At 36.9% G+C, this 144,179-nt stretch overlaps 1 protein-coding gene across 2 annotated transcripts; it reads left to right on the top strand.

Annotated features, from left to right (window-relative positions):
- The first annotated feature begins 25,452 nt into the window (after nucleotides 1–25,452).
- Nucleotides 25,453–121,222, top strand: SNX7 (sorting nexin 7). 2 transcript variants are annotated; one of them, XM_059136192.1, is made up of 9 exons: nucleotides 25,453–25,682; nucleotides 49,941–50,123; nucleotides 55,738–55,848; nucleotides 56,173–56,337; nucleotides 58,372–58,570; nucleotides 62,334–62,533; nucleotides 65,323–65,409; nucleotides 97,019–97,171; nucleotides 120,742–121,222. In XM_059136192.1, exons 1-9 carry the CDS (start codon nucleotides 25,503–25,505, stop codon nucleotides 120,826–120,828), a joined length of 1,365 nt encoding a protein of 454 aa, XP_058992175.1. In that variant the 5' UTR covers nucleotides 25,453–25,502; the 3' UTR covers nucleotides 120,829–121,222. The 2 variants fall into 2 exon arrangements, with proteins under 2 accessions (XP_058992175.1, XP_058992176.1); XM_059136193.1 differs by lacking the exon at nucleotides 25,453–25,682 and adding an exon at nucleotides 25,697–25,807.
- Nucleotides 121,223–144,179: the final 22,957 nt, after the last annotated feature.

Consider the following 144,179-nt stretch of genomic DNA (forward strand, 5'->3'; position numbering starts at 1 on the left):
AGTATAATAATTGACAAAGAAAAATAGCTACTAATTAAACATACTATTTAAGGGAAAAGTATTAAATGATTATCATTGTCACTGTCCAGAATGTTTTGGGCTATGTGGTTTTGTGAACATGAGTTTTTAATATTTTGAAGAATAAAAATTTCTGATTCTAGTATAATTTATTCCAAGCTAAGGAAAATGATAAAGAGCTGTCCAGTTAGTTTGACAGATGTAGGATAATTCTAAACCCAAATCAATAAAAGATTGCAGAAAAGAATCATACACACAACCTCATTTACATAAAGATTTACACATTTTAAATTGTTTAAAAAATATATTTAGCAGTTTGTTATAAAAATTTTCTATAATCAATTGATTGTGCTTAAACAAATACTCAATACCACTCAGCAGCCGTTGCTTATTTTTAAAATGCTTTTGAGGGAAGCCTGGGTAGCTCAGTCAGTTAAGCAACCAGCTTTGGTTTGGGCTCAGGTCATGATCTCTGGGTCAAGAGTTGAGCCTACATGGGGCTCTGTGCTCACTGGGGAGTCTGCTTGAGATTCTATCTCTCCCTCTTCCTCTATCCCTCATCCACCCCCTCAAATAAATAAATAAATCTTTTTTAAAAATGCTTTTGAGAAGTATGTACTAAAGCATATACCGTTAACATAAGGAAACTCTTCCCAATGTTGAAATCATATTTAAGAGTATTTTAATAGTTTCTTCCATTTATTGGGATTTATTTCAATTAATCATTTCAACACTAGAAAGTAAGTTATTGCCCTGCTTTTAAAGAGATTTACTTTATACAGAAAGTAAGTGGAAGAACTAAGCTAGGAAGTGTCTTAACCATTATAGTGAAACAATAGAGAAACTATAATCTATTTTGAGTAAAACAGATATTTGCTTTATAAACAATGAAGATCTTATACCAGAGACCACCAAAAGCAAAAGTGAAAAGTGACCTGAATTCTGGAAAAATACTTCAACTCATCTGATAGAAAAATGGGTTAATGCCATTAATATAAAATCAGAAAATGTGTTTTCTTAACTTAATTTTTTTTTCAGAAAACCCAACAACTCAAATCTTCTTTATATTTAGGATGTTATAACTGTTTCTTTCCTGATAACAATTAAAGATTTCTCTCCTTCTTACCTAAGCTTATTGTCTTTTCTGGAAATGGAAACAGAATAAGCATTAGAGAAATTCTTCATAAAAATTACTCTGTATTTAACGTCTATTAAAATGCACGATCTTTGATGATTCAATCCACTTTGACTTTAAAAATATTCCTGGGCTTCATAGTAAGATACTATCATCTTTGTGTTTTTTTTTCTTTTGACTCTTCAAAACATGCAATTAAATTTTCTCACTTTCATATATTGATTTTATTCTTAGCCTGAATATGTCCTAACTATGTATTTCAGGAAATTTCTCTCTTTAGTCGTCGGAGAAATTTAATTCCATTTGATCAGCTAACCAGGTTAAGCAACTTGATCAGGAGATAAAATTTTAATTAACAAGGAAATACACTGGAACCAAAAGAAAAAGTTACTAAAACAAGTTGAATACAAAATATTAGCCATTTTTATTCATTCATGATAAAAATATTAGGGGAGCTTTTATGAGATGTGAGGTATTTACTACATTCTCATTTTTTTCCAGTCTTTGTCCACATCTTTTTTTTTTTTTTAAGATTTATTTCTTTATTTTAGAGAAAGAGAGAGAGCATGGGGAGGAGCAGCGGGAAAGAGAAACTTTAGCAAATTCCTCCCTGAGCTCAGAGCCTGATGTGGGGCTTGATCTTAGCACCCTGAGAGAATGACCTGAGTTGAAAATTGGATGCTTACCCAATGGCGCCACCCAGGGGCCCCTTTGTCTATGTCTTTTATTTAAATGTTACAAATGGTTTGCCAGAGAATTGTACTTAAGTGACCATCTCTTGACTTTGGCTCAAGTCATGATCTCTGCGTAATTATCAAGCAATTTTCAAAATGTGTGTAATTTTTAAAGAAGCATTCCTAAAATAATTTTTGTTCTCATTTTCATCGGAATTACATGTGAAATAGCCAAATACAAGCCAATGTATCTATCAAGGTTTCATGGGGCAGCACGTCAGTTTAACTTCTCTATTCTCCCATCTTCTTCTTCTTCTTCTTTTTTTTTTAATATTTAATTTATTTGATAGAGAGAGAGAGATCACAAGTAGGCAGAGAGGCAGGCAAGGGGCGGGGCAGTAGGGGGGAAGCAGGCTCCCCACTGAGCAGAGAGAGCCTGATGTGGGGCTCCATCCCGGGACCCTGAGATCATGACCTGAGCTGAAGGCAGAGGCTTAACCCACTGAGCCACCCAGGCGCCCCTCTCCCATCTTCTTTAGTGGGCATCAGTCTAAGGTATTGTCCCAGGCTTTACTTGCAGCCTCAACCAAGCTTGGAGTCAATGTCAAAGAGCATTTCCTCATATTCTTTTCCGGTTTGTTCTCTCATTTATTCTTTCTATTCTGAACACATAGGTTTAATGTTAAATCACCATCCAGATGTTAGTTGACTTCTCTGGAAATTAGTCATAGCTATCTCTTATGCAATTTCATTATAAGAAGAATATCTGAAGTTTATGTTTGAGTTCCACTATACTTTTTTAGTTGTCTGCTTCCCTAAATATTTAATGGTGAGCAATAATCATATAAACCATCCTTTTTTAATTCTATTGTCCATCAAGTGTTTATTGAGTGTTCACTGTGTGCCTGATGTTACAGTAATTACTGGGGTTACATGTGGAAATAAGGCATAATCCTTTGCCTATCTCTTCAGTCTTTCTTAGGTCATGTCTTTTACTCTATGAAAATCGCATTGCTCAGGCTATTCACAGTTACATCTCTCTTCATCTTTCAAGATTAAGCTCCTCTTTGGGGTTTCCTGGCGTCTAAGTACCCATTTGGTTTGCTTCATTGTATTGAAAATATCAGGTTACAAACCAAGATTATAAGAACAGAATTGTATCATATTCATCTTTCTATCTCTCTCATTTGTCTGTGTATAACATAATAGCCACTCTACAAGTGTTGATTGAACTCTATATAAGCTATACAGAACTGAGTCTAGTAGGTGAGTAACATATCCAGAGATACAATATGGCAAAATAGAAATATTAACAAGACAGGAACAAGGTGTTGCAGTACTAGCACATAAAGAAGGAAAAAAGAACTAATTCTGTGCGCAAGTTTTTTTAGCTACTGTCTCTCAGATCCAGATTCAATCTTTTATATCTTTTTCTGTGACTCCGGAACTGGGAGTATATTTTGCCAAAAGAAATAAAAGATTGGAAAGCAAGAGGAGGGTAGATGAGGGGCTTCCTCCTTTGTGTTCTGCTTGCTGATCTTGACAGTGTTTCTTAGCCATGGAGTAATACCACAGCCAGGAGTTATTGGTTTCCTTCTACCAGCTTCTTTCAAGACTCCTAGAACCATCCTTATCTTAGTCCTTCATAGGAGCCATTACTAGCAGCCATGACTTCCTTCCTTAGAAGGACTCAAGCTCAGCTTCTGAGCTTCTAGATCTGATAACCCTAAACTCTTCCTGTTGTTCCCCAGCCTTTGTGTGGTAACTGCTTCCCACAGTTGTTATTTCTTCCTTACCCATGGCCTGTGCTTTGATTTGCCAGCCCTGTAACATCAATGGAACTAGTTCTTTTGGCTAAGTCTTCTTTATGAGATACCTTCGTTGGGTGATTTAGTAGGATTTATTTTTATTGGTTGGCCCTGTGACTAACATGTACTGCCTGGAGATGGTATAGAAAAGACCTTACAGAAGAAGTGGTGTTGGAGCTAATTTTTATTTATTTATTTATTTATTTGTTTATTTATTTATTAGAAGATTATATTCATCCATTTGACAGAAAGAGAGATCACAAGTAGGCAGAGAGGCAAGCAGAGAGAGAAGAGGAAGCAGGCTCCTGCTGAGCAGGGAGCCCGATGAGGGACTTGATCCCAGGACCTGAGATCATGACCTGAGCCAAAGACAGAGGCTTTTATGAGCGCCTCACAGGCGCCCATTATTTTTAAAGGATATGTAGGAAAGCTAGAGAAAACTTTATGGACCTTAAAAAGCAAAAATGAACTAAACCAGCGAATCAAGTGGCTAATGACTTACAGTGATCTGCTTCTAACCGCCGCTCTGTAGGACTTCATTGGAACTAGGAATTCCTCATCCTAAAAAAATAAAGTTCGAGAAGTAATATCCCTAATCTGAAGATCTGAATGAACCTGATTGGAAATATGTCTGTGACCATTATATTCAGTCCTATTAATAATAAAATCCATTGTGATTTTCATATATGATCCTCTTTAATATTTTTAATAACATTGTAAATTTACCTGTGTAGATATTTTAAATAGGTTTCCTGAAGTCATATAGCTTATAAGAGACAGATTCCATTAGGATCTGAATTCTAATGTAAAATCCAATGTATTCTTCATGCACCATGTGGCCTTTAATTGCAGACAAAAGCTGTTGGGGGGCAAAAAGAGTTTATAGCCCTGTCAGATCATAGCATGCTCCCAAGGGCCCTCTAAACATGGGCATGGCATAAGAAATAATACTTCTTTGGCACTTAAAATTTGCAAGGCATTTTACAAAGTTTTTCTTTCTTTTTTTTTTTTTTTAAGATTTTATTTATTTATTTGACAGAGAGAGATCACAAGCAGGCAGAGAGGCAGGCAGAGAGAGAGGAGGAAGCAGGCTCCCTGCTGAGCAGAGAGCCCAATGCAGGGCTCGATCCCAGGACCCTGAGATCATGACCTGAGCCAAAGGCAGAGGCTTAACCCACTGAGCCACCCAGGCGCCCCTTACAAAGTTTTTCTTACGGGTAGTGCCATTCAGTTGTCACAACTATCCCTCCACTTTAGAGATGAGAAAACTAGGGCTTGAAGGTGTTAAATAATTATCGCATAGTTGGTACAGGACAAAGTCAGAATTTCATAGCAGGCATTCTGAATCCAGAGCCCACGTGCTTAATCACTATACTCTGGTGTCTCCTGTAAAAAACTATTCTTGTTTCTTAAATTGAGTGAACATAGGGGAACGTATGAGTGAATGCAGGGGAAAGAAGAGAAAAGAAAAAGAGAGAGCAAGGCAAGCCGTAAAACAGACTCGTAACTATGGAAAACAAACTGAGCATTGCTGGAGGAGAGATGGGTTGGTGGATAGGCTGAATGGGTGATGGGTATGAAGGAGAGCGCTTGTTCTGATGAGCGCTGGGTGTTATAAGTACAATCACTGAATTCTACTCTTGAAACTGATCTAACACTATACGTTAACTAACTAGAATTTAAATAAAAATTTGAAACATTAAAAAAGAAAACAAAAGGTATTCTTAAACTATCTTGTGGGGAAGGATATTTTCATCCTAAATGTCTGAATGAATAAATAATATTTTTACATTACAAGTTAAAATGGAGAGAATGAAGTAATTTACATGTCACTGTAAGTTTGAAGCAAAGTGAATTTGTTAGAGCATTATACATTTGGAGGTAACAATTGGATTCTAACACTAGACTGAAACTACTTTTATTGAAGTATTATCAAACTTACACTGGAAAATTGAAATTGCCTACATATTAATAACTGATAGATTCATAAACTTTCATAATTTTCTAAATAACTTCTTTCTTTTGTGAATTTAAAATATGATACCATAGTTAAAAGTAAACTTGTTTAAAAGACTGCTACTATTTTTCAGGCATCTATATTGTTATATATTTATAATTTAGTTTATACCACTCTCATATTCTGCTTTTCCCCCCATTTATAGATACTATTGAAAGGAAAAAGCCACCCCACTTTCTTTCACGTGATCTGTCCACAATATTTCAATTCCTAAAGAACTAACATTAACTACTTTTTAAAAGCTATTCAGTTGTCAACTGAACTGGCATATAAAATCAAGATAAAATATGTCACTGCTTTTGTAGTCTAAATTGATTTTTTTAAAAAACTAATAAAACATTTATACAAAATTTCTTTTTGAAATCTAAGCAAATGACTAATAATTGCATTAAATAACAATGTAAGGCATTAAAATGTTTTTGATAATGATTTTTTAATAGTCATAATGTAAACTGTCATATTTAGAATGTGTTGATATGAAAAACTTTAAAATTGGTTTTAAAGGTCATGAGAATAAAATTAGCTCACTTTATCTGTCCAGGATGTTGACCTTTAAATCAAACCATATCAAGCGACTTTCAGCTACCTTTTCTTCTTCTAAGGACAGTGACAATGTAGCTGTTCAGCTTAATAATAGCAAAGTTTGGAAATTGTCATCACTCTTTCTGCTCTAAAGTCTAAAGCTTAAGCACTAAGTCAGGCAGTTTCCTACCAAAACTCCTGCAGGGAGTCTCCAGCTGGGCTGTCTCGCTGGATTTTTTTTGTTGGGGTCCCTGAGATGTCTCATTTTGCCAACTCTCCCAGGACTGTAGGAGCTCCCTCAGCCTCCAGCTATCCACTTCATTTCCTGCATACTAAGTCTTGCTTTTTTTTTTCCTTCGTATTCTATCTTGACAGAATATTTGGAATGACACTCTAAGCCCTGTAACTAACACACTTAAAATCTCTATTCATATCTGCAAAGCTGTTTCCACCAACTCCCAATCACTTCTCTGCAGACCACTTTGTTCCTTTAGTTCCCTAAATTCAGTTTCAAACATTTGAAGATTACATGATCATATCCAAACATTAATATTAAATATAAATACATATTATGTACAAATATAGATTTAAAAAATCATTATTTTATAAAATAAAGTATAATTTTGTCTGTAGTCATATTTTTAAATATAGGCACAACAATACTTTGGAAAACCCTGCCAAGTCAACATATGTGGCTGGAATTCATTTCTTATACTGGCTGCATAATATTCCAGAATACCTTTCACAACTTATTTATCTAATCATTTATAGATAGGTATTCAAATCCTTTCTAGTTTCAGCCACTATATAAACTGCTAAAATTAAAAGTTATTGCAGACTGGTTCCCTTGCTTTTGAGGACCTGAAGTCAGTTTTTAAATTTTAATACACATGTCAATAGATATGTTTTATATTTTTAGGATATAACATGAGATTGCTTTCACAAAATGGTGCAATAATTTACCTATCCATTGGTATTTAAAAGAGTAGTTTCTACCTGTGCCTGCAGCAGCACTAGGTCTGATTAATTTCCAGTCTTCTTTTGTGGTCACTTGGCTCCAGGGCAGAGGAAAGGGATCTGCATATCTGACTGTTCCTCAGCTCACACATTTTCTGTCACAGATCCTTGGGTCCTTTAATTCCCAAATGTTTATGAAGTGGAAATTAGGTTACTTTTCCCCAAGTCCTGAAAACTTGATTTCTTTGGTATGTTAAGTCAGGTACAGCACACCCATCTCCCTTTCAGTGTCACCTGGGATCCTGTCTAATCTTCTGTTATCTATTATTTGTTTACAATTATTCACAAATATGATAAATTTAAAAAATAGGTACATATGAAGAATGTATTATGGTTTTAAGTCAAACCTGGTGGATCTAGGTTTTATATATGACAAATGGCTACCAACAAACTCTTTAAAAAAAAAAATATATATATATATATAAAGTTTTACTTATTTATTTGACAGATAGAGATCACAAGTAGGCAGAGAGGCAGGCAGAGGGGGGGTGGGAAATAGGCTCCCCCCTAAGCAGAGAGCCCGATGCAGAGCTCGATCCCAGGACCCTGGGATCATGACCTGAGCTGAAGGCAGAGACTTAACCCACTGAGACATCCAGGCACCCCGACCAACAAACTCTTTTAATAGATGGAAATAGTCTGTATCATGATTATGGTTGTGGTTACACTGTTATTATATATAATTGTCAAATTTTATCAAGTTGTACATTTAAATTTGGTGAAATTAGCTGACTATAAATTATACCTCAGTAAAACTGATCCAAAATTTAAAAGCTGCGGTAGCATGTATATCCAGTAATACTAGATTAGGTATTTCAGGTTCTCTACCAGAAAAAAATACTGAAGTAAATATTCGAAACGTGAAATGTGCTTTTTTGTCTTGAAGACATTTGGCAATCCAGAAGTATGGAATTTTAGTCTTTCTAGTCTCATAGGAGTAGATAAGAAATGTCACATCTTATATAATATGGCAGGTTTAACAAGAGCCCCCATCTCACTCCTCTCACATTTTGTAATAATTGTGTGGGTAAGCGTAGACCCGAAGTGGGATCCCCACATAGCCATTTTCAAGTCAACTCGAAATACAGTTGGTATTTTTTCAGAATGTAGAGAAAAAGAATGACTCTAATAACTTCAACAATTAAGACATCTATCACTTCAATCTGCATGCATAACCATGGAATCTTTGATAAGGACACTGCTGGATTTGCTTGATAAATACTTGATATTGTCTTTACGGATCCAAATATTTTCTCCTTTCTGCCTGTTAACTGTTTAGTGTTGGTTTTGTTTTCAGGATAAATAAATCCTCCTGTAGTCCCCAAATGGGCTCAGCATTTCCAGATGTCAAATCCAGAATCAACAACTTCCAGGTCTTCAGAAGTGGAGCAAGTGTTCCAGCGGAGAGGGCAGGAGGATTGCATGTAGGCAGAAGTGAGTGAGTCTGTATGTTTCACACTTCTATTTTCTTTCTAAAGCAGGAGATAACATCACCTGCTGAGAGTAAGGAGGAAGGTTATGCAAGCAAGGTTCAGAGTCTTCTCTGAACTTTTGAATTTTATCCAAATTTTGAAATAGTCATCACGGGGAGTAAGAATAGGAGTTGAACAAAGAAACAGTAAAATAATTGGGTATCAGTGAGGACCTAGTTGAGGTAGGTGATTATGAAGTTGCACTGAGAACAATCTGTCACCTTCAGTAATTCTCACTCAACTATTCATGTGTGAATATTGAGAAAATGACTAGTTGTAATTATCCAGATTGAGGGTATTAGAGGCAAGTGCAAAGGAGGAAAAGGGTGAGGAGACTAAGTACTAGAATGAGTGAAATGAAGGAGCAGGAAATCTGAGCTGAACAGTGATGTCTTAGATAGAAGAAGCGAGAGCAATGACCTGAGGGCCCACTGAGACACAAGAATGATCACAGAGGGAGCAGTGGAAAGAATAAGCTAGAATAATAAAATATTGTGCTCGGGAAACACAATGCTTGAATTAGTGTTTTGGTGGCAGAGGGGCTTTTTAAAAATTAATTCTTTATAAAGCATGAAGACATGAATGCATTCCCCTTTAAATGTTAGAGAAAAACCAAAGTTCTTTGATGCATTTGAGTAAAACCTAAAGCATTTTGGCTACCCACATCCTCTCTCCCTTTCTGCAAAGGTAAACTGCAATGACATTTTGATGTCTATTTTATGTACAAACATACCTAGCCACAAAGAATGTATGTTTTTCGTTTGCGTGTATGTATAGAGCTGTATGGCTATGTATTTGTTGTATATACACATCATTCTGCTGCTTCCCTTATTTTCAGGTAATGATGTTTTATTTAACAACCACATTTGGCTTATTGATACATGGAGCTGCTGTTCATTCCTCTAACTAACATAGATCATTTCATTGTATGCATATATCATTTCATTATATGCATGTCATATATATGCATATCTTAGACTTAATTTTGTCATTTCCTTATTGGAGGTACATGGGTCAGGGTTCAGTTTGGGGAAAAAATAGCTGTATGTAAATTAAGCAGGTAGAGATGACATATAGGGAATTGGGGCTTACAAAAATCATTAGAAAGACTAAAATGAAAAGGTTCTCAGTGGATGCTTCAGGAATACCTTCCAAAATAGTACAGAATTGACCGACTAGGGATTTCTGGGTGGCTTAGTCATTTAAGCATCTTCCTTCAGCTCAGGTCATGATCCCAGGGACCGAGGAACGAGTTCTGCATCAGGCTCCCTGCTCAGCGTGGAGCCTGCTTCTCCCTCTCTCTCTGCATCTCCTTCCACTTGTGCTTCCTTGTGCTCTCTCTCTCTCAAATAAATAAATAAAATCTTAAAAGAAGAAATTGACCAACTAATGTAGCTATTACCTCTGAGACCTCCTCTGAAGTTATACCAAAATCAGGATGCCAACCCTGCTTCTGCTGCTTCTGCCACAACCTCCTGTTGATGCCCAGGAAACTGCGGAATGGATCCTGGAATGCTGCTGCTCTGTGAAAGGTCAACCAACCAACCAGAGCAAGAGCAACAAGACTGCATTTCTGCCATCTTACCAACCTTTGGAAATTACCAAGTAAAAGCGAGAAGGTGGCGTCCACCTCACATGCAAATGCCACACAAGTGAATCTAAGTGGCTGACTCAATTTGTACCCAGAGCCCTAGCTGCAAGAGAGTCTGGAAAAGAAAGTTCTTAGTGTTCCAAACTTGAAGAAGAGGAGGTAAAATGAAACCAGAATGAGCAAATTCAGTTTCTAACACAGAAGAAGGGCACTGGGATTATTTCCAATTCTTTGCAATTGCAAAAATGCTATAATGAGCATCCCTGATTGTGTCCCCATGTCTCTATCTAAAGAAAAGACTTATAACTGGAATTTCTGAGTCAAAGAGTCAAATGTATCATGTTTGTTAGCTCAGGCTGCCAAAATGATACTGCAGACTGAGTGACCTAACAGAAGTGTATTTTCTCACAGTTCTGAGGCCAAGAGTCCAAGATTAAGGTACTGTCAGGGTTTTGGTTTCTTGTGAGACTTTTCATCTTGGCTTGTAAAGTGCATCTTTCTCATTTCTAAGTGGCTTTTTCTCTGTACCCATGTGGAGACAGAGGATGCTCTGGGATGTTTTCCTCCTGTTATAAGGACAACAGTCTTATCAGATTAGGGCCCCACACTTGTCACCTCATTTAACCTGTATTACATCTTGATAGACCCTGTCTTCAAATATAGTCATGTGGTGAGAGGATGGTGGTGGGGACACACTTTAGCCATAACGTCTATGTACAATTGTTATTTGAGAAATATCACCAAATTTCTCTCCAAAGAAGTTTTACGAAATTTATCAAATTTTCCAAGCAATAAAGTTTGAAAAAGTAAACTTTGAGATCCTGCACAATCATATAAATAAAAAACTGGAACTTACTGTAAATTTTATCTATATCTTTTATCTTTGCATTTGAGCATCTTTTTATAGGCTTGAAATCAAGTTTTGTATATATTATATATATATAAATCAAGTTATATATATGTGTATATGTGTGTGTAAATATATATATATGTATACATATATATATATATATATTTGTGTGTGTGTGACACTAGAAACGACTAAGTCAAAATGGCCAAGAAAACCTTTAAAGTTGAAGAAGAAAAAGAACTTATAGGTCATCATGTGGAATAGATTTACTCAGGATGAGTGTAGGATTCTGAGTATAAAGAAAGGCAGGGGACCTGATGCCAAAAATGTTATATATTAAAAGGAGCAATAGAGAAGTAAGTAGATGGTGTTACCAAGAATGGGGGAGAGTATGCTGTATCCAAATGGCAAACACCTCAATGGAGTTTGATATGCAAGATCACATAGTGAACAAATACTCTTTAGATTCTTAGGAAAGATGGTATGCCAGGGTTTCTACCTTCAAAGGCTGCATGGTCAGGTGGTTCACCGATATTGTCATTCTTTGGATGTAGCCGTTTGAAAGAGAGAGAAGCATTTTCACTTTAGATTTCTTTTTTTTTTTTTTTTTTTTTTTTTTTTTTTTTTTTTTAAAGATTTTATTTATTTATTTGACAGAGAGAAATTACAAGTAAGCAGAGAGGCAGGCAGAGAGAGGAGGAAGCAGGCTCCCCGCTGAGCAGAGAGCCCGATGCGGGACTCGATCCCAGGACCCTGAGATCATGACCTGAGCCGAAGGCAGCGGCTTAACCCACTGAGCCACCCAGGCGCCCCTCACTTTAGATTTCTACATATAAAATTCTCATTATCTTTTTAAAACAAAATAAAACGAGACAGTTTTACTCTGTAAGCTCAAACTTCTATAAAACATTTTGGAAGCAATATTCTGTCTTGTAATGACAAGTGCAGTGTTTTCAAGAGGAGATGGCTGAGGTTTTAACAGGCTTAAACTCAGGTTTAAGAACCTTGAAAACTGTTGCCTCTGTTCTCAAAGTATATTAAATACTAACTGCACATTTTCTTTTTCCTGAAGATATTAAATGTGGGAGTTTCAATGTACTTCTTTTCTTTTATATATTTATTTTGCATCATCATTATTTACAACCCAGTAGGAATTTTAAAGAGTTGATTATTTTAAATAAGAACACTTTAAAATTTTTAAAGTATCTAATGTAGATATTTTAAAATATTTCTCCAGGCCAAAGTGTTGATCCTAAGTTCCGATACACAGGAAATTGCTTGACAAGTTCCTTTTTGAAATAAAAACACAATTTTAATTAAGAAAAATCAAAGAAATAGAAGCTTACCCTGGGATCATGCCACATTACAAAACTCATATCTTCCAAAGTCTGCATCATAATGAAAAGGGGTGAAAACTACTCTTGCTCTGAGCAGTTTTTTGATTTTTTTTTTTTTTTTTACTTTTTGTTATTCACAGAAAGTGAGCATTTGAGACAACTTCCAGAATAACTGCATGAGCTCTGCAGACCTGCTTCCCCACTCCTGAGAGACAACTTTAAATGGTAACTCACCTAAGGGCATGTAGGAAATGCAGAAACATTTATTCAAGAAAATCTAAAATCTGTCAGAACAGTGAGAGTCTGTTGCACTTGGGACACAACCTCCTCTCTCTCTCTTTTCTCCCTCCCACCTCATGGTGTTGGAAGCTCTATTCTGTATGAGTGTGTACCTCAGAAGACAAGAATCCCTCTTCCCCCACTACAGTTAAGATCTTGAGTATCTCCCTGTGAAGGACAGGCCACCAGTATTTCCATTCCTCCCCTCCCCTTGCTCATGTTCCAGAGGTTAAATCTGAGATACAGTCATTGTATGGGGGTCCTTCCCTCCACCCAGCTCCCACACATAGGATGGAGGCTCTGCTGGTCAGTAATATTGGACTGTGATAATCCTCCTGTGGCTTAGACATAGAACAGAAGTTTCACCCCCAGAAGACAAAGACCGCATTATTCTTTCAATCCATAAGAAACAGCATTTGAGAAAATCCAAAACACATTCATGATTTAAAAAAAAAAAAAAATTCAACCAACTAGAAACAGAAGGGTATTACCTTAGCCTGATAAAGGACATGTATTAAGACCACACAGCTAACATCACACTTATTGGTAAATTTTGAATTCCTTCTCTCTAAAATCAGAAACACAACAAGGATGTCTGCCGTCTTGCGTCTAGACAACACACTACAGTTTCTAGCCAAGTCAGTTAGGTGTGATGGATGATTTTATGTGTCAGCTTGCTGGGCCATGAAGTGTCCAGTTATTTGGTCAAAAATTATTCTGTGTGTGTCTGTGAAGTTGTTTATGGATGAGATTCACATTCATATTGGTAGACTGAGTAAAGTAGATTGCCCTCTGTAATGTGGATGGGCCTCATCTGATCAGTTGAAGGCTTGAATAGAACAAAGGACTAAGTAAGAGGGAGATCCTCCCAGTGGGCAGAACTTCAAGCAGTGCAGCTGGTCATTCATTTTGCCTGAAAGGAGCAATGGCCAGGGATGTGATTATATTCCAATTTGTTGTCTCTGGCTAGTGGTTTAAATGGTCAGAGGCTTAGAATGAAGTTGATTAGAATATTGATGACAAAGAAATTTGGAGAGAAGATATGTTGCCAGACCTCTCTGAATGGGCAAACTAGGTAAAGATATTTGTGTCCCATCTAAATGCTCACCAAATGGTGACTTAGCAGAGGACGTTTTAACAATCAAATGAACAAGAATGACCATTCTGTAGTTACCAGTCAGCCTCTTTCTTTAGTCACCCTTGTCACCAAGGGGAAATTGGACTGACAGTGGAGGTAAGGAAGAATGTAAGTGGAATACAAGAGATCCCTTAGGACTTCTCAGCATTGCCATGCTCTGTGGTTAAGACCAGTGGCCAACTACAGCAACCTAAATGAGGCAGGACTAGTAATGGCCCAAACTCTTCAGAAATGAAGATTTGGGTCACTCCATCATGTAAAGAACTATGATCAGCTGGGGTGCTTGTTGAAGGCAAAAGGAATACCGAATGAGTTACAGAAGATAGTAGTTATAAGTATCAGCTATGCTCACACGATCTGTTACAGAAATGAAGATTCTAATTGACATGAGTATTTCACCCTTATTCCTTGTTCTGTTTTGGATATATATGTATGTGTGTGTGTATGTGTGTGCATGTATATACATATATAAAAGAATAAAGATGTTTGCCATTTCTTTCCTCTCTTATTTCCTTATTATATAACACAAGATGTATTGACTTTATATCATAGTAGTTAAGCATTATTAATTTTACATCATATTATTTACGTCATGGAATATCACAGAAAAGAGTAAACATCACCCAAAGACTTTACCTCTTTTTCTGGGAGAGGGACATTTTTGGTTGTATGTAAGACAGTTGTAAAATGGTGGGTGGAATTATGACCTTGTTATTTCTTGATTTGGATATGAAGTATGCCTTAAAGAGATGTGAATGGGGCCGTGTCTGGGTGGCTCAGTCAGTGAAGCATCTGCCTTTGGCTTGGTCATGATCCCAGGGTTCTGGGATTGAGCCCATATTGAGCTCCCTGCTGAGTGGGCCTGCTTCTCCCTCTCCCTTTCTCCCTCTCCCCCAACTTGTGCATGCTTTCTCCCTCTCTCAAATAAACAAATAAATAAAATCTTAAAAAAAGAGAGACAGATATGAATGGGTGTTAAATAGGCAAGGAATGAACGTGTGATGGTTAATTTTATGTGTCCTATTGACTGGGCTATGGAGTATTCAGATATGAACTTTAACATTATTCTAGATGTTTCTGTGAGGGTGTTTCTGGATGAGATTACATTTGAATTTATATACTGAGTAAAGCAGATTGCTCTCCCTAATGTGAGTGGGTCTTACCCAATCAGTTGAGGGACTTAAAGAAAAAAAAGTTGAGTAAGCTGGAACTCCTGCCTGACCACCTTCAAGCTGGGACACTGGCTTTTTCCTGCTTTTGAACTTGAACTGGAACACTGGTTCTTTCTGTGTCATGAAGCTGCTGATCCTCAGGCTGGAACTATACCATGGGCTCTTCTGAAACTCCACCATGCTGATAACAGATCTCAAGACTTGTCAGCTTCCATAACTGTGTGAGGCAATTATTCATTATATCATTGGTTCTGTTTCTCTGGAGAACCCTGACTAATATAGTAAGCAAATGAAATAAAAGGAACTATATTGGAAACAAAGGTAAAACTCTCTCAATTTGAAGACAACTTGATTGTGCATATTGGAGATCTTGAAGAATTCACTAAAAAATATTAAACTGAATAATCAAGTCAATCAAGTTTACAAGGCACAAGATTAAAAAAAAAAAAAACTCAGGATGCCTGGGTAGTTCAGTTAAGCATCTGACTCTTGATTTTGGCTCAGGTCATGATCTCAAAGTTGTGAGATCAAGCCCTGCATCAGGTTCTGTTCTGAGCATGGAGCCTGCTTAAGATTTTCTCTCTTCCTCCCAAAATAAGTAAGTAAATAAATGAAAATTAAAATAAATAAATTTAAAAAGTCAATCATTATTCTATACAATAGCAATGAAAAATATGCAAATCAAATTAAGAACACAATTCCATTTATAGTATAATAAAGAATAAAATGTCTACAAGTAAATTTAATAAGAGAAATGCAAAACTTATTGCTAAAAACTATTAATTATTTTCATGGGACGCCTGAGTGGCTCAGTTGGTTGGACGACTGCCTTCGGCTCAGGTCATGATCCTGGAGTTCCGGGATCGAGTCCCACATCAGGCTCCCAGCTCCATGGAGAGTCTGCTTCACTCTCTGACCTTCTCCTCGCTCATGCTCTCTCTCACTCTCTCTCTCTTAAATAAATAAATAAAATCTTTAAAAAAAAAATCTATTAATTATTTTCAAAGAAATTAAAGAAGGCTTAAATAAATGGAAAGAGGGGCACCTCGGTGGCTCAGTGGGTTAAAGCCTCTGCCTTCAGCTCAGGTCATGATCCCATGGTCCTGAGATTGACCCCCACATCGGGCTCTCTGCTCAGCGGGGAGCCTACTTCCCCCCTTCTCTCTGTCTGCTTCTCTGCCTACTTGTGATCTCTGTCAAATAAATAAATTAAAACTAACTAACTAAATAAATAAATGGAAGGATACTCCATGTTCATGAATAGATTTAATACTATTTAATACTATTATATGATTCCACTTACATAAAATGCACAGAACTAGGCAAATTTATAGAGACAAAAAAATACATTAATTGTCATGGGCTGGGGGCTGAAGATAAATGGAAGTGCTTGCTAATGGGTGTACGGATATCTTTTTGGGGGTGATGGAAATGGTCAAAATGTGAATATATAAAAGCCATTGATTTTTATAATTTAGATGGGTATGTTATATGGTATATGAATCATATCCCAATAAATCTATTAATTTTTTAAAAAGAAAAAATATCTGTGTCTCACTTGTATGATATGGCATCTCTGTGTTCCATAACGCCTTCATTTAAGAGTTACCAAGCACATGGAGCACCTGGGTGGCTCAGTCAGTTAAGCATCTTACTCTTGATTTTGACTGAGGTCATGATCTCAGGGCCCTGAGATTAAGCCCTGCCTGGGGCTGTGCACACAGTGGGAAGTCTGCTTGAGATTCTCCCTCTGCCTCTCCCCCAATCTAACCTTCCTCTTTTTTTCTCTCCCTTCCTATCTTCTTATCAGCAAGATCTCTTTCTCTCTCTTTTTAGAATGAATAAATAAATCTTTAAAAAAAAGTATTACTGCCTGATGATTCCCAGACCTGTACCCCTGGGGCAAATAATACATTATGTGTTAACAAAGAAAAAATTTTTAAAAAAAATTAAAAAATTAAAAAAATATATTACCAAGGACATATGACCTATTGGAAAATTTTTTCTAAAGTTCCCTTAAAGAAAATCTTCAAGTGAACTTTTCTTCTAGAATTGAAATGAACTGAAGATAAATTCCCATTATGCTAGGTACCCCTTAAATGAAATTCCAAGATAGTAATGATCTGTCTAATGGGTCTGTCCATAGAAAAGGAGTATGGTAGATCTGAGAACTGAACATTTGTTAAAACATCTACATTTTATTTATTCATTTATTTTTAAGATTTTATATAATTATTTGAGAGAGAGAGAGAGATGAGCAGGAGTGGTGACAGGGATGGGGTGCAGATGGAGATGGTGAGACAGATGGAGCAGGGAGCCCCACATGGGGCTCAATCCTAGATCTTGAGATCATGACCTGAGCCAAAGTCAGACACTTAACCAACTGAGTCCCCCAGCCTCCTCAAAACACCAAAATTAAAAAAAAAAAAAAAAAAAAAAAAAGTTTGGCAATAGTTTACTTTCTAAATCAGTTCATTCATCCAATTAATTAGGTAATAATTACTGAACAATTATCTCACAATGCCTGACTTCTTATGCCTCTTAACTTTGTATTCTAGTTATGTTAGTTAATAAGTTTGCTTCTTGTTTTCAATGTAAATAATTCCTACCTTTCCTGATAGGAAGATCATTGCTTTACATTCAACAGAAAAGCAGGCCATTATCAGTCATGGAATTATATGCATATTCCATGTCCTTTAGGTTTTGATGAGTTAAAGATGATTGGGAGGGAGACAAACCATAAGTGACTCTTTTTTTTTTTTTTTGAAATATTTTTTATTTATTTATTTGAGAGACAGAGAGAGCATGAGAGGCGAGAAGGTCAGAGGGAGAAGCAGACTCCCCATGGAGCTGGGAGCCTGATGCGGGACTCAATCCCGGGACTCTGGGACCATGACCTGAGCCAAAGGCGGTTGCTTAACCAACTGAGCCACCCAGGTGCCCCCATAAGTGACTCTTCATCTCACAAAACAAACTGAGGGTTGCTGGGGGGAGGGGGCTTGGATGAAGGCGGGTGGGGTTATGGACACTGGGGAGGGTATGTGCTTTGGTGAGTGCTGTGAAGTGTGTAAACCTGGCGATTCACAGACTTGTACCCCTGGGGATAAAAATATACGTTTATAAAAAATAAAAAATTAAAAATAAAGATGTTTAATATCATGATGCCTTACTATTCTAACATATTTATTTGTTTCTTTGCCACAATAAATGACAGAGGACTTGAAATTGCCAGTGTTCCTTAAAAGTAAGGGAAACCTTAAAATCAAAAACCAAACCCATATATTCTAATCAAACCGCAAAGCATTATGTTACATTATGGGAACTAATTCACACATTACTACTTGGATGCCTAAGTGAAATTATGAAGAATATACGGCAATCATATGCTACTGCTTAAATTAATAACATTAATAGTAATGAAACAATTAAGATTTGTATATGTCTTTATTTCACAAATTATTTCACATATATTAGTTTCTTTGATCCTCGTAGCCTTTGAAGTATATACTAATTATCCCCACTTTGTAGATGAGAAAATTGAAGCTAATAATTTAAAATACTTGCTTGAATTTTTTAAGCCAGTAAAGAATTCTCTTTAAAGAACTGTACACTTGCAGAATAAATGGGTATTAATCACAGACTTAGGTTATTGCTTTCCATCACCTTGTCCTTGCCTCATGTTAATTACCCAGAATTAACCACATATAGGTTGTAACTGTCATTTGTGCTATTCATCAAGTATTTCTGACCCTCTGCCTCTTGAACACATGATTGTACTTCATGACCCCCTTGGGGTTAGATGAAACCATGTGACCAGTTCTGGCCAATTTGTTGTGAATGAAAGAAATACAAGTCACTTTTGCACCAGAAGAGATGGGATGGAAAGCCTACAGGTACATGGTAAGAATAGTTGATTCCATGTGCATGAGGTTATAATTTCCTTTGTTGTGAAAATAAGTTTTTTCATTTTGATCAGATGAAATGCTATGTGGAATGCCATGATGGTGAATAAGATACTTTGTGAAGTCCTCAATGATGGTATTGGCAAAAACAATGGCGGAAAGGAAAACTCATCCAGAATTTCTGTTTCAATGAGAATGAATCTCCACCTACTCCGTAAAGTCATATAGCCAGTGTAATCAGCTTACCACCAGATGACTGGCTTGCCATTGCATATCACCAAAATGGTACCATATTGAGGATTGGATGTTGGTTTGTGCTTTTGGCAGATTAGACACTAGTCAGATCAGCAACACTAGTCAGGTCAGCTTTGGTAAAGTTATATCCATGTTATCAAACTATGCATAGAATCCATTCCTGCCACCATTGCCACTTAAGTTCAGAGGCCCATTAAGAAAGATGGCTAGGGAGAAAGGATGACTGACATTCCTAAGGGCTATAGTTTTTCTACCTGATCATTAAGAACCTCCTCTGCAATAGAGGTCCTTTGGTACACATTTCACATTCACCAATATTGTCATAGTCTGTGCCCCTTTGGAAAGTCCATGGACTTTCCTAAGCTCCCTTTACATCAGTTTTCTAATATTCTTTCCAAGTCCTTGACCATCTGACAAAATCATTTACAGCTACCCATGAATTAATACAGACTTGTATTTCTGGACATTTCTCATTCCAGATGTAGTAGATGACAGATGACCACATTTCATACCTGAAGTTCTGATCCCTAGGAGGATTTTCCTCTACCAGTGCTCTTTGAGTCACCCTTGAGTGGGGCTATAGTGTTGTAGCTGCTACTTTGAGGTACTACTAGATACTAGCACATCACAAAGATTCATCTGTAGACCAGACTCAGGATTGTTTTTTCCTCAGTCAACTGGTTGTAAGGAGATTCCCAGAATGCCATTTTTGTAGGTCTATCTCCTAGAACCATTCCAAGTTCAAATTCTGTATTGTTCAAGGTCTAGTCAGGAGACAGGACCCCATGATCATTTAAAAAGGGAAAGTTTAATATAAAGCTTTATTAGAAAGAGATTGGTGTAAGGAGTGTTTCAAAGAATTCTAAAGTAAGAATAGCAGATAAAGATGTGACGGCTACCCTTAGGGTTGAGGTAAGTACCCAAGAAATTGTCCTCCACTATTAGGGCTAAGATTCAGATATCAGTGGAAAGAATACCACAGCGGCTTCCTAAATAGTGAAGTCAGCAAAGTGCTTCATCAATGGAACCTGCTGGAAATCCATGCTCTGGGAAGTACTAAGACTCAGAACTTGTTAGGCACCAAGAAAGGCTGCTGGATATTGTTGGAGTCAGGGACTTGAGAGATTCCCCTCTTTAGGAGGCTAGTGCATTTCCATATTTAGTTCAGACTGGGTCAGCTCTGGACTGGGTACAAGACAAAGGTCAGGGGACGGCAGACCTCTAGTGCCCCTGGTGTATGTCCATGCCTGGGACTGAGGAGAGGCAACTTAGCCTGGGGCCAGGCTCACAATGTCTGGGTTTCTAGACCAAGCCACCACAGCTGTATGAGTTTGATAGTGAGAAAAACACCATCAAAGCTCTGCCCTGCAGGAACCTTACACTAGAGAAACTGTGTAGGGTCTGAGTGAAGGAGGAAAATCAGCTCTCCACAGGACATTGGTAAGACAGCATACCAGAAGCAGGAAGAGGAGAAGCCTTTCTCCTCCAGTGCCCCTCCAGGCCCTCTACTGACGAGGCTTGACATCATGCTAGGTGGCAAAACAGAAATACTGAGAAGGCCTAATACCGTCATTCTAGAGCAGGCAACAAGAGTTGATCTGGAGCAAAGAGGCAAAATATTAACCATCAGCACAATAACTTTATTTTTATTTCTCAATTTTTAGTTATTTTTATAGCATCTTGTAGTTATTTTCACCCTTTATTTATTAAATAATTCATATTTTTGCATACTGCTTAAAGTTCTTTAGGCTGTAATCCTCTTAATAGTTTTATATAGTGATTCTGGCACATGATAGGTGGCTTTCTTGAACGTTTTTAACTTGCATTGTGATCTCCTCTGCAGTAGAGTTTTATCTGTAGAAACTCTGTCAGAAGTGTTTTGAAGAGAGAGTTTGTGTTCAGTTGTGCCAGAATTTTCAGAGATATATCATTAATTCAGAGACACTAGGAATTTTCTGAAGTGTGACTTCCTGGACCTTGGTTAGAATTTTGGGGGAGGGGGAGATAGCTTTCCCACAGGAGGCCCAAGTTTTGTTATTGAGTGCATATTTTACAAAGTTTCACTTCCTTTATTCTTTCATGATAATGCAAACTTTCAGATTACAGAGGCCAGTCCTCCCGGGGACAGTCAGAGCATCAGCTAATTTCAGTCTCATTCTCTCAAGAACCAAGAATCCCCAAATGTCCTTATTATTCCTCTTTTCTGTTTTTTTTTTTTTTTTAAGATTTTTAAAATTTATTTGACAGAGAGAGACACAGCGAGAGAGGGAACACAAGCAGGGGTAGTGGGAGAGGGAGAAGTTGGCTTCCTGCTAGAACAGAGAGCTGGATGCGGGGCTCAATCCCAGGACTCTGGGATCATGACCTGAGCCAAAGGCAGATGCTCAACTGACTGAGCCACCCAGGTGCCCCCTCTTTTCTATTTTTTTTTTAAGGCAACATACACAACACCGTCTTTCAGTGAACTACAAATTATACCACTTACTGCTTACCTTGGATAAGTCACTAAAGCTCTCTATTTACAGAGAGGTAATGTTACAGAGGTAACATTGTCTGACTCAAAGGAAGTAAGAATTAGCTACTATTGATACTATTATCAATGAACTTGTGGAAACGGGATGCTCTGGAACCTGTGACAAGCTTTGAAAGAGAATCAAAACCATCAAGTTTTAAGGCAAAACATGTTGTCCTTTTTTTCACTTAGGAAACAAGCCCTTGGCTTGCTATGGGGTTTTAACAAATACTAAATACCTAAGCATGGGACATCATGTGAGTATGTGACCTGAGCAGCTCATCATGAAATAAGCACTATAAAATATTAACAAAAAATCATAAAATTAGATAAGCCTTCAGCAAACCATACTCATGTAGAAATGGTACATATAAAAATTAGTCCCAAAAGTATACATTGCATGAGCATTTGGCTCTTGCTACCAACCACAGGCATACTGTTGGGATCACACAGGGAGTTCTATTTGAGCAGTTAACTAGGGGTAAAAATTTCAAATCTGGGTTACAGATGGTCCTTTATCATATTCTGGAATCAGTGTACTTCTGTGAAAAAGGGCAATGGAATGGAGACATCCTCCCCCATGGTATATAACAATGCCCACTGTGCTACAAAGGAGGGAGGCTGGGATTAAGATTCTCTATTGCTCCAAGGACAGAGACTAAGGGTTGTTGGATGGGACTTAGAGGGTAACAGGTAGACTCTAGAAGTCAAGGTGTATGTGGCTTCTTGGAATGGTCCCAGAATAAAAGCATATTTGTAGCCCTGGCAGTGTTTTCCCAAAACTCCATTTGATGTATTTATCTGATCAGATAGTATGTTTGATAAGAATTCTTGCTCTGTCAATGCTAATACTATTTTGTTCCCAGGCACTCCTAAGCTTCTTCCACAGCCAGTATGGTGGGGATGATGTATGCTATGCACCAGCTTAACAACATGGTTTTCCCACACACTAAAGGACAACTGGCTACTTCCATGGCTAAGTGTTCATCTCACCACAGCTGCAAATACTTCTGGTCCACCTGCCGCCCATCTGGAGGATGCCATGATTTGTCCTTAATGACAAAGATACATTGGGTTTGCTTTTCCTGCTCAGTTTTTCCCAACAAGATCATCCATGAACTCACTAACTGGTTGCTTTCCCCTCAGATTTTACACATAACATTTTTTTCTAATCAATTAAATTACTGTCCAGCAAAAAAAGCAAAGCCGTTGGGTAATATCCAAGGGGTGACCTGTCGTATCATGAATCCCATTACCAGAAACAGCTAACTTTATGGATGGCTGAATGTAATATTAAAGACTTGATTATGGCCTCAGGAGATCCCAACTGGAAAGGATGAGAGAGAGGAAGGTTTTTGACAAGATGTATGTTCTAAGAAACAAAATTTAATATATGATACTATTTATCCTATAATCAGAAAAAGAGTCTAGGAACCAAGGGGCAGGACTGGGTAGGCTTCCTCTATTACACCTGTACTTAAAATTTTGAAGCATGCTGGTTGATAGGCTTTGGTACCCAAATAAGAATTCTCCCACTAAAGAACCCAGTGATGATCCCATTTAATGGGAAGTGTAGACTGTTGTGTGGCAGTTTGGGATTTTTCACGCCATTGAATAAGCAGGCATGACATGCTGGTAATTAAATTCAAAACTTTAGTCCGTAAGTTGCAAAATATCAACAGGATTGTAGAACTGGAGGAGGAATAGACATATTAGACTTGGAGCTGTACCAGTCATGGATAGGTTTGGTTTTTCTTCCTTTGGGGAGTTAAGGACTATTCTCCCAAGTGCTTGAGGCATAACTGAACTATATTCTGCGGGAATGGACATGGGTGGGGGGAGAAAGTACATGAAGAAATATGATATTAATGTTAGGCAGTCAAAGGAGTGAATTCTGGTGGTAGGGATTTTTTTTTTTTTTGTTCTTTTTTTCCTTCTGACCAGCATCAATATGGCCTTTCTATGTTTAGAAAATTCTTTGCCTTAGAAATCTCTGTGGGATTTGGCCAGGTGCACCAAGCAGATCTTTCCTTCGGGCTTTTGATACTAGAACTATTAACACTGGAGAGAGGACTGTGGGGCATTTTTGTGGAAGTAATAGCAGAGGTGCTTCTCTGTGGCATCCAGGGATCAGCAACGGTGGCAGCAGGGTCTGCACATGAGTTCTGCGGCATAGTTTTTTTCTGAGCCCATCTTTATGCTTTCTGGCAATTGTGTGAGTCATGGTATCCTTAAGCATTTCCTGGTTCAGACTGCAGTTAAAAAACCTTGAATCTCTCACTGGCCAGAATGAGCTTAGAGAGGAAATAAATAGTCTTTTAATAACTTGTATTCCTTTTAGACATTAGCACAGAGCCTTTTTAAGCAAGTATATCTGATACTGTGGCTTATTAATAAATAATGTGATCCTCAACCTTAAAATATGAGAGTTTGCTAAGAAATATAAGGCATTTACATGCAATAAATACAATCTATAAAACGACATAAAATTAAATGCTAAATTGGGAACAGGCAGTGTTAACTTGGAAAGTCTTCTAGAAAGAGATGGGACTCTTGTAAATTCCTGAAGGATGAGTAGGAGATGGTATTCTGGGAACCAAAAAGTATAGGAAGACTATATTCACTGGGCAGCTGACCAGCCTGACTTATGAAGTGCATATGTGAACTGAAAGCAATGGGAGGTACATCTGAATGGTTAAGAGGTAACATAATATTAAGGCCATATCCTCTAATCAGAAGTAGAGAAAAGCTCTATTTCCGCAAATATTAAATCTATCTTTCAATTTTATTAGAACTCTAAACATTGGGTTAAATATTTTGCCAGGAGTCAAGTCTGACTTAGCCTCTGCCTATGGGCAAACTTACTAGACATTCTTTCCAGGACCGATGAAGAAATGAGCTGGCTGGGACTTAGAGGAGTTAAATAATAAAACATGAAGATAGTCTCCAAATATATCAATTTGGGGTCAATTTTCCTTTTTTTTTAAACTTATTTTTTGAAAAAAAAAAAATAAGCAGTGAAAAACTAATTATAGCTTGGCATTGGCCATGCAAAGTTTGAAGATTATTTCTTGGTGGCCAGGTCCCCTCGCTGTCCTCGACTCTTAGACACATTTCTGCTCATTAACTTGAGGAAGACGTCCAGAAGTAAAGGCACATTTGAAAGTGGCTGAAAATAGTTTTTAAATACAACTTCCTTGGCTTGACAGTGAGATGACCACACAGTCCGGTTACTGGGTCAAAAATCAATTACAAAAACAGAAGGGAGCTTTTCAAGTCTTTTATTTTTGCATTAGCCTTGGTAAAAGACGGACTCCAAAACCACAACCAAGAAGAAAAACAACCATTTAAAATACGGGAAATACAGTACTGGCTTTTTCTCTCGGCGGGATGGGTCGGCTGCCTTCCAGCCTGCTCGTGGATCCCCCCGAAGTTGACGGTTCGCTCTGTCGCTTCTGCCCAGACCCCCCGCCCCCGCGGAAACCCACGCTCGGCCGTCCCCGAGCCAGGGCAGGTGAGGACGCCCTCCTCCAACCTTCGCGCGCTCGGCTTTCCTCCCCCGGACAGCGGCCCTTTCCCCACCCTCGCCAGGGCCCACGAGCCCCACTCCCCGCGTCTCCAGCAGGCCGCGAGCCAGGTGGGGACGAGGCGGCCCCGCGCTGGCCCCGCCAGTTCCGCGTCTGCGCAGCGGGCGAGGGGCTGGAGCGGGGCTGGCCGGGGAGGTGCAGGATGCGCGGGAGCCAATGGGCACGCTCGGGGGAGCCGGGCTGGCAGCCGCGGCGGGCCGGGCGCGCACTGTCGGGATGGAGGGCGACCGCCTGGCATCTCAGGCGCGCTCCTCCGGCCTCCCGGCTGGGGGCGCCACGGGGGAGAGCCCGGGGGTCGACGCCCCCCTCCTGGGCGGCAGCGGCTCTTCCGCCCTGCTGCAGGCCGAAGTGCTGGATCTGGACGAGGACGAGGACGACCTGGAGGTGTTCAGTAAGGTGAGGGCGGCGGCGGAGGCGGCGCGTCCCGGGAAAGTTCCAAGTCAACTCCGGGAGTTGGCACCGTGGTGCGGCGGCCGCCCCCAGCGCGCCCGGCCGGCCCCGGCGGAGGCTCCGAGCTGGAGGTGGGTGGGGTCTCCGCGGCCACCCAACCCGGGCAGGCAGCTCGCCGCACTCCGGGCTGCGTCCCGACCGGGCCGGGAACCGCGGGCGCGCCCTCCTCTGCACTTTGACCTTCCATTCCGCACGGCCGTGGCTTTGTGGAGTCGGCAAAGTTGTGATTTTGTCCGCTTTTTTCTCTTTCTCCTTTCCTGTCTGACGCGGACACCTCATCCGGACAGTTTCCAAGCGCGGGAGGCGGTGGCCCGAGAGTGCCCCTCCCTAGCCGCTTCTTTTCGAACGCAGCCAGCCCAGAATTCGGGGAGAGAGATCACCCTAGTCTAGAGAAATTATTCCTGATTTAGTGGTACTGATTGTGGGTTTGAGACTGAACTGATTGACACCGGAGGTGTGAGCCTTGCGCCCAGTGAGACCAGGTGGCAAGGAAGTCCCCTCTTCAAGAGCAAACGGGTTCTGTGTCCGGCAGGAAGCTCCTCGGCCGCGGAGTTGAGGATTTTTTCAGTGATCTATTGGTCCCCAACCCACCGCCAGCCGCTTTCGTTTTCCTTCCCCGGGAAAATCCGGGACCAAAGGGCCCTCCTAACTTGCAGTAGAGTTGGAGAGAAATTCACTCGGGTTTAGTGGTAGACTTGTGGTGCCTGTAGACTGGTGGTTGTGATTTCTTTTTGGAAAAGGAAAATACCTTTCTTAGAGGGCTGTTAAAATGTCAACCCAGTTTTTTATCATTGCGGCTGGTAGAACACTCCAGATGAGAACAATGTATTAATTACTAAGAAGCCTGTGCAGTGGTTAAATGTTACCTTGAGGTGTTAGGGAAAGCGATCTTCCTAACTAGTGCTAATTTTCTGGGAGAGTAAACTGGAGTTACAAAGTGAACAAGCATACTGTGACCCCGAAGAGGAGTGTGTAAAACTCCTTTCTCCCTTTAGGGTTAAATGAAATGGTAGGCGCAATCAGATTCTCGATGTTCAGACAGAGTTAACAGTTTTGTGCTCCTGAGAAAGTTATTTGACCTTTCAATGTGTTTAAATTGTTAAACAATGGAATTATTTTATGTTCACTTGTAAAAAAATTAACACTGCCGTTTTATATTCCACACATACTTTATGTTCAGATCCGGGACAATTGGCCTATCCTTCACGTTGCCTTCTAAGATACCATTAGTCTTTGCATATTAGTGTAGGGTTCTGTGTTGTGAAACTTCCAGCATGGGGGAGGGAGATGGTTGGCTGGGAGTGGCAGCTGTGTATCAGAATCATCTAGGATTGTTTCAACCCAGTCCTGCTCTTTGTCCTTCCCCAGATTCTAAGAGTCCCAGTTCCCTCTTAAGAATCATGGTCTTAATGAGCTCCTGCCCAGAGGCAGATCTAAGATGAAGCTCGTGGAATGGGAGCTTCAGATGTTTATGGGCTTAGGCCTCTGGAAATGTTGAGAGTTACTGGGAATTGTGGATGTTCTAGGTGGGCAGGGAATGGCAGATCGCAACCAGAAGCATTTCTAAGTTAGCATTTCTGGTTAATTGCCTAAAGCTATGTCAGAAGAAAGGCATCTAGATCTCCAAGGCTTAGAAGAGTTGTTGAGATTTCTTTTCTCATTCTAAATTGGCATTTGTTTTTCTATTTGATTTTGTTTTGTAAGTTTGGATTCTTTTTAAAAGTATGTCAACTTCAGCTCCATACACCATACACCTGGATCTACCCCACCTGTTCGTGCTTTATACCTACCTGTGTTAGACACTTGGAAAAAAGTTAAGAACCACGTTTATAGAGACTGGCCATGTAGATTAAGGTATATATGTAATGTTGATTAAGTCTGAAAAGGGTACTTGGAAAAATTTTAAGTTAGCTGCCTGCTTATAAGTTGAGTTTTACAACTATTAACCACAGTTAATTAGACAAGCAGATTTAAGAAAGTCCTCTCCATTTGGCCTGCTCTCTCTACCATGCCCTTTCTAGCCTGCTGCTCTGTAGAACTTTCCCACTGACCCACAGTTTACCCAGGAGTACCTGAAACAATTACTTCTAAAGGATACTATTGCTACCCTCTAATACTTTCAGATCAACTACTTTAATATTCAGGCTAACATTTGTCTTATTCCCTTAGATTATTTCTGAATGTCTATCATCATAATCCCCTCCAGAAGCTTTTTAAAGAGTAGAATCTTTGGCTTATTATTAATTCTTTTCTTCCTACAGTATCTTATAAGTGCATGGCAAATACATGTGAAATACTTTTATGTAAGATATTGCACTGAGTGTCTGGAAAAAAAAAAAGACATGATTCAGTTCTTGCTGTCAATCTTGGAGTCCAGGTGGAAGATGTGACAGAAACTCTAAATGGCAATATAAATCAGGAGAGATGCAAAACAAAACAAAGTATTGTTTGGAGTTTTCAGGTAATCCAGTAGGAGGAAAATGATACCAAATCTCAGGAGACTGTAGGGAATGCAAAGGATATTGATTAAAAGAGTAAATATAGATGTTGGAAGGTAGGAGAACATGACCAATGATTCAAAAACAGAAAAAAGAAAAAGGAAAAAAAATTATAACAGTAGTGTAAGAATAGTGTTAGGACCGGGCCAAAATGTGGCTTGCAAAAAATTTAGAGAAGAGAGTCTGGTTTCTATTTAAAAAAAAAAAAAAAAAAAAGGAAAAAAGTTCTTTTTTGAAAATAATATGTTAAAATAAAATAAATAGTCTTTATTTATTTTTTTAAAAGATTTTATTTATTTATTTGACAGACAGAGATCACAAGTAGGCAGAGAGACAGGCAGAGAGAGAGGGGGAAGCAGTCTCCCCGCTGAGCAGAGAGCCCAATGTGGGGGTCGATCCCAGGACTCTGAGATCATGACCTGAGCCGAAGGCAGAGGCTTAACCCACTGAGCCACCCAGGCACCCTTGTCTTTATTTTTATTAAATACTGTAATGTGTAGAAGGAGTAGCAACTGAAATGTAGCAAAGGTAACTAGGTCACAGTCAAGCAGTACAGTACCTATCTGGTACTGGGTAAATGACAGATCCTGTTATTGGTCTTTTTAAAAGGTATTCGAGACCATAAAATGAGATCTGTATCATCTAGTATAAACAAGTGATTTACAGATATAATTAACCTCCTCACCACTAGTCATGTTTGAAGGGATAGGGATTGTAGGCATGGTGCAACAAAACTAAGAAAAATAATTCTTTTTTTAATATAATGGACAAAAAAGTTCTGGAAGGTATAGGCAGGCTTAATTTCAATCTTCAGCAAAACTATCAAACCTATAAACTATTTAGTATTTTGTTTATAAACACTATGAAAAGAAAGAGGTAATCTGGTTTTGTAACAATGATAGAAAATAGTATGGTGATCAGTCAGAAATATAACAACAAGTATGTTTATTTGAACAATGCTTTTGAATCATTTTTGTGAAAAAGGTTATTTTCAAAAGAATAATAGAATTTAGTTGTTGAGATAGCCAGCTTTTATATATATTGATCTCTGTCAGTCTTGACATTATGATAGAGGGACATAATTGTACTATTCAACAATTATGTCAGATACTTAGTAGAAATATTGGAAGTTTAGTTATTAATTTTTCATATTTGTTCCCTTCACGGTCTCTGTTGGGTTCCTATTGTGTGTCTGTATCAGTCATGGCCCTGTTAAGAATCAGAATTCTCTATGATGACTTAAATGAAGAGTATTTAATGAAGAACTTCTTAACAGGATTTGGGACAGGGTTCAGGAACAAACAAGGTAATACTGAACTATTGAGAAACTTGCAGAGGCAAAAAAGCCATTGGCACCCAGAGTTTAGTGGGAAGAGAGTGTAACTGTATTACAGTGTTGCTGGAATCCAGGGAGAACTGGACCTGTAGATAAGGGGCCAGCACTTCCACGGGAGCTGTACATACAGAGAGGTGTCTGTAGAGGAGTACCCCTGCCAGAAACGTGGTGCCAGAGTAAGAAAGAAATCGTATATTCCCTGAGCTCCTCTTCTGCTGCTCTTGGGTCTCCTGCTTGTTACCCCCTCCCACCCACCCACCCAAAGCGGCTCAGGTGATGTCATCCACAGTGAGAGGAGATGGTGGGAGCTGGGAGATTGGGGATAAAAAGACTAACTAGCACAATACATAGTACAAAAGTGTGGCAAGTAGCTTTGGATAAAGATAGACACATCTCTATCTCCTGTCGCATATGCTCTTCTATACAGTGACCTGCCGCCTTCCTAACTAGAGGTGGGATCTCTTCCCCCTCCTTGAATCTGGCTGGGGTTGTGACTGCCTAACCAGTAAGTCTGGTGGAAGTGCAGCTTCCAGGGCCGGATGATCAAAGGCCGCCGTGCAGGCTGTGCTTTGCCCAGTGGGACACTGTACTGTTCGGAGCTGATAGGTAAGAAATGTCTGTTTGAAATCCTGGCTCCGCTGCTTCGTGGCTTGTTTCCTTGGGCAAATTACTTAACCTCTCAATGCCTCAGATTCTTCATCTGTAAAATGAGGGCAGATAATAAATATGAGAATTAAATGAGTTACTGTATGTAAAGAGCTTGTGAATAGTTGGTGGCCTTTAGCAAACACTCTTGACTCTTGATAGCTGTACACAGGTGCCTACTGCAGCAGCCACTAGCCACATGAAACTTTTGAGTGTGACATAGGCACACACATGTGTATACATACGTGTCTAATGTGTGCATGTATGAATATGTATGTATGTATATGTTGTGTGTGAGTATATAGTATGCAAGCATCTATGAATGTATGTGAATATTTGTGTGTATATGCCCAACTGTCCAACTCACTTAAAATCTAGAATGTGGGATTCCAGCAGTCAGGTCATGTGTTCTTTCCCCATCCATATCCTGATTCTGCCTCAGTGGGTTTTATTTTGACAGTTAAAAAAAGTGGAACCCATAAAGCAAAGTAAAGTAGGCCTGATCTAGGACGTTTATATTCTTTCCACTAGAGGTTCCACCATCTACCATCATAGCCCTCTTATATGTTAAGTACTCTTACATTCCTTCCAGAGGAGGAGGTGGAGTGAAGTAGAAAGAAAATAAAAAATCCTCAAGTTCTCCTTATGAGAGAGCATAGATGGTTGACAATAGAATTTAAATAAATAATGAAATTTCAAAGTAAGTTTAGGGAGACCTTGTATGGGACCATTATATGCATAAACATTCCTAACGGTTTTCAGGGACTGAAAGATCAGTGTACACAAATGACGTGATACTGAATCTAAATTAGCATCATATTTTCAAGGTCATGTGAAATATTAATTGTACTGTACTCTGAATTGTCCATGCCACTCCCAAAGTTTCATCCCTGTATGAAACTCTCTGTATTTTATTTTATTTTAAAAATGTGTTTATTTATTTTAGAGAGAGAGAAAGAGTGAGCATATATGCACAAGCAGGAGGGGCAGAGGGAGAGGGGAACAAAGAGCCAGATATGGGGCTCAATCCCATGAGCCCCTAGACCATGACCTGAGCCAAAACCAAGAGTTAGAACCCAACCCACTGTGCCACCCAGGCACCCTGCGTCCTCTGTATTTTAAAGGGGAATCAATTATATCAGAAAATGTCAAAGGGATGTCTCAGCTGCCAGTGCTAGTCCCTTGTTATTAATTCTTTGGAATGCTGTGTTGAGATTGAGCCTGAGATCTTGTCTGAGCTCAGCAGAAAGAGGGCTTGGATCCATCTACACTGCCCTGGAAACAGTCTTGCCACACATTTGCCCTTGTGAGGGAGAATAAACAAAGGGGTTTCACTGATGATATGTTTTGGCAACCATGACATATGAAGAAAGGCTGGGGAAACACAAAAAGTAGTTTGGCTCAGAAAAGACTTGGGTTAATTCTTTATGAAGAGCTGTTATGATCTAGGTTGATTAGATGGTTGTAGTTTTGAAGGATGGAACTAGAATTGCTAGGTCAAAAAAATGAGGAGACAAGTTTTGGGTCAGTTTATGGAAGAATTTTCTAAGTGAAGGTTCCAAAAGGGAAAGGATTACTCAGCATGGTCATGAATTCTGTCACTAAAAATGTTTGAGCATGAGCCGGATGACTGACTGTCCCAGAGGAGAGAAGGGTGTGGCGATCGGACTGTCCCTTTGCACTATTAAGAGGCTGTTACAAGCAGAATTTTAACTTATGCTAACTTTAACTACAATAGTAGTGGGAAGTCTTAATTAGATGGTCCTACTTGTCTCTTCACCTTAATTCCCAAATCACATTATCTTCTGCCATTCCCTAGTTTTTATACTTCTCTTCCCACATTGGTTATGGTTTCCGTTTACATCTCTGCTGATGATGTGACAACTCCTTAGAAAGCCAGGATAAAATGCTTAGTGTTACTTTCTGTTTATTCCTTCCACTCACTCTCCATGTGTCCGACATACCTAAGAAGTCCCCATCAGTTTACCTTCTTGGTATCTTCACTATCCATGCCTTCTTTCTGTTCCCAGAACAGAAAGTTGTTACACAGTTACTAATGAGAACCATTAAAATAGTCTCATAATAGTCTCATAAAGTCTCAGTCTTCTTATCTTCTGCCTCTAGTCTATCCCATATGTTCACAACCACACTGACGTTTCCAGAGCACACAGTTCTAATCATACGGTCGCATTTTGCATTCAAGACACATGATCAGGCTACCTGCAGCTCTCCTGCCTCACCACTCTGTCGTCCGCAACCTTGGTCGACTGAGTCTGAGTCTTTGAGTCTGTTGTATCACCAGGGAGCTCACTAGCAACCCAGTCTCAGAACCCACTTCCCAGATATAATGAATCAATCTGTATTGTATGTTACCAGGAGTCTGCATTGATTTGTTTGCACCTTACAGTTTGGAAGTACCATTCTAGAAGTACTGATCTAGGTTGGTTCACTTGTCACTACATGAGCTTGCTTCGAATTTTTCTACCTCTGTGTAGTTATTGTTGGGTTGACAAAGCAAATTCCTTTCTATTCCTTATGGCCTAATGTAAAACTGCCTCTTACCTAAGAGCGTCTTCATTCTTCAGCTAGAATTAATTTCTCCACTCTGTGCTCCCCATAATGCTGTTCTGAATCTTGTAATACTTACTACATTACCTTATGAATAGGTGTTTATTTCTCATCTTGATTGCTTGTCTATCTCCAATAGAGGAAACTTCTTGATGGTAGGAGAGTAGGAACTTTAAATATTTATAGGATAAATGTGTTATTGAGTGATATGGCCTATGATTTTTTTCTTGTGTATAGACCCAATTATTACGGTAATTTGCTAATGATCTGTTTTCAGTAAATTCAATTTGTATTGTGTTGGTCCTTCCTATCAGGATACTAAACCAAATAGAATTAAAACAAATTGGTTTAATAAATGGTGAGTAAATGTTATTGCTAGATGACACAGGGCTATGTTGAATGTCAACCCTGGACAAAATCTCCTTTTTGAATTTTATTAGAAGAAATAAATGCAAAGCAAACCAAAACAAAGCAAGAACAAAACAACAACAAAACCCCCTCGAAGCCCCAAGGGAATCACTTAAGAACCTATTTTACTAGGAAAAAATAACTTTTAGAGCTAATAGCACCTATCTCAATCAAAAAGCTTGGTTGCAAGCAATGGAAACTAATTACAGCAGGAAAGGAATGAAATGGTGCATATTAGGTACTCGCAGAGTAGATGTGCAGGCTGGACATGGCAGGGGAAGAAAGGGATAAACATTAGCAGAAACTATAGCCAATGTTATATTTGGAAAGGGGATTGGATGTTATATAGTGAAAAGAAAAATAAAATCCATGAGAACCTTTACGAAAGTTTTTTATGCAGGCAACAGTATTTATTTACTGATCTGTGACAATGGGGAATATTATTAAAATGTTTTGGGAAAATGATGTCAAAGGGCACCAGATTTGAACATAATATACTCTAAAAATGTTTTATTGAGTTTTAAAGGTGCAATTTTATTTCTGCATCCTTGAGGTTCTGATAGAATGCTCTAGTATTAACTCTTAACTGGTAACCTCCTACATTTTTACAAATGGCCAGTGTGATAAAAAAGAAACACAGATTCAATAGCCGTGTGGTTGTAGTGTTCAAAATTTATTTTATTTTAATATTTATTTGTATCCCACACTTTCCAAATAGGATATAAGACTAAAAGTTAAAGTAAACTTTCATAGTTACTCATTTTAGGAATGTATATTAAAGTTTTCTCAGTAAACAAGTAAAAATTTATATACTTGAAGGATTTTCTGTTTTAAATGGAATATTTTATTAACTGACACTGTATATACCAATCATGCTAGATAACACAGTGTTGTTACCTATAACATTAATAAAAAAGGATAGTCAGGAAATCAAATTTAGTAACAAATACTGACATAAAAATCAGTAAAATGCACAGAACAGAGGGTTCTGTGCCAGTTAAAACCAACAGTTTTTAAAATTAAAACTGAAATAATTATATGTATGCTTATATATGTGTTTTTTATTTTGAAAATGCTATGGTATGGAATACTCTTTTTTACTTTTTAAAGTAACTTCACTGAGGTATAATTTATATACTATAAACTTCACCCAGAAGTGATTTTTTTAATTAAATTTACTGAGTGGCATAACCATCCCTGTAAACAAGTTTGGGAACATTTTTATATCCCCCCCCAAAATCCATCATGTCATTTATAATTAGTCTCTGTTTTCACTCTCAGCCATGGACAACCTCTAATCTGTTATTTCTGTCTCTACAAATTTGCCTTTTCAGGAAATTTCATATAAATGGAATCAGACAATATATGGTCTTTTGTGTCTGGTTTCTTTCATTTAATTAACATAATATTTTTAGGTTCATTTTTCCTGTAATTTTATTATTTTTTAGTCATGGCTCTAATTTTTTGGTATAAGAAATAGTTTTTATTTTGAAATGAAAAACAGAGCTTAATCATTGAAATGTTAGGAATAGAAATCCTGTTTAATATTGAAATGAAAACCTTATTACATGTGATCAAAAACAAATGGTAAACTCTTTGGATAAGAATCTTCAAAATTGGGGAAAAAAATCCCTAATTTGTTCTTCTGCACTAACTTTGAGAAAGTTGTGTGTGTGTGTGTGTGTGTGTGTGTGTTCGTACACATATATATAAATATATATTTAATCTAATTGAACATCGAATAATATTTTCATCAGCTTTCACTATTTATGCTGTGATATAAGCAAGATCTCAGTGACTTACCTACAATAAAGGCTTATTTCTTTTTCATGAATCTGTCAACTGTAACTGAGCTATGAGTGTGTTCCATGTTTTGAGTCTCTTTCACATGTCTTCTTCATTCTGGGATCAAGACAGAAGGAAAGACCCCTAACTGGGACATGTGATTCCTCTGGCAGAGGGAAAAAAAATAGGAGCACTGGTGAAAACAGGTAATGGCTCCCAAATCTGCCCAGACACATGCCATTATCCAAACTAAGTCACTGAGCAAATCTATTGCGGTGGGAAGCTATTTTCCTTCCAGAAGGAGGCACTGAAAGTTACCTGGCATTTAACCAGGAGATATAATCCTCTCCTAGGGAGACAGAGGGCCACTGGGAATCATCATACCATCTCCTACAGTGGTCTTGTGGCAAAGCTAGAGGCAAATGACAGGGTAGACCTCTCTGAATAAGGAAAAACACGTTTTTTCTTCCCTATAGGGCATTGAATACAAAAAAGAAAAGTTTTCACTAGGTAAGGAGCATAACTAAGAGAAATTCTGACACAGTAAATGGTAAAGTGAGTATTTTGTTGTTTATACCTTCACCAAAGCCTGTGTTTGTTCCCACCACTTACCACCTTTCTGGTCACTCCAACTTTCTGAGTCCTTTCCTGTCATAGGCCTCATTGATTCTCCAGACTGGATTCCTTTTCTCTCAGTGTCTTTTCATCACTGGCTCCTCTTTTTTTTTTTTTTTTTTTTGTAAGATTTTTAAAAATTTATTTAACAGAGAGAGGCACAACAAGAAAGGGAACACAAGCAGGGGGAGTGGGAGATGGAGAAGCAGGCTTCCTGTTAAGCAGAGAGCCCAATGTGAGGCTCGATCCTAGGACCCTAACATCATGACCTGAGCCGAAGGCAGAGGCTTAACCACTGAGCCACTCAGGTGCTTCTGCCTCATTTTCAATATTACCTCCTGAAAGACACGTTCCCTGACAGCTTTATCAATTCTTTCTCCCTTCCTTAACCTTTAATTCCAGGAATCCCCCCCACAACACACACACTTTTATTTTGGAATTTATAAACTTGTTTATTAATACTTACTCAAATGTGGGATTTTCCTGCTTCATTCTCTATGTTTACTTGTATTTTATCTCCAACCCTCCCACTTAACTAAAGTATAAGCTTCATAAGAGCCAGGAAGCATGCCATCTTGGCTGCTGTTTAGCCCCAACCAGTGCCTGACACATGGTTGACATTCAGTGAACATTTGGAAAATGAAGTAAATCTTCTACACTGGGTTCTTTTTGTGTGTGCATTGGCTGGTGGTGATGGTAGTGGTGATTGGGTCTTGGCTCTACCAGTTGAGATAAGTGATTTGCGGAGAATTATTATGATCCCCATGCTACAAGTTTATCTATAAGATACAGATGATGATGATTGCACTTATTTCCCATCATGTTGTTGGCAGGATTAAATGAAGTAATGTAAGTGGATGGTGCTAAGGCACAGTCCCTGTCCCTTAGAAAATTTCAGTATTTGCCATTATTAAGATTAATGTTTTTAAGTTGTAGGCTCATCCATTTTGCAATTTGTAATGAGATGGTCAGAGACTCACAAATATATTTGTTACTATATGGTTTTTACTTATTATAGAGAGTGCTACCAGAATTGGGGTATTGTCTCTTAAATGCTATATTATAGGCTTGATCATTTTATTATTCTTTCCTCTATTGCAGGCTTTGCCAATACTGTATTTTTTACCAATTGAAAATTTGTAATAGCCCTGTGTCAAGCAGCTCTCTTGGCACCATTTTCCTAACAGTGTTTGCTTACTTTGTGCCTCTGTGTCACATTTTGAAAATCCTTGCAATATTTCAAACTTTTTAAGCATTATTATATTTGTTACTAACCTGTCATCAGTGATTTTTGATGTCATTATTGTAATTTGTTTTGGGGTTCCAGGAACAACACTCGTATGAGATGGGGAACTTAATACATAAACGTTGTGCGTGTTCTGGCTGCTCCACTGACTGGTCGTTCCCCTATCACTCTCCCTTTCCTTGAGCCCCCCTATTTCCTGAGATGCATCAATATCGAAATTAGGCCAGTGAATAACCCTACAGTAGCCTCTAAGTGTTAAAGGGAAAGGAAGAGGCATATGTCTCTCACTTTAAATGAAAAGCTAGAAATGATTAAGCTTAACAAAGAAGCATGTCAAAAGTCAAGATATTCCAAGACCTATGCCTCTTGCACCAAACAGCCAACCTCTGAATGCAAAGGAGAAGTTCTTAAAGGAAATTTAAAGTCCTACTCCAGTAAACATATGAATGATAAAAAATGAAACAGTCTTATTACTGATATGAAGAGAATTTTAGTGGTCTAAAGAGGAGATTAAACCAGCCACAATATTCCCTTAACCCCAAGCCTAAGCCAGAGCCAGGCCCTCACTCTTCAGTTCTCTGAAGGCTGAGAGATGTGAGGAAGAGGAAGCTGCAGGAGAAAAGCTAGAACCTAGCAGAGGTTGGTTAGTGAGGTTTAAAGAAAGAAACCATCTCCGTCATATAAACGTGCAAGGTGAAGCCACAGGTGCTAATGGAGATGCCGCAACAAGGTATCTGCAGGGTCTAGCTCAGCTCATTAATAAAGGTGGCTACACTGAACAACTATTTTCAATGTAGAAGACACAGGTTGTTATTGTTTTTTTTTTAAAGATTTTATTTATTTATTTGAGAGAGAGCATGAGAGAGGAGAAGGTCAGAGGGAGAAGCGGACTCCCCATGGAGCTGGGAGCCCAATGTGGGACTCAATCCCGGGACTCCAGGATCATGACCTGAGCTGAAGGCAGTCGCTTAACCAACTGAGCCACCCAGGCACCCCAGAAGAAACAGTTTTCTATTGGAAGAAGATCCTACTACGACTTTCATAGCTAGACCGAAGTCAACACCTGGCTTCAAAGATCCAAAGAACGGGCTGACTCTGCTGTTAGGGGCTCGTGCAGCTGGTGACTTTATAAGTCGAAGCCAATGCTCATTTACCACTCTGAAAATCCTAGAACCCGTAAGAATTACAAATCTGTACAAATCTGCCTGTGCCCCAAAAGTGGAACAACAGAGCCCGGATGACGAGACATCCGTTTACAACATGGTTTACCCAATATTTTAAGCCCACTATTGAGACCTCCTTCTCAGAAAAAATATTCTTTTCAAAATATGACTGCTCACTGACAATGTGCCTTGTCACCCAGGAGCTCTGATGGAGATGGATAATGGGATTACTGTTGTTCTCACGCCTGCTAACACAACATCCATCTTGCAGCCTGTGGATCAACGAGTGATTTCTACTCCTTAAGCCTTATTATTTAGGAAATACATTTCATAAGGCTGTAGCTGCCATGGTGATGTATCTGATGGATCTGGGGGCCAAGTAAGTCAAAAACCTTCTGGGACGGAATCCATTAAGAACATTCATGATCCAGGGGAAGAGGTCACAATGTCAACATGAACAGGAGTCTGGAAGAAGTTGATCCTAGCCCTCATGGGTGACTTGGCAGTCTCAGGACTCCAGTGGAGGCAGAACAGCAGATGTGGTGGAAACAGCAAGAAGACTAGAAGCAGCAGGGGGGCCTGAACATGTGACTGGATGGCTGTGATCTCCTGATCGAATGTTCATAGCTGAGGGGCTGCTTCTTACGGATGAGCAAACAGTGGTTTCCTGAGCTGGACTCTACTCCTGGTGAAGATGCTGTGAATACAGTTGAAATGACAACAAAGGATTTAGAATATGACACACACTTAGTTGATAAAAGCAGCAGCGGGCTTGAGAGGACTGACTCCCATTGTGAAAGAAGTTCTGCTGTGGGTAAAATGCTTCAAACAGCATCATACTCCGCAGAAAAATTGTTTGTTAAAGGAAGAGTCAATATTTTCAGTAAATTTCAGTGTTGTCTTATTTTAAGAAATTGTCACAGCCATTCCAGCCTCTAGCTGCCACCACCCTGGTCAGTCAGCAGCATCAACATTGAGGCAAAACCCTCTGCCAGCAAAAACATTACAACTCACTAAAAGCTCTGGTGATGGTCAGCATTTTTTAGCAAAGAAGTGTTTGGTAATTAAACTATATGGACTGTACATTTTCTAGACATAATGCTATTGCACACTCAGTAGACTACTGTTTAGTGTAAACATGACTTTTCTATGTATTGGGAAACCAAAAAATTCATTTGAGTCACTTTATTGCAATATTCCCTTTATTTGGGTTGTCTGGAACCAAACCCTCAATATCTCTAAAGCGTTCCTTGTGTGTGGATATAGCTCCCCAGTTGAATGACTCATGATATGTAGTATTTGTCATGTTATTTGAAAGTGCTAGAGGAAAAGAATATTCCTGGTACAGCTGTTTTAACTATCTACTAGTTTTCTTGATATATTAGAAGTATATATTAAGGCTCTTAGGAATGCTTTTAATGTTGTTGGTGTGGCTGATATCAGGACAACTCAACCTTTTCCCTAGAAACCATCTACAAAGATGAAACTTTGATTAAGGAGGGTAGTTAAAATTTATTGTGTGTCAGAATCCATTTTAGTCATGCCTGTTAAAGTGTACAGTCAGTTTGCTGTGCTCCTGAGGGACCATTTTTATTTATTTATTTATTTATTTTTAATTTTATTACATTCCTAAGTTGGGTCTGCAGTGTTGTCTGCCCCTAGAACTTATTTTCAACTTCTTCAATTCTGGTCAGAGTAATTCTTTTTCCTGGTTTGCCCCTCTCCTACTTAGTCATCACTAAATCTAGAATAGGTAGTTATTCTACCTATTCTGGTTGATGTTCTACCTATTCTGGTCTGGTTCGAACTGGCTGATACTGTGTTTAATATGTGTATCCAGTACCCCAAACTCATTTTGAGGCAAGTTTAGTAGACTTGTCATTTGTGGATTTAACATTGAGGGCTTTAAATATCTTTGGCATGCAGTAACATGACATATTCGTGAAGCATACATAGAACTGTACCAGTGGTTTGGATGACACACCATGTGGGAGCGTTACCTGTCTTTTAGCCTTAACATTTTACTTTTTATTTACCTGTCATAGCTTACATATGCAGTGATATTTACTAAGGTGAATAAAAATATTAATGTGTGTGTGTGTGTGTGTGTGTGTGTGTGTCTGAGTATTAGAAAGCCCTTAAAAGAATACAAATGCTAAAAATCTAGAACTTACTTACTTTTGCCTACCTACAAACTGTCAATGGAACTTTATTTTTATTTCTAAGTTTTATGAGAAGACTTTAAAAGAAAATTACTGGATAGTTTTCAGTAATCCAAAAATATAACCTTATCCTCTATGAGCACACCTTTTATAACTTTTTTTGTTAAGATTTTATTTATTTATTTGAGAGAGTGAGCGAGGAAGCTAGCACAAGAGAAGGGGGGAGGCATGCATGAGCGGGAGAAGCATACTTCTTGCTGAGCAGGGAGCCCGACACAAGGCTCCATTCCAGGACCTTGGGATCATGACCAGAGCTGAGGAGAAACACTTAACAGACTGAGCCACCCAGGTGCTCCCCCTCCAAAGTTTTTAAGTGATTTTTTACTCTAGAGTATTTTCATACGTACAAAAAAAATATACAGATCTTCCTTCACTTATGATGAGGTTACATCATATGATGGGGTAAATTGAAAATATTGTGAGTTGAAATACATTGAATACAACTAACCTACCAAACATCATAACTAGCCTAGCCTACCTTAAACATGATCAGAATATTTACATTAGCCTACAGGTGGGCAAAAATCATCTAACACAAAGCCTATTTTATAATAAAGTGGTGAATATCTCATTCACCTGAGATACTGAATTTGCTGAATATTGTCCTGAAAGTGAAAAACAGATTGATTTTATGTGTAGAGCATGTGTTAAGTGTTAAGTGTCTTGGCTGTTTACCCTCATGATCTCATGGCTAACTGGAACACTACTGTCCAGCAGTATGAAAGAATATTATGTAGCGTGTGTATCGCTGACCCAAGAAAAGATCAAAATTCAAAATCAAAGTATGGTTTCTACTGAAAGTGTGTCACTTTCTCACTATTGTGAAGTCAAAAATCATGAGTATTGCTATCTGGTTTAAAAAAAAATGTGGAGGGGGGATTAGAAAATACTCAACAGGGTTGTGGTAAGGTTTACCTAAGATATGCATACAAAGTCTTCAAGCAGATGATGTATGTATCACATTTATTCCTCTTTTTTTTTAATCCTCTCCTTAATCCTCTGTGATCCAAGGTAAGATCTGACCTTTCTGCCAGACTACAGAGACTTTTTCTTTTAATATACCATGTTTTGGGGGGAGGTGGACAGAGGGAAATTTTCTGTCAGATAGAATGATGTGAAAAATTACATGATTAGTATATAGCTTTATAGTTCACAAAACCTGAGGTAGTCTAAGTACATTCAAGGCAACAAAGTTAGAAAATAGAAATGCTAGAAACAGAAAAGTGGATGAATCAATTATCATATATGCATACAAGGGGATATATCCTACATAGCCCTGGAAATTATGTCAAATAAGATTAGAGTGTTGTATGCCCCTTTATAGAACATGACATGGGCTGGCTTTTCCCCCAATCACATTTTCAACAGTGTTCCGCAAGAAGGCCTTTCTGATTTTTTATTATTATTATAAGCAGGCAGATTGGAAGGAGCTGTAAACCAAAACACAGCTGGTATGTCTAAATTTAGGCCCATCAGGATGAGTATCCCTCATAACACAGTTTCTCAAACTCCTTCCACTTTAAGTTGCTTTTTTACCAGATGTCTCTTGGTGTGTGTGTTTCTTGCGCATCAGCAAATTTTATTTGCGTGGCCTTTTCATGCCACTCTTCTGATTTATCACACTTCTCACATTGATTTTTTTCCCCTCTACTTGTAAAAAGAAAATAGCTGTTTGTGCACAGATGGTGGGTATGATTTAGTATTATAAGAGTAATTCATGTTATATTTATGAGATGTTTCCAAGTAGCCTTTTAGTGGGAAGTATTCAGGAAGGACACCTTTTAGAAAGGTCGTCTCTCACCTTTTAACCTGTTTCTTTTGATGTTTATCTCCTGAGTACTCAAATATTGGCAGGCCGTTGTTTGTTTTAAAATTCAGGGATGTTTTTTATTTATATCCATCGTAGAGCCTCGGAACCATCCAAGATCATTAAAGGAGGGAGGCAAAAGCATTTCTCAGAAATTACTGGAGCTGATTGTTAACCTGTAAGAAAATGAAGGAATGGAGGAACAAGGATGCAATGCAGTAATCATATCATTCCCCCTTCCTACCATTCCACCCTTGCTTCCTTCCTTAAATTTTTATTGTGTGCAACTCTGTGTATAGAAATGCTGTCAGTGGGCGCCTGGGTGGTTCAGTGGGTGCCTGGGTGGGCGCTTGGGTGGCTCAGTGGGTTAAAGCCTCTGCCTTCAGCTCAGTTCCTGATGCCCGAGTCTTGGGATCGAGTCCCTGCATTGGGCTCTGCTCAGCGGGGGGCTTGCTTCCTCTTCTCTCCTGTCTCTCTGCTTACTTGTGATTTCTGTCAAATAAATTAAAAAAAAAAAAAAAAGAAAGAAATGCTGTCAGTTTGCCAGGGCTACTGTAACAAAGGACCGTAGATAAGCGGTCTGAAACCAGAGACATTAATTTATCTTTTTCACAGCTCTGGAAGCTAGAAGTCTGAAGTGCATGTGTCAGTGGGGTTGGTTCTTTCTGAGAGCAGTGAGGAAGGAATCTGTTCCAGGCCCCTCCACCTGGCTTGTAGATGGCTGTCTTCTCCTCATGTTTCTCAACATTGTCTTTCCTCTATACATGTCTCTGTGTCTAACTTTGTTCTTTTTATAAAGACACCGGTGGGTCATGTTGCATAAGAGCCCACCCCAGTGGCCACATTTTGGCTTAATAAACCTCTGTAAAGACCCTATCTCCAAATAAGGTCACACTCTGAGGTATGCGGTGTTAGGTCTCTTCAACATATGAATTTTGGAAGGACAGAATTTAATCCATAACAAATGCTTATTCTAAACCAAATGTAGCAACAAGGAAAACTTACACTTAATTTGTAATTGGTTGTGTCAATAAATTTCAGTGTCATGCTAACACAATTCTAATGTCCATTTAACTAAGTAAAGTCATTTAAGAGGTTTCTCTCATGATGGATGTGTTGGTTTGGAATAAGGGTACAGGACAAAGACTTCTTACAGTAATCTGGCTTCACTGTTACACATTATATATTATGTTCACATCTGGGCTTGAAACCATCCCAGGATTTTGGTGTGTGTGCCTGTGTGTCTTCACTATGCTAGCTATAAGGAGGGTATTCAATGTTATTTAAGAAGTAGAGATCTACCACACAGATCATTTCCCTTCTGCTTTAATCTCTTGAAGAAAGAAAATGAAATGGTGTCCTTTCATTGTCTAGAAGACCAGTAGATAATGGACATCTATCCAAATGCTAAGAATGAATGGACATATAAATAAAGTTCAGGGAGGCAGGCAGGGAGAGAAAAGAGAGAGAGAGAACTAATGAGAGAAAGAAGCACACATTATTGTGGAGGTGAGACCTTTGTTTGGAAAGAACAAATTTTAATGATCCATTTCTCCTGAAAAGCATCCACCACAAAAGGTTAAATGGAGGGCTTTTTTGGTTAATTGCTTCTTTGGATCTTCTCAAACACTTATTTTCTTCTCTTATTCATGTCCAAATGTAAATCTTTTAAACATTGTCATTATATTTTCTTTCCCCTTTTTTGAAGTGAATATAAAAGTCTTTGGATAGTCAGTTTTATTGAGGTTTTAAGAATGTTTTTGAGTGATTCATAGTAATTTAAATCCTTCTACTGAATCTTGGATGTTGCTAAATTTCAGCCTGTAATTTTCTTCCTTTGCTCGATATCGAAGCATATTTTTGACACCACACTATGCTCATTGGAATTGTGAGCTTTTGTAAATTCATGCAGATCTTTCCCGCTCTACAAAAGGATGCATTTTAAGCAGAAGAAATAGAATGCTAAATTATGTAGTAGGTATAAGAAGTGGGCTGTGGTGAGTTAAGAGGGTGACTACAAAGAATACCAAAGCACATGGTTGTGTGCAGTGTCAGGGAAATTTAAAGTACCCGTGCCTGTCAAATTAAAATTTGTCAGCTTAAAAAGCTACTACAGGACCCCTCCCCCATCTGAAAGTAGAGCATTCCTACGAAATCTTTTGTAAGCTGAGATGGATTAAAGCGAAGAAGCAGTTACCATTAATCTATATGGAAAAAATTTTTAAGCTTTCCCAGACCCAAAACACAACCTCTCTTAGGCTTTTTCTGGCACCTTAAGATGCATTTTGCTAATGGATGCACAAAATAAATGGAGATAAAGCACTGATGTTCACAGACACAGTTCAAGCGGTGGAGTTTGAGGCCCTGATGCTGAGTGTAGTTCCTGGGGAAGGAGCTTGGTGGCGCCACTCTTACTGCGTGGGGTGCACCCTGCCTTTCTCAGGGTTGGCTGCAGAGCCTTCGCTGAGCACTGTTTTTGCTTTTCACCATTTTCCAGAAAAATGAAAATCTTTGGATTGCAAAAACAGATACTTAATGTAGTGAAGTGGCTGTACTATATACAATATATACTATACAGAGATATTTTTATACCTGCTGACTGCATATTTATTTGGAACCTCTAAATTACATTTTTAATGACTCCTTAGTGTTCCATTGTGTTAGCATTCCATAATTTATCTTGACAATCCAATTTCCATGTGATCCCAGGCATTTTAAAATTTCCTATTTAATTAAGCATCTTTGATCAATTAACAAAAAAAATCAAATGTTATCCAGGGTCATTTGCCCAAATGGCCCTAGACAATTATTTTAACTTATTACAGTAATTCTTGCTGCCTTTGAACATATGCACAGTGTTGACATTAACAATTTTAATATTTTTCTCAGTAAATGTTTATTTTAGAATCTGGAAATGCAGAAACTCATAGAAAAATACTAAACTCAACAACCATCCCAACACCTGAAATAACTTCTGTTAACTTTTTTGGTATAGCTTATAAGGTTGTATCCTCTGTCTCTCACGCTTTTTTTCTCTTACCCTCTCCGTCTTAAACGCACATAAACACACATACACACCCAAGAATCTAATTGTACACAAATTTTATATCCTGTTATTTTCTTTTAATAATATACTGTGACCCTTTTTCCAACATACTGTATTCTGTTACTTCTAGAATAATAATTTTAATCACTTTATTGTGTTCTATCACATGGATAGACTTTATTCTAGCCTATTAATAGGGAAATACCATAATTTATTTTGCTAAACTTTATGGCAAGATATTTATTGTCTCTTATTTTGTGTCTCATTAGTACAACTGTTATGTGTCTATTCCTTGGTTTAAATCATGCCTAAGTGTTTTTCTTTTCATAAATCATTTTGTAATCACAGCAACCTGAACCTTCTAAATTTAAACAAACCTATTGTTCTTACCTCTCACTTGGTGTGTCTTACCATAATATCTCTTGTATTATTGCATTGAGGGGTTATCCAAATGCTGCATTATAGTTCACAGAACTAACTTTTTGTGTGGGAAGAGCCTTAAGAATAGTGCTGTGGATATTACTGATGCTTCAAAAGGATTTAAGTTGATTTGTTTTCAGGGGTAAAATAAGTCAGTATTACGATTTCAGTCTTTTTTTCATTCCTAGTACTACAAAAGCATTCCTTCTCTTAAAATATTGGGGTTTTGCTACATTTTTATATACTAATAAATTTAGAAGTTGTACTGTTTTAGCCTTTGAGGTGGGAGAGATTTTGCAAATTTTCAACTCCAGGTCCTCAATTTAACCTTGAAAGGTTGAATTAATTGTTCGAAGTTATTTGCTTAGTCAGTGGTAGAGAAAGGACTAGAACCCACGTTTGAGCCTCCTTTGTAATGATTTTTTTTTTTTTTTCCATTTAGGACTGGCTAACTCTGTTGCTAAGTTATGATAGACTTTGTTGCTGAATTCATCTTTAAGTGTGTTGGTTAAATTTAATCTGTTCATAACAACAGACAAAATTTTTTATTCTAACATTTATACATATTCTTAATTTTGGAGGAAAAAAGTAGTATGTAAAAGAGAAAGCAGAGAGTTGGAAACATGTCATTTTTACTACTGAAGAAATATCTCAAATGTCATATTGATACTGTTAGTTTTATGTTTGCATATGAATAAAACATTACTGGTAGAATTTACTGCATGTTATCCTTTTGTTTCATTTAAAATTTTTTATTAAAAAATAACATGCAGCCCTTTCTTTAAAAACAAACTATTGATAGTGCCTGAGGAGGCAGTATGTCCAAAGAAGTAGCCAGTGGCTTTGAGTCTGAGGAGGGAACCAGTGTGGTTGTGAATGAGAACAAGACTGCTTTGGTTCATGGGGTCAGGGCTGAGAAGACAGTTGGCCTGGATGGAAGATTGGTTACATGGAGGGGGATTGAGCATTAATAAATATCTTCCAGTTACTGGGAGCCAGGCTTCTCTCTGCTGGAGAAAAGAGTTACAAATATGGAAAGAGGTAAAGCTGGAACAGTCAAATGGTGTCAAATTTTAACTGGAGGTATTGGTGTGAACTCATAGTATTTACTTTCTATCTGTATATCTCTAGATCCAGATGTGTATTGCATGTGTGTGTATGTGTATGTGTATTGTACATATATTTCCTATCATTCACATCTTGGTTTCCAAATTCCAGTTTCCTCTAGAAGGAACCAGAGTTTCTTAGAGAAATATCTGATTCTATAGCTGGGTCAGGGAAAATAGAAGATAAACCCGAAACATCTTGTTCTGCGAAGTTATGTTATGTACAGTGCTCAAGGAATAATGAAGACAAATCAAAAACACACAGATGCCCCTAAGGGGTTCCACTAGGCAGGTCATGGACACTTAACATCAAAATAAATTATGACATTAATGGATTATAACCTATTGAATAATATAGGAATCTGTGAGTCTATACTTATATAGTTAATTGTGTAAATAAATAAATACTCCTCATTCTCCTTAGGAGGAAACCTAGTGATAATGTCAAAATTGAAAAAAAAAAAAAGGAATACATGTGTTATTTTGAAATAAGGAATGTAACAAGGAACAAAAACAGCTAATAGAGTTCTGAATTTGCTTCTGAAGAGTGTGAACTGGGAATAGCAATTCTGGAGCATGGGAAGCTGCTTTTAAATTTTAATTTGCTTTGTCTTATTTTAAGCTTTGTAGAATTATTTGACTTTTTAAAACTATACATATACTTTTTATTTTGAAATAATTTCAAACTGGGAGAAAAGTTGCAAGAATACCACAAAGAACCTAGATTTCCCAATGACTGCCACTGCACAATTTTCCTTTCTCTCTTTCTCTGAGTTAGTTGAATACATTGAAGACATGATATTTTATTACTCCTGAATTGGCCTGCATATTTTTTGAAAACAGGGACACTCTCCTACCAAAGTACGGTATACATACACAAATCAGGAAACTGATAATGACACAATACTACATTCTAATCCACAGATCCTTTCATATTTCTCCATTTGTCCCAATAACATGATCAGAGAGAAAAAGCAAAGGTTCTCCTTCTTTAGTATGGAACCCAATTCAAGATCACATGTTGTAGTTAGCTATTATGTATCTTTGGTCTTCTTCAGTCTGGAACAGTTGCTCATCTTCCTTTTTTCCATCAGAGGAGTTGAATTTTTGAAGCTATTTTATAAGCAATGTCTCTCCCTCTCAAACATACACAGTACCTGTATTTTTCTTCTGATCAGTATAATTATATCACCATTTTTAGTTAAATTCAGGATTAAGAACAATTAGTGGGTGTTCACAGTCAAGCCATATAGTGAACCAGGATTACGTTTTCATTCTTGTACATCTTTTGCTTTCTTGAGAGTTTATCATTCATTTATTCCTTCATTCATTCACTTCCTCTCCTTCCTTATCCCACACTCTTGCTTTTTGCCCATCCTGGCTTCTCTGCACCCATCTCAGTTCATCTCTAGAATCTAACATGACATGCTTCTTCTCATTATGTTTAAACATATCACATATTCTGTCACCTCCCTCTCTTCTTCCTCCTCCCTCCCTCTCTTTCTCTTTTTTTTTTTCCCTCCCTCCCCCCTCCCTTCCTTTTTCTTCCTTCCATCTTTTTTTTTCCTTCCTTCCTTTGCTCACTCCTCTGGTCTTTCCTTCTGTCCCTCCTTCCTTCTTCCCTCTCTTGCTTCATTCTTTTTCCATTCTTCTTCTCCTTGCCTCCCTGGTGACTGTCTTTCTGACCAGGTCTGTATACGATTTCTCTAGTTCTGCTGCAAAGCTATCAATCTGGAACACTCCTTCACACTCATTTGAAGAATTTCTTCTGGTTCTCTTTTCTGTTGAGTCTGCTGTTTTTAGATTGTTTCTTCTTCTTCTTCTTCTTCTTCTTCTTCTTCTTCTTCTTCTTTTAAAGATTTATTTATTTATTTGAAGGATAGGGGAGGAGCAAAGGGAGAGGGAGAGAGAGAATCTCAAGCACACTCTCTGCTGAGCACAGAGCCCTATTCTGGGCTTGATCCCACAACCCTGACATCATGACCTGAGCCAAAACCAAGAGTCGGATGCTCAACTGACTGAGCCACCCAGGCACCCCCTAGATCCTATTTCTTATTGCTCTGTGCCCTTATTTTAGAAAGTTAAAGAAGCTTCCAAAGAATGGGTGCACGGGAAGTCAGTTTTGGGTATCCTTTATATCTGAGATGGTTTTAATCTATGTATACTTGAATGACAATTTGCCTGGCTATATAGAGTTCTAGGTAGAAGATATTCTCTCAAAATTAGGAAGACGTTTTATTGTCATTTAGTTTCCTGTGTACCATTGAGAAATCTGGAGCCATTCTCAATCCTGACAGTCCTGTTGTATTTTACCTATTTATATTCCCTCTGGAAGCTAAGATCTACTATGAAATGTCACAGTAGTAGATGGTTGCACAACACATCCTACCCCACCAAGACCCCATTCATTTTGAGGAGGTATGAGAGGCCCTGTCAGCCTGGAAACACTTCAGTTCAAAGCCCATTTTTCCTTCTTCATTTTATGAAGTTAGTTTTATTAAAGCACTGCCTGCCTGGATCCTTTAATTTTTAAAAACACTTCCTTCTCCTTTTCCATCTCTTGTTCTTGTAATTCAGCTTAGTTCTTGACTTCTAGCTTTCAAACTTCCTGTTGAGTTGTTATCTTATTATATTTCAATTTTCATGAGCTTCCTTTTTAATTGTCTTGCTGCTGTTCTCTGAATTTTTTAAGAATATAGCTCCTGTTTTTATTCATGAATTAGATATCATTCTTATCTCTGATGATTTCATCTATTTTTTGTAAGCATTTTTTTGTTTTGTTTTGTTTGTTTGTGAGTCTTCCACATCAGAGGCTTTCTGCGTACTTAAATATTTTGTAGTCTCTACATCAGGTAATAAAAAGTGGAGGAGATACTCAGCATGTACGGTAGGGGCTTCACTGCAGGGTGATTAGGCAGAGACCTGGCTAATGCATCAGGGATTGCAACAGTTGGTCTTCTCTCGGAATGGTGAAGGGAGAGGAACCCTCCAATCGCTGTGTGGAATTTTGCACATTGCTGCCAGCATCCTTGCGGCCAGCTGAGGGAAGAGGGCTGGCCATCTTCCCGTCTAGTCTACAGGACTTTCCATGGCTATCTCTTCCTCGATTCTGCTTGGCAACCTTGAGTTCAGAGACAACCCAGGAAGTAAACTTGAAGTGGGATTTTAATAGGAAACAAGAGATAAAAATACATGTTCAATATAGCAGATCTAACCAGGAGTCCAGTCATCCTTTTTGTTCTTGATATATTTCATTAGTATTCATGGTTTCTAAGAAAAAGAGGATTTTAATCTATTTCTTCTATAGATGTTAATTTTTGAATGTGTTTTATTCCTCAGGATGCCTCACTGATGGACATGAATTCCTTCAGCCCTATGATGCCAACATCCCCTCTGTCGATGATAAACCAAGTCAAGTTTGAAGATGAGCCAGATTTGAAAGATCTCTTCATAACAGTTGATGAACCTGAAAGCCATGTTACTACGATTGAAACTTTCATTACTTACAGGATTATTACTAAGGTAAACTTTTAATGAACACTTTTTTGAATACAGTTGCTCTCTGAACTTTGGAAGTGCTTTTTGTTCACTATGACTCTCAACAGTACAGAATCTTAGCTGAATTGACTTATTTTTTTTCAACCATTTTAGGTAAGATATTGCATCTAATCTATCCTTCACTTGTTCTGTATGAAATTGGTGGAATTCAAATTACAGCAGTCACTCATCTTTTTAGCAGTTGAGCATCTTGAAATAAGAACATTTAGTTTTTAGTTTCAAAAATAATAAAGAAATATCTTTGTAAAGAAATATCTTTGGAAAAGAAGAGTCTCAGTTTGCTAATAAACAACATTTTGAAAACATGATACAGTATTTTGTTGTAGCATTTCTTTTGAGGATTACAAAATACAGCTTCATTTGTTTTCCAAATAAGAGCAAGTGGCTGCTTTATAAGATACTGTTAGTTGTCCAGTAATTAAAAGGCAGAGTAAATCTAGAACCCAAATCTCCTTAATCCTAAGAGAAGGCTGTGGAAAAGACACTTTACTTCTGACAGAATTAAACAACCAAACAGTTTAATTAAAAAAATTTTTTTATGTAATAGCAGCCTTTGAGAATTATATTCATAGGTTGTAACATTTTCTTTTTTTTTTTTAAGATTTTGTTTATTTTCGAGAGAGAGAGAGAGTGGGAGGTGGGGGACAGAGAAAGAGTCAGAAGCAGACTTCCTGCCAAGTAGGGATCCTGATGCAGGGCTCAATCCCAGCACCCTGGGATCATGATCTGAGCCCAACGTAGACACTCACCAACTGAGCCACCCAGGTGCCTCTATAATATTTTCTTTATGAAACCTCACCCTAATCTCTTTTGTAGCTGAAAAGGGTTTGGACCATCTTCCTGTAATCACTTCTTCCAATGCAAACTCCACCTTGCTGCCAGTTAGTATTTCGTAAAAGTGTATATATTTTATCTCTTCACTCAGATTCTTAAAATCCTTCCTTGGTTCCTCATCTCCTTTACAACAAAGTGCAAATTCCCTTGAATGACATATAAAGAGCTTTTTAGTCTGATGCCAGCTTACTATATAAAGACTCATCTCCTAACTCCCCATGTTTAATACTCCTGGTCTCTACTCATCTAGAGCTGTTTTTGTTATCCGAATACTATAGGGTATTTTCTTTTTTAAGATTTTATTTATTTCTTTGAGAGAGAGAGCAGGAGTGGAGTGGAGGAGCAGAGGCAGAAGATGACTCCACACTAAACAGGAAGCCCTACTGGGGACTCAATCCAAGGATCCTGGGATTATGACCTAAGGCAGATGCTTAACTGACTGAGCCGCCCAGGCACCCTTCTAGGGTATTTCTTACTCTCATGACTTTGTATATGCTTTTCCTTGTTTGCTATGTCCTTTCTCTTCTAGAGGAAGAATGAACAACTGTTTATTTTTCAGCAACTCAAAATGATGCCTGCTCCACTCCCCAACCCCCTGCACCTGCAGGCAAGAAGTCCTCTTTCTTTGTCCTGTTTTCCCATGTTGTTCTAATTGAATTCTTAAAGAATGTAAAACATTGGAGTCATTATAGCAAAGAAATTAAAGGTCTATATTTAATCCTGCTAAGCCTCAGGTTTTTGTTAAGTCTATAAAACAGAAATGATAATCGAACTTGGTTCTGTAGAGTTGCTGTAAGAATTGATTTAGGATTGGTAATCAATGTAAAACACTTAGCAAAATGCCTGACACATAATAAATGTTCATTACTCTCCTATCTGTATGTGGGTAGATCACTATGTGTTACTTGCATTTATTCCAGGCAAGTCTGTGAGCTTCTAAAGAAGGTAATTGTATCTTAAGTTCTCCATATTTCCAAACACAGTCCTTTGGATATAGTAACTAAGCAATTTAACTTTTTGGTGCATGGATGAGTGAAGAAATTTATGGTATCATACTTGTATCAAGAGGCTACAGAGCAAGACAGCACGGAATTGAATCTTGATGACTCCCCTTTCTTGCTAGGTGTCTTGGGCTATTTAATTAACCTCTCTATGCTTAGTGTCCTCAGTTGTAAATAAGATCATGGTACTAACCCTGTAGGGTCTTTGTGAATATTTAATGTGTTTATACAGACATACTGCTAAGTATAGAACCAGATTTCTACTGGTATTACTATTTTAATTAGAAGCACCCATTGTTATCTTCTTTCCTAGCAAAGAATTTGTGCAGCTGAATTATTTTCCCATCATTATTGGTTTCTCTTAGACACTTTTTTTATAAGCCACCCTGTGAATTTTACTCTAATCAGAGACATATAATTCTGATGAGTTATCCAAAATTACATCGTACTTTAAATGTACTGCTCTTATAGTAGTAGTAATACTGATAATATCACAGTGCGTTTAACTAACACTTATTGTGTGATTACTTTGTGCTGGGCAATGTTTTAACCACTTTATACATATTAACTTATTTAAAGCTTAACAATGATCCTAGGACCTAGATGTGAGCTACCCCCATTTTGTGCATGAGGACACAAACCTTGCCAAAGGTTACATACCATAATGATTACCTGAGCTGGGATTTTAATTCCAGACCATTTACTTTCACGCTATATGGGTTTTCTGTTCTGTTTTTGTGCATCTCTGCACTGTTATGGCAAACTATCTTTCATTTCACTTTTATGAAATACACATTTATACAATACGTCCCTTTGTTCTACTTCTGATTGTTTTTACTATATCCTAGTATTTAGACTGAATCTATATATGCTAAAATATGCCTTATAGATACAAATACCTAAACATTTAGTAGATGAATATCATGTTATCAAATATAGTCTTTTCTATGTTATTCACTTATTATCATTTATTCACTTTCTCACATATTCAGTGAAGTTTTATGGAGTGCCAGTTATGTCCCAGGTACTGTGCTTGTGTATTGAGACAACACCAGCAATCAAGACAGACATACCCCTTGGCTTCATGGAGCTTTCAGCCTAGGGGGGTGATGGATATTCAACAATTACATGCTTAATTAATATAGTCATAAATGCTGTGAGAGAAAAATACAGGATTTTTTGAGCACAGGGACCCTGTCTAGTTTGGAGGTTCAGAGGTGGCTTCCCTGAGAAAGTTTTAGTTTTATGAAAATTTATATTTATGACATTAAGATTATAAGGGTGAAACACATATACATGGGAACCTGTGTACACTGACAGTATCCACTTAGGAGTACTTAAGAATGATCTGGCTATAAATAATGATGAGTTTTAGGAAGCCCACGTTCCTGGCATCTGTTCTCCTTGTGGGAAATTACCCTTTATTCTCCAGATTAGACTATCTAAAGTGACTGCTGTAACGTACTTTTTCTTTTGGAGATCAAGAGACATGCCTTCCTTTAATACATATAGAACAAGAGCAAAGATATTTAACAAGGGTCTTCTCCCTCACATCCTCATCATGAAGACAGACTCCTAAATGTCTCACCAGTGTGGAGTAGGTGTTGAAGGATATCCCTGATCCTAAGACTCATTTTCTCACAAAAACAATTTTCTGTATCCTCAGAGCCTAGAGTAACTGCTCTTGACCAAAGGTCAGTGTTTGTTGAATGAGTGCGTTTGGGGGTATACATCACATGAGTCCATTAGTCCTAATCTTCAAGTACTTAAGCTTTTAAGGTCAGATATAAAAAATTAAACACCATTTACGATATAGCTTCCGTGGAAAACTGTATCCTATATTAGAAACATTATTTGTACTTCAGATTAACTTTTTGGAACACATGTTCTTTCTGAATTGGAGATCTGTCATCAAACCCTGTTATTCCTACAGTTGGGAAGCTACTTTCTATCTTCTAGTGGCCAAAATTGACCACTTTAGATAGAACAACGATTTTGTCCCTGCTGTTGGGAAATAAACCATGATCTGAGCCCAGCTGAGAATACTTGTTTTCCCTTCCATATCTTATTCTTATAACTCTTTGGGAATAGAATAAATTCTTAAAGTAGCATGAAAGAACACACTGTACTTATCTTCTGTTTTCTTCTTCTGCTTTTGCAGTATGTTAGAAAACTCTTCTAAGTCAATGACTGAGTGATGGGGACAGAATCAACCAATTATTTGACTTGATTTTGCATCTTCCTCTTGCCAGAATTTATGTCAGATTGTTCTATGTTTACTTAAAGTGTTGAAAATTCTTGAGGACATATAAAGCTCTTAACTGCCCAATTTTTGAGTATTTTAGTGTTGGTTATGCCAATTTATATTTTTGGAAATTGGTAGTGAACCTATACATATGTGCCACGCACAAGAAGGTGTTCAATAAGTATTTTTTAATGAGTGACTATAAACCATGTTTTGTGTGTGTATATATGTATGCATATGTGTGTATTTGCATATATATGTACACATACCAACTCGTATATATGTTGTTAAACTGTGTTTCTACTAGATTTAGTTTTCCTATTTTTACCATTTCCATAACTTGTACCCATAGTTAAGATTTCATAGTGCTTTGTGAACATTTAGTTCCTTAGACTTCTGCTTCTCATTTACCTCCACTTTTTCCCAAGGAAATGTTTTGATAAAATATATTGTATGATATTCTAAACATTCATTTTAAAGGAGTAAACTTTGGAAAGTTTAACTTTTGTGAACCTTATTTCATGACAATTAAGACCGCATCTATGACTTGAACTACTTAATCCTACCATCGCATTCTTCTATATGGGTGACTGATATTTCTGGTGAGTGCGAAGTATGCATGCAGTGTGTTATTCCATCACCACTCCTCCAGGAAAATTTCAACCTTAATAATAATATATATAATTTTTAATATGCAAAAAGTTTAGTTAATACAATATTGTATGAGTGAGTGTGCATTAGATAATCATTTTTTATTTGGCTTGGGATTCATGCAGTGGAAATGAGGTTGATATTGTACCCACGTTCTTCTTGTCATATATGTTGGCATAGTTTTTTGGTTTGTTGAGAACAGATATTTTATTTTCTTAATTTTCAGGATTTTAGGCAAATAACTCAAAATCCCTTGAGAAATGACAGGAAGATTTTCTTTTCACATCAAATCCTCATTAATAACATTTTTTAAACAGTGGTAAAATCACTCTGTAAAATGTTAGAATTTTCATATACTAAAAGCAAATTTTACCAAAGCAATTCATTTGAGAAAATTCCAGGAAAACATTTTTTTCTCAGTTATTATTTTCCAAATTACAAAAATAGAACTTTCCTCAAATTCTGAATTCTAATCATCTTGAGAAAAATATATTTGAAACCTAAATTCAGAACACACTTTCTTGTTAGCAAGAAAGTCATGCCAAATATAATCATAGTTAAAATCTTGTGGAAGGCAGATGGCTGCTGTAAGACAGATTTTTCAGTTTGGATTTTAAATTTGAGCATGATGTTTGCTTTCTTTCTGGAAATACTGGAAAGTTTGCTTTGTTTCATCTGCTACATGAATTGATGATTACAAAAAAAGTACAGGCTGACAAACACTGAATAATTAGAATTTGTTAATTTTTCTTAGAGACCCATTTATTTCAGAATGTCTAAAATAACATTGGGCAAATGTCTCCCGTCTTATATTGCGTGTGCTGTTATTTTCTCCTTCTTTGTTCAGACTTCTCGTGGGGAATTTGACTCCAGTGAATTTGAAGTTAGGAGACGTTATCAAGATTTCCTTTGGTTGAAAGGAAAACTTGAAGAAGCACACCCCACTCTGATTATTCCTGTAAGTCTGCATTTTTTTTCCCATATGGTGGCTACCATTTTGTCTTGTGAATCATTAGAATGCCGAAAGGCTAATGTCAGACCTCTGAGTTCACTGAAAATCATTGATCTTAGAAACGTTTGCTCTTAAACATTCAATCTATGTACAGATTTGTTTTTCTAAACTGTTCTAAATATGTTAAGATTTTGCAGGTTTGGGTTCTGGCATTGTGAATCTTGGAATCATCACATGCTCGAATAGTCTTCCAGAAAGGAAGAGTATAGAATTCCTTATAATCTCAGGCCACATAATGCTTAGATACATCTTAAAAATTTTTTGCCTCAGCCATTGCCTGAGAAGTTTATCGTGAAAGGAATGGTGGAACGCTTTAATGATGACTTCATCGAGACACGCAGGAAGGCACTGCAGAAATTCCTGAACCGAATTGCTGATCATCCAACTTTAACATTTAATGAAGACTTCAAAGTGTTTCTTACTGCACAAGCTTGGGTAAAGAATTTTGATTTATACTCATATAATCCTTTTGTGTCTTTGTGTATAGCAGGTTGTACGCTTCCTCTTGTTTACTTTTATAAATCAGGCAGCAGCATCCTTGAATTGAGATAGACTATCAGACATTAGAGAGATATCCTTCAGATCTAACCCTGTGTCAAATTTACATGTAAACATCACAGACATCTTCTATCTTCCTCACATATACATATTCATATTTCTCTTGGTAGCTGGTTTTTTTAATGTCAGGGTATTCCTTGCATATATAGCTAATACTGAACACATACAAATATGTTTCCTTTGTAACTGGTTAGGACTTTTCAACTTAGGCTAAAAGTCTTTATTAAGTGGATAGATGGTTGGATGGATAGCCATATAGAAAATATGATTTTCTTATTTTTCTTTCAATTACCTAATGAAGGGGACTGTATCTATTTCTAATGCAGAAATTTATATATTCATCCTCTTTTTTCTTTTCACCTATGGAAATATAACTCACAAATAAGAATAATGGCTAGGGATATTGGTCAGTATTAAATGATTGCTGACCAATATTGAGTCTTATATCTCTCAGTTGTTGCCAAAGTGATAGAGGCTAGAAGGTGGTTCGTCTCAGTCTTGACAGATAGTACTTATTTGGAAGCCCTTTGAGACTTCTGTGAAATGAATTTGTGGCCTGACTCCAGAACCTTAGAAACTGCTAGAAACAGTCTCTGTAGTCACCATTCACAGTAATAGTTTGCCAGTTGTGACTTGCGCCATCTCTGATAATGTTGACTCTATCGAGTGACGCTGTAGCACTATCTGGTCAAGGGTGGCATCTATCGTCGTATGCATGGAAAATCATATTGACTTGGAAGCAAACAGTTTTACTTTTTATGTATTCTTCTGTGTAAGACCTTCAGGAAGGAAGATCTGGATAAAGATAATATATTATTCAACATTTGGATAAATAGCCGTATTTTTATCTGTGGATTTGCTGGTCAGCATTATTATTTATAGATTTTTTTTTTCTTGTGGGTAACCTTTTATTTGATCCCAAATCTGCATTTACAAGTGGTATAACCATCACAAAAATCCCTTCGTCTTCTTCCTGGTGTTCTTTTTTAATATGCTGTACTTCTAAAGGGTTACTTTTGTGTGGTGTCTCCTTTTATTGCATTTCTTCTTTTCGCAAGTCTGTAGCCCTCTCTCCCAGATTAACTGAGAAGCAGCTAGCTACATATATTCTTAAAAACTTTCTCTACAGCCTGCCAGATCTGAGAGATAGTGTCACAGTTTACCCAACTTCAGTTGATTGAAGAGCTATGGTCAGAGAGTATCTATTTACAAACTACTGTTTGTAACATTACATTACAAAGACAAAGCTAGTCAGTGCTTAGCAGTGAAGACTCTGGAATCAGACTGAGCCTTGTCCAGCACTTAGCTTGGACTTAAAGCAAGCCCCTTAACCTTCCTGTGCTTGTATATTCTTCTGTAAAATGAGGATAATAATAGAACCTACCTCATCGTATTATTGTGAATTATAGATTTAAAAATGTGAATATAGTGCCGGGAACATCCTAAGCTCTCAATACATGTTAGCTATGATTATAACCAAAGAATTAATGAAATTTCCATTTTTTTTTTCAGGGAGTAGTTGAGATCCTAAGAAATCTTCTCTCAATCATTTTTCCATTAAATTCCTGTTATAAAATATAGATTGCATCTCCTGTTGTCCCCTTATCTTCTCCAGTATCTCTTTAAGCACAGTTCCCTCTGTTAAACCTTGTTCTTTTAAAGATCCATGCTGAGAGGAAGCATGTACACATGTTTTACTTGCATACTTTGAAAAGGAATATTATCAAGAAGAATAGACTTAGAGGAAGAAGTGTACCCCAATAAAACTCAGCTGCTTCAAACTACATTAAAAAAAGTATATGAAACATTTTTATTCTCTATTCTTCTAATGAGATTTCCTTTGTTTGGTAATATTGGAATATTCGCCTCACCACGGATATTTCATTTGTTTGTCTGTCTGTCTGTTTCTAGGAACTCTCTTCTCATAAGAAGCAAGGGCCTGGATTACTCAGCAGAATGGGGCAGACGGTCAGAGCCGTTGCGCTGTCGATGAGGGGAGTGAAAAGCCGCCCAGAGGAATTCATGGAAATGAATAACTTTATTGAAATATTTAGCCAGAAAATAAATTTGATAGATAAAATATCTCAGAGAATTTACAAGGAAGAAAGGGGTATGTAGCATCCCTGGGGATGTGATCACAAAGTTGTTTAATTTCCAGTGGATCTTCCCATTTGCTGGTGTAGTAAAGCTACATGATGTTAGCATTTCTTTTGGGTTCTCTCTTGAGATTTCCATCTCTCTGCTTACAGCCCTCATCTCTTCTTGCATGCCCTTTGTTTTCTCCATTAGGGTCTTTCACATACTAATCATTGTTCATTAAATTCCTGGTCTGATCTCTTCAAGGTCCCTGCCATGTCTGATTCTGATGCTTGTTCTTTCTCTTTAAATTATCTTTTTCACCTTTTATTATGCCTTGCCATTTTTTTCTTTTTCTTTTTCTTTTCAATTTTATTTATTTGACAGAGAGAGAAGTCACAAGCAGGCAGAGAGGCAGGCAGAGAGAGAAAGGGAAGCAGGCTCCCTGCTGAGCAGAAAGCCTGATGGGGGACTCGACCCCAGGATGCCAAGACCACAACCCAAGCCGAAGGCAGAGGCCCAACCCACTGAGCCACACAGGCGCCCCATTTTTTTTTTTTTTCTTAATAGCCAGATATGACACTGGCTAAAAAGAATTACAATAAATAGGCCATTAATATTGCACTAAGGCATGGGGAGGAGATAGTTCCTGTAGTTTTAAATACAGAAGAGTTCTGTAGTTCTCACTATAGAAAAAGATGTTATACTTGAATGGTTCTATAGTTTTGTGATCAGGTCTCAGTCTTTTACCGAGCCTATGCCTCTGAACTGTGAATTTCACAAGAGTTTTTCAGTTTTTCCCTCCCTGCTTAGCTGGGACAGAACGGTCAGAGTGGGCTGGAGTTGAGTATTTCCCTTTTTCTGGTTAACACATTTCCTCTGAGGGCAGGCCTTTGTTGAGAAGAATGGAGTGCTCTGGCTATTTCAAAAGGGGTTCATTTTCCTCTACAAGGAGCAGGAGTAGTTTTTACTCAGTATCTGCCGTGGGGACCTAGTCAGTTGGTTTGAGAATCTCTGGATTGATGGCTTATGTTTTTTTATTTTCTGGGTCCCCCATTAAATAGTAGATTCCATCAGGACCAAAAAGGGAAAAGATTTATTTTATTTCTAGTATCTAGACAGTACTTAACACATAGTAGGTGCTCAACTAAAACCTGTTCAATGATTGAAAAAATAAATGAATTAATGTATCATTTGGTGGTAGGAGAATTTGCTTCATCAATAATCGATTGGTTATTAAAAGAAATATAGAAAAAATTGTTACAGCTGAATGTACATTTCACTTTATCATTTTTTTTTCTGTATGCATTGGTACTTGATGATGTCATTATGGTAACTAACTGTAGTTTAATAATTTGAGACTTTTTGCTCTGCCCTTGTTATTTACCATTTGTCTTTTTCTTTTTCTTTTCTGAGATGCTCAGAAGGAAAGCTGGATTTTATGGTGAACTTCATAAATATCAGTTCTCATTTTCAGGGAGTAATTGCCACTGGCCCAAACTTGAGGGATTTCTTAGTCTTTCCAATTTGAAGCCCACTTGTCAGATTTTATTCAAAGTGATGGATTGTTTTCATTTGTAGCCTTGGAAGCCTAAACTATGTAGGACATTTCATTCATATTCAGATCATAAAAATTTGTGATCATAACTAGTGGTTTCTCTTAAAAAATTTTTTTTTTTTTAATTCAAGTTTTGGGATGCCTGGATGGTTCAGTCTGTTTAGTGTCTACCTTTGGCTAAGGGTCCTGGGATAGAGCCTGGTCAGTCTCCCTACTCAGTGAGGAGTTTGCTTCTCCTTCGCCCTTTGCCCCACCCCTGCTCATGCACTCTCTCGAAGAAATAAATAAAATCTTAAAAAAAAAATTTTATTCACAAGTTTTTTCTTTGTTCTTATTTTCTTTTGTGTTCCCCAGTTTATTTGCCATTTTGTATTGACCACATGCCATGCTGTTTCTCTGTGCTGGAGGCTGAAGGTGGAATAGGATGGTACCTGTCCTTGAGCTTAGAGTCTAGTTGGAGAAGCAGATATATTAATAGATATTGCAGTGCAACTCATTAAGTGTTTGCTTACAAATGTGATCTGAGTGCTGTGTAAGCACAGTGTAGAATTTTAGGAAAGCTCTCTATATAAACATAAATATTGCAAGGTTTAATGATACACACTGATATATACAAAAATTGAGAAAAAGAGATAAAGGAGAACATTTTTCTTTGCTAGAAATATTAGATTAGTATGACCATTACTTAAAGCGTAGGCCTAGATCAGGAGGGTGCAATTTGCAAAGTCTTAGTGGTCATGAAACTAATACCTTTATTCAGTGACAACTAACATTTCCACTGTTTTTAAATTTTTTTAAAAATATTTTTCAGTTTACTCGATCATAAAAACTTTTGATATTTTATTAAAACTTTTGATATTTTAATAGTTTAATTTAGTTTAATTTAATGTAATAACATATTTCAACTAACCCTAATGAGTAGTAAGATGATAAAATATAGAGAATTTCATCGTATGTAATAGATATTAGACAAAAAATTGCTCACTGCTTATACATTCTCTACCATAAAAAGCTATCATTGAAAGATGATAGTATAAAAGCAAAAATGTAAAAATATTCAGAATTTAAAATGAACTCCAAATTTTTGAGTTAATGGCTTGTCAAGTACCAAATAATCTTTTGTTGTTCATTCGTTCTCTCACTAATATGAAAATATTTATTGGATATATTGTGTTTCAGGCTTTGAGATAAAAGAAAATAATGAGACTCAGCCCCTGTTTTAAGGAGCATATGGCCTAGGACCATATGATTTATGCAAGCAATTACAATAGAATGGGATTATACAAGCATAAAATTATGATAGACATTAATAGAAGTATAAAATTATGATCGGCTCATTGAGGACAAAACGTCTACAAATCTTTTGGAACAGAATCAGAAGGAATTTATTTGTGCTAGGATTTAAAGGATTAGAAGTAGTTTTCCAGAAGGTAGGAATGCCAAAGGGCAAGGCAAGGGGATATGCGTAATGATTGAATGAGGAGAAATCATGAGCTATTCAAGAATGAGCAGTCATTTTGGCCTGAATCATAATAGCTGGATGTGGGGAGGCCACGCAGGGACTGATCATAAAGGACTTTCCAATTCAGTCAAGAGGCCTCAGTGTTTATATGTGATGACAAAAATTAAAAGAGGGAGAATATTTAGAAGTCCCTTTGCAGTTGTGTAGTTACAGATGCTGAGGAGCTGATGACAGTGGAAGCAAGAATAGATAGGTAGATAGATGGCTGGGTGGATGGGTGAATGGATGGATGGATAGATATTAAGAAATATTGGAATTGGTGATTGAGTAGCTCTGTGCAGGTATATGTACAGGATGATACCTGGATTTTTTGTTTAGCTCACTGGAAACAGTAACTTTACGTAGGACATGTATTCAGGAGAAGGGTAGAAAAGACAAGTTCATTTAGGTAATGTTGCCTATGAGACACTGAGGTGTAGTTGTTTTGGTGGACAGAGGTCCATGATAGGGAATGGTGATCATGTAATTTAAATTCCAAGCCAGGATACTTTGGGGAATGAAGAAGGATGCTGTTACTGATTACTCTTGGACAGTAGTCATTCAAGAACTGGCCTGAGTAGATGGGAATGACCTCTCCACTCAGTGAAAGATGATATCCATCTTTTTCTCTTCATTTAGAAGAACATAGGCACAAGGAGAAAAAGGACTTGCTTACTGTTTTTAATATAGGGGTTTTTAAAACTTCTATCCATTGAAGAACTTACTTTTTGTTTTTAGAATATTCTGATGAAATGAGAGAATATGGCCCAATTCATCTTCTGTGGTCAGCATCAGAAGAAGATCTGGCTGATACTCTGAAAGGGGTTGCCAGCTGCATTGATAAATGCTGTAAGGCCACTGAGAAACGGATGTCTGGACTCTCAGAGGCCCTGCTTCCTGTCGTACATGAGTATGTGCTTTATAGTGAAATGTTAATGGTAAGAAGGCCTCGTTGTAATTTTACCTTGGTCGCTGACCGGATTATAAGCGTTACAAAGGCAGTTTCTCTTTCTGTTGTTTCACCACTATCCTTCTGTCTTAGCAGAATGCTTTGCATATACAGATACCCCATAAATATTTGTTTACTATGTGAGTGAATGGATGAGTAGAGTATGTTAATAAAAGGCAGAATACTCCAAAGCAACAATGATGTGTAAGATTACGCATAGATTTGAAACATCCTCAGTCAAGATTTACATAGAGAATATGATTGGCTTTTCCAAGCTTTTAAATTTTTACCTTGATATTTTTAGTGTTTTAGAAATATCTTTTCATGACAGAGTTGCTTACCCCTTACAGGTACATTTGATTTAGCAATTTATTTATCATTATGTACAAAGTACTTGAGTGGATCTTGATGTTTGTTCTGTTTTCTGGATGCTTCTAAAAAGAAATCGTTCAAGTTAAAATGATTTTCTTTTACCAGTTGCAAAGGCTTTTCTTCCTCTTATATCAGAATTTTACATTTAACCTCCTCAATTCCAGCTAAGGTCTCCAGATATCTGGGATTTAGCAATTCTATCTGCAGAGCTAATGGTTTTCATCCTGTATTATCCTCTGCTCCCAGTACCTTGCACAAACTGGTGACCTCAGGGTTCTGGTGTTTCAGTGTGGCCATGGGGGAAGGGAGTCTGCTTACATTCAGATATATTGCATTTCTTCTGCCATTTCTGATTGGAGCCATGTTTTCATGTACTCTTGGTTTAGTGGTGGTGGTGGTGGTTGTTTTTAATTTCACCTCTGTCTTAGTAAGAAAAGGTCTCTTAGCCTTTCAGCATAAGGTCTGCCCCGTTCGTGTTTATCACGTTTAGGTTTTTCTTTCAGAGTATTAAATATTCTGTAGATATTTCAAGTTGCTGCTGTTACTTGCCTTTTTAGGGGTCTTCTATCAACAAACCCTTCTTGCTTCCCAGAAGCCTCTAATGTTTCACTGTGAAGGAGTTTCCTCCTTGTCTCCATCAATTTCCTTGGCTACATTTCATTGTTTTGCTTCATTATTGATATCCCCCTTGTGGGGCTCTTCAAAGAGATCTGATTTGTATAATTAAAATTAGTATATTCTTCTCCCTTAATTAGATGTGGTTTTCTCTTTATCATGTCAAGATGAAAATTATGTAATTTAAGTCATGTATCATTGTAGGTGTGGAAAAATTATAATAGTAACCAGAAAGAATTATTTTATGGGTTCTCATTTGATTATATTATTTTGCAGACTCCAAGGGTATAATCAGTAGCACTTATGTTACAGTACTGGTCTGTTTTATACTGGAAGTTTTTCTTCAGTGTCAGCTAAAATAATGAAGTGCATGCCTTGACAAAAGGATTAAATTTGTGTAAATTTACTATTTATCTTCTGAAGCAAACTCTTACTTCAACTATTTCTACCTATGTGAAGCCCAGTACTTCACATTTATAGAAACAGACCTTACCTAAATAAGACTAAATTGCAGTACATGTCATTTGGGTTAAAGAAAGGAAAGGGTTCCTGATAGTAATAGCAATGAAACATTGAAATAAATACAAAAGATATGTGATAATTAGCTGAATTTTCTATTGATTTCTTTGAAAATAGGAGAAACGTTCATCTCTTTTGAGTGTTTTAAGTAGTGTGTGATTCCACCAGGCACAAAATTAGACTGAGTAATTTTCAGGATGCTTTTTATCCTTAATGCCTCTCAGTTCCCAAATACAATAGTCATCTTGTCTGGCCTCCATTTAACTGCGTTGTAGGTAGGCTCTTCCCTTCTTCTGAAAACCCCTGAAAGACCTGTGCCTCATTAAAACTCTTTTCTTGTATGTCCTGTGTTTCTACTCTTTCTGTTTGAGTTATTTCCTTACCTGGAGCTTGTTTTTATTTTTTCCTTAATCTGTTTAGGCCAGTTGTGTTTATTATCACAATTTTATTATTTAAACTAATACTGTGAAAACCAGTGAAAGATGAACACAAATAAAATGTGTCCTTGGGTCCATAATGCCTAAGTAGCATCTCTTGAAAGAAAAGTGTCATTCAGGGAAAGACATTGTAAAAGACTGGCAAGCATTAAAGGTGAATTCTGCACTCAGATTCCTTCACAAAGGTGTTTTAAAGTTTAAGGACACAGAAACATGACATCATGGTTATTCAAGAAAACAAGATGGAACTCTTCTCAGTCAGAGAAGAGACTATGATTTCTCATCAAAAGCTTGGCTCATTGATATATTTTATGCTAAAGCAAAGTCTCAAAATGTGAGTGTACACTTCAGTTTTCTGATTCCCCACTTTAATTACCTATTTGATTTAACCATGCCTTTGGAATTGGTTAAGTGGGCTGCCAATTATTATAGACATTTTAGGTGACTGTCCCAGCCACTTCACACCATAGCATATACTCTCAGTGCTCTCACAGATTTTTTAGTTTGATTATTTGTTTTGGTTTTTTGTTTGTTTGTTTGTTTTTGCTTTTTGAAGAACTGGGTATGTCTAGAGTGTTCCTAAAATACCTAACCCAGTAAGATTTGCATTGGGAAAGACGAATAAAAGATTTATGGGAAAAAGACCCTCTTAAATGCTTGTTTTCAGTTTAGCTTTTAGAGATTAAAAAAACTTTCTTTAAGTCATTGTATCCCCAAATGACTGATGATTTGGGGAATAGATGCTATTTATATTCTAAAGTGTATATTTTTTTTATCATACAAGTATTATTAAACCTAAGTCCAACCTGTTCCATCCTTGTGTTTTAATATGAAGGGTGTTATGAAAAGGAGAGACCAAATCCAAGCAGAACTGGATTCCAAAGTGGAAGCTTTGACGTATAAAAAGGCAGATGCTGATCTGGTAAGTTTCGAAGTTTCTTCTTATTAGTCGTATAGAATTCATTGGCTGAAATTTTTATTAGCAGTGTGGAATTCCATTGCATGCATGTTTTTAAGGATTCAGCAAATGATACTAAACTTTCTTCTAAAAATCGATTCTACATTGAGTACCCATTGAGTTGGCAAGCTAAACAGTGATGCTTTTCTGCTTTTCTATCTTAAATATTGTCTCTTATGATGAGTAAAGTACGAAGTTAATTTTTTTAAATTAGAGTGTTAGAGGAAGGTATGGAAAGTACTTAGCATTGTTCCAGAAGGTTGGTTGACAAATCCATTTTTTGCGCGTTTTATAAGGTGTTAGTACAAAATAAGTCAGTGTTCCTATATACTTTTCCCTAGTTCTTGTAAAAAACTTTAGAGAGGAAGTGTCTTTGGTTTCATATTTCATCATTTCCTTGCAGAAGATTTTTATGGAAAATTTCAAACATAAAAAGTGATATAACAGGGGCGCCTGGGTGGCTCAGAGGGTTAAAGCCTCTGCCTTCGGCTCAGGTCATGATCCCAGGGTCCTGGGATCGAGTCCCGCATCCGGCTCTCTGCTCAGCAGGGAGCCTGCTTCCTCCTCTCTCTCTGCCTGCTTCTCTGCCTGTGATCTCCATCTGTCCAATAAATAAGTAAAATCTTAAAAAAACAAAAAGTGATATAACAAACTCGTATACCCATCACTGGGCTTCATTAATTTCCAACATTTTGGCTGCCTTTCTTCATCTGTCTCTTTCCTCGCCTCCTTTTTTCTGAAGTGCTCTCATGCTGATTTGACATTATAGTATCACCCCCAGTATTTTACTACTTATAGTTTATTGTCTTTGCATATCTTCAGAGTATCATTTTGAGCCTGGAATTATTATTCTCATTTTAAAATTGAAGAAGAGGCTTTGAAGGTGGAGTGACTCTCCCAAGTTCATATAGTTCTCCAAGCAGAAGTAGGCTCAGAGGTGTTGGTATCACTTGTCTTCCTCAGACTGTGCTGCCTCCCAGAGAGCAAGTATAAAAGTGGGAAAAATTGTGAATTGCTTTGGTTAGCTTCTACTGAATTCTCTATGATCCTTTTTTAATGTAAGGATTTTGTTTAGTATTGAGTACAATATTGAGTATGCTTATGGCAGATGTGTGGGGAGCTCTTGAAACCCCCCATTAATACTAGTATCGTAGCCCCCATCCCATCCTGGTTTGGGGTCAGCCTCTCTCTTCTCAGCTTTAATGTCCTCCCTGACTTTAATCATCTAACAAGAGATATGATTTCATACTTACTGGTTTTCTTTGTAATCCTTCTCTCCCTCCCCACCTGTCATCTAAGCACCTGAAAGGCAGGAATTTTTTTATTTGATTCCTGAAGTGTTCTCAGCCCCTAAAACAGTGCTGGAAATGTGGTAGCCACTCAATAAATATTTAGTGAGTAAATGAATGAATGAAAATTGCAGTGATAGCTCTGATTCACAAAAACATACTGAAGATTTAAAGCAAGAAGTCTCGATAAATTCAGACTTTGTGTAGAACATTGAGACTTCACCAAGAAGTGACTATGAATTATCCTCATCTCCCTTAAACTGTTTTTGTTTTTCAAACTCGAGTTCTTTCTCCTGGATGGAGAGCGAATGGGCAGTGGTGGACTGCAGTGGACAGAATAGGAGAATGGCATCTGAGAGAGAAAGTAATGGGAAATGTAAAGCCAGTGGAACTAATGCTCAATGGGGAATCATTTTGCCATTACCTCAAGATGAGAAAAAAGAGGAAACCCAAGGTTAACCTTTTCTTCACAGCAAGGAATGTGTGTGTGTTTGTGTGTGTGTATGTGCGTGTGTGTGCGTGTGTGTGTGTGTAGATTTAAAGAGTCACTTGGAAAGAACAAAAGAGGGAGCACATGTACAGAAATGATAATTGTATCTTTTGAACTGTGGATTCTTTTTATTTGTTAAGTAATTTTTAAAGATACTGAAATTAGCAATTAGATAAAATTTGCCCTTGACTAAATACTAGATAAAGTACAGTATTTTAAAGTTTCAGGAGAATAGTTAAATGGCTTAAAAACCAAGCATCTGTTCAGAATGGTTTATATTCATATTTTAAAGTGAAAGGAAGAGTAATTGAGATTGTTCCAACCACAAAGATATAGGAAAAAATAGTTTGGGCCCAAATATGGCTAGGCTTTCCCAACTCAACTAAAAAAACACATTTTTTTTTTCATTTGACTTGCAAATATTTTGTCTTTTGCTCTATAAAAATTTCCTTGATATCTCATTATAACCTAATGATCCATCTGTATTTATGATTTCATTTTATGTGTATGTGTCATATCTACTATAAAGTATTTTTTACCTAGTTATCTGCTATGTTGTAAGATTGGAGAAATTTGAAACTTTAATTATCTGCATTATACTCTGTAAGATATTTTAAATTAAGATTTGAAACAGACACATTTAACAGACATTGCAAATGTGGTGGGTTTTTTTTTTGTTGTTTTTTTTTTGGATACCCATCAAAACAAACAGATCCTTCCTAAAATGTATGGGGACTAATTTAATGATTTATGAATGGTACCGTTTACATTTTCACGCAGCTTATTTGTTTACAGACCTCACTTCCAAATCGCTATGTGTTATGACGGTATCTTTGGGAGAAACCTTCCAGGGTGACTCTCAAAATGAACCTGCCACAATTGGTCACAGAACAACCGGAGGGAAGTTGCTTAGAAATATGCAGGATAGGGTCACCATGGAAACGCGCCCTTGTGAGGTCCTTCTAAGGAGCCATCCTTTGCAGTCACCATGACGACCCTGGCAGAGAACTGAATATAGCAATCTAGCCTGGTTGTTTACCATGGCAACTCAAGCAGGTCCACTTTGGAGACAACCCTGGGGCCATTTCTATGGAGACCTGCTGAGGCTGCCTTTAGAGGCCCCATCAAAGTCACCTTTGGGTGGGATGCTATATGCAAACCCAGCAAAGCAACTCATAATGAAAAGGTCTGTGAAATTAAGCTTTACCAAGAAGGGCAAAAACTTGGAGAGTTATAATTATTGGGTAGAAATTAGCAGAGTTGTAACATTTCAGAGGTCCTTTTAGGCGTATCAGGTGATCATTATGTGGGCTTTGTGGCAAACGAAAACAAGGTTCTGGACTTCTACCTTGCCTGTAATTTTGTAAACTCTGTAAATGGACAATAGTATTATTTTTACTTTCTTTCATAACACAAATATGCCTACAAAAATTATGTGTTTTCCTGCAAACTAAAACAGTGCTTTAGAGTGAATTCTTTGATTATCGGGGTGGTTGTAAAGTGGCAGCTTCTTAGAGCTTGTGGTTTGTAGTTCTTATCTCATAACAATAAAGTTATTATATTAAGTTATTACCTAAACTCAGCAAAGACTTTCAGAATACCCATTTGAAGGTCAGTTCAGCTGTTTATCTATTTAGAGTTTTGACATTTAGGCTTTGAAATTAGGGAGACATAGGATCCAATCCCAACTCATCTCATTAAGTCTGTGACCTAGGGCATGTTTCCTCACTTCTTTTAGCCTTGTTTTATCATGTATAATTTGGGGGAAAATTATTAAAATCTTTCTAATAGATTTGCTTAAGGGTTAAATGATACAATGGAAGTAAGTTATTTGACTCCTAGTAAGCACTCAGTAGTTGTTAGCTGCTGGTTTTTTGATGACTTTATAGAAGTAATATTTGAGGTGGCTCATGTAAAATGACTTCAGAATCGTTCCTTGAAGAGCAGGGAGCGTGTTACATGTACAGCCAGTATTATGAAAAGAAGTAAAAGCTCAAAAAGCATGCTAAACTTAGAAAACTAGGTTGCTGTATAGAGAGCAGGTATAGGGGAGCTGAAGAGATGCATCTGTAAGGATACGCCACAGTCAGATAGGAAGGGAGCCTTGTTGTCTGGCAGGATGAGGACAATGGACTTGATCCTTTGGGCAGCATGGATCGAGTGGGAGCCTGAACTGAAGAAGTAGTAAGGGAGAGAGGGGGATAAATCTGAGAGAGCTGTAAAGTGGAAGATAGAATCTAGAACAGTTAAAGAATGAAGGGAAGCCAGTGTTTCAAGTTGTTAGTGACTCTTTGCATCTCTGGTTTGCAGGGAGGGCAGATAATGAATGGCTTTAGAGACTGAACTGTAGCATATAAAATGGAGGAGAAAATGAGAGATGTGCAACTTTATGTCCTGATAAGATGACCTTTAAGGTTGAGATATTCAGTGAAACCTGCTGACAAATGTTGTTGAGGACCTACCATAAGAGAAACACCTGCAAGCAGTGGGGAGATGGCAGTTAAGAAAAGCAGACCCTCATTCTATTGGATGGAGACAAGAATAAACATTAATGAGTTAAAATTCAAGTTGATTGTCCTATAATGATAAGTGTGGAGAAGAGGGAGTGTTGGGGAGCAGTGAAGTTTAAAATCGGGGGTCAGGGAAGGTCTTCCCAAGAAGGTGATCAAGTAAAACCTGAAAGGGGTGAGGTCTTGAGCTACATAAATATCTGGGAGAAGAGCATTTCAAGTAGAGCCAGTAAGTACAAAAGGGTAAATATGCCTGTGCGGTTCAGAAAAGGCCTGGAGACTAGGGTTGCTGGCATGGAATGAGCAAGTGGAAGAGTTATAGGAAATAAGGTCAGAGGGTCAGATCATGCACTCTGGTCTGCGTGAAATAGGAAGAGAACAGTTGAAAGAGGAGTAACACCCATGAGATGTAAGTTCTGAAACAATTACTGTGCCTGGGGAAGACAAGAGATGGTGCATATGTGCTGGGTGCATGGGATAGGAAAACACCAGCTCTGGAGACTAGCTCTTACAATCCCACGGAGACATCAAAGCTTGGACCAGGGTGAAAGTGGTGTGAAATGGTCAGATTCCAGATTTTTGCGAAGGTAGAGCTGTTTGCTATTTGGACATCTATGGATTGTGAGTGGGCAAGTCCGACTCCAAGGTTTTGGGCCTGAGCAACTGGAATTGGCCTGAATTGAGTTAGCAGATAGTATATAAAGCCATGAGATTTGCTGAGGTCACTAATAGATGAGAAAAAGAGAGGTCCCAGGACTTAATGGGACTGAGCCATGGCATATTCCCATATTAAAAACCAGAGAAGGGGGCTCCTGGGTGGCTCAGTGGGTTAAAGCCTCTGCCTTCGGCTCAGGTCATGATCCCAGGGTCCTGGGATCGAGCCCTGCATCAGGCTCACTGCTCTGCAGGGAGCCTGCTTCCTCCTCTCTCTGCTTGCCTCTCTGCCTACTTGTGATCTTTGTCCATTGAATAAATAAATAAAATCTTTAAAAAAAAAAAAAAGAGAAGGATTAGCCGGTGGGGAGAAAGAAAGGAAATTTATACGCTTTGGCTGCTGGTAAATGATTGGACCAACACTATGAACTCAACAGATTTATTAAGGGTCATTCAACTTTTTAGCCACTTCTCCATTACGAGGCATTTATAAAAACAGCTTGATACAGAATAGTTAAATAGAGATAATGAAGTATTCGAGAAAAATCGAGGGTTGTATTATGTGCCCCAATAAAGAAGATACTCAGTGAAATAGATACTGCTCCAAGTAAGAGAATTTCTGACTATGGAGATAAAAGTATAATAGTAACTGAGATTATGAGGAAAATTCAGATGTTCGAGGGAATTGTGGTTTTTGCAGTTTCGTTATTAAGTTTTCAGAATCAGAGCTGTTGGAGAATGCTTATTCACTTCGCTGCTTAACTGCAAGATAAGTCAGGTTCATCTGTTGTGCTAAATAATGCTGCATATCCATTTTATTTTTGTTTTTATTTTTGAATGGATGATTTATAGTTTTCCACTCAAAGCAGCATTCAAATATAAATGAATATGAATACATTTGACATTTAGCAATATGTGCATAGAGTCTGAGAGTTGGATCTAGATATAATGCCATAGCTGTTGAGCCGTGTATTTATGTGAGCAAAAAAAAAAAAAATGCATTTTCATAAGATCATTATGATCCAGATTTGCATATAGCCACATTCAGTAGATGCAAACAGATACCAAATTTATTCAAGCTGGTCTTTGCTCTGTATGACTTGCTATTTTTGAACCACTATTTTACTCTTGTCCTCAAAGAGCGGCTATTAATCTTCAAGTGTTCTTAAAAGTGTACTAAATGCTGCACAAAGCGAGACTGGCTTTCTTCTAAGCTTCTAGGAAATGAGAGTATTGACATAACTTCTTTTTTTATGTGGTGGGCAGGGGGCAGAGGTCCCTTCTACCTTTTCTTGGATATTTATTGTCTTCCGTCTCTCCCCTGACCTTTTTACAAATTTATGCCTATATGCCTCATTCCTGTATTCCTGTATGCCTCATTTCTTAGTATCGGTTTTCCTCTCTCTGCTTTTTTGTCCATTTGCATCTTTGTGTCTCTCACATACACACAGGTACACACATGTGCATGTACCACACTCATCCAGTGGTGAAGGATGTAACACTAGCCAGTGGAAAGAAAAGGGACTATTTTCTTGCATATTTCCTTTTATCCATTTATTCTAGAAGGCATCCAGCAGACTTTTCCTTGTTTTTCACAAGCCAGACTTGTGAAAAGTCCGTGATTGAGACGGTTACTTAGAGTGGGAATGTGGCCATCAGAATTGACTTAGATAAGCCAACAGTATGCTCCGTGATACACATGCCAGAAGAAAACCAGGGCTCTTTCAGGTAGTAAGAAGGGGAGGGGAGAATGGATTCTGGGTGAACAACTAATAGACATGTGCCACAAATACACAGTGTAGCCCGTATCGGAGTAGTATACCACAGCTGGGGGGGAGTTAGGGACGGCAGAGTGGGGGAGGCTACAATCCGAATAGCCCTCAGCAGCTTCTCCTCCCAGAACAGAGTCCCCTCAGAATTCCTCTCCCTCTATACCTTCACTGGCAGGCCTCTCATTCAGGGCATCATTGATTTGCGTGGGGGAGGGGGAAACCTGTACTCCTATTTATATAATCCTATAAAGGAGGCTAGTGGCTATTTAAGTCAATGGTAAATGTCATGTCTACCTTATGAGTAAGAGTCTGTTGAGTCTGGGATCTCCATCTGAAATTATACCATATTACTTTCCCCCTCTAACATTTATTTTTATGTTCCTGGCACTTCTAAGTAGAGCCATCCCTGCAAAGTATTTCACACAGGGTCTCAAACCCAATTGCACAGCTGCATGTAATTTCAAGCACAGTACTGTGATCCTTTGTAATTTTAGGCAAGTTACTTATATCCTCCTTCTTTAATTCCCTCAACTGTAACAGTTGTGGGGAGTATCTTCCCCAGAGTGTTGTTAAATCAACATCCGAAAACTCTTAGTCCAGTGCCTAAATGGTGTTAGACCGTAAATATGTTCATGAGCAATATTAGAAGAACTTTCTTTGAAGTATGTATTGGATGTTTCATTATTCTGGAGCAGAGTTCAAGTATGGCTATAGTTTCACTTCTTGAACCTTCACAATGTCAAAAAATATGTATTTTTTAAAAAGAGGCAGCAGTTAACTTGGCTGAAAAGTGACTGTTCCCAGTGACCTCATCTAGCCACTCTAGGTAATTGACTAGATACTTTATTTATTTATTTAATATTTTATTTATTTGACAGAGATCAGAAGCAGGCAGAGAGGCAGGCAGAGAGAGAGAGAGGGGGAAGCAGGCTCCCCACTGAGCAGAGAACCGGACGCGGGGCTCAATCCCAGGACCCTGGGATCATGACCTGAGCCGAAGGCAGTGGCTTAACCCACTGAGCCACCCAGGCGCCCCTTGACTAGATACTTTAAAATGTATCTGAATTAGTACAATCAAAAAATTGTGTTTTGGACTGCAGAGGGTTATTGTAACTAAACTGTACTTGGTATTGTGCCATTGATTTATAATGAAGGACATTTTAAGAAGGAGAACCATAAATCCCTTTATGAGAAGCATCAACATCACTGACTACATTTTATTTTTCATTTATGAGGACTCTTGAGAAAAGTTTCATCTTTATGTCTCAGCATCAGCAATAGGATCTAATTTCTCCTGAGCCATTAGCTTTTTTTTTTTTTCAGTATATACACATCAGGTTTTATGCCTGATCCTATCACACCCTTTACATCACTTCCTAGGCTATTAAGAACCCCAATTCAGATCCAGTTCTATGTGGCAAATAAGTGTGTCTTTTGTGTGTCACCTTCACCCCTGGCTTTAACCGTGTTTTTTCCCTACTCCTATTTTTCCTTTGCACTAGTGCCTTTATCAACTTATGGGGTTTAAGCTAGTTGTAGATTATAACTTTTGAGGCCATCTCAAATTTAATATGGAACAAGTGAGAATCAGCAATAAAAAGAATTAAACTATTTCAAATCAACTAAAAGATCAACACACTTTTTATAATATATTTGTGACAAGAAGCATTTTTTAGTCTATTTTTTTTGGAACCGACGAACACTAGCACGTCTATTGAACGCTTGCTGGCTCATGTTAACTTTTACCGAGAAAATTAGTCAGGAGATATTTGAAGGTGAAGTCAAAAACTTGAATTACTTCCAGAAATTTTTACCTATGGAATTTTCTTAGAGAATGTATTACATTTTAATGTTTACTGTTTTGAAAAAAAAGAACACATAAACCTACAGTCTTGATGAATAAGGCTTGTGTATATTTGTGGTGGGTGAGGGTAGAAGGAAGGAGGAGACAATGGAAGACTATAAAAAAGCAGAGGCAGTGTAACATTGTGGTAGATGATTTTCTAAAGGAAGATTGTTAGCTCCCTGTCTTTCTCTAGGAACATTTTCCCCCCACTGTTTTAACTGCAACAGAAAAAGTAACAAATGGATAAGTGAAAGAAGTGGTTTTACATTCTAGCCATTTCTTCTCGGGATTTAAGAAATTCTACTAAGGGTGCCCTTGTGGATTTGTGGTTTGGTCTGTGGAGTTCTGCGCACCGTAGATATAATAGTTTGAATAGCTGTCCCATATAGAAACTCAAAATAGATTCAATTTCCTTTTAATTTGGACTTTTTGTTAATAAGAAATATGTCCTAAGGGTCTATCTTCCATATCTCTTTCACTCCCGGCCCTGCCTGGGCACTCAATAAATATTTGATTATGCTTAGAGCAATAACACACTGAGAGTCTGAAGCCTGGAGAGAGCTTTGATTCACTTTTACTTAACTTGTGACCTTAATCAGACATTAATTATTCTTTACCCATGAACATGCAGAAACAATACTTACTTTGAAGAAAATTTTTTTGAAGATGAATTAATGTTTATAAATCTAGAGCTTGTGTCAGTAAAAATTTTGGTTAAGTTAGAGGAAGAAAGTATAAAAGAATAATATGCTAGGGAAGATATAATGGTACCATGAAACATGTTATTTAAAGTATGAATCATTTAAATAGTACTTCTAAAAAAAAAAAAACACTGTATTGCCACAAAGAAATTCAGTAGTTTTTCTTCAAGAACAGTGCTGGATCACTAAATTTAGTGCATTTTGATTTGTTAAATTTCTAGGTTTTGGAAAGGAAACATTTTTTCCTCTATTAAATCATAGTCAATAGGGCAGTAAGTTTAGGGGGAGATAACCTGTCAAAGCACCATTCAACTTTCAAAGAGGTTCTAGACCCAAACTAGTGCTTTGCATTGTATATGCATATTTTGCATCTGTTTAGTACCTGTTGTGTGCCAGGCACTGTGCTGATCATTTGCATGTATTATTGAATGTATAATACTGTGAGGTCAGTAGTAGTTTATTCCCATTTTGTAGATGAGAAAATCGAGGCCTCGCTTGTCAGTCAGCCAAAAGTTATTAGCTTCTTCCTCCTTGTCCAAGCACTTGGCTATGGGGAAGTTGCAGGGATGGGGACCGAAAAAGCCCCTCTCCTAAAAGGTGATGATAGTCTACTTGGGGGGATACTGAAAATAAAGGAAAAAGCAGCAAATGACTATGATAATTTGATAAACAGATTAAATAAATTCAATAATAGTAAACTTAAATCAAATTAAATAATTTAATAAATAATGAAGAGACTAAAACTGGATGATGTGATAGAGAATGCTAGGAAGGGAAGAGAAGGCCTTTCTGAAAAGGTAACATTGAGGACAGGTTGATAAGGGGCATTCATTCCAAAGATCTGGACCCAAGTGTTCTAAGAAGAATCCATGCAAAGCTCTGAAATGGATATGAGCTCTGCATGTTCTGGGAGCTCAGTTACAGCGAGTGTAGCGGGAGTACAGAAGACGAAGGGGCAGAGGTTAGGGACGAGGACCGAGCAAGCAGGATAAGAACACGTAGGTCTTGGGTTTTATTCTAGTCGCTGTGGGGAGCTACTGACAAGTACCAAGAAGGGAAGACTTACAGTGTGGTAAATTGGGTGCTTTGAAGTTTGGTATTTTTTAAATCTTAATTGACTTATAGAAAATTGTAAGGACAGTTCAAAGATCTTTTTTTTACCCCCTTGAACCATTGGGAAGTCAATTACAATTCCTATACTTAGGACTCCTTGATGGTACACGTTTCTTACACACAAGGATACTCTCCTACATAGCCATAATACAAATAGCAGTATGAATAAATTATCATTGGAACATGACTTTCATCTAATGCTCAGACCCCATTCAGATTTTGCCAGGGTTCTGCAATGTTATTGACAGCATTGAGTTACATGTCTTCTTCAGTCGGCAACAGGTCTTTCATCTTTCCTTGACTCTCATGACCCTTTCACTGTAGAGGCTAGTGATTGTTCAGAATACCTCCAATACCAGCTTGTTTGATTTGTTCCTTATGATTAGCTTTAAATTATCAATCTTTGACAGGAATATTGCTCAAGTGATGCTGTGATCTTCTCATTGATCTCTGTCAGGTAGCACAGGATTTTTATTTGGCCTGTTAATGACATTGTCCTCTTGGATCAGCTGACGAAGGTGTTGTCTGCCCAGCTTCTCTGCTGTAAAAATCAGTCATTTCCCTTTGTAGGTAATAAACACTTTGTGCAGGACTACTTTGAGACTATATAATTCCACCATTACTAATCATACTCTAAACTTCCAATTGATTCATGTGTGTATGTGTGTGTTGTGTATGTGGTTGTGGTTTTCTGTTAGTCAGTAGCTCTATTACTATCCCTATGTATTTTGATATGCAAATTGCCCCCAATTTACCTAATAAGGCAGTTTTCAAGCTTTTTTTTTTTTTTTTTTTTTCCCTTTTTGACATACTCCCATCATTGTTTCTCATACAACAAAATGTTCCAGGCTGTTGTACCTTTCTTGCCCTCAGTCCTTTTTCTAATAAGCCCTGGTTACTTTTAGTTGAAAAAACTATATTTAGAATACAGTATCTTGGCATATGGGCGCTTGGGTGGCTCATTCAGTTAAGCATCTGCCTTGGACTCAGTTCATGATTTTGGGGTCCTGGGATTAAGCCCTGCTTCAGGCTCTCTGTTCAGCAGATAGTCTGCTTCTCCCTCTCTCTCCCTCTGTGATCTCTCTCACTTTCACTCTCTCAAATAAATAAATGAAATCTTAAAAAACAAAAAAAGAATATGGTATCATGGCATTGGGTATGTTTGTTGCTAGTGAGGTGTCACTAAATCCAAGGCCTGAGTGGATAGAGATAGGGAATATATCTGTGTGTAACCACACACACACGTATTTATATCTGTATTTATTTGTCCAATTATATATATTAAAAATAGAATTCATACCAATGTCTCTAATTCAGATTCAGTGTCACAAGGCCTTGCTCCATTTTTAATTTGCTTATTTGTAGTTCTCTTTCTGACAATGAGAACGAGTGCCCATTATCCTTCATCAATCCTGTTTGATCAATCCTTTGTTTGTAACCAGTCTTACGTGGGTCTTGTCATCTTCTTTCCTACCTACCTTCTTCTTTCCTACCTACCTTCCTTCTTACCTAGCTCACTCCACATGGGATTTTGTATCCTAAGCTTGGCCACACCCATCCAAGAGCATCTTTACACTCTAGAATTCTGTTTCCCCATGCCAGCCCCCCAACCCCCAGCCCCCACAATAAGGCTGGGTTTTAATTTTCCATTCCAGACCACTTTTTGCAGGGATTACTTTATCATCTTGCAAATGCTTTGGTATCCTGCTTTGGGCCACCCTTACCTCTCTTCCTCCACCAGCATGGACAGCCGCTTTGCTCTGCCCCACCAAGTAAGTTTCAGGACTGAATTGTTCAGGAAGAGAAAGGGAAATGGAAGAACTTGCAGTTGCTTTCAGATACCCACTCTGTTTCCTGCCTGGGAAACAAAAAGACCTGCTGAGTCCAGTACAATAGGAAGATGATGATGGCATAAACTAACGCAGTTGTCATGGAGATTTTGATATGAAAGGTTAAGCGATTTGTGCACAGTTAATGCAGCTAGTTCACCAGCAGACCAGACCTATAACCTGGCTCTACACATCCAGGTCTCTTGTAAATACCATTTTTTTTTCCCCTGATGGGTGGGCCAGAAGCCAAGAGAATCTGAAGACAAATAACAGTTATTTTCTACTACAATTAAAACAGAAAGGAATTTTAGGAATTCAGTGCTTTCTCCTTTTATCCCCTCCTAAAAATCATATATAGAAATCATGATACTTTGGAAATTGCAACTTGAAAACACTTTGGAACATACAGAGTTGTTGATGATCTCAGAAACTTGAAATTCTTTTTGTCTTCTTTTAAGGATTTATGATATAGAATTTTATTTTACCAGGTCAGTATGTTATGCTAAAACTAACATGATGATGATGATGGTAACACTTAGTATTTCTTGAGTACTTTCTGTGCTTCTAAGTGCTGTCTGTGTATTATCTCATGTCTCACACCGTACAATGAGGGAGGTACTCTTACTTCCTCATTTTACAAATGTGAAAACCAAGGCATAAAGTTCCTGACACAGTGTTGTATGTGTTGGAGTTATCGAAGCAGGACTCCAGAAAGTGTGCTATAAACTGTATTCCAATTAGATTAGGTTAGATATAAAACTGTATTCTAGGGCAACACGTGAAAAGATGCTTATCAACATTGCTTCAAGTAACTAATATCAGTCAGTTAGAGTTTGCATGTGTGATAAATTCTATTTGCCATTTCTGCTGCAGAACATTAATGGTGATTTTGAAATCTTCCGTCACAGTGAACTGGCAGTTTTCACGGCATTAATTTTATAGTAAATTGACCTGCTTTGCTTATCTCTCACTAAAAAGAAGGTGTGAAATGAATTAAAGAGGCACAATTTCTTCCCTGATGTGTGTCAGTGGTTCTCAGTAGCCATGTGGCCTGAGAAGGGGTATGAGTTCAGGATCAATAGGGCATTTTTCAAAATATACAAACATGCAGATGTTCTGCCCTGCCAGGAGACCCTCTGATCTAGAAGCTTTTAATTTAAAATGAGTAAGAAAGAAGAAAGAGAAATGTGTTCAAAACAAATCTTTCATGTATTAAAAGAGCTGGCACAGAGCTTACACCAGGAAAATGCTGGACACCTTATGGAGAGTCCATAAATGAGGCTGTGGAAAGGGCGTGGACACGTACATACCAGATACGGTCATCATGATCACGTGGAGAGATGCAAATGTGAGTCCCCCAGGACACACGTTTCCCAATGACGATCACTCACAGACAAGGTTTTTGTCCAATGTCAAATTTTTAGTTATAACATTTAGATTAACTTAGTTATACACATTTAAGATCGCATGTATATATGAAGGTGCGGTTTTCTAATATTAAGTAATATTAGAATTAGTAATAATTAAATGAATTAAATAATATATTAGTGTAGAAGTATCACCTTTTTCCACTCACTTGCATCTTCAACATTTCTTTTGAGTCATGAGTCTCTTTTCATTGGAGAAGGTTATATATTCATACAGTTCAATAATCAGGAAAAGGAGTCCAGATTCTTTATTTCTGTGCCTTACTCTTGAATCCTTACGTGATATGTCCCTACAGATATTATTTCCACCATCAGTACTCATTTAGATGACTTAAGAAACTTCAACATTTCACTTCTCCCCAAACATGTATACTTTTGATCTCTCATGTAAGAACTTAGCATGTTGTTTAAAAAAAAAAAAACTAAACTAAACTAAAATGATTTGAATAGGTAATACCTTCACATGGTTCAAAATATATAAATTTTAAAACTCACATTTAGTAAGTCTTCTTCCCATCCCTGTATCCTTGGTCCGTCAGTTCCCACCACCCACATTACAAGTGCATGCTGTCGTTAGTTACTTTTCTGGCCTCCCGTGTTTCTTCATGGATGTACAACAAATACAAATATACATCCTAATTTCCCTTTTCTTAATGAATGTGGTAATATGCTATAAAGTTTTGGCACTTTGCTTTATTAATATAATACACTGTCTTAGACAGCATTATAGTCACTGGACTTTTATAGCTACATGGTATTCCATTGTATGAACGTATCAAAATTAACTTAACTCCTGCTCACACCTGTTTACTTCTAATCTTTTGCTGCTATAAGCAACCTTTCCATGAATAACCTCATACAAGTGTTTTATAAATGTACCGGTAGATCTATAGAATAAATACCTAGAGGTTAAATTGCTGAATCAGAGGCTATTCAATTTTGAAATTTCCTTACTAAATGTGGAATCTTGGACAAAGGACAAAGGAGCTAACTTCTTGTCCTTGATTGAGTTTATTAGTTTGTAGGATAGAAATAACAGTACCTAGCTCACAGGGCCAAATGTGTTAATATATACAAGGTGCTTAGAATAGTGTCTGGTCCAGAGGAAGGTGCAAAAGAATTAGCTGTTGCTGTTATTGTTGTTGTTGTTGTTATTATTACCACCAAATTGCTTTCCCTGGGGAGAATTGTTTACATTCTCACCAGGATGTTTTTGATTGCCTGTTTATTCCTGTACCCTCCACCCTAGGCTTATCAGTGTTAAACTAGAATGCTCCCATCTGGTAAGTGAAGAGTGGTAGTTTTAATTTGTGTTTCTCTTATGATGAGTGGGATTAAGAATTTTTTTATGTTTAATTGTATTAAATTTACCTTTAATTTATGTAAAATAAATTCCTTTGATCCACCTGTTGATTAAGCCCTACAACCGTACTGTTTCAATAATGAAGGTTTTAGAACGTATTTTATATTTTATGGGACTAGTCTATCTCCACTTGTTGCTCTTTTTGTCTATTTGCAGTGTTTTTAAAAGTAGACTTTAAAAATACTATTTGTAATGATCAATGATCAAACACTTGAATTATGAGTCATTTCCTAGAGATAATTAATGTGTTGTCATATTAAAAAAAAAAAACCTAATCCCATTAGTGGCCTATTAGTGGATGGATACATATCCAAAAGTACCATTAACTGAGTTTGTTTCAGGCTAATATTTCTCCCAATTTTTTTCATTTTTTTAATGAAAAATGAACTAATTCAGAAATATTCAATAATATGAGAGGCTTTTTAGGAAAACAGGAGCAGTACTAAAGGATACCTGTGTAGGAGAGAACAACTAACTTATAGACTTGAGCATATCTGTTATTCCAGTTATATTAGTCAGAGCTTTCCAAAGCTGTGCTGAACAAGATAGTACCCACTAGTCACATGGGGCTATTCACAATTATATTTGGATTAGTTAAAATTAAATACAATTTAAAACTCAGTTCTTCGATTGAACTAACTGTATTTCAGGAATCATGTACAACTATTGCTACTATTCTGGGCACTCCAGAATAGAACATTTATGTCATCACAGAAAGTTCCATTGGCTAACTCTGTTTCAGAATATGTTACAAGAGCTGTTTTTTATGTATAGTAATTTGGTTGATTTGGTCAAAGAGGGAAGGTCATATCTAATGTAGGTTTTAAGTTTGGTAGAAATTCAGATGGAAAAGAGATGAATGTCTGAAGGAAACATCAAGAGAATTCACTTGACTAAATGTGTAATGTAACAATACTTAGCAAGATAACATGTAGTCACTAGACTTTTTGATCACATGCTTCATCACTTAAATATTTCTGAGCACACCACCTATTATATGTACATTTTAAATCCACAAATTATCAAGTCATACTACTAGACTCATGTATTTTTTTGTATTATAAACTATGCAAATAAGTTAAAAGCATTGAATAAGAATTAAATATAAGGTTGTCAAGAGATACATACTTCCAGTTATAAAATAAAAAAGTCATGGTGATGTAATGTTCAGTATAGTAACTATAGTTAACGACATTATATTATATATTTGAAAGGTGCTGAGAGAGTACATCTTTTTTTCTTTTTTTAAATTTTTTATTTTTTATAAACATATATTTTTATCCCCAGGGGTACAGGTCTGTGAATCGCCAGGTTTACACACTTCACAGCACTCACCAAAGCACATACCCTCCCCAATGTCCATAACCCCACCCCCCTTCTCCTAACCCCCCTCCCCCCAGCAACCCTGTTTGTTTTGTGAGATTAAGAGTCACTTATGGTTTGTCTCCCTCCCAATCCCATCTTGTTTCATTGATTCTTCTCCTACACACTTAAGCCCCCATGTTGCATCACCACTTCCTCATATCAGGGAGATCATATGATAGTTGTCTTTCTCTGCTTGACTTATTTCGCTAAGCATGATATGCTCTAGTTCCATCCATGTTGTCGCAAATGGCAAGATTTCATTTCTTTTGATGGCTGCATAGTATTCCATCATGTATATATACCACATCTTCTTGATCCATTCATCTGTTGGTGGACATCTAGGTTCTTTCCATAGTTTGGCTATTGTGGACATTGCTGCTATAAACATTCGGGTGAACATGCCCCTTCGGATCACTACATTTGTATCTTTAGGGTAAATACCCAGTAGTGCAATTGCTGGGTCATAGGGCAGTTCTATTTTCAACATTTTGAGGAACCTCCATGCTGTTTTCCAGAGTGGCTGCACCAGCTTGCATTCCCACCAACAGTGTAGGAGGGTTTTCCTTTCTCCGCATCCTTGCCTGCATCTGTCATTTCCTGACTTGTTGATTTTAGCCATTCTGACTGGTGTGAGGTGATATCTCATTGTGGTTTTGATTTGTATTTCCCTGATGCCGAGTGATATGGAGCACTTTTCCATGTGTCTGTTGGCCATCTGGATGTCTTCTTTGCAGAAATGTCTGTTCATGTCCTCTGCCCATTTCTTGATTGGATTATTTGTTCTATGGGTGTTGAGTTTGCTAAGTTCTTTATAGATTTTGGACACTAGTCCTTTATCTGATATGTCATTTGCAAATATCTTCTCCCATTCTGTCAGTTGTCTTTTGATTTTGTTAACTGTTTCCTTTGCTGTGCAAAGCTTTTTTTTTTTTTTTTTAAAGATTTTATTTATTTATTTGACAGAGAGAGGTCACAAGTAGGCATAGAGGCAGGCAGAGAGAGAGAGAGAGGAGGAAGCAGGCTCCCTGCTGAGCAGAGAGCCCGATGTGGGACTCGATCCCAGGACCCCGAGATCACGACCTGAGCTGAAGGCAGCAGCTTAACCCACTGAGCCACCCAGGCGCCCCAACTGTGCAAAAGCTTTTGATCTTGATGAAATCCCAATAGTTCATTTTTGCCCTTGCTTCCCTTGCCTTTGGCGATGTTCCTAGGAAGATGTTGCTGCGGCTGAGGTCGAAGAAGTTGCTGCCTGTGTTGAGAGAGTAGATCTTAAAAGTTCTCATCACAAGAAAAAAAATGTGTAACTCTGAGTGGTGATGGATGTTAACCAGACTTATTGTGGTTATCACTTTGACATATGTACAGATACTGAGTTGTTATGTTGTATACCTGAAACTAATATAATGTTATATGTCAGTTAAAAAGAAAAGATTTACATGCAGATGGAAGTTCCTTTGTGTAGCTCTGAGAGCTGTTTTCTCATGCACTGAAGTTCACTGGCCCATTTTGGAGTTAAGTAGTGTTTTGAGGGTTGGATCACAAGTTAGAGAACCCAGGTTTCAGAAAGAAGTTACAAAAAAAGTCACTGAGACCTCAAAAGCCTTACTTTTTTCTTGTTGGTAAAATGGGAAAAATAACGTTTGCCTTATAAGTGAGAATTAAATGAGATAATATGTGAGGTATTGTTTGGTTAAGCAATGAATAAAATAAAAGTCTCTTTTGACAGAAAATTATAGAGCCTATAAAGGCTTGTAAAAGACATGTTTAGATTTTGCATTGAAATAACTTTTAATCTCAGTACAACCTAATGATAATAAAGCATATTGCTTTACTAAGCTTAAATTATGCTTTTCAGAAACAAACAGAGGAAATTATTACATTGGTCAAAGATCTTGATTTTTTTTTTTTAATTTTTATTTATCTACTTGACAGAGAGATCACAAATAGGCAGAGAGAGGGGGAAGCAGGCTCCCCGCTGAGCAGGGAGCCCGATGCGGGGCTTGATCCCAGGACACTGAGATCATGACCTGAGCTAAAGGCAGAGGCTTAACCCACTGAGCCACTCGGGTATCCCCTTGACTTTCTTTTTAATATTTAAGGAGATACATCATTTCTTTTTAAAAGGTTTATTATGAACAAGACTCATGGAAACACCTAGAAAGTGATAAATCCTCTTTAGTCCAATATGTATTTACTATACCTCTGTTGTACAGAAGATTCAAAGGAGATCACTACTTTTTTAAAAATAGGACCCTTTAAATAATGGGCTTTGTTGCCTCCAGTGTTACAGGAAATCATATTCTTTATTTGAGAGATGTTAGTGGTGCTGGAGATGCTGAATTGAAAGGTGATGTGTCAACTACATTTGTGGGTGTTTATGATTCAAATTGACATTTAAAAAAATGCATTGTGTTTTCCTGAACATGTTCCATTTGGATAATAAAATTACCAATGGGTTTCAGAGAGAAAGGTTTCTACTTTTTAAGAAATGTGTGTATTGTAAAGTATATAAAAAAGGTACTACTTAGTAATCATATGTATGCCTGAGCAGCATTGTATAATCAGGCATCTGATTTCTCCAGACACATCTTACCTCTCTCACGAATCAGAAAATAATATAATTTTATTGTTAAGAGCCCTCTTATCTCTCCCCTGCAATTTAATTAATACTTGTTAAGAAGACATAGCTGTCAGATTAGAATTGGATTTTTGAATTTTCTATTGTCTTCTGATGGAGTGGCAATCTAAATCTTTTTATTTAGGTATATTATTTTCAAGAACTTTTCGAAATGATAATTTCCCAGCTTTTCTGATGATGAAGAGAAATTTTTAGCATTTGAATAAATAGATTGAATGGTTGATTTTTTTTCCATAAAAGGAAATAATAGAGAAGCCATTTTAAAAAAGAAAACAATGAAGATATTTTTAAGAAAGAATAGCTATTATTCTCAAATTGTTTTGTTCAAAATTTTGGTGATGTTATTACTTTAGGGTTAGGGTACCGGCTCATTTTAATTTTGTGTGGTATTTAGAAGTGTAAAGAAATAATCATTGGAAAGGCAGTAGGGAAAAAGGCCTAGATTCATTACTAATATTTCACTTTTCTAAAATCATCCCTCCATTCTAAAAATAATTATCAAATTCCCACCTAGTGTAAACATGGGGGGTATGTAAAATGGTAAAAAAAAAATAGACACACGGTCCTCATGGTACAAACTTACATTTCAACATAGGAAATTTTTTAAAAAAGATTAACTATTGTTAATCAATGTTAAGGAAATGAACAGTGGTCTGAAATAGACAACAGCAAAAGAAGCCACTTTGTACATAAATATTCTTCTGGAAAAGATTATCTGAGAAACATATTTAAGCTGAAATTAGAGAAAAGAGAACTAGCTAGAAGATGTAAAATAGAATGATTTGTCAGATACTCACCATTCATTTAAGTCTTTTTGTATATCTCTCAATAAAGTTCAAAAATGTCTTTTCCAAAAAGTTCTTCTACATTTTGTGATAAATTTATTCCTAAGAACCTTATTTTTTGTGTGTATCTGAAATCATAAATCTAAAAAATTTTTATTTTACAACTTTGTATTTGGCTCGAGTAAAGAAATGCAATTCACTTGAGCATATTTATCTTATATCCAGCAATCTTCTAAATCAGTTTTAATTTTAATACTTTGTAGACTCTTTGAGATTTACTAGGTAGGATATCCTTCCTATCATGGGTGCATATTGATAGTTTTGTTTATTTTCTTGGTGTTTAATATTTATTCAACCATTATACTTTATATTTCTTTTTTTATTTCATTTCTTACTGAGCTGGCTAAAAAATGCATTATAATGTTATTAGTGATGGGACATTCTTCTATTATTCCTGATTCTACCATAAATGCTTTCAAGATTTTTTTCGTTAGTAATGATGATTGCTATCCCCCCCATTTTTAATCAGATTTATACAGTTCCTATTCTCTGCGATAGGAAGTTGATTCATAAGTGAGTGGTGAATTTTATTAGATAGTTGTCTGCATCTACTCGTGTAAGTGTATGATTTTTCTCCATTATGCACTTAATGTGATAATTTACACTAAGAGGTTTTCTCACTTTAACCGTCATTGGATCCCAGGTAAATTCAACTTTACCATCGGTGGGTTTGGTTTGACTTTGTTGTAGGACTTTTATATCTCTATTTCTTATTATTTATTTATTTTTTTAAAAAGATTATTTATTTATTTATTTATTTGACAGAAAGATCACAGGCAGGCAGAGAGAGGGGGGGAAGCAGGCTCCCTGCAGAGCAGAGAGCCCGATGCGGGGCTTGATCCCAGGACCCTGAGATCATGACCTGAGCTGAAAGCAGAGGCTTAACCCACTGAGCCACCCAGGCGCCCCTATATCTCTATTTCTAAGTAAGAATGATTCGTCATTATCTTGTACACTTCAAACATACACAATTTCATTTGTCAATTACATCTCAGTGAAACTGGGGAAAGAAAAAGAATGACTTGTCATTACTATTGCTTATGGAGGGAGTATCAGTTTTCGTATCAAGTCTTTTTAACCTCAAAAATTATTCCACGTTGGACTGAGTTTTGTGATATTGCCATTACTTGTTAATGAAGAAAAAATTCTTCCAATAATGCTTTTGGAGCAGACCCCAAGAAGCTGTTTCATTGTTAGGTTAGGGACTTAGTCATGATACTGGAGAGACTCTTCAATTTTAATTGTGCTGCCTGTATGGTCTTACTACTTGCTTGCAAATGGAGACAAGACAGGGTGAGGGAAAGGTGCGTTTACTTGCCACTAGTTCTAGATTATAATGTAAGAGATAAGCAATAAAAGATGGATGATTGAATAGTCAGCTAGGGTAATTCTTGGAGAGGTCAGTGAAATCGCCCCTAGACCACTATTTAGCAGGGATAGACCACAGTGATTGAAAAAAGTTTGACTGGTATTTTCTCCCATCAGCCTGGCTATTCCTAGAGAAATAGACTATGAGGAAACTGCTTTCTCAGTCTGTAATTTTTATAAATGATACTTTGACAAAATTGTTGGTAATCATGGCAATTAACTCCTCTAGAATTACCATGCCAAAGTATATTAATTATTTATTAAATATATAGTTCAGCAGTCAAGCAGATTTGCTTCTAACACATATTTTAATGTAGTGTGTAATTCAAACATTTTTACCCTAAGAGTTTACTTTCTTCGATATAGAAAAGTTGGAAAGTATACCCCAGTCATCTGAGAAGGACCCATTAATTGCCAGTGGAAGCTGAACATTTTTTTAAGCTCTGACATTTTAAAGTTTCATTTGAGTATCACTACTCCATAATAGGTTTATGTTTGTATTAATTTAAAACTATTTGTATATGATCTCCATAAAATATCTATCCACATAAAATATCATAAAAGATTATACCACATTTATTCATGACATTAGCAATAATTAATACTCAGGCCATCCCTGAGTATTAATGTGTATATAGGAATTCCAATTTCAGAGACATAGATTAAGGCATTCCATATTGATCTCATCATGAAATTGTATCTGAACGGAGAACATTTTCTGACATTAGGTAAAGAATCTGTCTCTATGAAATCAGTATGCCAAAAAGTGAGTGAGAAAAGAAGGGAAGTATTTCACATGGGGGCACCAGTGCTAGCATGTCACTTGGCACAGTTAGAATTCAACAAGTAGCTGTTGACTGAACTAATGTATTTTCTAGGAACTAATAACTAATCTCTGATAAATAAGAAAAACTAAAGGCCGAAGAAAATGTTTGGAAATATGGCGGTCTTCTTAAGTTGCTGATCAGGTGTTGTTAGTTACTAGGAGGAGACTCTAAAGTGCCTTCAGAGTCAGGGGAGCAAAAGGTCCATTTGCATTTTTTGTTTTAGGATTTTATCATTCTGTGATTAACAAGATATGAATGTTCCTTGGTTAAAGTGGGATACTTTATTAAGATGACATGGCAACCTAATTCTTTAAAATGGAGGTGATGCCTGGACTTTTTCTGATTTGGAGGGGTTCCTGATGGAATGGCCTTACATAGACGTCTGGGTACCAACGCTCTCGGGTATATTGGGGCTTGTGGGGAAGCTTTCTGAGCTATTGATAGAGTGTCTCTTTGTTTCTTTTATGACTGCTGTTTCCTTTTTTATGCAGGTTCTCAGTAAGGATTCTCTAAGATAGTAAAAATGAGTGAGCTGGCAGACTCAGGACATTTCTGACACACCAGTCCTTCCATGGTCACTTTGGGGTGCCGCTCTAACCCTAAGGTGCACTAAGTGCTTAGTTCCAGGGTTTTTACCAACATATTATTCAAAGAATCCTATTAAGTAGGGACTTTCTCCTCATATTACAGAGGAGGAAACGTGACTATTAAGGAGCCTATTCTACATGTGTGTGATTGTGAAATTTTTAAAACTCGGGAAAACAGGAGGAGCCCAAACCAATGTATTAATGCCCTAAGGCGAAGAAAAGTAAATGTTACTTCTGCAGAGTGGAGCTGCCTCAGTGGACGGGACATGTGGAATCTGGGTCACAAAAGCATCTTGTCATTAGGATGTGGAGAACTTGTCACCGAGGCAGGCACACTCCAGGTACATGTCCTGCTTCCCACTTGCAGCAGATCCCTGGACATACAGAAATGTTCTGGAAATGAGGATATTCAGTGTAAATGACATTTGAATTACTTGTAAAATGTTTTACAGTTTTCTGAGGACCTTGAAAGCATAGTGCTATAAAATAATTTATCGAATCAAGAGATATGGCTAAAGAATGGAACCAGACTTATATATTCATATATTTAAAGAGGAGGATTAGGCACTCATTTTATTGGAACAAGTGTTTTAATAGTTTTCAAATGAACCGCATCATTGTTTTCTGTTCTAGAAGAATTCTAAGGCAAATTAAGCATCATTAACATATTACACTAAAAACCTTGGTAATAAAGAGAAGTCTTGTCTTGTCCAGAAGCTAGGCAATGTGCATCAGCTGCACTGAGATGCAGAGCACTTCTCTGAGTGTTTTCCAGAAACATACAGCTCTCATTTTTTGTTATTTAAAATATTCATCTGTGTTTGCATATAATTAGCATTTCCCTATCACCTCCCTGGTTGCCCAAACCACCCAAATTACTACAGCAAAGTCACTTTCAGAGTTTCAGAGCTTGAGTGTGATCTTGAACTCCAAAATTTGTTTGTCGCCCTACATACGACTGAGTGGTTTTCAATGTTTACATAGAAGTGTACGTCCCTCTCTTTCTATAAGACTGTACCTGTCACTTTCAGGCTTTCATTTCCTATCTGGAACCTGTTCTTCCAGTTAATCTTCACAGCAAAACGGACTTTTCTCCCAATGCCCACTTATTGTCAGTTGACAAACCCTACTGATTCTGTCCCCCAGCATTTAAGTTTTCTCCTCTCAGTGACCCTGCATCAGGAATCTGATCGTTACTACTGTCCCTGGGTCCTTTCGGTTCCTCAGCCTCCTTCAGTGATTTTACTTGTCTTCTATTAAGGAAACCCATCAGGACCTGAAAACTACCAGCCTCTCCTTTCCTCATCTTTTTAAATTCCCCTCCTCATGCTCTAGGTACCAACTTTCACAACCCACCTATAATTTTTCAGATGCTCCCAAGTAAACATGCTTCTAGGGCTGTAAACAGCTATTTGCTTTACATAAAATGCCTTTATCTGGCATTTCTTATCTGGTTGATTGTTTAATCCCTCCCTTTGGGTATGAGTCCCTCAGGGCAAGGTCAGTTTCTTGACTCTTCATACAATATCCTCTTTATTTCAAGTGTATATCATAGTGATTCAGTATTTTTATATACCACAAAGCAAGCCCCATGATAAATCTAGTTACTTACCATCTGTTACCACACAGAGTTATCACAATATTATTGACAGTATTCCTTATGATTTATTTATTTTATAGCTGCAAGTTTGTACATTCTACTCATCTTCACTATTTCACCCAACCCTCATCTCCTCCACCCCTCCACCCATGGCAACCAACCGTTTGTTTCCTATTTCTATCAATCTGTTTCTGTTTGTTTGTCTTGTTTTATAGATTCCACATATCAGTATTTGTCATTCTCTGACTTATCTCACTTAGCATAACACTTTCTAGGTCCATCTATTTTGTCACAGATGTCATGATTTCATTCTTTTTTGTGGGTGAATAATAGTCCATTGTATATCTACACCACATCTTCTCTATCCATTCATCTATATGTGGACACTTGGGTTGCATCCATTTATTGGCTACTGTAATTAATTGAACATAGGGGTGCATATATCTCTTTGAATTATTTTCATTTTCTTCAGATAAATACCCAGAGGTGGAGTTGCTGAATTATACAGTAGTTCTATTCTTAATTTTTTGAGGAATTAAAAATTTTTTGAGGGATCCGTAGTGGGTGCACTAATTTACATTCCCACCTACAGTGTTCAAGGGTTCCCTTTCCTCCACATCCTGGCCAGCACTTGTTATTTCTTATCTTTTTGGTGATAGCTATTCTGACAGATGAGAGAGGTCATACCTCTTGTTTTAATTTGAATTTCCCTGGTAACCACTAATGTTGAGCATCTTCTCATGGGCCTGTTGCCATCTATATGTCTTCTTTTGGAAAATACCTATCCAAGTCCTCTGTCCATTTTTTAATCAGGTTTTTTTTTAATATACATTGTGTATGCTCTTTATATATTTTGAGTATTAAACCCTTGATAGGTCTATTATTTGCATATATCTTCTCCCATTCAGTAGGTTGCCTTTTTGTTTCGTTGATTGTTTCCTTCACTGTACAGAATCTTCTGGTCTGATGGAGTTCCATGTGTTCATTTTAGCATTTGTTGCTCTTGCCTGAAGAAATGGGTCCAAAAAAATATCTTTATGATCAGTGTTAAAGAGTTTACTGCCTACTATTTTATGCTAGGAGTTTTTTATAGTTTCAAGTTTATATTCAAGTCTTTAATCTATTTCGAATTTATTTTTGTATGTGGTGTAAGATATTCATCCAGTGTCATTCTTTTGCATGTGGCTGTCCAGTTTCCTCCATACTGTTTATTAAAGAAACTGTCTTTTCCCCATTGTATATTCTTGCCTCCTTTGTTGTATATTAATTGGCCATCTAAGGTGTGGGTTTATTTCTGGGCTCTCTATTCTATTCCATTGATCTATGTCTCTTTTTTTGCCAGTATCATACTGTTTTGATTGCTGTAGCTTTGTAGAATAGTTTGAAATCAGGGAGTATGACACTCCTGGCTTTGTTTTTGTTTGTTTTCCTTCAAGATTGCTTTGACTATTTGGGGACTTTTGTGGTTCAATACAAATTTTAGGACTACTTGTTCTAGTTCTTTGAAAAATGCCCTTGGCATTTTGATGGGGATTTTGTGGACTTGGGTGGTATGGACATTTTAATAAATATTAATTCTTCCAGTCCATGAGCATGGAATATCCCTATATTTATTTGTTTATTTCTTTTATAAGTGACTTACAGTTTTCAGTGTCCTGGTCTTTCACCTCCTTAGTTAAATTTATTCCTAGGTATTTTATTCTTTTGATGCAATTATAAATGGGATTATTTTTTAAATTTCCCTTTCTGATAGTTTGTTATGAGCATATAGAAACACAGTTGATTTCTGTATATTAATTTTGTATCCTAACACTTTACTGAATTTATTAGTTCTAATAGTTTTTTGTGGAATCTTTAGAATTTTCTATATATTGTATCATGTCATCTACAAATAGTGACAGTTTTACTTATGTCCAATGTAGATAGTTTTTATTACTTTTTCTGTCCTAATTACAGTGGCTAAGACTTCCACTACTATTTTGAATAAAAATTGTATAGTGGGAAGCTTTGTCTTATTCCTGATCTTAAAGTAAAAACTTTCAGCTTTTCATCATTGAATATAGTGTTAACTATATTAACTGTGGGTTTGTCACATATGGCCTTTATTATGTTGAGGTACACTACTTCTGTATATAATTTGTTGAGAGTTTTTATTATAAGTGGATGCCAACTTCTGTCAAATGCTTGTTCTGCATCTGTTGAGATCATCATATGATTTTTATCTTTTGTCTCTTTAATGTGGTGTACCACATTGATTTGTAGATATTGAAACATTCTTGCATCCCTGAAATAAATCCCACTTTATCATGGTATATGATCCTTTTAATGCACTTTTGAATTTGTTTTACTAACACTTTGTTGAGATTTTTTTACATCTATATTCATCAGAGATATTGGCCTCTAATTTTCTATTTTTGTGGCATTTTTGTCTGGCTGTTCAATCAGCCCTCAGTTCTTCAGGAAAAATTGCTCTGTATATATGTATAGATCTGGTGTGCCCATGGAGGAGGTAAGCTCCGGGTCTTCCTACACTGCAGTCTGGGATGCCCTTTATCTTAGTTCCTAATACAGACTAGATGGATGCTGAGTGAGTACTACTGGATGAGGGAGTGCCTAGGATGAAGCCGGTCCTCCTTACCATTGTTTCTTCACGATGCCAATGCAGTTAATTGGTTTCCTTTTTTCCTCTCCTCCCTTTTTCTATAACCATCCCTGTACATCACTGACTTTGGAAATAGAGCTCTGTCTTTTAGTGATTTGCCATTTCCCAAAGAATCCATTTCATGCTCAATATAATTTATACCCTCAAGCAGTGAAACTTTAATTAGCCTATCCAGCAGTGTTTCTGGTTTCTTCTTGTCTACCTCCAGATTCCAAACATACCTCTTATCCATTCCATTATCATGGTAGCATGCCATCTTTGTGGTTTTGTTGATACCTTACCTTCATCCAGGTGTTTCTTCCCCAGTCTCTGCCTTCTGAATTGACAGTTAAAATGTCCCCTGCTCCAATCAGAGTCAATCCTCCGTTCTGTGTCGTCCTATATCATTCTTAATTTTTTCCTCAATTGTAGTATATATATCACATTCTGCTTTGTATTATAGTCTTTGGTTTTTATTGCATTTTTGCCTTCATATATTCTAATAGATTACAAGCTCCGTGAGTTAAAGCTGAATCATTTCAACATTGAAAGCCATAGGCAAGCTAGCTTGGTGCTGTTAATATGGAAAAAAAAAAAAAAAAAAAAAACATGGGCTTTGACTTAGGCAGACTGTAGTTTGAATCTCCGTAATGCTATTAAAAAACTGTATGATCTCTTTCATTTTTTTCTCCCAGTTTCCTAACGTGTAAAAAGAAGATAATAATACCAAATTTGCAACATTATTATGCAGATTAAATGAAATAATATATGTAAAGTATATAGCTTAATGCAATGGCCCATGGCAGAAGTGCAATAAATGGTTATTATTCTAGTTGCTGTTACTGGTACTATAGTAGGGAGTCACTATTGGACAAAGACTTTGTTTTGTTTGCCTGAGCTCTGCTATTAATGGTTTTCATTTAATTGTGTGGCTAATTTCTAGCTGAATATAACTGAAGCTAGAAATTACCCATTAGCCTTGCTGTTAAATATAAATCTTATTTTTTTTCCCACTATCTTACAATCTTGTACTATTTATTCTGGTATTATAACATTTTCCTGGCAAAAAGGGTTGCTTGCTTCTTCTGTTTTTCCACTAACAGAGGGCCAAATCACTTCCAGGATTTGTGAAAACAATTATTCAAGCTTTAATCCTTTTTAATTCAGTCTTTTCTGTGCTATTATATAGTAGTGAATATGAATTGAATTTCCTGCTTTTAGAGTTATTGAAACCTGCTGTGTGGCAGGAAGGGCTTCCTTGGCCTGCCAGGTTCTGGCACATCTTACTCTCCCAAATGGTTATCTTTTGTTGAGTGTATATGTTCTAAGCCCGGATGGCACCATCCAAATGCACAGTTCCTTATACCAAAGAACTTGCCAAAATTGAAGTCAATTAAGGGAAAGGACATACTATGCTTTTGCTGATTATTAGGAAAGATAGAGTCCAGCTCACTCTTCATTTGAACCAGATGCTTTGTGCTTATTATCAATTTGAGATTCCTAGAATTGAAATGATGGGAAGATGATTTAGTGTGGGGAAATACCTAATGTCTCTTTTCTCCTTTTCCAACTGAAATCATGATGAAATCATCCAAGAAAGAAAAATTACTCATGTAGAGTGACAAAAAAATGACAAGAGTTGATCATATAGATTTAAAGCATATGCATCATCTTCCACCCTGGTGAGAACAGATAAAGAAATAGCACTAGAAAATGACTTAAGACCAAGACCCTGGCACAAGAATGCAATACTCCCAGAGAGCAAAATTCTGGAAAAGGAGAGGGAATCGATTTCAGTTTCACCCACTGTTGACGATGTTGATGACGATTATGATGGTGATGGTAGTGGTCACAGTGGTGGAGGTGGTGCTGGTAATACATAACATTTAATAAACAAATTGCCAGGCATTGTGAAAGAATTAGTGTTTATTATTTTATGCATTTAAAGTCCCGGGGCACCTGGTGGCTCAGTGGGTTCAGCCTCTGCCTTTGGCTCAGGTTATGATCTCAGGGTCCTGGGATCGAGCCTGGCATCGGGCTCTCTGCTCAGCAGGGAGCCTACATCCCCCCACCCCTCTCTGCCTGCCTCTCTGCCTACTTGTGATCTCTCTCTCTCTGTGTCAAATAAATAAATAAAATCTTTAAAAAATATAAAATAAAATCCTTATGTGTAGGTATTGTTATTTTTATATCCATTTTACAGTTGAAGAAACTAGGGCTTCAATAGCTAGTGTTACCCAATGCCACATAGTTTATAAAGACAGAAGTGAGACTTAAACTGAAATCAGTCTAACCCGGCTTCAGTCTCCTTAATCACAGTGCCGTGGTGATAAGTCTGTACCCCTTCTTTCTGTAGGTGAGAGTGAGGTCAGAGAACAGGACAGGACTTCTCCTGTAACTCTCAGCTGGAGCAGAAGCACCAACCAGCCAGACCACCAGTTCCAAGGGCTTCTGTGAGCGGAGTTGTGGATTGATGAAGGGAAAACTCCTGTAAACCCCTTATGGCAGGGACGTCATGTTAAACTGTCAGGAAGGGGAGAAAGATAAAATATATATGGCTTAGATACTCTATTTCCTAAAGCCTATTTTAGGAGAGGGTCTGCCAGTGATCTCATTCTAGTGCATAGCAATTTTAGACTGCAGAAGCTATGGAGAGGAGAGTAATAGTGAGCTTACCACTGGTGTAGGTGCCTCCTGGTTCTACATAGGAGAGGCATTTTGCTGGTAATTTCCATCTGGTTATGAAAAATAGCACAATTTCACCCAACAACCCAGAGGAGTGAAGTTCTCTAACCTGCCCCTGAGTTTTTTCCAGCAGACCCAGATCCTGTTTGAAATATTTGGACTTTCAGCAATTTTACTCTTATCTTATCCCCTCGCATCCACAGCCCACCATCGAACATCCTTTTAATATAGCCCATTAACACCGCTTTAGACAGAGTCTCTAAGATTTGGTAGAATAATCACCCCAAAGAATACACATACTCTAAAGTAATAAGTGGCCTCACTGAGATAGTTCACAAACAAAACGAGTAAAAAAATATCTCCTTCTCCTGCCCCTGCAAAAAACAGGTAAGTTAACCTTACTATTAACATAGATCTCCCATTGGTAATGGAAGATTTTATATAATACCAAATGTCTATTCTTAGGAAATAAAAGCAAATATAGCTGCAATGAAACAAGGACAGAAAAGCAAAATTCCATAGCAAAAATAATAATGATGATAATGAAAAAGAGTAATAACTCACATGAGCATTTGAAGCAAAATAACATATTTTGATTCTAAGACACATTTTCACATTTTAATGTCTCCGAAATGGGGATCTTCTTAAGTAATGGCCTCTTTCAAATACTTTTCAGTACACCACAGTGGTAAGGTATGATGCCCCTTTGAAAATATGAGAGAGATGTTATCAGTTCTGCTTGAAGTTTCCTGGCCTTGGGATCAAACCGCATAAAATCCATCAACTTTACCACCAAGTGCGTGGCTCCGTAGGATCTGTTCACCCGTTCCTTCTGTGACTTCATCTGCTAGAACCTTCCCTTTGTTGTTCACTCCACTACATGCCACAGCCATGCTAGTCTCCGTGTTCTTCTTGGGCCTTCCAGGCATGCTTCCACTTCCAGTCCATTGCCCTGGGGTTTCCTCTGCCAGGAATGATTTTCCTCCTGAGAGTCTCATGGTTCACCGTCATGCTGACTCCAGATATTTAATCAAATGACACACCCCCACTGAGGCTTGCCCTGTCATCTTATGTGAGCTGTCATCTTATGTGAGCTCCTCCATTTCGTATCTACCTATCTGCTTCCTTTTTTCTCTTTAGCATTAATTCTCAATTGATAGTTCCTGTTTCATTTATCTTGCTTTTGGTTTGTCTCTGCGGTTGAGTATAATTTCTGGTACAAGCAGGGATTTTTGTCTGTTGTCTTCACTGCTGAATCTCCAAGTCCTAGAAGAATGCCTGATACAGAGAAGGTGCTTAACATGTGCTGAATATATGAATAAATAGGTACATAAATAAAGTCTGTATAAGTATATGTATTAATATGTAAACACACCAAATATAAAACAATAAATTGATGGATTACATGCTCAGAAGTTGGTGGATGAGAGGTAAATATCACACTAAGCCTGTCTAATGGTACATGGACTAGCAGGCATCTAGAGATACAAACCTGCTTCTGTTACCAGCTCCATGATATTTGGCAGGTTAATCCTCTGGGTCTCCAGGTGGGACTGCATAATCCTCGTGGATATTATACCATGTCAGTTAATTGAGCCTTCTAAAAACAACTGAAAAATGAGGACCAGGAATGGGAAGCTGGCGAATGACACCATACCTCTTAACATAAATATTATCACCACACACAATAGTGGTAATGAGACTTAGTGCAAAAGAATTTTGAGGTAACTTGTTCAATTTCCTCTGTTTTATAAATAGTGAAACCCAAGCCCAAGGCTTGAGGGACATAGCCAAGGTCAAATGCTAATTGGTGGCAGACCTTAGAACTCTACTCAGCATCTCTGACATGTACCCAGTCTTCTTCTTCTGTAACTGATTAGTACAGAGGGTGAATGCCGGTGACTTTCCAAACAAAGAATTATTCTTAAGCTGTCTTGACAGAATGATTGGCTTGGATCCGATGAATTCATTTCAGTAACAAGAATCCGTAGATTGATGCATCTCTCGTTGTTATCTAATTCAGCTTACAGAAGAGATCGGAAAACTTGAAGATAAAGTGGAATGCGCTAATAATGCCCTGAAAGCAGACTGGGAAAGATGGAAACACAATATGCAAAATGATATCAAGTCAGCGTTTACAGAGACGGCTGAGGAGAATATCCACTATTATGAACAGGTAATTAGTGATAAATGATATTGCTTCATTTTATGAAAGTTACCCTTTCTTTAACTCTCTATCTGTCCTTTGTGGACAGAGTCTATTAAGGGACCAAGGGTCACATTCAAAAGACTCCTTGGTGACTTGGTGAACCCACCCACTGAAACAAATGTGTGTATGTGGAGGAAGGATGAAAGTCTTCCTTCTTACACAGCATGCCCCGAGTGCCTAATTAGAGCCTTGATGTGGGAAAGAAATAGGATACCCTTTTGCTTTATTTGTTTTCTCCACATTTGCTTGTTTGGGAAGGATTTGAATTTTTCAAAACCACTTGGTGATGCTTCCTTCTGATTCTCCTATTTTATTTCCTCCTCTTCTCCCTCTTTTATGGTAGGAAGGGTTTGCAGCATGAGAAAAGGACCAGAGGTTTGAAGGAACAGAGAATCAAATCTTGTGTCCCTGCTGATACCATCTCACCTCTGTAGCTGTTTAACACCTCAACAAAAGAGCATGCGCTTCTATTTTTTTTTTTTTTTTAGTTCAGTTTAGTTTAATTCAGCTTTTCTCTCTCTCTCTCTCTCTCTCTTTCTGTCTTGTTTTTAGATCAAGATAGAACCTAGGCACCATTTTGCTTCTCAAATGACTATTTTTTAATTATTTTTTTACAACTAACAGTTCTCTAAGGTAGTTTTATTTTAAATGATTTATACTATCACTTTTTTAAATTAAATTTATTTATTTTCAGCATAACAGTATTCATTATTTTTTCACCACACCCAGTGCTCCATGCAATCCGTACCCTCTATAATACCTACCACCTGGTACCCCAACCTCCCACCCCGCTGCCACTTCAGACCCCTCAGATTGTTTTTCAGAGTCCATAGTCTCTCTTGATTCGCCTCCCCTTCCAATTTCTCCCAACTCCCTTCTCCTCTCTAACTCTCCATGCTATTTGTTATGCTCCACAAATAAGTGAAACCATATAATAGACTCTCTCTGCTTGACTAATTTCACTCAGCATAATCTCTTCCAGTCCCGTTTATGTTGCTACAAAAGTTGGGTGTTCATCCTTTCTGATGGAGGCATAATACTCCATAGTGTATATGGACCACCAAGTGACTTTCCTGCCTCTGCAGGAAAGGGTTCCCCTTTCTCCACATCCCCTCCAACACATGTTGTTTCCTGTCTTGTTAATTAAAAAAAAAAAAAATCTAGCATATTCTAAACATACTCTTCTTGGAAGGTTCATTTTGAACACACATCTTTAACCTTATCTCTGGCTGGATTAATAACTATATGAAATTGGTACATTAAGAATATTTTATGCTTTAGTGTCTATAGTGTGGGTCAGTTTAATACTATAAAATATTGTATATTTTGAAAGATGAACTAACTGATAATGATATTTTCATTTAACACAAGTTTCTTAAGCCCCTACTTCTAGCAGACAGTGTGCTGGGCCCTAGAGGGACAGTATGCAAGACAGACACTGTGCCTTTCTCATGGAGGCACAGTCACCAAGGGAACAGACAATTAATACAAAAGATTATAATAAAGTATAAGACATTCTAGCATAGAAAGGCATTGCGAAGGCATATAACCTGATCTAGAAGGAATGTGGGAAGTTCTGCAGAGGACGTTTTTAAGCTGAGACCTGAATGATGAATAAGGTAGGCAGACAAAGATGTGAGAAAGGGTTCCAGTCAGAGAAGATACATGCAGAAAATCCTAGAACATGTTCAGATAACTGAGGTTCTTTTTATTTTGGAGGTTGGTGAAGCGCAGGCTTTATGTTCAGTTGAAGAAAGAGGTTTTTGTAGGGAAGGAAAAAGTTTTCCTGAACCCTCTTAGGGTTCCTGACTAGGTCTGAAAATTATAAGGAGAAAGATAAATTTACAGGAGAAGAGAATACAAATTGATTTAATGTAAGTTCTCTAAGACACGGAAGCCTTCCTAAGGACACAGAGTCTAGAAGAAACAGACCTGAGTATTTTATGCAAGGTTTGTTGAAAGGTGGAGAGTTGTGTAGAAATATGGTAGATTAAGGAGTATGAGGTATGTATAATAAACCAGGGAAAACTTAACAAGGCCTGTTTGTTAGGTGTCTTCTTTGTGTTCCTTCCCTTTAATAAGGACGTTTCTTTCCTCTGGATATAAGGAAAGCACCTTTCATGTGAGGGTTTTATCACCTGCGTCGCAGGGTGAGGGTTGTGAAAGGTCCAAGTGACTTTCCTGCCTCTGCCATAGTTCTCCAGCTCCTTCAGCTTAAAGGATTCAATACAGTCAGGTACGATATTTTGCTGCCATGTGTCCTGAACCCCACTGGGCTGAAGAGGGCCTTATGATATAAGTCTTTAATTTTTCATCCTGAGGGAAATAGGTAAGGCCACTGAAGACTTTTCAGCGGAGAAATGACAGGATCTATCAGACTTGCCTTTGAGAAAGGTCACTCTGGCTTTTATGGGTCAGAGTGCAACACAACTGGACGTGATGAGACCTAATTGTTAGGGAACTGTTGCCGCGCCAGAGATGGGACCTGACATGGGGATTTCATGGCAGAAGCCTAGAGCCTCAAGTGATTGAAAAGACCATTTTCTCTTTCTCCTTAATTTCTTTTTATTCTACTTTAACAACTTTAAGTAAATTCAAGTATCTCAAAGGGATTTCACATAAGTCTTAGATTTTGAAATTGTTTAAAATATTTTGTTGAATAAAGCACATTGACCACCATAGACTTTCTTACCACTTAACTATTTAAATCCACAAAAATAGCCTTCCTTCTTCTTTACATTAGGACTGTCCATTCTGATATTACAGAATTGTTATGACAACCAACCAAAATAATTTATAAGAAAATGCCTTGAAAATTAAAATAATGCAATATACTCTAAGTGATTATGATTATAAAACGTAAGCATATTAGGTTATAAAAATCACATGACAAATGTACTGACTGTATTTTCCTTTAAATGATAGAATCTGCAAAGGTTTTTTTCTAAGTTTGGACTTTATTTTTTTTTTAAGGGAAAATATTCATAGCAATTCCACTGAACTCCAACTGAAATATTTGGGTTTTGACTATACCTGTCATATAAATTCATATTTTTGTCATTCTCATAGACTGAATTCAGTTTATATAAAATACTGTTTTCTTAGAAACAGTTAAATTATCATCATTGTGCCATATTGCCATTCTTTTTCTTCACAGAAGTTTATATCAGTATGTTTTTTAACTCTTTCCCCCAAATGAATTATATTTCTAAGTGCTACTAAAATGTATCAAGTTACATCTTACACATGTAACTTTGAAGGAATCATTGTTTTTCTTTAAATTCAAAAGAACCCCACAGTTTCAATTATTTGTTGTTTTTTTTCCTCTGAGTGAATAACTTTTAACTGATTTGCCATATCAGTCCAAGCATAATCAGGAAGTTGGAGCCCTTAAATAATCAAGGCTTCCTAATTAGCACATAGACTGTGTGGCCTGAAACAGTAACCGTCTGCTGTTATCTGTTAACTTCAGAATATCTGAGATATACAGAGAAGTGAACTGTTCCAGAATCTTTCCATTTCCTCTTTTAATTTAATCACATTCTCATGGAAACACTTTTTTTTTTTCCATCAATGTTTGCAAATATAAATCCCCAAAGGGGTTTGTTTCTAGTATGATAGATGAATTGGGGTATAAACATTTGCCTTTGGACTGTTTTATGAAGTGAAATGGTCACAGCTTGTTTCTAACTTAAAATTTAAATATCAAAGTGACAGAGGAAAATCAGCTTATAGATGTGGAGGCATGGGTCTGTATCAGAAGCCAGCTATTGTCATATTGAAATGTAGTACTTAGATGTGTGAATTTACTTGGAGATGGTTGACACCAAATATAAAACAGGTATTTCCAAGTGAACTCTAAATAAGTAAAATGACATTCCATTTTGTCCTATATGAACAATAATTAAGAATAAATTTCTTATTTCTAAAAACAAGAATTAACAAAGCCTTATAACAAAATTCCAGTTGAACACTACATCAAAAACTAATGATGTACTCTATGTTGGCCACCTGAACATAATTAAAAAATGAAGCAAAAAAAAAAAATTCAGTTGAACATGGGTAATTTCAAAGTATATTGTTACCAAAAAAACAAGGAAAGTTACTTCCTGATAAAATATGGAGGTATGCTAAAACCATAAAAGATGACCTGCTGGATTAAGTGCATGGACACTTTCTAATTGTTCTCTGGTAGGCACAGAAGTGTCTGTTTCTGTGGTTGTTTATGCTGATGGTAATGATGATGATGGTGGTGGTGGTGGAGAGATTTGAAAGGAAGTGGTCCTTGGTAGGTATTGCAAACTGAAAGAATACACTCTTTGAAAGTTCAAGTTTAATATCATAATGAAAAGACCATACATTTGCCAAATAAAGCAGTTTATGGTTAAGTGAATATAAAACTTAAGGGAATGTAATACAACTTATTCCTTTGCACAGTTTACTTTATAATATTAATGTATGGAAGTCTTTGTTCCATAGTCTTATTTTTGTGGTTATAAAATTAATATATATGTACACTAAAAACAAACAAAACAACAACAAACTAGGTACACTGATATATAAATTAAAAATAAAGAGTACCGGTAACCTTTTCTCCTGGAGAGAGTGGCATGTCTAAATATATAGAAAAATAATTTGCTGTGTTCAGGTCAAAATATTTTAAGATTTCAACATGACTCTTTCTGAATGAGTCAACATAAAAACATGACTTACTTATTTTATGTCACGATGATTACAGTGGATATGTGTTATTTTGAGATCCATATTTCTTATTTGTTTACTTTTCTATGTTACATAGACTCTTAACATAATACAATCACATTGATATGATATACTTCCGTTAGCAAAGGTAACGACTAATAGTTGAAACTTTAGGTTATTTTTTTGCTCTCACAGATAATATTATTACAAATAATTATGAACATTAGACTTTAAAAACTCTCTGAATAAGAATTTCAAGAAATAGCCAGGTCAAAGGACATTTCATTTCAAATTCTATCAGTTTTATTTAAGAGTGTCAGGTGTCTCATGTGAAATCATTCATTTAAGATTCTGTTAACATCAAAATCCCGTACTAAGCACTCCAGAGCATCCACCTTCAAACTTTAAATCTTGCCATTATTACCTTAGAGTTTACTGGGGTAGAATAATAAGTATATGTATTTTTCACTTGATTACTATGACTTCATTTTTGGTTTTTTGTTGTTTTTGTTTTTGTATTTTTACTATGACTTTGTTTTAATGGAAGAGTATTTAAATTAGTTTTATTTACTTGAATTGTAATGAACAGATTTAATCAAAGGGTTCTATCACCATGGAATAATATAAATGTATGTGTCAATATGGAAGTGTTAGAAATAAAAATGATTATAGCATAGGACATTTTCTGGAAAATAAATGAAGAAAAACATCATTGCAAGAGTATACCATCTAGCCCGATGAATAATACAACTAATGTTTTCCTAAAACCCAAGTCCAGTTATTTATGGGCCACTTAAGAATTAGAGAAATTTTAAAAAGACACGTGCACACGTGCGCACACACACAGGTTATACTATAACATATTATAGTAGTCCTACAAAGTAAGTAATGAGCATTGAATGTCCTAGAAGTTCAAGTATAGTTGTAGTTATTTAAAAATGTATTCCTTGTTATGTTGGGGAATGGTAAAATAAATTCTAATAAAAGAGTTGTTTGTTTTAAATTCAGGGGTGCACTACGTAGCTTGGAATGTGTTGTAAGTTTTATAAATTTAAAACACCTTGGCCCAGGTAAAGAGAGTTCCCAAGCATTGTGACTCAAGGAGGTTGGTCTTGATAATGATTATAAAACTGCCAGATAAGCAGGATTCTGCGTGGCATTTAGATTTTTGTCCAAAATTTCATTCTTCTTTTAAAAGAACTGGGAATCAGATAAGTGATGGCCTCTGTGCTCATTTATATGAATTAAAAGAAGCCTTAAGGGGGAATAGCTTCCCTAGACTTAATTTCATCCAGCAAAGAGGAACTGTTCTATAACAGGACAGAAACCTGGGGGAAAAGTACCCTTTTCAAATTCTGGGAGGCAAGAGCAAAGGAAAGAAACCCAGGCTATTCCCTAGGATTTAGTAAGGTGGTTTTAAAAAGTTATAGAAAGTTTAGTTGTTATTATGAAGTCACAGACTGGAAAAGAGAATATAAGAGGAATGAACAATTCTAAAAAGTAAAAGTGAAGCAGTTACAAGATCAGATATGATTATACTGTGGACCATGGACTATAAAAGACAAAGACGCAAGGGATGTAGTCAAAGATGAAGACAGAGGAAACAGTGTCAGGAAGCACATTTCAGGAAGAAGTGAGGTTTGGGGAAAAAAAGTGAATGACTTCCAAAGAGTATCAAAATCACGTGGAAGTGGGTGTTGAGGAACCTCTTTGGATGCAAGAAAGCTAGGAATTAGTAAGCTGTAATAAAATTAGTAAAGTGAATCTTTAATGGAAACCATGTTATGGAAGCTGGAAAAACAGAACTACTTCAATTCTATTTCATTCCTGTTTTCTCCATCAAAGAGGATGAAAGTATAAGTTGAAAGATTTATAAAGCAAATATAAATCAAAGCTAACAAAAATCCAGTATATTTGAAGAGATAATAAAGCAACAACTCTCCATTTCCACAAAAAGAGAAGTCTGGGTATATTCTCTTTTCCAGTGAGAGATGCAAAAGCCCTTTCTTTACCAGCCCCAAAAGCAGTGCTTACCAAGCCTTAGTTGTAGCCCCTATAATTCTAAACTGACTGAAGTCAGGAAGCTCAACAGACTTCTGCTCACCAAGGAGAAATGCAGACTGCTTTTCTTTCCTAGGTAAATACTAAAATTAGTTTCAGAGAAAGTTTTGGGGAATACTGGAACAATGACACCTTTTTTGAAGGTAGTTAACCTCTGTAATTTCTGATATATACCATATACAATCACATAATAACTGCTCAAGTCTTTGTGAATAGCCTTTCTTGTAGAGAGAAGGGTAGGGGTGCCAGAGACTCTTCCCATAGAGCTATTTAATATCATTTTGACCCCAAGGAATGACAGGTAGTTTTTGAGCTTTCCTTTGACATGTTGGGACAGAGGCATAATAAGTGGCCTATATTGAACCATTTAAAAATTATTTTTTATATTGGCAGTCTCTAGGATGAAACCAAGTAAACAGATACTTTCTTTAAAGTTAATGTGTCTCAGGATGCCTGAGTGGCACAGTCAGTTAAGCGGCTGCCTTTGGCTTGGATCATGATCCCAGTGTCCTGGGATCGAGTCCCGCATCGGGCTCCTTGCTCGTCAGGGAGCCTGCTTCTCCCTCTGCCTCTGCTTGCCTCTCTGCCTGCCTGTGCATGCTCCCTCTCTCTCTCTCTGACAAATAAATAAACATAAAATCTTTAAAAAATAATAATAATAAAGTTAATGTGTCTCATCTCAGCTCCCTAATCATAAGAACAAAGAAGGTGGCTACAGCTGGGAATTAATTCAGTTATCTCAGACAGCGATTTTTTAATCCATGTCAGGGGATTTTTTTAAAAAATATATTCATGCCTCATACCATCTACTAAAGTTGGTACCTGACCTGATCCCTAGGACCCAAGAAGACAGATTTCTTGATGGTGCTAAAATAGCCCTTCAGACGAGTCTACATCTTTGAAACTCTTTGAAGAACGTTTCAGAATTATATTATATAGATCCCAGGATTAAGTAGATTCCTACTGTGCATAGACTAGATGTCCTGGAAAGCAAATACACCAGCTTAAGAGGCCAAGATGCTTAGATTTCTAATTAGCCTAACCATTTTTATACCAGTTAAAATTTTCAATACATTACATTCTTGTGTCCACATTAACTACTTTCTTACTTACCGGAAGTCACTCACTGGGGGCCTGAATGTCTGGATTAGCTAATTCAGGCTACATCACACCACTTTTCTATGGACCATCCAATTCATTTAGGGGTGGTCATCTTCACCAAAAAGAAAACACCAAGTTTTCATCTTACTGCCATTAAATGGCAACCCATTGAATACCTAGGAGCTTTCCCTTTGTGTTTTTAGTGTAGAGACCAACACTACTGATTATTTAATGACTCATCTTGTCTTCATCTTTACTCTCTAGGCCATGGAAAAAAATTTTTTTCGTGAACACTCGGTTCCTATTTTAAATGGAATCTAAAGGTGTACAGTAAAAATGATCAGAGCAAGGAGAACAGAAGTGATTAACAATGTTATCCTAAGATTTTAAAACTTTGTATTCTCCCTGTTTGATGAGAGGCTTCACCACTGATTACAGAACTAATGCAATTCTATTTGGCTTAAAAGACTGCTGTATTGTTATCAACTAACTACCTTTTGAACTTATACCTCAATAATTTGATACAAGTTTTTGGTGATATAGGTGAATGTTCCCCTACTATTGCAAAATATTATCCCCTACATTGATGACAGGGTCCTGTTTTCATATTCCAAGTTGTAAATCTACCTCTAACTAGTTTTTTTCCAAAGAAGTCTTTCTACTCAAGCCAAAATTATTTTGCAGCATCAAAATCATCTTCAGCATGCGAAATAATCATATATTTTGTGGAAGACAACTCATTTAATTCACTAAGTCTTTATCTTGGTGTTCACACTGAAATTTGCTCTCTTCCAAATTTAAGTTTTATGCGAACCATATTAAGTTCTGGTTATGCTAGAAGATACCTCTGACTTAAAAAAATAGAGCAAACTAATTATCTACATCTTTCACTAGCTATTCAAAATACTGAATTCAGTCCTAATGATGCATTTTGAAAGTAACGTTGACAAACTAAGATGTAATCAGAATAAGGTTATGGTGATAATCGTCTTAGAAGTGCATCTTCATTCAAAAAAATAGAAAAGAAAAAAGGAATTTGGATGGCAGTCATGGAAGAAGGATTACATGTTTTATTGTTGCTTCAGATAATATATCTAAAACCAACTCTTAGAAATTGTATAATTTGAACTCACACACAAAACTATTTCCTATGTGTTACAATTTTCTAAATTATATTAAATTGCATTTTAAAGAAATAAATTCTTTGTCACTGGGAGTTTTTAAACAATTGTTGAGTAATGTAAATCAGTAACTCTGTGTATACTCGAGTCTCTCAATGCATTTTATAAAAAATTAGTGTTTTGTAATGTTAATGAGTGATAATTTTTTTTTTAAAAGATTTAATTTATTTATTTGACAGACAGAGATCGCAAGTAGGCAGAGCAGCAGGCAGAGAGAGAGAGGAGGAAGCAGGGTCCCAATCGAGCAGAGAACCCGGTGTGGGGCTCCATCCCACGACCCTGGGACCATGACCTGAGCCGAAGGCAGAGGCTTTAACCCACTGAGCCACCCAGGTGCCCCAAAGAGTGATACTTTGAAAGAAAAAGTTCTGTAGTCAAAGAAGTTTGGATTAAATGAAGTTAAACAGGTTTATTTCCTAAAGAAGGTCTTAGCATACTTTATGTGCTTACATGGTTTGTGAATCTGAAGATACAATTTCCTTGACTAGATCAGCATTTCTTTTTGAGGGATTAGCATGTCATGGAACACAGCCTGGGAAACCTGGGATAATTATGTTGATCTCTAAAGTAACGCTACTTAATGTGTGGACTGATGCACAGTCCATAAGTTGTTTATTTAAAAGATTCATAACAAGATAAATCAGAAGTTGAAGCTAATCAATTAAAAGCTTCTACAGCATTTAGACATCACCCTGACATCCAGGTAGTTGATTAGTAGACTTGTTATGTTGATTAAGTACTGGCCAATTAAGTATTGGCCAATATCATTTGGCTTATACGGTGACTCATGTGGCGGGCACTGCAGACTAATCATGCTTAGTAGGATCACTCAATGGAGCTTGGGGATTGAAAGAAAGAGTTGTGTTCTTCACCATTGATAGTCTGAGAAGCACTGCTCTGAAGTCCCATCTATTTTCTAAGAGTCCGCTCATCTCTTAGGCTTAACATAGTGAGTGCTCTTTCTCATTTAAAAGTTTACACTTTATTTAATATTCAAGTATTATATAAAGTATATAAAACAGTCAATTAAAAAAACTCAATTATAGAATTAAGTTTAAATGCAACAGGGTGTAATTTTTACTTCTAAAGAAACCTTAAAATCAATTGTCATTTTTAGAATTCTAAAGTAATTATGTAACTAACTACTGTTGATCCTTGAACAACACAGGAGGTGACGGTTGCCAATCCTTCATGCAGCTAAAAATCTGGGTACAGCTTTTGTCTTCCCCAAAACTTAATTGCTAATAGCCAACTGTTGGCCAGAAGCCTTACCAGTAAAATAGTTAATTAACGCATGTTATGTAAGTCATATATATTATTCTGTATTCTTACGCTAAAGTAAGCTAAAGAAAAAAATGCTATTAAGATCATGAGGAAGAGAAAATACATTTACAGTACTGTCCTGTAAAAAACCTGCAGATAAGTAGACTCATGTAGTTAAAACCTGTACTGTTCAAGAATCTGCTGTATTCTGTTGTTTTATTAAGTGAGAATTTCTGTTCTGAATTGTACATTCAAAAGCCATAGCTACAGCTCACGTTTTCACCTAACCATAGATATCTTTTGTTAGGTTTCTGTAAGTTTTGAAGGTTTTTGTGTATTTCAAGCTTCTGCTTTCTTAAAATCTTATCTTAAAAATATTCTCATTAATCTCATATTCTGTGATATTATTTCTCAATTATATATACAAATGAAGTTAAGTTTAGGTGTGAAATGGACATTTATGCTGGAGCATAGACCGTCTGTGCCTCTTTCCCATCCTTTAGATTAGACGAGTTTTTCTCTTGTTAAGCTAATCAAGGATTTGAATAGAAGATTACATATTTATAATTTCTAAAAACATCTAGTTTCTGAATCAAGGACTTTCATCTTATTGTGCTTCGTAAATGATAGGCCCTAGTCTACAGACCAATAATATGTAATTCCTGTAAAGAAAAGGAGGGGATTTAGACACACACACATGCACATGTACACACCGCATGATATAACATCTTGAAGAAAGAAGGTGATTGAAAAAAATTAAAGTTGGGTATCAGGATGGTTGCTACTAGCTAATTGTAAAATCTTAGTTGTGTCTTCTCTAAACCCAGTTTTCTAATCTGTCAGTAGAGGTGTTAATAATCCTCCCCTTCCCCACCACTATCCACACACTGACCTCATAAATCTTTAGGAGAATAAAATTAGAACACATGTGTGAAATGCTTTATAAAACAATGCACTGAAACATCATAGCTATGCCTTGATAAATTTTCAGTAATTCAAAGTTAAATGTGCTCCTTTTTAGTTTGCTGTACTTTCAAGGTATAGTTAAACAAGTGCAGATAAACTTGGTGTTTGAAATGTCTGGAACTAAACTGGACATCATGTATATTATTGGTCAAAAACTGATGATAAGGAATAGGAAAGTATGAATTGAAAATATTTAAATTTCAAATTTTGGCTCTTGTATTAATTCTTTTGCTAAAGATTTCTGATGTATCAGACGTTTTGCAGCTCCACTTTTCCCATGTGTAAAAATGAGAGAAAGGGAATAAATTATATCCAAGCTTCTTTCTTTTATTTTTTTCAGCATAATTTTTTTTTTTTTTTAATGTTATGTTAGGCTCTTTGTTTCTTTAGCAGATCTTGAGTTAGAGAAGCCAGACTAATAGGACAAAATAATAAAAACTTGGACCACAAGATGGCGTTTGTAGCTAATGAGTCCTTTTGCATTAACTGTAAGTATTTGCAGATTTATAAATCAAGCTTATTACTTATATTCTTGAGAGATATATAAAAGTAATTTTTAGAAAAAATATGCAAATTATGTTATTTCAAAGTTGTTGATAGTTCTAAAATTATAAATTGGCTGATGATTCTTAGAGGCTGAATTTAGACTTTTCCAAAAATGAAATATAATGAGCAACTTTAAGCTATTACAAAATAATAGAAGTTGCTTTCCTCTAGCAATATCATCTCGAATTTCTTTCTGGATTGATTACATTCACAATTTAAAATAACGCAGTTCCTGTAGGTTTTCAATACTGTTCTGAATCTTCGGTTTAGCTGGTAAAAACCAATTACTGAAATATTACACATCCCATTACCCTCATTTTAGGCATGATCTACAATTTTTATAATGTAATTTATTTCGCAGTGAAATTGGTCTAGTACAGAGATGTTTACCGATTTGAGCTTCAATGTTTCCTCAAATGTAGGTGATGTTATTTGTGCCCCAGTTATTTGAGATAGCATTAAAATACTTAGAGGACTTTCAGTCATATTTTTCATTGTCACTTCATTAAAAAACATGCAATTAGGCAGGGTACTGCCTAAAAGGTATTTTTAGATTAGTGGGAAAAAACTAGAAGCACAACAACTTTTGGCTTAATGTGGAAACTTCAATGGTTAAAGTTTGACTTTTATCACATTTCATAATGAGAGGTTTCATTGTTACTGTTTTACACAGATTTACAGTTACTTTATTATCATAGAGATATATAAGTAGTATTTTAGAGATATATAAGTAGTATTTTATTATTTTGACTTATGTGATAATTTGGGTGAAACTAAATTTTTTATTAGCTGTTCCACAAACAAGGTGGTAGCATTACTGGTGGAGACATTAAACTTTATATTGACATTGCATGTTGGCCAAGAGCATGGCTGTGGACAGGCACACCTTGTAACTTTGAGCTGAGAGAGCTCAAAGACTTTATCTTAGTGAGCATCAGTGTCCTCCTCTATAAAATGCTAAAAATAAGAGTATATCCATCACAGATTTGTTTGGGTATTAAAATATATCTGTATGTATGTGTGCATGCATGTATGGAATGGAATAGGAAAAATGAAAGAAAATTCCTAGAAGCAAAATTTAGTATTCCCTATAAGTGACTAAAAATAAACTATTTTAATGCTTTTATGGTCATAAACATCCTTCTAGGAGTCTCCTGCAGCTTATTCCTTAAGCCACAACTTACTCTACTTGAGACTGAAATTGTCATATAGGAAATGTTTCAAAGCTGATAGATTATGATAGAGAGATAGATAGATAGATTAAAACATACATAATATCCTTGGCTTGGCCTTATTGAAAATAGATTTCAATAAATGTAGATTACCAATAGAGCAGCAATAGTAGTCACTGAAAATATTTCTCATTAGTTTATGAATCATCTCTTTGGAAATTATTCATAATGAATATTATGAAATAATATATAAATATATAAAACTAATATACAAGTAATATATATAACATAATGAAAATCATCTTGTAAATATCAGATACTGAGGAAAGAGGTAAAATCTTATGTTCGATGCATTTCCACACTGTGTCAAGCCAAGGAGAGCAAGACAGTTTTATAAATTATGTGCACTATCGTTTCCCAACTTCTTCCGGTTAGCCCCTGGAAACATTCACTTTCAGTTCTGGGCTCACAATTAATGGACTTATGCAGTCCAAGCCCCTTATTTTATGAAGGAGTAAACAGGCCCAGAGCAGTGAAGATACTTGTTTGAAGTCACACGGCAGGACAGAACCCCTTCATACATCATGAGCCTGAGAAAATACGGATTCTTAAACATGCCAGCTTTCGTTGGAAGCTACCTTGTATCTATAGAAACACCATTCTTGTCATCATTCCTTCTCTGGAAAACTTGGTCACATCTACTTGTAGGATGATTACACATTTACAAGAACTGAAGAGACATTTCTCTTTTCTTTTTTTTTTTTTTTTTTTTTAAGATTTTTTAAATTTACTTGACAGGCAGAGATCACAAGTAGGCAGAGAGGCAGGCAGAGAGAGGGGGGAAGCAGGCTTCTCGCTGAGCAGAGAGCCCAACATGGGGCTCGATCCCAGGACCCTGGGATCATGACCTGAGCTGAAGGCAGAGGCTTTAACCCACTGAGCTACCCAGGCCCCACATTTCTCTTTTATAATGGCAGATTCTCATCAACACCTTTGCTGAAGTAGCATACAGATTTACTTTCACCCCAGTGTTGGAAATTAAAACTTATTTCCTATTTCCTTATTTCTGTCCATGTGTTTAAGAAGTTTTTAAGCATGTGTATAGGAACAAAAAGGCTTTTGTTTACCTATTGGGTCTGTTCCCCCAGCTCTGGCTCACCTTCCTCACTGTACAGCTTCATTTTCCAGTCCTGCCCTTCAAAGAGAAGCTACAGTTTGGGGGCCTGTGGCTACAAACTGGGGCCACCTCGGGAAGACATGCTTAGTTAATGAGGATTTGTGATACCTTTACTTTTTGGTCACCCACCATCCTGCCCAGTAGCCTGTACAGCATATTTATTGGCTTGCTTTTTCTGCAGTGAGGCACAAGAGGCAGTGGGAAGAAAAGTACTGAAATCCATAGGTACAGTTTTCTTAACTACAAGAAGCAATTCCTTGATTTTGTCAAAATATTGTTGTATCAAATAAAATGATAATGTGTGGAAGATTAGGACACATTACTCAATTCACAGTGGAATTCCTATTGTTGATTCTCTGATGATAACATGAGAATTTTAAACTAGAATGAGCTGCTGGGTCCTGCTAAAAGGTCAGGCCGACAGTGATGCTGGGTATTTTTGATTGTTACTCCAATTTTGATAGATATTAGCTTGCTTCACTAATTGTAATGATTTAAAAGTGGAAAAAATCAATTCCTTGCTAGAAAGCAATAAGAAGCCAAATAGCAGAAATATCTTTTTAAGAAAACACAATTTACAATTATAAGCAAGTCTCACGCTAGGTTTTGAGATTATGTTGCTGTTGTTCTGTTTTGTTTTGTTTTGTTTGCAGTAGAACTTCAGTATTTTTTTAAATTATTTTTATTAACATATAATGTATTATTTGCCCAAGAGGTACAGGTCTGTGAATCATCATCAGGCTTACTCACTTCATACCACTCTCCATATCACATATCCCCCCCAATGTCTATAACCCAACCAGCCTCTCCCTACCCCCCTCCTCACAGCAACCCTCAGTTTATTTTGTGAAATTAAGGGTCTCTTATGGTTTGTCTCCCTCCCGATCCCATCTTGTTTCATTTTTTCCTTCTCTATTCCCCAAACCTCTACTGTGACTCTCAAATTCCTCATATCAGGGTGTGTGTGTGTGTGTGTGTGTGTGTGTGTGTGTGTATAGGAATACTATGTTGCTGTCATTTTGATGACTCTTAATCTCCAGTGATCACAGTCCTGGACACAGTAGATACTGAACTAAAGTGCTTAACTACATGATACAAACAATCCATTTCTTGAGACTTTGCTTGGTTTTTCACGCTTAAAACCAGAAAGAGAAAAGAGATTTTTTAAAGAGTTTTATGGATTATCTTTTATTATTTTAAAATAGATGAACATACATTAATTGGATAAATGTACAAATTGGATAAATGTACAAATGGACATATTAACAGGGTAATATTAAATATTGGCAGAGGGGACAGTTGACATATTTACTTAGGGGAAAAAAAAAAATCAAAATTCCAAAAGAGGTCTAGTAACATCAGGACCTACCTAGTTCAGGTTTAGAGAGCAATAGAAGCCAGGATGTCAATTAATTAATATTCAGGTTGAAAACTGCAGTTTTTGTGACAACCAGTGTATTTGTATATGTAGTTCAATACATTCATTCTCTCTAATCATCTGCATTTACTGAGCACTTAATGTATCCCTATCATGTATTAACTAGGTCCTCTTCAAAGCGTTTGTGTGCTCCTAGAAATACATAAAGAATTTCCAAGAGGTATGGAGGGAATCAATTTCTACACAATCCACCTGCATATACACACTTCCCTAAAATTTTTTTGGCTTAATGCCCCCTACATTCATGTATTTTCTTAATCATCTCTCCTTCCAGAATTGCCCTTTTTTCCACTAGGTAAAAGAAAGGTCTCTCATCTTGATGGCCCAGTGACATGTTGAATGTATCCTGGTGGTCATTCAGGAGATTAGTTACTTTCCATTTGTTGATGAATAAGTATTGGCTGTACTACTTACCAGATTTGTAATATCACAGATGTACTTAACCTTTTGTGCCTCAGCTTTCTCATCTGTGAAATAAGATATGTAGCAATCATTGTAAGGTGGTAATATGAAAGTAATGTGCAATAAGGAAGCCATTGCAATGCCTGAGCAAGGACTCACATTGATACATATTGCTGTGTCATGTTATTTCTACATGTAACATTCTAGAACTCATATTTCAAAATACATAAATTGTTTTTCTTCCTGTGGTTTGGTAGATGGTAAAGAGAGAGTTCCGTAGCTAACTTGTCTTTTTTACTAAGTGTCCCATTTAGGACTTGAGAAATGAAAATGTTAATTCACAACACTAATCAGTGCGGATATCTACTGAATATCTTCCTCAGACATTTATTAAACTGGGATAGTTGAAGCAGAATAGGACAAAAAGAGTTTCTTCACGGGAGAATTAATGCCGTCTTTGGTGTAATTTGGATCACTTATTTGACAGGAATTCTAAATAGAGCAGACTGCTCAGAATTACATTTTGAATTTTACCTTGCAGAGTTAAGAAGTTTATTCAAATGATAGTTTGGCAGGAGTTATCAGAAAGATGTGGTATCTCCTGAAAGCAGTAATTGCTTTGGGCTGCCCGGCAGGGTTACCAGATAGTAGAATTGTGTATGGATTTGCAGAGGAGGCCAGAGGGCTCTAGTAGAAATGACGTTCACAAGGGAAACAGGGATTTTCCCAGAGGCAGCATGTGGTCTGCCCTCTATTGTGCCACCGGTCCCCATGTTTTATATTGTAGCTAGAGGCTTAAAGTGATTTGTATTTGGTATTTTTCTGTTTCCTGCTTTGTTTAGATATAGAATTTGGTGAAAGAGATTTTTGAGTATATGTAAAGCTGAGTTTTACTTTCTTTTTTCCCTATAAATTTCTATGTACAGCTTTAGTGACATACAGAATTTTTTATATGCTGTGTTTTTATTTTCATTCAGTTCAAAATACTTTCTGTCTATATTTCCTTCTGAATTCTTCTTTGACAGAGGGTTATTATATATGTAAGTTTCCTGTTTAGATTTCAGATATTTGGATATGTTTCAGATGTTCCCTCTCTATTGCTGATTTCTAATTTAATTCCATTATGTCCAGGGAACAAACTTCATGTGACTTGACTCTTTAAATTTACTGAGACTTCTTTTGTAGCCTAGAATATGGTCTGTTTTGGTAAATGTCGTATGTGCACAAGAATAAATACGCATTTTCCTTTCTATAGGTGTCAGTTAGGTCAGCTTGATTGATAATAGTGTTCCAGTTTTCCGTATCACTTCTGATTTTCAGTCCACATGTTCTATCAGTTCTTGTGAGAGAGGTGTCTCAAAATCAATTATAATTGTGGATTTGTCTTTCTCCTTACATTTCTATCAGTTTTTGTTTCATGTATTTTAAAACTCTGCCATTATATAGATATAAATATTTTAAATTATGCCTAGATAAATTGATGTTTATCATTTGTGAAATAACCTTTATCTCTGATAATAGTCTTTGTTCTAAAACCTATTTTATCTGATATAGCCACTCTAGCTTTCTTTTGACATGTGTTTCATAGTATATATATATATTTTTTTGCCCTTTTAATTTAAATGTATTTGTATATTTTTCTTCTAAGTGGAATATTGGTGGGTCTTGTTTTTTATTTAGTAGGACAATCTGTGTCCTATTAGAATATTTTAGCTTATTGACACTGAAATTGATTATTGATATGGCTAGATCTGAGTCCATTATTGTGCTCTTTGTTTTTTATTTGCTCCATCTCTTTGCTCCCATATTCTTCTCTATGCCTCCTTTTGGATAGTAGACAGTTTTGTATGATTTCATTTTAGCTCATTTGTTGGTGTTTTAGATATGCTTTTTATTTTTGATGCTTATTTTCAGGTTTATTGTTTATAGCTTAATCTTATCATCAAGTATATTCAAGTCATATTATACCACTTCACCTGTCCTTTATGAACCTATAATCATATTTCTCATTTTCTTTTTCCTGACCTTTATGCTCTTTTTGTCATATATTTTATTTGTACATGTATTATAAGCCTCACAAGGTCTTGTTACTATTATTATTAATAATCAAGTAGTCAATTGTATTTTAAATAAATTTAAGAAATATATTTTTCTTATTCCCTATAATTGTCATTCTGTATTCTTCATTCCTTTGAATGGATTCATATTTCTATCTGGTCTCATTTTCTTTTTGCCTGATAAATTTTTTTTTTTAAACATTTCTTGTAGTATGGTCTGTTGGTGACAAATTCTTAGCTTTTATATGTCAGAAAATATCTTTATTCCATCTTTGTTTTTGAAGGATACCTTTGCTAGGCATACAATCCTATATATTTTTTAATATTTTTTCTTTCAGTACCTTTAAAATATTACTCTGCTGTCTTCTTACTTATATTATCTTGGATGAGAAATACTTATCCCTATTTTTCCTTCTTTTATATGTAACATCATTTTTCTCTGTCTTTAAAGATTGTCTTTATCACTGGTTTTGAGCAATTTGGTTAGAAATTGGCTTGATGCATTCTTCCTCATGTTTCTCATGTTTAGGCTTTATTGTGTTTCTTGAATTTGTGCATGTGTACTTTATCAAATTTGGAAAAAATGGCCATTTATATTTTCAAAAGTGTTTGTGCACCTCACCTTCTCAGCAATGCTAATTACATATATATCACCCTACTGCAAGCTGTCCTCTGGCTCACTGATGCTCTTCTCCTTTCTTCTCATTGATCTTTTTTCTTTGTGGGTCCGCTTTCAGATGCTTTCCATTTCTGTGCCTTCACCTACACTAACTTTTGTCTTCTGCATTGGGCTTACACATTATTAATTTCATTCATTATATTTTCTCATCTCACACATAGTAATTTTCATCTCTGGAAGGCTAGTTTGTGTCTATTCTTCATTTATTCCATACCTCTACTTAACTCTGAACAGCTAGGACACTTTTATAATAACTCATTTAATGTCCTTGTCTGCTAAATCTAACATCTTTTTCAATTCTGCGTCAGTTTCTTTTTTTTTTTTTCCAAATTTTTATTTAAATTTCAGTTAGTTGACATGCAGTGTAATATTGGTTTCTGGTGTAGAATTTAGTAATTCATGACTTACAGACAATACCCAGTACTCATGATAAGGGCCCTCCTGAAACCCCATCACCCATCTAGCCCATCCCCTCTCCACCTTCCCACTCTAGGAACCTTCAGTTTGTTCTCTATAGTGGAGAGTCTCTTTTCTAGTTTGTGTCTCTTCCCCCTCCCCTCAATGCTCCTTTGTTTTGTTCCTTAAATTCAACATATGAGTGAAATCACATGGTATTTGTCTTTCTCTGATTGACTTATTTCACTAAACATTATACAGTCCAGCTATATCCACATTGTTGCAAATGGCAGGATTTCACTCTTTTTATGGCTGAGTAATATTCCATTGTATATAAATTTCAATTGATTGATTTTTCACCTCATAATGGGTTATGTTTCCTTCCTTTTTATACTAGTAATTTTAGTTAGATGCCAGATATGAACTTTGTTGCATGTTGAATATTTTTCTATTCCTATAGCACTTAATTTTAAGTTGCTTAGACAGAATTTGATCCTTTAGGGTCCTACTTTTAAGATTTGTTAGGTGGCACTTGAGCATCTTTTAGTATAGGGCAAATTATTTCCCAATATTGAGGCAAGGCCCTTCTTTATATTCTACCCGATATCTCATGAATTATGGGATTTTCCAGTCTCTTTTAGTGAGATCCTGTACTATTCCAGGCCTTGGGAGAACATGGACACTGTTCACTCTACTCCTCACTGGTGGCTTTTTTTCCAGGCCTCAGGTAGTTTTTACTTATCAGGACTCCACTGAATACCCAAGGGAGACCCACCACATGTCTCCAGAGTGCTCCCTCTGCTCTCCTTCTCTGGTACTCTGCTCTCCGAACTCTCCTGCATTACCTTTCCGTAGACTCTTAGCTCCATCTCTTCAACTCCATCTCTTCAACTGCCTGGTTACATCTAAGTTCAGCTTCTTCCACCATGGCCTGGAAATGCTCTAAGGCAATAAATAGGTGTATTGGTGTGCTAAGACTGCCATAACAAAATACCAATACTAAGTGGCTTAAAATATTAAGTGGCTTAAACAACAAAAAATTATTTTCTTGCAGTTCTGGAGTTTAAATGTGCAAGATCAAGATGTTGGCAGACTTGGTTTCTTCGGAGGCTTTTCGTCTTGACTTTGCAGATGGCAGTCTTCTCCCAGTGTCCCCACATTGTCTTTTCTCTCTGCTGTCGTCTTCTTGTATAACCAGTTTCCTCTTATAAGAATACTACTCAATTTGGATTAGGGCCCATCTTCACAGCCTCATTTCAACTGAATCACCTCTTCAAAGGCCTTATGTCCAAATACTTCCACGTTCCTTAAGTACTTCAACAAATGGATTTTTATTGTATTAATTTTATTTTTTTTAATTTAACTTCAGTTTTTAACATAGAGTGTATTACTGGTTTCAGAGGTAGAGGTCAGTGATTCGTCAGTCTTATGTAACACCCAGTGTTCATTACTTCCCGTGCCCTCCTTAATGTCCATCACCCAGTGATCCCATCCCCCCACTCCCCTCCTCTCCAGCAACCTGCAGTTTGTTTCCTGTGATTAAAGGTCTCTTGTGCTTTTCCTCCCTCTCTTGTTTCATCTTGTTTTATTTTTTCTCTCTTCCCCTATGATCCTGTTTTCGACAGATGAATTTTGAAGTATCTTGGAATGTGCTTCAACAAATGAGTTTTGGGGACACAGTTCTGCCCATAACCGTAGGGTAATCATAGAGCTCAGATTGTTTTTATCATGTCTCTCAAGGACCGCTGTCCTTTGTTGCCTGATGTTCAGGGTCTTAAAAACTGTCATTTCATATTTTTTTTTTAATCTATCTATCTATCTATCTATCTATCTATCATCTATACTTTTTTAGCAGAAGAGTAAATCTAGGCCTTACTACACCATTTTGGCTAGCAACAGAAGTCCTAAGCCCAAGCACTTAACCAGTGGACTCCTTACATTGCCCTTCTACAGATATGAACAGAGGTTTACGGGCTTACTCCTACTAGGAAACATGCATTAACTCATTCTAGTCTGATTTAGATCCCACTGATATTTATTTTCATCATACCCTGCAACTTCATAGACCCTGAAGTTGATTATAGTTGCTTACTTATGTCCCTTTGCTAAATCACAATTTTTATGAGATCAAGGATTGTGCCCCAGAACCTACCGTAGTGCCTGATATTAGTAAGAACTCAAACATATTTGTTGAGTGAATAGATATTTTATGTCAACCCCTACGTCTCAAATTATGTATAGTTTGGGTGTTTATAAAAGACATAGATCTAAAAGTTGAAAGAGAGATCGAATGCGAGGTATTTATCTTTAATGCCTTCTCATGGGTATAAGCATTTAGATGTGAGGACATCTCCTCCTTCTCCAGCACCATGCCAGAGGAGGCCCCTCTGCCTGCCAGGTGGCCCCTGTCATAGCTGCCTGGCTTTCTCTCTATTCCCTGACCTCTCCTTCCTTCCCCCTATTTTAGTTTGTTATTTCTTCATCCCAATGAGGTAGATACTGTCATTGTACACGCAAAGTAGAAAATCAGAGAGTTAGTAACTTACTAAAGAATAAAGGTAAATCCCAGAACTGATTCATCACAGTAGCTGATATTATGCTTCATGGCTTATTCTTGGCTTCCAGTACGCTAAAATTTTTAAATAAAAAATATCCCTTAAAGTCTTGATAGACTTATTCTTATGAGACCTATATTATACCAAGCCTGACTTTCAAAATACATATATCACAAAATAAATACTCAACATTTTACCCAGTAATTTAGTCAGTTTTTTTTTAAATTTGGCAATTAAGTCTTCCACAGTATTTTCTACTGTTCTCATGCAAATATATAATTTTCTAGCCTTATTATTCATTTCCTCTTCAAACTATCTCAGAATCAAATCACTGCATATACCCTTTATAAAAACCTTGTTTGGCAAAATGTTTCCCATATTCTAAATCTTCAGTTTGAAAAACTGTTGTATATACACACATATATGCATATGGGTGTACATATATGTGTATGTGTGTGCATACACATACACGCACACACACACACATAAGTTCATAAGTCCATACTCTCTGGAACACAGTGCATTTATAATTTGGGAAGCTTAAAAACAATCTTTTTTAAAGATTTTATTTATTTATTTGACAGAGAGAGATCACAAGTAGGCAGAGAGTTAGGCAGAGAGAGAAAGAGGGAAGCAGGCTTCCTGCTGAGCAGAGAGCCCAATGCAGGACTCGATCCCAAGAACCTGAGATCATGACCTGAGCCGAAGGCAGTGGCTTAACTGACTGAGCCACCCAGGTGCCCCTGGGAGGTTTAAAATTTTGAGTTTGTACTGTGTTTGGCAAATTGCTGGTTGTCACTTAGTACTTGTCAGATATGGACATATTAAAGCTATAAAAGGATTAGAGGATAAAGAAGTGATATGAAAGTAGTTTAGAGAAGTAAGCCAGTGTTAATCAGTCCAACTTCAGTGTATTATATATAAAAAAGATATATATGTATTTGTATATAGCAATCTATCCACATTTGCAAAAAAACCCCATGATTTCTTTCCTAATCAATATTAGCTTATACTGAATATATGTTAGAGTAGGTTTTAGAAGAACCCTAAATATGTGCAAACTATTAAAATTATGCTGTGGATAAGCTTCATACAGATAACTGAGACTCGGCCTAGGCAGGTCAGCACTAGGCAGTATCACAAAGGTGGCCACATTCCTGTTGGCGTGTCCCCACCACCTTCAGTCTCGTCTGATCCTTTTTCATCTCCTGTGGCACATGAATGACCAAGTTTCACCACCTAGTCCCAAGAGACCATCATAATACAGTAACTGCTAATTTTTACTTTGCGCTAAGCATTCTGCATAGGGATTTATACAGATTACAGAACTTTGATGTTTTACATTTGCCCTAGTGGTTCAGTATTTTCATTAATGTAATTTTATAGCTGGAGAAACTATAATAAAGATTCATCAGCTTACCCAAACTCAAACTTGTAGTAGGATTCAAATCTGATAGATGCATGCTTATATCCCCACTTCCCTGTGTAGATGCTTAACGCCTGCCTCCTCAGATCCAAATGGTTCATCTTTTCATCCATAATTTAGCAGTTTCCTTTCCTGACAGTGGGGTAATATGGGATTATTTTAGCAAACTAATTCATACTCATTTTTTTAACCTTTTGTTTTCCTCTTATTATCAATAGTATCCCTCATTATAAATTAAAATATGTAGAAAACAACAAGGATTCTGGTGGGAGATTGAAAACAACAAGGATTCTTGTTGGTGGGAGAGAGGAGCAGGGAAGACTGCTCTAGGAACAAATACATAAGGATTTATTAATCCTTTCACTGCTGAAAGTTAACTACTGTTGATCTCCTCATGGTGTATTTCCATTATTCAGTGCCTTGCTACATGGGAATCCTTCCTTGCATCACAGACTGACCTCCACATGGAAGAAACCTCTGAAGATAAACCTGAAGCCCACTGAGGACTTCCGTGTGATCTTTGGGAGACAGCATCTATTAACCAAAGTTACTCTTTCTGGATGGGTTTTGTCCTTTATGAAGTGGATGAAAAATGTTTCACACTATCTGGAAAACCAACAGCTTGAAACTCAGGTATTCCAGATAATTGATATGAATTTGAAGATATATATATATACAGATAGATCGATAAATAGATAGATAGATATATACAGATAGATCGATAAATAGACATCTGTATCTATCTATCTATATATTTAGCTTAGTTTTTATTTTAAATTTGTGTGCCAATAAGTACATACAGAAATTTTTTGCCCAAATGTTTGTTTGTGGAACATGTCATTTTAAATATATTATGAAGACTCATAAACTTTTAATAAAAAGTTTAATATGAAATGACTGGCTGTGGTGTGTTCTTTTTGTACCAGTAGCTCCAGCCTCTGAAGCAGATTCTGATAAGGATTCAGCATGTTACCAAGCATACTATGAATTTACCTTTATTTCATCACAATTTTCTCTAAAATACTATTCACTTTGACATTTGGATCTTGAAGTAAATATATAAAAAGTAATTTACTATTATTAAACATTAATGATAACTGTTCACAAGTTGGTTTGGTAAGAGTAAAGTAATTGTTTTTCGCAATTGAAAAAAATCACCCAGATACATTGACATTAATCTTTGAGTTATTAATAATCCTACGCAACCTAGTAATCAAGTAATAGTGGCCATACAAAGTGATTTCATATTTAACTTATGGCTATATTTAGAAACTACATATGTTGGTTATTTAATATTTGCTAATTTGTTGAAAAATAGATCTTTTTCAAGACTTTACAGTTTGAGGTATTTGGCTATGCACGTTATATTACATGCAGGACATGAAGTATCATTTGGGTATTAGCCTTAAATAAGTGTCACAAAAACAACCTAGACATTTGTTTTAATCAAAACAAATAGATACACAAATGCAGATGTAAAGCTAAATGTATTTCATAAATATTGGCATGTATAATTTTTAAACCATTTGTGATAATCTGACTCCATTTTTTGATGTTAGGCTGCTGGTAGCTTTTAAGCACACTTTCTCTCTTCCTCTCCTACCACATCTGGTCAAGCTGTAAGAAAGCCCAAATGCTCCCTCTTTGGCATTGACATGAGGTTCAAACCATCTGCCCCCTCTCTGCCTGCAGGAACCCACCCCCTGACCCACCATAAAAAGCCCAAACCATTCTTCTTCAGTTCTCTCAATCTGTTTTCAGAACAGCCTGAGAGGCCAGCCCAACTCTCCCCAGAAAGCCTCATTATGTAGTAATAAACCTTTTCATACCCTCGAAGGGTGTTTTTGGCATCACTACACTTGGCATCTAACACAAATTTGGGGTGAGAATCCTTCCTTTTTATTAGGATGGCCCTAACCATATTGTTATGCAACCTATTTTACTACTCCAAGCTGTGTTTTCCCTATCTGGAGGCAATGGAGATAGTAATCTCTTAACTCACAGGTTGTTAAAATGATACAGTAAACATAGAACACCTACCCAGAAGTAGAGGGTGAGGGAATTAGGTGCAGTGGTCAAAAGCTACAAACTTCTAGTTATTACTTAAGTCCTAGGGATGTAGTGTGCTACATGATGACTGTGTGTTAGCAATACTGTATTATATACTTGTCAGTTACTAAGGGACTAGATCTTAAAAGTTCTCTTCACAAAGGAAAAAAGTTGTTATGTGATGACTGTTAACTGATCTCCCTGTAATAATCATTCTGTAGTAAATACATGTATCAAATCATTATTATACAACTTAAACTTAGAAATGTTAAATGTCAATTATATCTCAATAAAACGGGAAAGAAAGAATACCTGCCAGATAAATGGTAACCATTAAGACCATTAATTATTTAAGTGGGAATCACATAAAAATACTTTATATTTTTTTTAAATAATGCTTTATATTTAGGTACAATACCTTTCTTTTTCCTCTTTAATTTTACATGTCTTGTCTCCCCCCTCCTCCTTTCTGTCCATATGATTGCCATCCCACACACATACTATGCATACCCACACAGTTAACTTTTGTTAAGTACTATGTATCTTTCCTTATATCTTCTTACAGTATTTGATACAGACTTACATATACATACATATACACACACACACACTCCCACGGTTTTAAAATTTGCTTTATAAAAATGAAGCCCTATTATACATACTATTTTGCCTCTCATTTCGTCACTCAACAATGCCTTGTGGAAATGTTCAAAGTCAAGAATAGCTCTAACACATTTCTTAAATGGGTCTATAATATACCATGGTGTGAATATGTAGTAATTTATGCAGACATTTCTTGTTTATAGTTATTTATTTTTGCTTCTAGATTATCATCTAGATAATAAATAAACCCTATACATTTTGGCTATCACTCTAACCACCACCCCCTTCTGTATCTCCAGGCCTAAGGAAACACTAATCTATTTTCTGTCTCTAGAAATTTGCCTAGTCTCATTATTTCATAAGAGTAGAATCCTAGGGGCGCCTGGGTGGCTCAGTGGGTTGAGCCTCTGCCTTTGGCTCAGATCATGATCTCAGGATCCTGGGATCGAGCCCCACATCAGGCCTTCTGCTCAGTGGGGAGCCTGCTTCCCCTGCCTCTCTTCCTGCCTTTCTGCCCACTTGTGATCTCTCTCTCTGTCAAATAAATAAATTAATAAATCTTAAAAAAAAAAGTGGAATCCTATAATATGTGATCTTTAATGATATTTGCTGATGTCTTCAGCAAATATTGTAGCATTTGTCAGTATTTTATTCTTTTTTTAAAACGGCCAAAGATATTCCATTGTATGGATATACCACATTTTGTTTATCCATTATATTTGTTTATTCTTTCGTTGATAGACATTTAGATTATTTTCAATTTTGACTATTATGAATAATGATGCTATAAAATTGGTGTATACATTTTTTGTGAGAACATATATTTTCATTTCTCTTCTTCTTTACATAGGCGTAAGATTTCTGGGTCATATCACAACTATACTTAACCATATAAGGAGTTCCCAGATTGTTTTCCAAACGGGCTACACCATTTTACATTTCATCCAGCAGTGGATGAGGGTTCTGATGTCTCCATATCCTCATGAATGCTTATTGGTTTCTGGTTTTATTTGTTTGCTTGTTTTTGTTGTATTGTAGCCACCCTATTGGGTGCAGTGATATCTTACTGTACCTTTGATTTGTATTTCCTTTTTCATCTTTTCATGTGTTTTTTGGCTATCTGCATATATTCTTTGTAGATATGTCCATTCGGGTCTTTTGCCAATTTTTAAAGTGAGGTTGTCTTTTTATTATTGAGTTAAATAGTTACTTATATATTCTAGATAAAAGTCCTTTATCAGATTATGATTTGCAGATACTTCTTTTCACTTCTTGATAATGCACTTTGAAACAAAGAAGTTTTCGATTTTGATGAAGTTCATTATTTCTGTTTTTTTCTGCTGCTGCTTATGCTTTTGGTGTCATTTTTAGGAATTCATTTTCAAATCTGAGGTTATGCAGGTTCACCCCTATGTTTTCATCTAAGAGTTTTAATTTTAGATTTAGGTCGTTGATTCATTTTGAGTTAATTTTTGCATATAATGTGAAGGAAAGACCCAATTTCATCCTTTTATACGAGGCTATCCAGTTGTCCCAACACAACTTGCTAAAGAGGCTGTCTTGTAATTTTCCGACTGGAGAACAAGTCCCTGGGACTCTTTATGTCATCATCCTTGAGGTGGGACACCTGGTATAGCTTTTGAGTTGGTTGTTGTGATGTGTGCTATGATGGTTGTTATTAATATGGAAATATGACTATTGGATACCTCATCATAAAAAGCTTCTTAATAACAACAAAATAACTCTTTTGATTTTTACTTAAAAGAAGGATTTCCCCTGAAGTTTACATACATTTTTCATTCAACACAAGCCTTCTTTCAATAACTGCTTTCCAAAACACAGATTTCCTGCTTTCAGTTAATTTTCTCTGAGTCGTATAATCTTTCAAAAAAAGACAAAGAAGGATTTTAAGTGGATGTGCCATAGCTGTTATATAGCATTGGTAATAGACTTAGTATGTCTTGAATATAATTTAAGTCCATCTTGTAATATTGCTTGTGGCCAGGTATTACTGTTTTTTCTTTTTCTCCCCCCCATCCCCCACCTAAGGATTCCACTCCCTCTACCTGTTTTATTCCAGTTACCTAGGGGGAAATTAAAAGTCTTCTTACCTCAACTGGCTCTTCAGAGCACAAGCATCAATGCTGCATCTATCATTTTGACCTGAAATCATAGGGAGAAAGAAACTTATCTCCAGCGTTTACAGGAAATGAGGTTGTATTTGGGTGAAAGTCATCATCATAGAGGATGACTCATGTGAGTTTTGGAGTCAGTGGGCTCATGTGTAAGATCCGATTTGGAGATACCACTTGTTGGGTTCACAGGTTGTATTTTTCCTTTTCTTTTTGTATTACTGGCAGCTGATTGGATAGGAAACATATATGCTCCATTTTTAGAGAACTACAAACACACACACAAACACACACTTTAAGTAGGAAATCATCACTGGACATGTGTATAATCCCAAGAAGATACAAGTGAAAATCTGGGTCCTTTCCCTTCCCTTCCCTTCTTCTTTTATTCTTTTTTCTTTTTCTCATGTCAAGACTACCTTGAAGATAGGAGGCTCTGAAGTGAAGATAAGTCTACTTATTCTATTGACCATCTGTTTCATAATCAATTTCTTTATCTTCTCTTTTCTTTAAACAGGTTTGTAAGTTATTCTCTTTTTTTCAAAACTCAGTTGAATCTGTGCCTTGACCAAGCCCTATTATGGACTGATCTCTTTTTTTATTGTGCTTTGGCTCTGTTCCTCAATTTGTCTTTTCCTGCTATTGTTTCAGAATTTTTATCGTTCCACTTGACAAAAGAAAAAAAAATCAAACTACTTTAGATCACAGGGAATTGATGCACTTAAATAGCCAAAAAGAAAAATGGTATATTTGGGTATAACTGGTCCTGAACAGGTGTATTTCTCTTTCTGTCTTTATTTCTTGTTTCTCTTGAAAGGGTCAACTTTGTTTACTCCTGTTGCTACATTTACATGAGGCTCATTCTGTGGTTCTCAACTGGGGGATATTTAGCAGAATCTAATAATATAGTATGGTATAATATAATATATAATATTATGTAGTATCTAGAGATATTTTTGGATGCTATAGTATGGGAGAAGGGTACTACTGGCATCTAGTTGGTAGAAGTCAGGGATGCTACTAAACATCCTACAATGAACAAGACAGCTTCCACAACAAATTTTCTGACCCAAAATGTCAAAACTCCTGATGTTGAGAGATCCTGGACTAGATTAAATGTCTGTTAGTAGCTCCTGGATCATAACTTCCTAACTATGAGGAAGGGAAGAGCTCTTCCCTTCCAATTTTAATTAAGTTGAAAATTCCTAGGGAAAACTTGGGTTGGGATACAGCCAATGCCCCCCTACACCTTTAGCTCTGTTCCAGGCCAATTTTTGTGGCTAGGAATGGAAATACTACAATCAATACAGCCTAGGTCAGTTTCTCACTTTTATATAAACTACAACAGACAGGTTATGACCAAAGGAAGATGGCAGCTTTCACTCAGACCACAAGCAGAGTATCAGGGAAGATAAAATAATACCTTACATCCATACTCTCATTTTAAAATGAAGAAATGATTTTTCAAATTCTATACTTGTATATAATTAACAATATTCTGTTCTTATGCCTAAAATTCTTCAATGGGAAAAGACTAAAGTAAAAATACCTCTTTAAAGAACATGAATTAGAGATTATAAGTGTAAATAAACCATTATCCCAGAACATATAATTACATAGGAAGTCAATCATAATTTTATTGGCTAAGAAATATCACAAGACTGTGAAATTGGAGTCATTAGTGTACTCGTCTACATTGAAAATACAACCTTTAGATTAGGTTTTATTGAGCCCAGTGTATAAAGTATATTCCTAGGCTGAAATGGGCATTGAGATTCCATCAAAGTACACTGATGTGAAGAATATATTGAGCTGTGATTCTTTTACAAATATGTTCAAATACACGATCATCTTACATGAATGGAGTACTGAGGGACTGCTACACCCAACTTCACTAAAGACCAGTGTTCTCACTATTTCATAAAGATTTGAAATTTAAGAATAATGAAATTAATCTGCCATATGGAGACAATGAGGTCTTTTAAACCAAGTTAGCCCCTAAAAAATGGCAGCTAGGCACCTTTAATTTAACTGTAAGGGACGATGTCTGTAACTGATCTTGCACTTAATAAGTCTGTTCTTGGACTTCACCACCATATTATATTTTCACCCCCTTTAGCAGTGTTGCGCTTTATTCTGGCAACCTGTGGCAGAGAATGGATGATTGTCCATTCAAAAAGCAACTAATTTCTTCATTATGTCTCAAATGGAACTTGCACAAGTACACAGTATCGGGGAAAAAAGCTTCACTGCTAAAGCAGTAGTATTGTGCCCATTTATTCCCTCTCTACAGACATTTTGCAAAGGACTTATTTGCTGTTTTATTTTATTTTGCCTTTTTTAAAGATAGGATTGAGCCCTATTTTGTTTCTCTTCTGAAAATAAAGGAACAAATTGTGGATTTCTTACAACTGCAGAATGACTAGAGTCACCTGTAAGGTATAGTATGACTACAGTTTTCTGCTCATAACACCATCATTCATCAGGTCCCCGAAGCTTAAGCTTTTGACATACTGTTTTATTTCTGTCATCTGGCCGATGTACTTCAATTGGACATCTAGAATCATGACATTTGACAACCAGATCTTAATAATATCTCAATCAACCTTTCTCATATGAGAAAAGAACAGCTCCAAGGAGCATAATGACTCCTCGTTGCTTGCCCTCTGCATTTTGTAAAAATTAATAAAAGGAAACCTCATTTAAGGTTAAGTCTGGAGGCCAGAACTTCCTATTGCAAGTGCAATAGGAAGCAACTTACCTTGCAAGTAGAAAGTGCTTTAGCTACGACAATGTTACTGTTCCAGCAAGAGGAAGAAAAGATTTCCCTTCTCAACCAGGCAACAGCCCAGGCAATGAGACTGCTATAACTTACCCACTGAAAAGTCACTATTCTTGGCACTCCCAGTCTACTTCAATGGCCTTTTCCTTTATAACAGCCTTGCCAACTTCCCCCTTTTCCTCTAAAGGAGTTTTCCTTTCCTTTGTTCTCCAACTGTCCTATGGTTTTGTTGTAACTTGCTTTTCCCAGAGTGTAATTTTGTGCCATTCCTGAATAAATCTTTTTTTAAAAAATTCTGATAAAATACTGGCAGTTTTATTTTTAAGGTCAACATTTTCCTCACTCCTTCCATACTCTCATTAACAGAAAATCAGGTCTTTGTCACATCATTCCTGGATTTTAGCAGCATCCCCCCCTTAATATTTTACTCCCTTGCAGACTCTTTCCCCCATAGTCTCCAAACCATAGTTTTCTGACTCATTTCATCCTGGCAGAGTTTTCTTTGGGTCACATTAAAATCAGAAAATTAAGGACAATGCACTGTAGTCTATATACAGCCAAACTGAATTCAGTTTATGAATTGTTTAGAAACAGTGTCTTCGTTAAAGTCATAAATGTGCCTCTTTTTTTATGCGGTTATTGGTAATACAATATCCTTAACTTGGTAAAATAAAGTTTAACTGTCTGTAATCATTTATTTCTTTGTCAGCTGGACTGGACTATAAGGTGCCCAGATAGTTGATCCAACATTAATCTAGATGTTTCCATGAAAGCGCTTTTGATGAGATTAACGTTTAAATCCATAGACTGAGTTAAGCAGATTGTCCTCTTTAAAGAAACTTGGTCCTCATCCAATCAGTTGACTGCCTAGATAGAACAACAAAACTAAGGGAAGAACTCCTGCTGCCTGACTGTCTCCAAATGGGGATATTGGCTTTTTTCATTCCTTTGTATTCAAACTGAAACATTGGGTCTTCCTGGGTCTCCAGCTTGCCAACTGCAGATTGGGACTTGTCAGCTTCCATAATTTATGAGGCAGTTTCTTATAATAACACGCACTCTTTCTATCTGTCTCCCTTTCTCTTTCTCTACACATACACACACACAGAGACACACATGCTATTGGTTCTGTTTCTCTGGAGAACCCTGACTAATGCACCATCATTTTGTCTTATTTTTTATTAAAAAATTTTATTAGTTGGGGCGCCTGGGTGGCTCGGTGGGTTAAAGCCTCTGCTTTTGGCTCAGGTCATGATCCCACGGTCCTGGGATCGAGCCCCGCATTGGACTCTCTGCTCCGCGGAGAGCCTGCTTCCTCCTCTCTCCCTGCCTGCCTCTCTGCCTACTTGTGATCTCTGTCTGTCAAATAAATAAATAAAATCTTTAAAAAAATTTTTTCACTAGTTGGTGAAGTACAAAAGCCCGGAATCTATGCTGTGTTCCACCTTACTTGGTCAATCTGATTCTCTTCCTTTAAGTCTATTGTTTCTGCCTTAAGTCCCTCAGGGCCCAACCTTGTGCAAGTTTTCTCTGCTAGCCAACTATATAATCTCCTTCTTGTGGCCATCAGTGCCTCTACAGCTGAAGTGAAGATGAGAAGATTCTAAATAGTACAATAGAAGGAAATATTTTGATTGGTATTCCAATATATTGTCCCACTATATGATTAATTATTTTAAAAGAAGAGCTATGATCTTTTTAGGTGTTCCAAACCTATCAGAAGCATAAATTAAGTGCAATTTTAAGAGATATTTAATAATAGTTACCAGTTATTAAGTCCCTTTTATGTGTCAGGCAAGCTTGGTTATGATTTCCTTGCATTTTCTCATTCCTACCAATTCAGATCCAGAGGTACTATGATCTCTATTGTTCAGGAGCAGACTGGATCTTAGAAAAATTAATTTATCCATTATGATCAAGTTAGGACATAATGGAACAAAGATAACCCAGTCTCCTCTCAACATCTTTGTGTCCTATACCACTGCTTCTCAAACTTTAATGTGTATTAGAATCACCTGGTGATACTGTCAACATGCAGATTCTGAGTCAGTGGGTCTGAATGGAGTTTGGGGGTCTGTATTTCTAACAAGCTCGGGGGGGATGTTGATGCTACCAGCCCAAAGATCACATTTTTAATTGTCAAGGTTCTATCATTACTGGAAAGGTACACACCAGGAGAATGTATTACATGATGTAGATAAGAGCCTCTGTTTACTTGAGCCTTAAAGTCACACTTGTCTGGCTCTATCACTTAACAGTTCTGTGACCTTAGGAAAATTACTTAATTTCCTTTACCTGTTCTATAGAAAGATTAATAATGATACCTAATTAATATCGCATTGCATAAAATAATGTATGTAAAGAAAGTTTGGTATATATTCAGGCCACAGGTTAAGCATAAAAAATAAAAGGGTCTTAGGAGGATATAACTTTTCCCAGAACGGTCGATCTTACAGCATAGGCTTCTTCCTAAATAGGAAAATCAATTTCACTGCTACATAATCTAAAATAGAAACATGAAACTATTAGGTGCTGACAGACCCACAGTTATTATACTAATCAAGAAAAGGTTCCCCACTTCAAGCTTTTTGTTTTTTAACCAGATGTAGGGTTATAGCAATGTGATCCATGAGCAACCTAAATTCAGAGAGAAATAAAGGTTATCTAGAAATATTCTTTCTGGCAACACAATTCTGACATCTAGCTTATAAATGTAGAAATAATGTTCTTGTGTGTTTAATAATGGCTTTAGATAAACCCTTAGATCGGTAGAGGTAGAATTAAATTCTGAGCATACTGTAAAAAAGAAAAAAAGGCATTTTAGCATTTAAAATTCTGAGCTTGCTAGTTAAGTATTCTAGGCCCCAATTCCCCATCTGTGGAAAGGGGGAATTAATCTGCCAAGATCTACATTGCTGGGAAGTACAAGAATAAATTATACACAGCTGACTTTGACTACTTTCTTAAAAAAAGAAAGTATTAAATTTTATATCAGCTTCCCCCTGGTTACCCCCAAATACTTAAAACTTATAGTCCATCCTTATCTCAGAATATCCTGAGATAAGGCAAGCTAATGGTCATAGTTGCTAAGGTATATTACCGTAGAAAAGATTCAGAATGTGATGCCTATGTGTCAATATAGATATACATATTTAAGTTCATATTTATGTACGTGAGTGTGTGTGTGTGTGTGTATGCTTGTGTGCTGTGTGCATATATAGAATAATTAGTGGAGACATATGAATTAAAAATCATTGGAGCTGGAAGCCAATTGCATACATACTATGCTTATCTTCCTCCCTTTCTTCATGTATTACTATTCCCCAAGGTTTGAAATTGTGTTTATGTTGATGTTCTTAAGGTTATTGAACAATGAGATCCTTTAAAATGGGACAACTGTTTGTGTGTGCTTGCTACCATATTAGCATGTGTAATTCTTTAAGGCTATAATTGCATATGTCAGAAAAGGAAAGTGGGGACCTCCACAGTTCCTGTTTGTATTTCTCTTATTGTAAAATCGTGGAGATTGAAGAGGTTGTATTTTTTTCTAAAACATGATAGTTAGGGTGATGTTTTGGTGAGATCAGAAGAACAATGCTTTCTCATTTTAAGAGAAATCAGCCCAGAACATGCAATTTAAATAGCTAATCAGAGCTGGTTAAATGAGGCATTTGATAATCACGCATAAAAGATTTTCTCTTCCTACTTGAAGTATTATGATTACTGATGTTAAAATTGAATTATTATTGCTTTTAAGTGGTTAATTTGAACAACCTGAGATTCTAAAATCTTTTGAAACAATTTGCATTCAAATATCATCATATATGCATCCATTCGTGCAGTAATTCACTAATTCCATAAATATTCCACTGCTAATAGGTGCCAGACACCGTCATCTGTGCTGTAGTAAACAATAATGGTAAATAAAATACACTGGACCTGCCCTCGGTAAGCTAAAAGTCTAATGAGGAGACAGGCATCATGCATAACTAATAAATAAATCTCAATTAATGCATGCATCGGTCTCAGCATTGGCTGATGGGGAAGTTAAAGAGGCTGCAGACAGAGATGTCGCTCTGGAAATGAACTCGGCAGCAGAAAATCCAGCAATGTGGACTTGATTCAGGCTGGTATTCACATCCAAATTGGTCCCATTCCACAGAGGAAGTATTAGAAGCTAGAGGCTTCATGCTGAGGAACAACTGCGTGCCAATTCCAGCAGAGCAGCCGAGGGAAGAAGGCCAGGAGAGGACTGGCCCATGTTGGATGCCAGACAGGTGCCGATGTAAGCAGAAGAATGGAAAGCTAACACTGGCCAAGAAGTAGGATCCATTTGGCTATAAAAAGTAGGAAACTGACTCTACTAGGTTTAAGCAAGGAGGAAATACATCCTCACTTAACTAGGAGGTCAGGGAGAAAGTGGTTGCAGATCAGCTTAACCAGGCTTTTCCACGTCTGCCTCTCTGTAGACTCTTGTAACTGTGTCTTGTTGGCCTGTCCTCTGCCTGCTTTCCTCCCAGCATGAAAACGACAGCTTTTGATTCGCATTCACATACACAATATTCACAGGAAGCTAGAAACTGTCTTCCAATGGTTCTGTTTCTAAGAATATGAAAACTCTTGGGGAGCCTGGGTGGCTCAGTCCGTTGAGTGTCTGACTCCTGATTTTGGCTCAGGTTGTGATCTCAGGATCCTGGGGTCCAGCCCCAGGTCTGGCTCCATGCTCAGTGGGGAGCCTGCTTGAGATTCTCTCTCTCCCTTTGCCCCTTCCCCCACTTGCTATTTCTCCCTTTCATTCCCTCTCTCTCAAATAAATTAATAAATCTTAAAAAAAAAAAAAATAGAAAAACTCTTTTCCAGAATAACCAGTAAACTTTTCCTTGTGTCTCATTTCTCCAAACTGGAGTTTATACCCATCTTGAACCAATCCCTGTACAATTTTATTGTATGACATTTTGTCTAGGCCTGAATTCCTGAACCAATCTTAAACAAAGGGAATGAGATTACACCTTTTAAAAAAAAATTTATTTATTTTGTTAGAGAGAAAGAGAGAAAGAGAGAAAGGGAGAGGGAGAAGCAGACCCCTCAGTGAGCAGAGACCCCAACACAGGGCTCAATCCCAGGATCCTGAGATAATGACCTAAACCAAAGGCAAGCAAAGGCTTAACCAGCTGAGCCACCCCGGTGTCCCCAAGGGAATGAGATTATCTTACTCCATTTAGCCCACTCCTTGGTTTATTATCAAAATTTGTTTTTCTTTATTAGTTAGCACCGGACCATTTGATAAGATCCTTCTCAATTTTTTTGAAAGCAAAGAATCAGATAGGATGTCATACCCTAGTATTAGAGAGTGTCTGATGAGAAGGCAGAGTCGGAGACAAAATTAAAAATGTCAAAGATTCAGGTAGGATATACCTGTAAGCGACAGAGAAGAGAGGAGCAGAGAAAGGAAAGGCTTCCGCCTGCACTGCAGATCTGAACCTGGGAAAGAAGAGGTGCAAAGAAAGGAAACTGGATCTCAGCTGGAAAGGCTTCAGGAAGTAGCACAGCCCTGAGAAAGACCTGGGGCCAGGAGGGAGCCCAAGAGCAAAGATGACTATTAAAAGAGTCCTGCACTGGCAGAAATGGCCCGGCTGTCATCTCTCTACCAGGCCCAGTCACTGGCTGTGAGCAGCCTGGGGAAAGCATGACCTCCCCTTGAACATCACAGTGGATCCCAGTCTGTGGAGGCTGGAGGCTGCCCGCTGACCACACTTCTCGCGGCAGGTTTTCTCTTTCTAGGTGACATAGTTAGCTGCTGTGTGTGTGTTTGTCATACAGTCTTTGCTTCTTGGCTTCTGGGAAGTATAGAAAGATTTTACCAAAACTTATTTAATGACAATTGCTGCTTCTTTTATTCTTTTACATAGAGGCAACTTGTTCTACAGAACAAGCATTTGGGAAAATTCTAATATTGCTAATTTTAGTAAACCGTTGCCATTACAATAAGTTTTGATAAAGTGCCTTACTATTGGGTACGTTTTAAAATGTATTTATTCATGTTAGAAGGAGTGGGGCAGGAAGAGGATAAGGGAGAGGAGAGAGAGAATCTTCAGGAGACTCGCCACTGAGTGCGGAGCCCTACAGGCTTAGGTGCTCAGTCTCACAAGCCTGAAAACATGACCTGAGCCGAAATCGAGAGTCAGATGCTTAACAGACTGAGCCATCCAGGTGCTCCTAATCTTAGGTATTTTAAGTATATTTCTTTTCAGTATGTATTTTAAATATGTTTTGTCAAAGCTTTGGATTTATAGACTTAGATTATTCAGTTTGTGGAAAATGCATGGCATATAGCCCAAAGTCTGTCTTTATTTTTCAATTCAAAGAAACGTATAAATTCATATTTTCATGACAATCATTTCCCTTCAGAATCTTGAAATAGTCACATGGAGAGATAAAAGATACATGGGAAGATGGGTACATACATAAATAAATGGATCAGGCCTGCTGCTACTTTTTCATTTGGATAAAAAACCATCAGAACCTCCAGCCTTTCTTATATGGTCTCTTAGCTTTGCTCGTGAAAGACATTCATTGCTCACTGGAGCAATGCATTCTTTTCTGATCTTCTGAGATGGATAATATGAAGTCATTAAATAAAAATTAAGTAATCTTACCCTAGCCCAAATTCCCAGCAGAATTTTCAATTACACACACACACACACACACACACACACACACACACACACACACACACATTGTCTCTTTGTTTAGTGACCAGTATCTTTTACCCCTGGGCAATTAGGCACAGTAAAATTCAAGTTGCATAAGAGAAAGACCTCTTTCAGAAAATGGGGGAAAAAAAAAGTCTGTTGTAAAAGGGAAGATGAGAAAGAAAATAAGGCATGACTTCTAGAAAACAAAGACATTCTCATGTAATTTTAGAAAGCATTATATTTAGGAATTAAATATCTAGAAATTGTTTACTAAAAAGTTTACCTATGCCAGATTAGCTCTTGCAAATTTGTCTCCTGTAGCCCCAGGCTATGAAGACTGCTGGTCTGTATAATCTAGCATGCTGTTCTCCCCGCCCACTCTAAGTTCCAATCACACTGGCGCTCTCCAACCACTTAGTATGTGTTCATGCCTCCACAGTTTTGCTCATGTTTTTGTTCCTTCCTCCTGCCTCTCAAACTTCTACTCATCCTTTAAGACTGACCTTAATATTACCCAAACGTTGATTATTCTATTATCTCCAAGTCACTTTTCCCTTTATCCTTCCATGGCAGTTTATAGCTGAGTTTATTTATTTATTTAAAAAATTCTTATTGAGGTATAATTGACAAAACTATTAGATATTTGAAGTGCACATTGTGATGACTTGATGTATGTATCCATCGTGAAAGATTCCCTTCATTGAGTTAATTAACAGCACATCCAGCCACTTTCACAGTTATTACTTCCTTTTCCTGTTGGTGAAGAAAGTGTAAGTTCTGTCTTAGCAAATTTCAAGTATACAACACAATGTTATCAACTAACCAGCATGTATACATTATATTCCCAGACCTTATTCATCTTAGAACTGAAAGTTTGTATCTTTTTACGAACCTCTCCCTATGTCCCCCACCTCCCACCCCTGGCAACTTTTCTACTATTTCTGAAGGTTTGGCCTTTTTTTTTTTTTTTTTCCCCTCCCAAGATTCCACATATAAGTGTGGAGTACATGCAGTAGTTTTCTTTCTCTGTCAGGTTCATCCATGTTGTCACAAATGGCAGGATATCCTTCTTTTGTAAGGCTGAATAATATTCCATTGCATGTCTGTCTATGTATCTAGCTATCTACCCACCCACCCATCCATCCATCCATCTGTCTGTTTGTGTTTACTTTTTACATTGTTGTCTTGCAGGAAAATTTAGTCTCCACACATGGGTCAGCTTGAACTATAAAGTCCCTGGAAATTTTTAAGGTTTTCCTTATAATAAAGAAATTCACAGGGCACCTGGGTGGCTTCGTGGGTTAAAGCCTCTGCCTTCGGCTCAGGTGGTGGTCCCGGGGTCTTGGGATCAAGCCACATGTCAGGCTCTCTGCTCGGCGGGGAGCCTGCTTCTCCCTCTCTCTCTCTCTGCCTGCCTCTCTGACTACTTGTGATCTCTGACTGTCAAATAAATAAATAAGATCTTTAAAAAAAAAGAAATTCTCAAAAATGTTCTTACATATTTACATAACTCAAGAAATAAATGCCAATACTCATTTTTCTCCTTGAACTTACAGTAATATTTCTCTCTAAGGCCTGGTACTACCTAGATGTAAAGTTGATTTACCAACACATTTATCACCAATTATTAGGTACTGATCACCTGGTGGGCTGCATATGATCAAAGCCTCAGGCGTCCTCACCCTCTAGGTATGCAGATAACAGAACCAAATCTCTCTTAATTACTGGTTAAGAGTGAGATCTCTGAAGTTAAGACATGGATTTGAATCAATCATTTTTTATCTGTGTGACCTTGGACATATCTACTAACTTTTTCTGAGTGTCAGTGTTTCGTGTTTGTTTATGTACTGTTTGACTCAGTAATAAATAAGTATCGTTTGAGTATCTATTTGTGAAGTTAATGGTGAAAAAGACAAACATCATCTCTGTTCACAAGCATTCACCAGACCACGCATTTCTACAAAGTATGAACATAGGAATAATACTATACTCTCCACCTGGGGAAACACTTAGGTGTAAGGTCATTAAAATCTGAAAAATTTAAATAGAAGTGTTACATTTGGTTTTGCATTCTTGATTGATGTTTACATTACATTAAGAAATATTTGCTCTAACTGCTATTTAACAGCTTGCTATTTATTGTTAATATTTAATCTAGAGCAAATATGACTATGTAGCCCCCCTCAAATGTATGCCATGTAACTTTCAGGGTCCTTCTTTTAGGATAGTGTAACTATCTTTCCTTTGATGGGGGTTAACTGTACAGTCATGGAAATACTATTAACAATCAGAAAAAGAAACTTTATCACAGATTTGGTAAAGTTAATTTATTCCTTTTAGCTTTCAGAAATCTTTCATAAAAGTAGATAACAAAGAATCTAATGTATAATCTTGTTGTGAGTGGGTGGTTATACATTGAGATATCTGACACCCAGTTGTTAGAAGATCAGAAAAATGCAAAGCCCAACTGAAAGGCTAATTGTGTTTGGTGTCACATGTGGCAGAGCAGTAAAAGAGGCACACTGTGTGGGAAGAACACTCTTTCTGAAGGCTGAGAGCCATTCATTTTGCAACATGTCCAAACAAAACTTATAGAAAAGAATAAATCCGTTCCACTTTCCTTGCCTTCATTCATCAACTTAATAATTCATTCACCAAAAGAGCTTTTTAAAATAAATAAGAGGAAAATAGTTTATTTATCTATTATTTCAACATACCTTTCTCCGATTCTAGTACAAAGAGCAAAGAGATACTTGACATTAAATTGATTCCGTGATTCTCACTTTCCTCTTACTACCTCATTTTCCCCGACTTAACTACTACTTTGAGCTTTCAGACGCTGTTATCAAGCTGGGCACATGGATCCCAGTCCTTCAAATTCAGCTTGGCCTGAAAGGAAAAAAAGGGGTGGAAAGGGGGTCGAGGAGGTACAAAAAACAATCTCACCAACTCCAAATACTCATTGGCACCCTGGCTTTGCAGCTCCATTGCTGCTGTGTTTCTAAGCCTTTAAGAAAACTGTGCCCCCAGGTGAATCTGAAAGGGAACTTGGGTTCAGGATTTGGTATTGATTCTGAGATGATCTATTTATAATAATTTATATTTGATACATGAAAACATGGTTACCTCAATAAATTTGCAAGTTATAAAAATACCAATGTCCCCCCCCCCCCCCATTGTGAATCTTGAGTAAAACAAAGCGCTACCAGATCATGGTGCTCTTCCAGGAAAAGAAGCATAGAGTTTGGGATGAAAAATCCTATTTGACTATATAATAACAATGAATATTTTTTGATAGATTCTGTGTCTAACACTTTCCATGTGATTAGTCTTTACTTGATATTATGAGACCACAATAATCACTAAATTTGTACAGATAAGAAAGTAAGACTTGGAGAAGTCAAATAGCTCATACAAGCTCACATGATAATTCATGGATTCACACCAAAGCTCTGTGCTCTTAACTACTACCCTAAACTGTCTTCCCTGTTTAAAAGCTCCAGGCTTTTGCTTATTTTTTTTTAAAGATTTTATTTACTTATTTATTTGAGAGAGAGAGAGAGAGATTGGAGGATAGGCAGAGGGAGAGGCAGAAGCAGACTCCATGCTAAGTGTGAAGCCCAATACGGGGCTCAATCCCACGACCCTGAGACCATGACTCGAGCTGACATCAAGAGTCTGACACTCAACCCACTGACCCACCCAGGTGCCCCGCTTATTTTTAATAAGCACAAATCACTTTGCATTTCCCTGACTCATTAGATCTATGGGGTGGGAGCAGTGGAGCTCTCCTAGTAAAGTCCTTTGTAAAAGGGAGAGTATGTCAACCCCACTATGTTAGATGTCAGCCACAGCGAATGTGTCTCACTTTAAAAACCTGCTGTGTGGCAGAGAGGACAGATTTGGTGATCTACCAGTTAAGACTTTGAGAACTAACAGTTGACCTGTGTGGAAGGGACTTTATCCTGTGTGAATTCACTTCACTCCCTAGAACATCTGCAAAATTAAAAAATGTATTAGCTGACTGTTAAAGTATTTTCTACCTCTAAAAAGATGTGTCTTTGAGACATTGCATTCAGACTGTAGATCACCTTACCTTTACCCCAATTTCTATCTTAGACCATATTATTTCCCTTCTAATGCTCAGTTCAGCCTGTATTGTTTCTTTCTTCATGAAAAACATGCAGACTCAAACTCTAGACCCAATTAGAAGAGCGAATATGCAAGTGTCAATGCCACTTTCAAATTCTTCAAATACTTCAAAGAAACTGTGATGTTCTTCCAACTTGATCTTTGTTGAGGTCTCTTAATCCACAAAATAACATTCTAAGCAGAAACCTCAAAAACCTTGCTATTAGGAAGAAGTTTTAAGCAAGGCCTATTGTTACTGTAATGCTTACTAACATTTTAATGACAAGAAGTGCTGTGATATACTTTGTAAATCCAGCATAAATGTACTAATCTATCTCTTAAGTATCATTTGAGGTTTCTATGTCAGCTTTGCAGTGGTCATTGGGTAAATACTAGACCGGTTTCTTGGTATTGTATATTTAACATAGTTAATATGAGTATTCTATCAGGCAAACAGGGGGTCACTTTAGTTCTACTTGCGATTTCTCACTTTATACTTTTATGCAAACAGTGCATGTCCCAGATGATTTGTAATCATTACTGTTTTCCCTCAAATAACAAAGACACCTTACATGTAAGGAGCTTTAATACTGTTGTAACTTGAAATTCCTTTGATAAAAATATTGCAAAAAAAGAAATAATTCAAATCTGTTTTGTTGGTGCCCTCCAGAAACCACAGTACCCAACATAAGACAGCTTATTCCTAGATTGTCTTATGGCTCCAAATACAACCAACTCAACCATTCTTGATTGACATGGTGAGTCAGCAGTGAAACAACCTGTCAGTTTCATCTTATGTAACAGTCCAACCAATTTAACTGAATTGCCAGGGAGTTTGAAACAACCAAGCAATCAACTCGAGCAAAGCAATTAAAGTGATTTTACCTGTAGGTATAGTCTAAGTGATTGATATGAAGTTCCATAAATTGGTATGTTTTATCCACACAAAAATTATGTTTTCCTTATTATAAAATATTCCCATTGCTTTACTATGTTTTTACCTGTATATTCTTCTGAAATTAAGTTTACATGGAAATGTCCTGGATTTTTAAAAAAGAAGTATAAAGTGAATAATTTCTAGATTTATCTCTATAATCTATTGAGAAGAGCTTTAAGTTGGCAGTGAAAAATAAAGTTAACACATGGCATTTTAACAAAAACTGTAGCTAATCAATAACAGTATGAAAAATATGGAGCACAAAATATATACCGAAAACTATGCACCAAAAAAAATAATAAAAAAAAAATAAAGCAGGAAAGAATATCCAATGGAAAAAAAAGGCAATGTCTTTGATAAACGATGCTGGGAAAATTGGACAGTCACATGCAGAAGGCTGACACTGGTCCATTCTCTTATACCACATGTAACAAAAAATCCAAAATGGATGAAATACTGCAATGGGAGAGAGGAATCCTTCAAAATCCTAGAGGAGAACCCCAGGCAGCAACCTCTTCAACCTCAGCCACAGTAACTTCCTGCAACACAGGTCTCTTAAGGCAAGGGAAAGAAAAGCAAAAATGAACTACTGTTTCTCAAGATAAAAAGCTTCTGCACAGCCAAGGGAACAATCAACATAACTTCTGAGTGGGAGAAGATATTTGCAAATGATATATTCAATAAGGAATTAATAGCCAAAATAAAGAAAGAAGTTATACATGAGAGACGTAATATTCAAAAATCTGAATAAATATATTTGTTTACCCTCTGAATAAACTGTAACTCAACTATTAAAACAGCTACACAGGGCGCCTGGGTGGCTCAGTGGGTTAAGCCGCTGCCTTCGGCTCAGGTCATGATCTCAGATTCCTGAGATCGAGTCCCACATCGGGCTCCCTGCTTAGCAGGGAGCCTGCTTCCCTCTCTCTCTTTCTCTGCCTGCCTCTCCATCTACTTGTGATTTCTCTCTGTCAAATAAATAAATAAAATCTTTAAAAAAAAAAAAAAAAAAAGCTACACAAATTAAAAAACAAAACAACAAAAAAACTATGCCCATGCAATGACAATAGCAATTCTGGTAAAAGCCATCTTTTTTTTTTTTTTCATTTTCTATGAATTATTTCACAGAAATATTTGAGTTTCCATGATTGTATGGACATTATAATTGCTTATTCACTTGTCAGAATGCTGAGCCTAGCAGGTTGTCATTTAAGATCCAAATGATTGTTCCAGCACTTTGAAAAATGGCATTGGTATTTTGAAGGCGGGAGGGAATCAGAGGGAGAGACAAAACATGAAAGACTATGGACTCCGGGAAACAAACTGAGGGTTTCAGAGGGGAGGGGGGAGTGGGGATGGGTTAGCAGGGATATGGGTATTAAGGGGGGCACGGATTGCATGGAGCACTGGGTGTTATAGGCAAACAATGAATCATGGAGCACTACATCAAAAATTAATGATGTACTCTATCGTGACTGACTAACATAACATAATAAAAATAAATAAATAAATAAATAAATAAATAAATATTAAAAATAAAAAAAAAAAAGATCCGAATGAATACACTTAGGTATATCCACTTCCAACTGAGGTAGAATATGGTCCTAGAATACAGAAGCAGAATCCAGCCAGAGTCTGAACAACTCCCTGAGTTGAAGAGACAGTGCTGGGTTTGAGGACAAAAGATGCTAGAGTTTGCTTCTGCAAGGTACTAAAGAGGAGACAGTTGCACAGAGTGGGAACACCAGAGATGGGAGCAGGACTCATCATGTCTTTAGCATAGTGTTGATGAGTGCGTGGTGTGAGGAAACTACCCAAGGCCAGGGAAAGAACCACCTGAATGAAGTAAAGGTGACAGGGCCTGGCAGTGACAGAGAGCTAAAAATAGCTCCTTCCCCATGATTCACAGGGCATCAGCTGGAGTTCGCTCAAGTGTCTTTATCAATAATAGGAAATAATTAGTTTTAAACACTTTTGTAGTCTTGCCTAACAAATCTGAAAGGCAAATTCACACTGTATCCAAGTAAACTAACTGACTCATAACAAAGTTCAAGAATATATATGATGATACAAAAGTATCCAGCATCTAACAAAGTAAAATTCATAATGCCTGGTATTCAATTAAAAAAAAATCAGTAATTCTGCCAACTAGGCAAAATAGAAGAAAAATATGACTCATGATGAAGGGGAAATAAAATCAATCAATTGAAAGCCGGAGTTGGAACAGATGACAGAATTAGCAAATAAAAATATTAAAATAGTTGTCATAACTCTATATATTCAAACATTAAGTACAGACATGGAAAGTATAAAAAGATAAAAATTACATTTCTATAAATCCAAACTAAAATGTTTGAAATGAATAATACACTGGATGAGATTAATGACAAATGCAACATTGTGGATATAAAATTAGTAAGCATGAAGATTTGGGAATAGAAACTATGAAGATGAGACACAGAGATAAAGGACTTTTTTTTTTTTTTAATGAACAGAGAATCTATAAGATATGGAACAACAAAATCTGGAACTTGAAAAGTGGCGAATATACTTGTAGTCCAAGTGGACAAAGGAAGGGAACAAAGACAGAAAAAAAATATTCAATGAAAGAAAGTCTGAAAGGTTTTTAAGTTCGATATAATCTGCGAATCCACAGATCCAAGGATCTCAGTGAATCTCAAGCCCAAGAAAAAAGAAGTCAACAACAAGTCTCATCTTGATCCAGTTGTTAAAGACTGGTTAAAAAGAGTAAATTCTTAAAATCATGTATATGACGACCTAATATCCAGAACATAAAAAAACTCCCTGAGGCGCCTGGGTGGCTCAGTCGGTTAAGTGTCTGCCTTTGGCTCAGGTCATTGTCCCAGAGTCCTGGGATCAAGTTCCATATTGGGCTCCTTGCTCGGTGGGGAGCCTGCTTCTCCCTCTGCCACTCCTCCTGCTTGTGCTCTCTCTCTCTCTCTAATAAATAAATAAAATCTTAAAAAAAAAAACCCTCCCCAAACTCAATAAAAACAACTCATTATTTTAAAAAATGAGCAAAAACATTTGAATAGACCAAAAAAGATATACTACTATGGTCAATAAGCAAAAGAAGCCATATACCACACCATCTACCATTAAAGAAATGTAGATTAAAACTACAATGAAATACCACCACTCTGCTACTGGAATGGCTAAGATTTAAAGCTGTGAACATCCCAAGTATTGACAGGGATGTGAAGGAACTACCTCTCTCATTTCTTGCCAATGAGAATTAAAAAAAAAAAAAAACAATATGAAAAGAATAGAACACAGCCACTTTGAAAAAAGTTTGGCAGTTTCTTAAAAAGTTGTACATTCCTCTATGATCCAGTCATTCTGCAGCTAGATATATACTCAAGAGAACTAAAAGTCTGTGTCCATAAAAATACGTGTGTAGGGCTGTTCAAAGTAGCTTTAAGATTAACTGCCAGAATCTGAACACATCAAATGCCCATAAACAGGTGAACAGATAAGCGAACAGTTATATTTTATACCTGTATATAGTATAACTAGTCTATGCAAAATTTATATAATGGAATACTGTCTAGCAATAAAAATGAACTATATATTCCACAGTATGAATTAATCTCCTAGTTATTTTGCTGAATGAATGAAGCATGTAAAAATAGAGTACTCGATATAATTTTGTCAAATTCTAAGATCTATAAACCAATCCCTATTGACAGATTAATGTGTACTCTGTAGTGACAAACTAATTCAGGTAGACTGTACAGGAGCAATCAGGAAAGGCCGGAGAGAGGATTTATTAAAAGGTACAAGGAAACCTTTGTGAGCGATGAAAATGTTCATTACCTTGATTGTATTAATTTTGCATGGGTGTATACATATGTCAAAACTCATCAAATTATACATGTTAAATACGTGGCGTTTATTGTGTGTTAATTTTACATCAATAAAACAGCCTAAAAAAATAAGTATACTTAGGAAAGCATACCTTATTCTGTCCCTTGCCACTCCTGTTGACACTCTAACTTGGAGGAGGTGGCCTTGAAAGGTGAAGTGCAGCTCATAGTGGCAAAATGTAAAAAATACATGAATCTTCCATTGACATTACTGTTATTTTATTCTTTGATACAAATGATTGACTAAATATCTTTGCATATAAATATTTTAATCATTTTGGATGCCCTCTTTATTTATCTTTTTACCTTTATCTAAATTCCATTAGCCAACATTGGAAACCTTCTTTAATGGGATATTTCTTTGGGGGCTGTTTTGCCAGTAACCAGATATGTTGTCCCTCCTCATCTCAGTCCTAGAAACCAGCATAAGAAAAACCCACCCTGTGATGACTCACCAACTGACATTTCATTGTGCAACTAACTCTCCAGCACTGAAATCATTTAATCCATGCTCTTACCAAAGAAATTATTCTTAAATTGTGGAAGTTTAAGTTTTTGTGGAGGGGCACCGGGGTGGTGCAGCCAGTTAAGTACCCTACTCTTGGTTTCAGCTCAGGTTGCAATCTCAGGGTTATAAG

The sequence above is a fragment of the Mustela lutreola genome, chromosome 10 (assembly GCF_030435805.1).
Source record: "Mustela lutreola isolate mMusLut2 chromosome 10, mMusLut2.pri, whole genome shotgun sequence".
In the NCBI taxonomy this organism is placed as follows: domain Eukaryota; kingdom Metazoa; phylum Chordata; class Mammalia; order Carnivora; family Mustelidae; genus Mustela; species Mustela lutreola.

What these genes read in the sequence shown, in the direction of transcription:
- SNX7 (XM_059136192.1), top strand. Translation starts at nt 25,503, where the DNA reads ATGGAGGGCGACCGCCTGGCATCTCAGGCGCGCTCCTCCGGCCTCCCG. An exon ending in ACCCCACTCTGATTATTCCT is followed by an intron (nt 55,849 to 56,172) that starts GTAAGTCTGCAT and finishes TTTTTGCCTCAG; the next exon opens with CCATTGCCTGAGAAGTTTAT. An exon ending in TTTATAGTGAAATGTTAATG is followed by an intron (nt 62,534 to 65,322) that starts GTAAGAAGGCCT and finishes TTTAATATGAAG; the next exon opens with GGTGTTATGAAAAGGAGAGA.